The 110,934-nt window shown below is 35.8% G+C and overlaps 1 protein-coding gene across 1 annotated transcript; it reads right to left on the bottom strand.

Annotated features, from left to right (window-relative positions):
* Window positions 1–5,023: 5,023 nt before the first annotated feature.
* On the bottom strand, window positions 5,024–104,579 carry PTPRQ (protein tyrosine phosphatase receptor type Q). Its single transcript, XM_041465510.1, has 45 exons — window positions 104,526–104,579; window positions 103,951–104,062; window positions 103,035–103,261; window positions 100,768–100,837; window positions 98,536–98,735; window positions 96,882–97,131; window positions 95,607–95,735; window positions 94,718–94,864; window positions 92,886–93,065; window positions 90,323–90,496; window positions 88,538–88,690; window positions 88,246–88,425; window positions 87,307–87,414; window positions 84,599–84,880; window positions 83,667–83,849; window positions 82,881–82,982; window positions 80,531–80,651; window positions 76,688–76,848; window positions 74,955–75,100; window positions 67,947–68,112; window positions 67,178–67,468; window positions 66,663–66,938; window positions 65,732–65,883; window positions 64,451–64,592; window positions 62,587–62,856; window positions 52,618–52,950; window positions 46,222–46,343; window positions 42,527–42,713; window positions 40,034–40,278; window positions 39,352–39,418; window positions 38,615–38,773; window positions 37,191–37,413; window positions 36,679–36,752; window positions 31,170–31,269; window positions 30,243–30,371; window positions 22,717–22,743; window positions 21,976–22,057; window positions 17,554–17,644; window positions 16,087–16,163; window positions 13,564–13,698; window positions 13,322–13,447; window positions 11,002–11,150; window positions 9,062–9,197; window positions 5,705–5,828; window positions 5,024–5,417 (listed from the first exon to the last, which is right to left on the bottom strand). The coding sequence occupies exons 1-45, from the start codon at window positions 104,577–104,579 to the stop codon at window positions 5,380–5,382; spliced, it is 6,900 nt and encodes a 2,299-aa protein (XP_041321444.1). The 3' UTR covers window positions 5,024–5,379.
* Window positions 104,580–110,934: the final 6,355 nt, after the last annotated feature.

Raw genomic sequence — 110,934 nt, 5'->3', positions numbered from 1 at the left:
GTAACTGCTTTATGCTGGATTCTGAGAAAGGGGTTACCCATACAGGAATCAAATTAAAAGTGAATTAATGTTATTTCACTCCCAACTGGTGAGCACATGCAGACAGACTGAGGGGAAGAGAGGGACATACAGGTTTAATTAGTTTTATGCTTGTGCCTCCATGAGTGGAAGAAAATCTTGTCTATAAACTGTCTGTCCATGTTCTACACTTGTGGTGTCAAAGTATTTGTTTCTATATTTAGGATTACTAAAAGAATTTACTAGATGGAGTCCTTTGTTCCTCACACTAAGTTGAATCACAAAGGATGTTACCAGCTGTCATAATAGGTGTTACCTGCATTTGTGTTTTCCAAGTAAACCAGGGACATTTTATGGTAAAGCTTATTTAGGTTCATTCCTGCATGGATAGCAAGAGCTCCCTGCACTGTGCATTACTCAGGTCGTTATATTGTCCCAAATATCTCTGTGTGCTCCAGGACATACCCCCTGCTCAGCAGGCTTCATGGAATGCAACTGTGAATGGTACAGCTTTAGCTGCATATTAGGTTTCCAGTATCCAAGTATTCTTTTTATATCATACAGAACTCCATCTCCTCCAAAATATTTTGGGAACATCCTTGTAAAACTTCTCTCAGCTCTCACAGTACTGACTGTAAGGAGTACTGGAACAGTTTATTCATTATTACAGTAGATAGCTGGGTGCAGCTGTCATCCTACAAAAAGATCACCCTGGTAACACAAATCAACAAGCAGAGTAAGATGATCCAAGTATATCTGAAACCTTCTAAATGTTGTCTTTCAACTGAAACACAGACTCACAACTTCATTGCAAGCTGCCTGATGATGTGGGATCTACGAAATGTGTCATACACTCAGTGGTGAAAAGCCATTGATTTTCAGTTTTGTTCACATAGAATTTGAGAAAAGGCCTACATGGTAAGGGAGTTGTAAGAAGAAACAAAATTAGTAATTAGTTCAGCATTGTTTGGGAAAAAGTTATCGGGAAAAGAGAATCTCCATCCAAATATCAAACACTGAATCCATCCTTCTATTTTCAGCTCACACTGAACAATGACCAGTACTAAAATTTATACCAGAATTTATTTTAGCAGTAAGGGGAACTTCTGGATAGGAAATCAGCTTACCCTTACAATTGTATGCAGAGCTGATGCTGCACAGACATGCCACTGGTGACATAGCTCAGCTCTGGAACCACAGAAGTAGCTTTGCACTTGCCTGGTAATCATAGCCACGGAGAGGAAAGGGCAGAAAATGTATTGAACAGGAGTCAGAGCAAAAACATGGCTGATATTCCATGGTGTCATCTGGAAATCAACTCATGGGAAAGAGAGGGAAGGAAGGTTTGCTGTAAGACCACACCTGTAAGACCACTACCTGCAGATCTTGCCCGCAGTACTGGAATTCAAACAACCATATTACTGTTTGCAATTCCTTCTAATATAGTCATATACAGATAAGAAACACAACATTAGAAAAGAGAACATGGAGAACAATATTGGGAGGAATTGGCTTTTTTTGACACCGTAGAATGGTGACACAACAGTTAGAGAAAATGTTGAAACATCACCTTTCAGCACATTTTCTGACTCATTTCCTTAAAATCAAAACCAACTAAGACACGTTCAGCGCTATGAGTCAATGGTTTCCAGTTCCAGTCTACTGTATTTAATGCACTGCAGCAATGAATGGGCACATAACTTACTTATAAAACAACCCTGAATTCATTTTTACCATGTGTATATCCTCTAAACCAGTGGCTAATTAGATATTTGTCATATGTCTCAAAAGAAAAATTATTATGGATCTATTTTTACTGAATATTTCCATGGACAGACAATGACCTTGTGTTATGCTTAACTGAAGCCCTCTGAAACTGGTACTTCTCAATTTTTACTTTAACCTGCTGTCAAAACATTTTCAGAAAAAAATCTCCTCTGTTCACAGACTTCACAGGGCTTTGTATCCTGAATGTCAGCAAATTCATATCCATATCTTTTTGTTTTTCAATGTCTGTGTGCAACCAAGAAAGCTCCCTGCCATGCTTCCTTAGTATGAAGTATGATTGACTCATTGTTCATTGCTGCCTTTTTTTAGTAACTGCTTATGATCATACTCTATATTGCAGCAATATATAGATGGTACTACACAGATTCATTCACATTATTAATCTTTCACATAACGTTAAGAAATTAAATCCCTGAGTAACTCCATATATGCAGTAAAATTACAATTGAACTCACAATTATTTTTATCAACTCCTTTAACAGTATAAGAAGTGCTTTCAATTCAACATGAACTTAATGTTCTGCTATCTTTCTGTTACATTTGTGAACAGAACAAGTCAGTATTTTAAGGGCACTGAGAGTAGTCTCTTGTAAGGATGTCCAGCAGAACTGGCTAAAAATACATATATATATATAAATACTACTTCTTCTTTGTATGAAGATATATCAGCCTCTGGAAATTTCTCAGATAATTTAATACAGTGTGACCTAATTTCAATAATCCTGTAGAATTTCTGATTGTTTCTCCAATTTTCATTCATTCCATTTCTAATTTTGGCAGAGTACACTCTTGCTATATTAGTAGCGCCAAGAATTTGTAGAAAATTGAGTGGCGACATTAAAAATGAATGGATGGGGTGTTTTATATATATATATATACATATTCTTAAAATAGCAATTGGACAAATTCTGCTTGATTCCAGCTCTTCTGCAGTGCTGTCAGAGGCACCGCCATAGGGAAGGGTTATTTCAAAAGGGGAGGAGGGTTGGAAGACAAGAGACTATGTAGAAATTCTTCCATCATAACTGAGCTGAGGTCTGGAGGAATTTCTTGATATATGGATGCTCCTCTATCCCTGTAAAGCATTGGCAGACACACAGTAAGTTTCAAACTACTGCTGTGTTTGTACTAAAAACCAGTACTTGGAGAGAATTTCTTGGAGATACTTCTTTCCCTGACCATGTACCTTACAAGCTGTGGCCAGTTTATGCTGAATATTATCTTTTACCCCGGAGACAATACAAAATGCAAGGTGGCATTTATCAGATTGCTTATGTCAAAATGTACAGTAAAGTACTTGAATTACTTTTCATAGAGAAAAGGGAGTCCCATTTTCTGTCAGGCAGGCAGGTTCCTGAATGCAGTGTAACCCACAGTGTAACCATAGGCAGGTCCCCTAAAGGAGTGTATAGAATCTTCACCATTAAGTATTTTATAAAAGCCAGAGAACACTTAAGCACATTTAGAACTTCTGGAGTTCATCTCTAAGTTGCATAAGGCTTAGATTTTCCTCCAGATATTCCACCATTGTAGCTATAAGACTATACAAGATTATGACTCTATAATGTCAGTTTATCACAGTGCTCCCTGTACTGCTACCAAGTACAACCACAAATCATGAAAAACATCTGTAAGTCCCCATAAGCAATTTGTCAGAATACTTTAAAGTACATGTATAATAAATGAAGAACACATGTTTCATAGGAACCAAATGAAACTAGAGCTGCACCGAATGCTTTGCCAGAGACTTGAACAGCTGTGGACATCACCTCTCTCTTCCCCCTATCAAGCGTTAAAAGGCATTGTTTTCTTTTTAGCTTGACAGGTGATGTTTACAATACCGTTGATCTTCCCAAAAGACAGATTGCCAAAATATCTCTGTAGATCACTTCTACCTCCTTAAATGCTGTCTTTCGATTTTCATTTTAGATATTTGGCACTTTCTGCAAAATTAAAAAGGGTCTGCACTGTGCCATCTTTGCTAGTTTATAAAACCACCATCATTTAGTTCTGAAAAAGCACCATGTTACCTTGTGCATATCATTTTCTGTCTGGAAGCTACAGTGAAGAAATGGAAATTTTTGTTCATTGGCTATTCTGTTCAGAGTGTGTACACACAAGAACAGCCCCTCACATATATATTTCAGGGCTCTAAAGAGTTTTGTCTGACTTCCCTGAGCTTGATGCCTCAACAAGACAGCTTTGATTTCTTCTGTCTAAATACAATATAAGATGGCACTTCCAAAGTCTCTTTGCTATTATGTTTTGCATTTCATATTAAGGTCACAGCTTTATTGCTATTCAGAATAATGATACATTTTTTTACCTAAGAAAAACTTAGCAATCAACCCTTCCACCCAATAATATCAATTGAATACTGTCACTTCCATATGAAACCAGGGCACACAGTTTCATTATCTCTTTAGTCTTCCTAATCTACTAATTTTTGCCTTTCTTCTCAGATACAAGCTTCCTGCCTCTCTCATTCCTGTTTCAGATCTATTTACAATAATAACAATAATCATCATATCATCATTGTTGGGAGTGGAAGATTTTTCTTTTATTAAATCTCTAGGTATTAGCACCCATAATTTTCAGTGTCTGCAGTGATTTGCCAAATCTGAGGAAGGTGCAAAAACTCTTTACTTGACAACTGTGTTATAAAATACATTGATATTAAATTTTGAGCAACCTTTCAAAATGCTGAATAGTGTTATATTCAAGAAAGGTGAATGAATTCTAAACATTCTATTACATAAGTCAATCTAGCATTCATTATAACAGATAATAGATTTCTAGTTTTACTTTGTTTTGTCTGCTTGAAAAAGTAGCAGGAATGTAAAACACTTTTTTTTCTGCACAGAACATATGCAATCATCATTATGTATTTAAAAAAACCCAACCTGCTGATTATAAAATAGTTTAAATAGCCCCAAGTGTCCCTGAAGAGCTACTGTGTGCTGTGTAAAAGCTGAATAATCCTCCCCATGTCAGAAGGTGACTCTTCAGCTGTTCAGGATCATGAGTTGATGTACTACCTCTTGTAAAAAAAATATTCAAAACACAAGAACATACAGTTAGGTAAAGATCATTGTGATGGTCTTGGAATTAATCTACAAGAACTGACAACACTGAAGCCATCTATCAAGAATGAGTAAAGAAACCTTAGCTTTTACTTAAAACCAAAACACACAGAACACAGCAAATTCACACCAAACTGGGTTCAATGGAAATATTAATTTTTTACATCCTATTTGGCTCATTTTTCTTTTACAAAGATAGTTTGGAAAAAAGGAATGTGTTCAAATACACTTTAAATACATACTGAATGCACTATTTGTACAACACCAGAAATGCAGTCTGTGCAAAAGTACTCCAAACCATTATTGCTCAGTATTCTGAATAAAATACTTTAACTTATTTATGAAGGCACATTGATAGAAGAAAAGATGTCTCAATCATCTGTGTTTTCTTTAATCAACAAAATAGGGGAATTCACTTTGGCCCCTGTGCTTAGAAAAATATTACTTTGATTTTCAAAATCTCCTTTTCTGTAATATTTACTCCTAGTATTTACATGGTTGTTTCTTCCCATTCAAGCTCCACATCACCTGCAGAAGAAACAGATATATTAAATTAGACTGTAAACAAATAGTAACTTATGGCAGATAACTGTTCTTCACTGAATTACAAAGGTCTTGCATGGAAAAAAGTGGGGAAAGATTGAGCAATGACCATTATTGTGACAGGGAATAAAGAGCAGCAAAAGGCTAGATAATTATATTTTTAAAGCAAAAAAAAAAAGCATGTTAAAGGACTTTTTTGCTGCTTCTTAGTCTGGAAAAGTCATTGCACCTGCTCTGGAAAAATAATTTTGACACAGTCTGTATCTCCTTACCTTCCATGGCATCCAGAGAGTCCATCTTTTGCAGTGCTGAATAATTTACAAAACATAAGGGTTGACTACTTCCCTTAGTTGTCAACAGATCCAATACACATTGATGTAAAAATATATATTGTGCCTGCAAGATGTGAATTTAAAGATGCTTGATTAGAAAAAAAAAAAATCTACTTGTAATACCAAAAAAAACTTTTAACTTTTTCTATAACACCTAGAAAATCTTGAAGTAACTGCAGTTTAACGCAGCAATCTCAGTACTTCGGTGACCATATCATATATGCCTGATCTGATTTCAATTATTATTAAAAAGAATGCTTTAAATTTGCCTAAACATATAAATCTTTATGAACAGCAAGATATATGAAATTTGACTAACCATTACTGAGACTAATAGGCTAGTCTACAATTTTCTGTGAATGTTTGTTCTATGAAAAGACATTTTGCCATGAGATGCAGACTGAAGAAGCTGAACCACGTGAAAGTAATATCTAGATAAGAAATTTTTCCTATTTCTACCACAGAGAAAACCAGCAGGGTGCAGTCAAATGCAGAAGTTCAAGAAATCTAAACCTATATGTTCTAGGAGCTTGCACCAGTGCTAGGAGCGAATTAACCCAGTATTTTGAGTGATACTTCCTGAGCTGTAGCCTCATTTTTAACATATACTAACACAAAGAATGGGCAGCTAAAGGTAATTTAACACTTTCAAGGACATAAAGTCTGAAAAGAAGAAAACAAAATAAGGCAATGTAAGAATGTAAGAATGAAAACAGATAGAAATATAATAAATGGATTAAGCATATATTCACATAGGAGAAGTATTGTATATGTAGATGCAGAAAATAAGCCAGTACATTCAGATTGGAAGAGACCTCTTGAGACCACCTGGTGCAGCTACCCACTGCTCAGGCTGGGTCAGCTATTTTGCCCAGGACCTTGTCAAGATGGATTTGGAATAACTGCACCAAAATCATACTCTTACCCTTGACTTTTGCACGGGTAAAAATACTTATATAACTTTTTGGCTCAATGATTGCTATTTTCTTTCACAACAGACATCCAAGTGTCTGTTTCTTTCACAGCTTGCAATCCAAGTGTCTCAGATGTATGAGAGACATTTGCTTACATGGATAAGAGTTACTGCCACAGCTCCAGAACTGTGGGTAATTAAACCAGCTTTTCACAGGTCCTCTGAAGTGTGCAGCACCATTACACCTTTCAATATCTTTCTTGCTGAATAATAGCATGACATTACTTCAAACTAGCCTTTGTACTTGGCAAGAAGATAAACTTTGATATGTTTGCTGAACAAAGATGGATTTCTAGAATGAAAGTCTTAAATTTCAGTGGAGTTTATTTTAGATTGGTTATTCCAGTTCAGAATGCAGCCTCTGAAAGCTCTGTAATCTCTTGTACACATACAGCAACTTCTGATGATGTAACAATGAAAATCTTTCTGGGTTTGCCAGGGGAGAGTGAACCAGGCTACCTGGGCTATTTATGTCTAACTAGATATTTTCTCAGTTAGAAACAATGACAGTCTTAACTATTTTCATCTGTTGGTTACAGTAACATATCATGACTTTGTTAGCAAAAGGAATATTATTTTGAAGCTATAAACAAGCAAAATACAGGTCTGAGAGCAATCAACTTTTATTTATCTTACTCACAGTTCTTACAGACAGTTTGACTGAGGGCTTTCTATACTGAGTTCTAGGGAGGAATTGCTCCTCTCTTTTATATCTTCTGTGCTGATCACATAAAATCTGATTAATAGGCTACTCAACAGTGTTTTATAACAGAACTCTCAGAACAGCTTGACTTTTGAATCCGCCGTAAAACTTTACAAGATTGATTCCCTTTGAGCAAGTTTTGTTGCTGATCTGACTTTTGTAGTCTTGCAAATATGAGTTAGAATGACCTGGACAGAGAACAGGCTATGACAGAATTTTGCAGCTAGCATACAGATGGATACTTGATTTGTTAGGAAATCTGAACTCTGACACCATCATCTTGTATTGTATTTTGGCACCACTTTTTCTAGCCCCTGCCAAAACATCCAAATGAAGAGATACACAAAAATGATGCATATTTTAAAAACATGCAATGATATTATCAAATGTCTCACTGTTTTGAAATTTTATTTTGGGTTTGCTTCCATTAAATTGTCTTCCAGCCTTTGATTTTATTTCTAGGTGATTCTACTTTTAGCCCATAAAGTAAAACAAGAACCAAAAAGTATTCCCAGAATTCATCCTCACAAGAAAGTACTGGCAATTTTTTAGCTGCATCAAAACTTCAAAAGTGAAAATTTAGAGCACATGGTATCCAGACTGCACCTTACAAGTTATATCATGTCAGAATACCACCAGAAGGTCCCATAAAATCTTCTGAAGAAGGATTAACTGCTTTGTGTATTCTGACAAACTTTTTACATATTCTGTTGTGATACGGAATAACAGAATTTCATTCCAAATGGAGCAAGTCTCCTTATATTAAAATCAATTTAAATCCATCAGTCATGTGGAAGTGCATCCTGAAACTACTCATCCATGCTGAGAAGCTGGTAAGTCATGCTGTAGACTCAAAGACTTCAGGCTGCCCTGGGTTAGATCTGGCCAGCAGGAGACTTATGCTAGAAGCCCTATCCAAACAAAGCTGATTTCTGTTCCACTGGGCATTTAGGATCAGCTTTAAATTCTAATATTATTCCTTTATATATACTCAGAATCCCAGATACAGCAGAAGGAAGTCTTCCTCACCAGAAGGTCATCACTGACTTCTATCCATACAAAATAAACCTGCTAGAAATGTACTTTTTCTAGACCTAAAACCCACCATTGATTTTGAAAATGTTGAAATCTGTGATTAAATCCATCCATATATACTATTTTATTTGAAGTGATTGAAAAAGAATCAAGGCATCAATAATGAGTTCAAAGGTAAATGACTATTTTAAAGTTTGGTGGACTATGCCACATATTCATACACCCCAAAAATACACTAAAGTAGTAAATAAAGTCAAATTAAGTAGAGAATGAGTGAATCCATTTTTAATATAACCACTGTTCTTTACCCAAAACGAAATAAACTTTCTTAGAAACTGAGAAATTATTATTTAGGTTTAAAAATAAATAGCACTCTTTTCAGCACTTGTCAAGACTTTGCTGGCTAAGTGTACTTAGGTGGATATAGACAATATAATTCCACAATGCTTGAAATAAATAAAAGCAGGATTTGGTAGAAAATGCATTATACAGCTGATCGTTATTAGCTTTATAGTGTTGTTTTGTAGGTCATGTGAAGACATGACTAATTTTTCAATAACAGGGAAATAGAACAGATAACTCTTACCAGGTTTTGTACCATACACATCCTTTCACTTCTTAGCTCAGCTACAAGTCCATAGATATCCACAAAATCATGGTCATTTACATGTTGGGTTAAATGGTCAAGTGCAATATAAACACCTGTTCTTCCAACACCAGCACTGCAAACATGATAAACAAGATAAAATAAAGCTTTTATGTTAATGCTTTCAGCATTTTCTTAGAATATTCTGGATAAATTGTTTATTGTGAAAAGAAAAACTTTCGAAACAAAACCTAAATCTTTTTTTCAGTATTTACATCTTATGAATTTCTTTCTGAATTGGATTAAGTGAAATCTGGATTTGAGCAATTTTCTAATTTTGGTTTCACATTTTCATAATTTTTGATTTATCATTTTCATCAGATAAATGAGATATAACTCATTCATATGTTCATATGATCCAAACCTGTTTGAGTGGAAAAAAAAAGATGCTATAGCTTTTCAATGAGTTTTCTAGAGCTCATTAATTGAGAGGAAAAACCCACAAGATTTTGTGAAATCACACTGGGATTCTGTAACACTTTTAGTATTTGAGACAAAATAATATGGGATCTAGCAAAAAAATTTTAAAGAAAATACTTTTAAAAGGAGGATGAGTGTTCAAGACCTGCTGGTAGGTAGTGTTTTATTTCAAGGTCTTATAATGAATAGGATCATTTCCAAATGACTATCAGACTTCTCTGCAATTGGTGTAACAAAGGCAGGGTATATTACTGCAGATGCATAGCATAACTCTTGAGCTTGCAATATCTAGTGAGCAAAAATTAATGAATGAGTTTTCTTGATATGAGAATATACAGTAACAGTTTATAGCCATCAGGAATTTGAGCACAGGTGGAGTATCAGGAGCCTGCTGGCCCCTTTACGCATCTCCCTTCTGAAAAGGATATAGGGTTCCTTGTAGAGGGTCCCCACAGAATATGTGTCCTGAAAACATGAAGACTGTGTTGTTCTCTGCTGTCATAGTCTTTGTGGCCCTTGCAGTAGAGGCCCTTTGTTCATCAAAGACAGCAATATTAAATGAGTAAAGTACCCTTTGTGGGTGGCACCCATAGGATGCTGAGGACAAATAATAAGAACTCCCATGCGAGATAATGTGGAAAAAAATTTCTAGCATCAAAGGCATCTTTTCCTGCCTCTTATTTCCAGACTCACACCAAGTGAGAATGAGGCAAAGACTCAGTAGCAGATCTATGAGTTCAGTTCCCTTTTATGGAGCATGCCCACACATTCAGTGGGAACACTGACCTGCACAAAATGCAAGTCACACTCATTAGTTTCCTTAAGACTTAGGCCTCCCCACACATACTCTTTGAAACAGAAATTTAAGGGTATTAATGAAACCAGTGGAAACTATGACAGCTGAACACCTCTAACCACCAGACCATTTATTTAAGAGCCTAAATATAGGTTTTAACTGTTTACAGGCATCCAAGTTTGAAATCTGGCCTATGCAAACCCTTATTTCTATTTCTCATTCTCTGTAGCTTCAAATAGCTTCTTCTTTATGACATGTGTCATATACATTTTAAATATATTTTTAATACTTGCTTCTTAAGAAGTGTTCTAATTGTAATAAAAGTAACTTAAACCAATACATGTCATTTGCTGTTCCTCTTCTCATGATTGAAGAGGAAAATGGAGAAAAATCCAGCAGTACTTTATGGTAATTTTTGGAACAATTATTTCCCTGACATCTCCTCAATGGATTTCCATAAACGGCAGAACAGACACAGGCATTTTACCTTCTAGAAAGGAGTAGGAAGAACTGATAGAGAAACCTTCACTGCTGTCCATACTAGAATACTAAAACCATATCTGTGCACTCAGCCTCCATGGTTGCTCTTCTGGCAACTTCCCTGTGCATTATTGTGGACTTGAGAGTCAAAGCTACCAAACGATGATTTGGTGAATATACTCACCTGCAGTGAACCACCATCGGTGTGCTATCATGTGCTCGACTTGCACGGATGAGTTTTACAAAGTGAATAATTGGCGCAGTAGTTTCAGGGACTCCATGTTCTGGCCAAGAAGTGAAGTTACACTGCCGCACCATCATGCAGTCTCCATGCTGAAAAGTACATAATAATGCAGTTTTTACAGAAGAAATGCTACAGAAGGTTCAGTAAGGTACGTGCAATCCTCTCAGTAATTTCATGTAAAAAATAAAATTAGAATAGCATAATAATTATAAGATTACTGGCACAAAGGGATAATTTGCTGTGCACAGAACTTCTGGCAGGTTTTTTGAGGGATGGCATCAAGTCCATCTTTCAGGAAGTATTAGTGTTTTCAGTAGTGACTCTTCATTCAACTTCAGTCATTATACCTGTAACTTGTAGATTGCAGGTTGAAGTCTCTATGACTCTTTGAGAAATTTAGTCAGCTGGGATGACAAATTTGTTCAGGAAAAAGCAACTACTCTAAGAGTAATCCAGTGTGGTAAAGGCAAACACACATACACTGGGTGAACACAGACATATTTTCTTTCATGTTCTCTCAATCAGAGCAGCAGCATCAGTAACCTCAAAAAAGAGGTTATGATCTAATACCCAGATTACTTTTGAAGGACATAAAAATGAAAGAACGGGATCATGCCAAAGGCCTGTCTACACCAATATGCTCTTTCCAACAGTAGTCAAGAAAAAATGTTAGGGAACATTATAAAACATGACAACAATGTAGCTGTAGTTCCCCAGAATATCCTTTGCATTCTTAATAGTTTGTGACTTGTGAACTGCCTCAGTGAGACAGTAAATGGAAATTTAATAATACTCACCAGTATTTTCTTCTGCTAATTTATATAGATTTTTTGAATCCCTGTAAGTTTTTAGCCTTCACAATATCCTGCAGTAAGGAGTACCACAGTTCAATCAACTGTTGTGAAATGAACCAGTTTCTATTTTTTCAAATTGTTTTTGAACCAATGACTTGCTTCTTTCATATTGCAAGAAATATTGAACAACAGTGAAGAATTATGTGTAGCAACTACTTTGTAGTTGTACTATTATTTTTAAACTGATCAATATAAAAATGGAAGAGAAATACACAATGGCATTAATTTTGAGTTATTTGCTTCACATATGTTTTTTGTCTTCACTGGAAGATCATCAAACATTCACCCACTTGTGAATGGACATACAATCTTAAAACCAGCAATACAGCAAATTTAATGACATGCTTATAAAGGGCATAGCTTTTTGTGCAGGATAGTTCAGTGACAGTAAATTGATCACCCAGTCAATTCAAATGATCTTCTTTTCAGCCTCACCCTCGTTAACACACGTGACTTGGCATTTCACTGGAATTCATTTCTATTCTAAATAGTCCTTTTTCCAGTCTTGCTTCTCTATGTTCTATTTTTAGCAGAAAAAAAAGGTTTATCTTCTCTCAGTCATTTTTAAATGTTCAGTTTCTCTGCAGTATGTGCACAACATATCCCTATGGGGCGGCGGCTGCTGAGACCAGCCCCTACCTGCTGTGTGCCCTTTGTCACATGTACATGCCACAGCATGGCAATGTCTGCATTAGCACAGCCAAGTTCAGATCCTAGGATCTGGCTGCACTACTTGCAACACAAATCAATTCTGGCAGTGCCAAAGAAAGCTGATTTAATTTTGGGTCTTTATTCCCAGATTGCTTTTTGAGCCCACCTGCTCTTCCCATTTAATGCTGGGTTATAATTTTTCCAACACGTGGAAACTGTATTGTGGGTCATGACAAAGGTGAAGTTCTCTGCTGTACCCCTGTTCCTCCTTCCCAGCACAAAGAGTAGGAGTAATACTGATGGTTCTCATGCATGCTGGGTGAATCTCCTGGGGGTGGAGGACAATGGCTGGTGGTACAATGCAAAACAGCTGCACCAGAGAATCTTGCCCTTTAATCTGAGAGGGATACATTCAAAGGGATTTGTCTCATCTCAGAATGGTTAAGATTATTCCTTTCTACAACAGACAGAATTGTGTCCAAGTAGAAACTTCACTTCCCACCAGATCAGAAGTTCAGTAACCTTAATAGGCCCTTCATAGAATATTGGACAAATATCTGAGCTCTTTGTGACAAAAATCTTCAGGAAATAAAGCATCAATGAAAATAAAATGCAGGGCAACCAGGCAGTACAAAGCATATGCATGAAAAGATTAAAAGAAGAATATTGAGGGAGTAGTTGGGTGGGATGTAGCATATCTGATGTTCTTTCGGGTGTTGGATGAATTTTTCCATCAACTTCCAGTGCTGGCTTACCCTTTCAATTTTTAGGTCTCTGATGGTCCAGTCTATTTGAATATCTTCCATCAATTTAGTAATCACTATATCCCCAAACACAGTCACTGGTTTATTATCTTCTGGCCAGTACTGATGACATCTTATCTGCAGGGAGATGATCACTAATTAATTAACAATTATCATGTTATAATCTTGACAGAAACTACATACAGAATTTCTAGTTATATCAAATGCTTTTAATTGGTTCACTGGTAACTTACACGTCCTTTTTCAAAACATTGTGTGAGCATCACAAGTGTCTTAGCTCTTGTCTCCCACACCATTCTCCAGAAATCACCCACTGTTCCTGGTAAAGGTCCCTGAGTTGCAATAAACTCATTTGGACATAAATAGCCCTAAGAAAGAGAAAATGTTTAATACATAATGGTTGGCAAGGAAACAAAAGAGTTTGCATGTGACTCACAGTTGTGCCTGTATCTGCCATGCCTAAGGCTAAAACCTTGTCAGACATACTAAGCAAATTGGCATATGCCTCAATAGTCACTGCATGGCAGGTTGCTCTGGAAAACTAGGAAAGAAATGGCTATTTTTGGCAGTCCAGTTATGAACCAATACTCTACAATGGGAAGCGCCATGGTAATAGAAATGCATTTAGCACAGATATTACAGGGACATCAGGTCATCAATTCCCATTTGAAAGTATCTAAGCCTTCATATTATACTTACTGCAGATCCAGCTAGAGGCCACCAAGAACTAAATCAAGAGGTGGCCAACAAAGGAGAATCAAATAGTGCTAAGGAGCAGTGGAGCCAGGGAAACAAATAAGGAGCAGTCTGAGAGCCAGTGCAAGTAATACACACGCTAATGACCTTGCTGTTTGGTGATTGTCTGGGATGTGCTGTAACTTGGGGTTGAAGCTTATTGAAATAAATGACCTCCAATTAAATGTTTTCAAGAAACCTACTGAAGGTGTTGACTTTTATTTTAGTGTTGGCTTTTGCTCTTTGGTTAATTTATAAATCAGTGTAAAGCTTGTGAAGAAGGAAGTTTATTGAAAAAAATCTATCGATGCTCTGAGTGCATGGTTTCACATGGATCTGGGTCCTCATAGGAAAGAAGTACACCTACAGGAACTATTATGTACTACAGAAAGTCTAAAATAACTACAATAGCAATAATAACAATAAATTTGTGCTGTAGAACTAGCAGTTTATAATATCACAGTGTCCTGCTTATTGCTCAAAACAACTGACACTGTGGTTTATAGCACCACCAAAGCTTCTTGTTGGAATTATAGCCCTATAATTCACAGCTGCCTGTTACTTACTCCATCTATAATATAAAGAACAGGTGGCAGTGGGAAACTATGTTAATCCTCTTTAGTTTAAGAGTGAGGTGAGAAACTATAACTCAGGGATGCAAAGCTCACAGTTCAGTTAATGACTTTGTTTAACCAATGAAAGTAGCAGCAGAGTTCCCATTTATTAAAACTAAGTTCAAGACTTCTCTTTTCCTCTCTTTACAACAATGCATATGTATACAGGCCTAGGTAATTAGGTCTGTAAATACACATACACATTCCATGTTTACAGCTATATGCATTTATATATTTATACATCTACAAACATGGAAAGTGAGAGCGTATAAAGGGTGAAACTTTGGCCTTGAGAAACCATAACACTGGAACTGTCTATTCACTGATGAATGGCCGTCCAAAATGTATGCACACAAGCAAAATCTCAGCAAGGAACACTATAGCTGGCTTTTGCTGCAGCTTTTTGGGAGTTGCTGTTAGTGTTCCCTGCCTAAGACTTGGCCTGTCAGTGACAGGAAGGGTAAAGACCAGACCATGCTCCAAGATGCCTCTGCTTTCCTTCTCAGCCATTCTGTGTAGTCCCAGCATCAAGTGGCATGGTTCTTCCTGTCTGCTAACTCTCAGAACAAAGACATAGTTGGAATAAATACCATTTGCTCATAAGAAAGGAAGATCCTCTCAGTCTACTGCTTATTCTCTGTCATGTCTCTTATTTACCTGCAAATAACTATTTCTACTTTCCTTTGTGTCATCTGTTTTGACTACACTCTGCATGTCTTGCTACATGTTTGAAAAGTATTTAATGTAAATCAGGTCTTGACCTCATGTGAGATCACCAGCCACTGCTAGAAGAGATTAGATGCATAGCTATAATTCACACTTTGAGCTTCAACAGAACAAAAATGAGATGAAAATATAGATGCACACAATAAGAAAATGGGAAAGTCTGAGAAGAATGATGAGGATGAAAAATGTAGTATTACTTTCTTCTTCAAGAAGCCTACTTTCATTTTCCTTCATCATAACTTTCACAAAATAATAAGGAGCATACTAAAACTGTTAGCTATTTCTATGAAAGTTTTCAGTTCAATATCTTTGCACTGTCCTATTCATATACAACAACTTTAACTCCTGAATCAAGAGACCAAATAACACCTATCTAAACAATTTACCTCAGTGGGAGTTCCACTGTTGCCTTTTATGAAAATGGTATGAGAAAACTTATAAAAAGCAACTTGCTGGACACAGTTATGATTATTTTTGGAAATCATTGCTTAGCAATGAAAATGGATATATATTTTATTAACTTGCCATGTTTAGTGCCACAGAGTCACTTGAACAATGTCATGGCAACGGTGGCTGTAGTGAATGAAAGAAAAATTAGAATCTTGTTTTTGTTGCGAGTTATTTTTTTACTCTTCTACCAGAAAACAAATACAGTAAAAATGTGAGAGACTTTCTACTTACAGACACATAGCTGGCATTAATGTAGTCAGATCCAGGAATACCAGCATCAGGCATCAGCTTTACTCTGTTGTTATTATCTATCATGGAAGTAAAGTCTAGTTAACTAAAAGATTGGTTCAAAAACCATAGAACATGTGAAAAGTGTTCCTGGAGTGCTAGGAAATCAAAAATACTATTATTAGCAGTAACAATATTTGATGGAGTAGAACACTAACTACAAAGGTAATTTAACCTTTTTCCATTACTATATGGTCTTTCTTCAATGTTCTAGACATGTAGCAGATAATACTTTTTAATTTAAGTGGCTAACGAGCTGAAACCTCCAATTTGATGTATGTATGGGAGGATTCTGTACCTAAAAGGAGCCTGTGTACTTCAAACCATGCTGTCCTAGCACACACAACTTCTGTGTGAATCAGAGGGCAGGGTCAGGCAACTGATAGTTTTTTATATGTACTTGATGCCCAGGTCACTGAGAGAGATTCTGGCACTTTTCTAATTTTTTTTTTTTTTTTTTTTTTTTTTTTTTTTTTTTTACATAAAGTCATTATTAAAAAAAAAAAAGGTTAGAGTTTCTGATTAGGTCCTACAGTACGTATGCAGAAATTACAAAATCCAAGAAACATATAATGTGTGTAACACCAGAATTTTTGTGTTTGGTCTTCAACTTAGTAAATAACATTGGAATACAAAGTTTAATATTTATGAAACATATCTGTTTTTCTTATTGTCTGTCATGAAGATAAATTTTTAGTGACTGTGACTTAGAATATGTCTTGAACAAGGCAATAGATAGCAAGCACAGCTGCTCTGAAAAGTTAATAGCACAGAATGTAGCATTATTAACCGAGGAATGCTATGCACTCCATCTCACATCACAGCTAATGCCTAAAATAATAATGACATTTCTTGTCTTATTAACTGAAAAATGAAGCAGTGTTGAGTATAGAGAGACAGACTCCTGTCTCCTGTGATAATATCTAGCCTGGGCTTATAAGTTATCATACAGTCACTCTGATCTTCTGTGAAACCTTTGTAGCACATGTACACATATCCACAAGAAAGCATATCCAGACTCCTGAGGTAGCTGAATGCACAAACATGTGGATTTTATATGTTTAAAAAATTACTTCTTACTAAAGGGGGAAAAGAAACCAATAAGGAAGAATTTTAAAGAGTTTGCTACATGGCTTGAATTACAAAGCCAAGAAACTATTGAGGCTACAGTTTCTTGCACCTGCATATTAAAGCTTGTGAGAGCAAGTTGAAAGCTACTTGCAAATAAAACTGTCTTTAAAAAAACCCACAAAGTAAAGACGGATTACTTGACAGAAAATTATTTCATAACGTGGACTTGACTGTACTGCTATTTCAAAGACAGATCAAACAAAAATACACTTGCATTACAAATATCTGTTACACTATTGAAAGAGCAAAATGGAGGAGTTGGTCAGTAAACACACATACATGGCTTTATGTTTGGGAAACGATTCTTAGACCTGTTCCAAGGCAGATCAGCGTCTGTTGAAGCAAGGTCTTCAAGAAACTTGGGAAGTTCCTGCAAAGGAACAAATGTTTGTTGGAAAACTTTTCCACTTGCATTTAAAATATGACACAATCATCCAGTAAGAGGAAAAACTCTACAGTTCTGCAACAGTGCATTTCTAAGAACAGCTGGAAGCATTACAGAGCTTCCCACCTCACTGTCAACCCCAGTTAAATCAGCAATGTTAGATGCAGAACTGCAGACAATGCTGTCAGCTTGAACAATTAAGCTTACATGAACTTTCACCTTTAAAAGCCTGGATAAAGTCAGTCTATCACCTTTTTAGTTTTCTGATTTTTTTCTTGAAGTTACATGCTTGGTTACCATGCCCTACTGACTCAGTCTTGAATAATGCCTTTTTCTGACTCCTGTAGCTTGGGAGAGTTGGTGGTACAGCATGAGAACTGATGAGAATTTAATTAAGTTGAGACAATTGGCAATAAGTTATTGTTCTTGGGACTGTTTGTGAAAGGGGTGGGAAGAGCTATTTTGGGATATACTGCAGCTTCATAACTGGCCATTTGTTCTATTACTGGAGGACAGAGATGGATAAATCATTCATGGTGAGGAACTTATTTGATGAGGAAGTTTGTGTGCATAAACAGGTATAATTTACAAAGTTGATTAAAAGACTGGCGACAACTTCAGAACTTGTCAATGTAGAAAATGTGTTAAAGTGATGACCTTGTTGTTACAAGAATAGAAGACACAGAAAATCCAGAATTCTAAATACATTGTTATCTTCAATAGAATTTTGTTTTGTTAGACAAACGTTATACACAAATCTGGTTTTTATATATATCTATCTAAGATATAAATTAAGAGGTCTACTTTTTGCTTTGAAAAAGCAAAAAAAAAAAAATTTTTACAAAATTTTGCTGAAATCCCTTCAAATTTGTCTTTTAATATTAGTGGTTACTGTCTGCATGGGCTACTTCCAAAAGTTGGGCAGATAGCCTTACTATGTGGTACAATATTAATTATGCCCTTTTGCCAAGGTATTTGAGACAGTCTGTCTTTTATGAATAAAATTTAATGGGACTCTCCTGGAAAATAAATAAATAAATAAGAGAGGTAATGGAAAATGGAAAACCAGGACTGTTTTATTTCAGTCCTTTTCTTTCATTGTTAATTCAAATATTTTGTCCGCCTGGTGTGTAAAACACAGTTAAAAGTTGAGATGTTAAAATTCCTCTCATTCAGAAAGCTGAAACTCTCCCACAAAGTTTCTGTCATTGAATATTTTCATGAAGGAAGGACATACACAAAATGCCTATTTTGAATAGTGTTTTGGGCCATGGAATCCCATATAATGTGACCTTTAACTTTCCTCATTTGCCTCACTCCTGTGAGTTTTAGCTTACCAGTTACCTACTGCAGAAGTAGCACCATTATACAGCACTTTGTAGTAGAGAGGAAATAGAGAGGCAGATCTTGTTATTTTCATAATGATGCTTCAATAACTGAACAAGTGCTCAAAAACCTCATACCAATTCTCTGCATTAGTAGGGATTTCAGTCTTATCTATTATTTTCGTATTTGGGTTAAGAGTATTTGGGTTCCCAGACTCAGTAACAACTTGTCACAGAAACCTTGTTTCTTTGCAAATTCATAAAACCTTGAAATAAAGTTTGCATTTTGTTTACTGCAGTACATTTGTGACACTGGTGACTCTTTGAAGGATTTCAGTTTTTTTACTCATGAGTAGAACTTATCATAAATCAAGTATTATACAAGTATTTCTGTTGCAGTAATTAGCCTGTTACTAGAAAGGCATAAGTTCCTAAATGTATTGAGAGACACAGGAATCAGCTGGAAAGCTGGAAGTTTGAATAGCAATGAGGTGACACCCATCATCCGTTACTTTGGCTCCCTATGGTTCCTTTAAACTCATCTTTTCTGAATAGAAATGGATCCAGGTCCATTCTGAGGTCCAGATTTCCTTCTCATCACATTTACACACAGGTCCTGTTCACTGGTGAACCAAGACTGACCCCTGAAGATGTCCTGGCACTGCAGTTTGGTCAGTCAAGCAAATTAGATGGAACTGGGAACGTCCATGGATTACAAGAGTAAGTGAAATAGAAAGACCACATTTATGCTGGTAAACTCTAAACTATATTTGTTGTCCACAAACTGCCTTTTGTAAATTATTCCTGGACTACTTTACCTACCAAAGTATATCTTGGAATTGTCCAGGAAGACTGCTAGGTGAAACAGACCAAATCCAACACAGGGAATATACTAGCACGTCATTAGTGTAAATTATCATATTCTCATATTCTTTTCCCAGTAAACTTGAATTTACTCATCCAGAGACAGACTGAGAGCCCAAGCAAGCTCAGCACTATGCTTTTCATAGAACCACAGAACAATTTGAGTTGGAAGGGACATTAACATAATCTAGACCAATCCCTTGTTGCCGTGGGCAAGGATATCTTCCACTTGACCTGGTTGCTCAAAGCCCCATCCAACCTGGCTTAGGACACTTCTAGGGATAGGGCATTCACAGCTGTTATGGGAAACTTGTTCCAGTTTCACCATTTCGTTATGTGCTTCAGATGTGGGTTTACATCATGATCAAGGGTTTATATCTTGAGCTAATCTTTCCTGCACACATTGCAGGACCCTCAAGTCATTTCTGTAAAAGTAGAATAATGCATGTGGATAAAAACAATGCAGATCATGAGGTCTGCTTGTTTATTGCATGCATTACCTGTTCCTGAGCATTGTCATTCAAATGTAATTTGAAGTGCGCTGGCAATCCTATTGTTTATCTGTTAAGATGTGCTACAAATAACATAGATAAACTTGTATTGAGAGGCTGAACCTACCTTGAAATTCTGCCTGCCCTTGGACAAGTCATCTGGGAAGATATCACTACACTCTGAAACATGGCATTTGGAGGTCAGAGAATAAAAAGACTGAAAACCTAAATGACATATAAAACTATCTATTATAGATGACTATATAAATTATTTGAAGGAGACCTCAGCTTCTTGTATTTCTCTAAATTTTAAGCAGATTGCAGAGATTTTGGTTTGATACAACACTATTGTTTAAGATTTAAGACGTTACAAATCTGTAAGGCTTAGCCGATGTGGGTTGCACCTAAAGAAAGTAATACTAGAGACTTTCTAGTAATGAATGTTAATATGTGAAAGTGTTATTGATATTAAAACTTTTCATCTGTTCAGTCATGCATAATGTAACTATAATAATTTTTTGCTCAAGTGAAATAACACTTCTACTTTATTGCTCTGAGAATTTTATGGTGCTTTTTATTATTAAATCCAAACCAATTTTACCTAATGAGCATAACAAAAAAAACCTGTAGGAAATACCATTAATATTTATACACTATTGTTAGTGTTTCCTTGGAAACTGAAATAATATAATCGAGCAAAAGAAAAGCCAATTGTTAAGTCTCCATTTTTGTTAATTCAACTGGTAAATTATTAATGGTAAATTTATAAATCCAAAATAATAAAGTCACTGGACACTGACAAATTATTTTTGGGCAAACGACTGTATATGTTAAGAAAGATAATGATGATAAAGATTCTGAAATAACAAGAAGTTATTGTTGCGAAAAAAATATGATAGCCATAAAATATTACTTAATGAAAATAGTGAAAACTTTGAGATTTAAATTTGGAACTATACAGATATTATATTATCTGTAATGTATATTTTGAGAACGAGGCCCCTTTCAGAAAGACAGGCTTGCTGTGTTCATTTGCTCATGTAAGGAAATGGAGGCTATTCATATGGAAGCTTTTCTCAAGAGCATAATATGCCCTATTACTTGTAGAGGAACAAAAGCCAAAGTACCATGTACAAACCTTTGACTTTCTGCACCAAAATCTACAAAAGAGAAACATTCCTGAGTTTTATGGCAGTATGACTGGGGCCTGAAAATTTTAGAAAATGAACATTAACTCTCCTTTTGGAGTCATGACCGCTCAGGAAAACAAACATATTTATGGCAGTTAAATACACCTGTGTATATGTTAGAAAACTCTAAATAACTTGTTCTTAGGTAACCTACATATGCAACACTAGATATGTAAAAAACATAAATATGGCGGTCTTGAAATGTTTGAGACTAAAGGAGATCATCTTTGGCTGACACTAAGGTGAATAATTCTGACCAGGTTGTAGTATAGGCTGCAGAATCCAAATCAGTGTACTGTTACTTTCTAAACAATCAACCTGGTAATTGGGTATTGATTATCAAGGCCAGAGTCCTTCATGGCCTTGCCTGCTTAAAATGGACATGAAATGTGACACATGAAACGACTGAAGGTCTTGCGATGTTGTGACAACTGCTAGCAACATACCGAAAATTCTTCCTGAAACTTTAGGTTGTTGTTTGTGCAAAGCTCTTCAACATGTTGTAGAAAGGATTTCTTGCTTATTGGCCTGAAAGTAAAGACAGAAGAATTAGAAACCCATAGGGAATATCTTTGTCATTCTTGTTATGTAACTGTAGTTTATTAATAAACAATATTTTCCAGTGCAATGGAAAATTATACAGGCAGAAAATTATAAATTGCTTACAGCATGCTTATTTGATTTCTTTTCAATCACTTAAAAGAGAAGCATTTTACCCCCTTGTTTTTCTCCCCCACAATATTTTTTATGTTGCTAATGTTAACAGTGCTGTAGGGTATGATTGTTTTCATAGGTAACAGCATTTCAAGGAGAGGTTTTGACATTAAAGTAAATTTGTAAACTTATTATTGCATGCTAAGGTACATAATACTCCTTTGTCAGACAGAAAACATTTTACACATTGCAAGGTTTTAGACGCATAAAATATTGCAGTGACCTCATTCTCATAATGACATGGTTTTTAAATCCTGAGGAGTTTAAATAACCCTGTATTACTTCCCAAGCTAAAACACAGACATGCAGGCTTCACCCCAGAGAGAGAGAAAGCATTTCTCCAGTTACCATGCAATTAGTCATGCTTTTATGATTTATACGCAGCTTGGAGTCTTTTCTAACAAACACTGAGGAGGGAACCACACATTGAGACTCACCAATGAACACAACATAAAAATCTTTAGTAAACTTACTTGATGGATTTTCTATAACTAAGTAACCTGAAATAGAGATCTTTGTTAAATGTAGCAAGCTGAGAGTTAACCAATATTGTGCATTTTAATAGGTTCTAGATTAAATGCCATGTACCTAAAGATTGGTTTCCCTTATGGATTCAAATTCAGATACCTTGGGTGGTTGTCTTTATTAGTTTTTATCTCGGGTATCGGCAGATATGAATTACATACTTACAGTTTCTATCATTTTCTTTAGATCACTTTACAGTGCTCTGGGCTCATTTGGCCCTGGGAAACCCATCCTTGCTGCACACCACTAGATACACACTGACAGGCTTCATTTTGCATTCTTTACCCAATATCACTCTTCTAAGGGCCATTTCAGAGCATCAGGATAGGATCAATCTGACTGAACACAGACACCTATTTCTCAGCCACTCTAGATTTCTTTTATAACCAGTGAGGAGAAATAGGTGTAATTTCATCTCATTTGAAGCAGATATCTAAAATGAGTCACAGATGAATCATGATACTGGTGTGCCTCTACAGAAACCACAGCTGTGCCTTTAAAACCTTTCTAAAGATTTTAAAAATTAGTGTCCTGGTTTTATCTTCATTTTTCACATGTTCATGGCTGTTTCTGTATATGTCAATTTTACAGACTGTGACACATATTAAATTTTTAATTTGATTTCTTGGCAGGTTTCATGAAGATAGAACATGAGGATCTATACTCAGAGGACTTTCAGATGGCCTTGAAACTTGGTCAAAATTGCCTCTGAATGGATTTAGAAACCAAATTTTAAGCACTCAGACTCAGAAAGCTTGTTTAAAGGACCAAGTAAAAAAGTTTGTAATAATTCAGTTTTAAAGATAACCTGCTCCTTGAAAAAACTCTAACTACCCCTTTTATGTGTCTGTTCCTCCAAATATACGTTCTTACAGAAAATATTACAAAAAGTATTCTATAATACAAAGTCTACTGTATTGCTGTCATAATTTTAGTAGAAAAGGAAAAAATTGCTTTAAAAATAGTTTATTAAATGATTCTTAATTACTTAAATCTTAATTGAGGTAATAAAATTAGATTAATACAATTATTGAACAATTTATTATTAAGCATCAGCAAGTTAATTTCAAAGCTATGAAGGATGCCTTTGTGGTACACACTTTTTTAGAGCAGTTATCCTGAAACAAAGCAAACTGGCTATGAAAGCCTCACTGGATCAGTCTCACTGGAGTTAAAAGTATTCACAGAAATAAAGGTGCTTACTAAGAAGGACAACTGAAGGACAGCTTTAGAGTGAAAAAGAAGGCAATAAGATAAGAAAACATGCCACTCTATTTATTCAGAATGTTTAGACACGTAGCTTGTGCTCAGTGTACCACATAAGTTGTTTGAATTATATGGCAGATGAAACTACCTTCTAGTAATATTGGCAACATTAGAATTTCCTAACAAAAAAAAGGACTTTCAATAGCTGTACCAAAGTACTGCACACAAATAAATATTTGTCTTTGACTAGAACAGAAAGTTTCGTAGGTTTTTTTTCAGGTCAAAATTTTAAGCAGTCTTTGAAGGGAAGTTCCACTTTTTCCTTTGAATTCACCTATCTTCACCACAGAACAACAGAAACAAGTCATGTCCCAGTTGACATTCCAGTAATTTTTCAAACACTCTCCTCACATTTTTAGTGATGAGGGGCTTACTGCACATAATTTGCAGTAAGAAAATGCAGTTTGGTCATTAGGAAATAAAAATTACTTCTGTGCTGTGCATAATTGATCCAGATAGGTAATTTAGGGCTGAAGGTACATGGATCCAACAGTATAAGTTTTTTAAGAAGCAAGGGATCTAGGGTTGACACTTTAACCTATCTGTGGGAATTTAAGTGATTTTTAGAAGTACTGAACTGTCATTCTTTTGATAGTAGCAAATGCACATAGCAGTAGCTTGGCAGCTCAGAAAATAAGATTATTTACTTTAAACTGCTCATAGGAAAGTTAATGTCTAGCTTGTTTGACTGTGGCAAAGGTGTTTGCTTTGCTGTGCAAGGATCTTCAGAACGGATGAATTGTGTGTTCACACTAGACTTCCAGCAATTCTCAGTTTCAGCATCCTTAGGCTTAAAAAATAGTATTTTTTCTATGTCTCTTTACTTGAAATACATAGTAATAATCTTACAGTATTTTGTTAATAAACAAATACTCATCTATATGTAACCTTTTCCTCCACATTTCCCAGTTAAGTTTTGTATAAAACTTAAAAATATAAATATAAAAAATATAAATATCACTAGATCTTGATGAGCACAGTTCAGAATCAAGCCATGAAGTAGAAAGTTTTCCTATTTCAGATGGACCATTTCAGATTCCCACTTGCCTGACTTTGATATGAGGAAAGAAAAACATTCACTAAGATAAAGAATGCTTTATAGCTTTAAATCTGATTTTCTTTTAAAACAGTGTATTGTTTCATGTGTGGGTTTTTTTGAAGACTATCAAAAATCTGAATCCCACTCAGATTACGTATGATAGAGCTAGAAAGAAGCCATTTATTTGTGTTGGCAGTGATAACTGAAGACATATTGTCACACAGACTCAGCTTTCTCTCTGGGTCAATCATCTGAAATCCACAGGGAATTAAAACTTCGTCCAACCAGAAAACTACAGAAATTACTATGTAGGCAAAAGGCTTAACTCATAAGCACCACTGACACTTCCTAGGACCAACAGAGGAACTACTTTTTAACAAGTTAATTGAGAGCAATATTGAGTTTAACCCTTCCTACATATTAAAGGCCTAGGGAAAGAGAGCACATGGCCATTTCTTCCATTGTACCAGGACACATACATTCATAAATCTTGTTCTCCTGGAACACAAACTTCAGGAAGCCTATTTTTGATAGCTCATTACTAAAGGGAAACTCGTTGAAGAAAAAATGCAAGGCAGAAGCCATGCCTATCTCTACTCCAAGGAAGACAGGTCTGTCTACACAAAGAAAGTATCAGGCTGGTCTTTACGAAAGTGTGTGTACAAAATTGTTACCTCAGATATAGACACCCACTGAATGCATAGTGTATAGGAAAGATGAGATCAGACAATCATTTTCTATACCGTACTTTTCCATAAGGTGTTCTAATTACCTGGTACTTGCAGGGGCTACAGTGTCTGTAACGCAGAAATATTTATTCTGACCCCACTTTCTTGACAAGCTTTTATGTCTCACATAAAGTGAAACAAAAGCCTCAAAGAATCAACCACAAGGTTCAGCTTCTCAAGGAGAGATTTTAAAAAACCAGGTATTTAAACGGCTTTATCCTTGTTGTGGAAACCACTGCAAAATAGGGTGCCAGAGAAGTTGTCTCCTAGGTAAGCCCCTGGAACAGGGAAGAGTTACTTGTATCTCACCAAACCTGGTGCACACTGAAAATTTAGGGATAGAATCTGTTCACAGAAGATTAGTGTCTGCTTTGAAGAGCAACTTGGCAAACCCTGTGGGCCTGTTGTAAGTAAGGCAAGTGATGAGTGCATCCAGTGTATGTACATTCAGTGAGTTTAATGAAATAGTGTTTAGTCCAGTTTAGATTTATGGGCTTTGTATGTTTTGAACAAGGTTGTTTTTTACTGTTGTCTCACACCATCTCCACCATCATAGAATGCAATGTATGTCCCAAACATGCAAAATTAGCATTTGGGATTCATAAAGAAGATCTGATTTTCCACTGTATTCTGTAGGACTTAATTCCCTGCATGCCCTCTGAAACTACATCCAATTGATCAAATGTTTAAGAAAGACTTGCTGGGAGAAAGTGGATATGTACTAGCTAGTATTAGTCATTTTAGCCACTGAAGTTTGTCAATAATATTTTTTATTATTTTTATTATTTTAAAAGACTACTATTGATTTTCCTCTAACTTCGTGGTCAAAAAAAATGTTACCCACAAAAAAGTTTCAAAATTGTCAAAATGAAATGCTTGGCACTTTTAAATTTCTGTTTTCCTACTCAAACTGACTTTTGTAGTGCAAAATACTTCAAATATTCAAAATACTTCAAATACTAAAAATTATAAAAATATGTGAACTATAATGTTTTGATTGACCTATACTGAATATTTGCTGAGCTTCAAGCTGTTGAATTTTTGATCTAAGAATGATTAAAAGTATTTACAGTAATATTCATACAGAACAGAAATTTTTTTTTTCTAATTTATTGTTTTTCTCATGAGATACCAGCTGCAAAAATTTTCTGAGGTTATGAGCCAAGATCATAAGCTGCAATCCACCAAGTATGAGAGAATGTCTGAAGAGACAATGGATGAGAGACAGGCAAGAGGGATCTCATGGAGCAGGCTGGAGTATTTTGATTTTGTGGATCAGCTCTGTCAGCTGCAAGTGTGTGCCTTTATTGATTTATAGTAGCTGAATAATATAATGCCAGAGTAGCTACAAAAAAACCTGTTTTCCAAAATACTGCCTTCAAATTAGCACTGAATGGAATGATTATTAGGTGGAGGAAATAAATCTATATTGTTCTGTTTTCACCTAGGATTTTCACACAAACTCCCCACTGCCCTTTCAGGGTGAAGCTGAATCAGATTTCAGTTGATTTACTGCTGCCTGAAAAATACAAACATGCCAGTCTGGTAAAGGATTCTGCCCATCTCTGCCCTCCTCATACACTTGCAAGACGCCATGAACTGCAACACAGCAAGCATTGCAAACACAGCTGAGACAGCTGCCTAAATGCAACCAATGTAGATTGTGCACATTCAGTAATGGTCATTCCAAACACATGGGAAATTTCTGACGGTTAGACTGCAGTCATCAACATTAAATATTGTAATTAAACATGCTAACATGTCACTGCTTTAGCCACAAATCATGAGAATGATAGGGTCAAAAACTGGGACTGTGACTGACTTCAGCATAGCTGTTCCCCAGTGGCAACAGGTACAAAAGTTCTTTTATGGTGCAACTGTGGAAGTCTAAAAACAGGAAACAAATACATTTTAGTCATTAGGTTTTGCAGTGAGCTGCCTTGGTTCTGCTGCCATGCTTCTGCCAGCTCCCTGATATAACTCATCATTACCAGGAAGGATTAACTGTATTAAAGACAGCACTAGGGACACCTAAAACGTCCCTTCTTGCTATTGACTTTACCAGAACAGAATATTACACATAGTGGAACATTCTTAGAGGCTTAAAAAAAAAAAAAAAAAAAGAAAAAAAAAAGTCAAAATAAACTAAAGAATTATGTATGTTATCTAGGAGGGTTCCTCAGAGCACATTTTCTGTCTTCAGATGAAAAGATGTCATGAATCCTGTCCTGAGGAGCTCTCAATTAGTGCCTGCACTTCAACAGTTTGTCATAATGCTCAGCAAAGGACCTGGGCAATGAGCCTGCTGTAGCTTCAGTGCCACCATGATTTGAAAAATAATAATACAAAATTTTAGCAGCTGCATCCCGTACCTTACAATGACAGAAGTAGAAAGTCTGTTTTTGGCCATTAAAGGACAATTGGAAGGAGGAAGGAGGAAAATAGAGATGGAAGGACATGACAAATTGCAAACCAAAAAGTGAGACTGACTCATTAAAATAAGGGTGATGTAACTAAAACTGCTGAATCACCGTTCAGTAAAGGTCTTGCTGTGCATAAATCACATAATGAAGTGTATATAAGTATGAAATATTATAGTTTTCAATTACCCTTTAGAGTTTGAGACTGTAAAATTTTAAAATACACATAATTTAGACAGAAAAGTGGTAGAATGGTATCTGCAAACCAACAAAGGATTTGACTGCGTGGATATGTTGCTGAGATTGTAGGGACATAGTGTATGAAACAGCTGCAGTGTGAATAAAATGACAGTTGAGGAAAAAACGGAATTTTTCTTAAGTATATATACCTTAACATCCAAAGGAAAGAAACAGCATGTTTCTTATGTCACATTTACACTGCCTTTGTTTCAAGGACAGGTTGTTTATATCAGGGCTATATTGCCATACTGTGTTATAATTTCCATTTTAAAATGACCCTGATTTATTTGAAAATAGTTGTGGAAGTCCTATAATTCAACATTAGGGACTAACAATATGTATGATTTCATGATGAAAAATACCATTGTTTGCCATTAGAATATTTGCAAAGATTGACGCTTCATTTTGATTAGCTATATCATTCAATACAGTATGATAACACACAGGTTAGGAGAAGAGAATGGAAAACACACCATGTTGCTTCAATAATACAAAAACTTACTGGATGACAAAAATCTCCTTGCGTCTAAAGAAAAATGAAGAGTATCTGGAAGTAAAATCCATTAACACTTTAGTACATAAACAACATCAGTTCTATTCATATTCAGCTAACAATGTGGAAACAAGGTAATTTTGAAAATCCATTGAGATAATTTATCTGAAGCAGCTACTGCAGTGCATTGGCAATGGTTCTGCCTTCAGAGGATGCTTTGCACTGTTCTTAGCAGGTACTAAATTCTGCTATCTGAGCAAGTGCCCCGCACAGGACATAGCCCAGCCCTTACGTCAATGAGTTCCAGATGATTCCCAGTATGTTTTCTCATCTGTTACCAGCAGCCATTCTTGGGTGCCCTATTTTGAACAGGTTTGTACATGCAATCAACTTACTCTGTACCACACACAGACATACACAAAAGCCCCAGGTCAACAGCTACAACCTTTCATCTTCCAGCTATTCCTAGTCTGCAACAGTAGGATATTTGGCTGCTAGGGCAAGACTATTTTAGGCTTCTCATCTTTAAGGAGACTGCCTACCACAGTGTTTCATCTGTGAGACAGCAGGGAAAATACAGGCAGGTAAAGAATGTTCTCTAAATATTTCTAAGACAGTTGGATGTCACATATTATTGATAACCACCATTATATTTATTTGTTGAGTAATATCAACATTTCTGACAGTCAAAAATCAGTTCTTTTGATAAATATCTGTGACAAGATTTCTTGTCAGGTCCAAAATGTGAATTGCTGCATGCACATTAAATGAGCAGATGTTAGGATACCCAGTTTGCTGAGCTCCACAGAAACCCAGATGTTATGCCAATCCCTTTTTTAAAAAAGACAAATGCTTTCAAAATGTTAATTAAACAATGACAGATTTGTTCTTGAGCTGGTTGATTTGTTCTTGAATTAGTTCACAGGGACTTCTAGGAGTCTGGCTTTTTCAAAAGGTTGTGTAAGTTTGCAGCCTACATAAAAAAACTGGGCCATTAAAAACACTCAGAAATTCTGCATATTTAAAATATGTAGCCCTTCTTTGGCTAACACAATTAAACAGTGATTTGCACTTAGATTTTTATCTTGTTGTAAAAAGAGCTTAAGATTAAGTGATTTTCTAAAAAGTAGTGAGAACTGTCTTGAGGATGGAGGTCATTCTTTGAAAAAGGATCTCAGTGACCTGTGTAAATAAGAACAGCACAAACACTTCCAAACAAGCAAAGGTCAGAAAGGGGTCATGGCTACAGACCCTTTGGACTACTGTTTTGCCTGAGGAGTACGCTTACCGTGTAAATCTCCCATCCTTCAGCTCCAGGTCTGCCACCGTGATCAGCTGATCCAGTTTGAATTTCGTGTCAATAATTTCAGCATCTCGTGGGGAGTATGTGCCTCCCTCTTTTTGCTTTTGCCGAATTCTAAATGGAAAATAGTAGTGAAAAATACACATACAAAATATTTGAGGACACATATGTCAATGCTTTGATTTGACAGGCTGAAACTGAAAAATGGTTGCCAAGAATCCTTCCTTGGCTTTTATTGTTGTCTCCCTCATAACAGTGTAATTTAGTCAAATTTATGATGTCTAAAATTCAGAGGAAAGAATCTACATGCTGTATTCTTTTAGTTTTCCTACATAAATTCTTTGGAAAAGCCTGAATAATGCAGCTGAGTAAGAACAGAACTGATGAATGAGAAAACTAGCATCATGTGTGCAGTACACAGCCTGCTTCTTTACGTGTATATTTTGTTCACTATTTGAATTAAAACTCAATTTGTTTTCTCCATGTGAGAACTCAATGTATTTAACTGATAAATTTATTAGGAAGACAGAAAATATAATTGAGAGTATTTATTTCATACCCAGCTGTAGATAATATTAGCCATCACGATAACTACAACCAGTTGACACTTTGATCTGTCAATAGAGAAGTGGCTCTGAAAGGTTAAGAAAGGCTACCACACTGATTTACCCTCTGGAGAAGTTGTATTTTCTTCATTTATGGAGGTTACCCTCACTAGACTAAATTCTTTGTGAGTCTCTCCCTAAAGTTCTAGATTTAAAAAAAAAAAAAAAAAGTCCCAAAATAAAGCCCAACCAAAAATCAAGACATTTTGAAAATACAGATTAGTTCCACTTAGGACTATTTCAACTCTTCTTTAAACCATTTTTGAGTGTTTTTAAACCAGCTATGGCAAGGATATATAAATCTCACCTTGCAAAAGCATATACTGCAGCCACCAAAAGAACAACTGAAAGTATACATAAAGTAACAGCAAGGACAACTTCTACAGATCTTCCTGTCAGTCCTTCACCTGAAACAGAAAGTGGAAAGCTAATATATCATAGATTCTTCGGAATTTTTAAATTTCTGACAGTATGAAATTAGGGAATAATGAAAGACAGACTCTTTTAGTCACTGCCTAACTGCACCCATTTTATGCTTGTTGAAGAGCTGCTTCAGAAAGAAAAGTATAACAAAACCAGAAACACTTTATGTAAGGGTTCCTAAGCATTGCTGATGTATCCAACATGTTATTTTAATACAGCTGTATGTGCAGGTGTCACCTGGTGTTTTTCAGTTTTACCTGCTGAACAGGTTAAGGTCAGTCTGTACTGCAGTAACGTCAGTGTGAACACTGGCCTGAGTTCAGCTCCTGCATCAGTCCCCATGCAGGACTGCTCCAGCTCCTCAAGTGGAAAAGGGAGAGCACAGCTCTAAAGCAATGAGACTCAGCTGCCACTCACAAATACAAAGTAAAACACTATTTTTAGAGGTATTTAAGGGTGCTGAATGAACTGAACTAGTGATGAGATCTGAACTTTCTGGATTACTCTGCCTCACTGACCATTAAATCATGCTCCTGGTTTATGTGAGAATTGGTGATATTGTTAGGAATAACCACCAGTAGCAGGTTAAAAATAATCATAAAGGCCTCTATGATAGAAAAGTAAAGGTGTTGGTATTCTAATCAGTCCTTCCAGGTGAGAATGAAAGCTCATTCAGAAATGTTTAAATTATTTAGATTAGTAGTTTCTAGGTCTCTTTCTGAACTTCTATAATGCTAAATTTCTGGGACTCATTTAATTTCCCACCCTTCCTGTAATCCTGTACCTAAAACAAAACCCACCCTCTTTTTCTCTTAGGCAACAGTGACAATAAGAAAAGCAAGGGAATTCTACTGCTGGTATTGTTCCCTTTTGTTGACATTCACCTCCACTTGCTGGCCCACTGTAGAAAAACTTTGCTCCTGTTTAGTCTCAAAGAGAAGGAGAAAATGTTTGAGAATGAGAAATTTTTTACTGCTTCCTGCCATATGAAATGATTTCCCAGACAAGGAACCACATCTTCCCAAGGATACACTGGGAAACACCATAATCTTGGCTTTGTGATTTCTGGATTTGAGAGTATATTGCAGATAATCAGGATGGATGTACACAAGACAATGTGATTAAAATTCAAAATTGTCCTTATTTATCTGAAGAAGTCACCTTAAAACAGTGGGATGAACTTTTGTAAGAACAAGTGCATGGTTCTACATGTAGGCAGGAATAATCAGCTACAATACAGCTTAGGAAACAGTAGGCTAGGTAGAAATTTATCAGAAGAAAATGTGAGATTGTTGTAAACTGACACCAACATGAATAAGCAATATCAGGCCTGTATGAAGTGACAGACAACAGAATTCAGTATAGTTTGGAAAACACCTGAAACAATCCTTCCACCAATTAGTAAAATTAGTAAAATTTTAGAATCAACACTGGACATTAAAAGATAAGAAAAAATTTAATCTTAGGTAAAGATAATGGAATAGAAAAGCAAGTACATACAAAAATGTTTCAATGAGAAAATGAATGAAAAAGTTCCTGCCACTCACTTTTCACTGTGATAGGACAAAAGTATTAGCAATGTGAAAGAACAGAAGGATATCCAAGGGTACATCTTACGAAAGTTCTATCTATTTTGCACTGAACATTGAAGCCTATGTTAAAATGTACAATTAACATTAATCAAAAAAATGCAGATTATTAAACAAAACAGTGCTGGTAGAATGCCAACCAAGAATTTAAAAACTCCAAATTTTCTCATGCTTCTTTGCAACAGAGGACTAAACATATCTCTGTATACATGTCTGTAGAGATAATCGTGGGCATGGAAAAGGAGACAAAATAGAGACTATCATGACATATAATTCTGAAGTGGTGCACTCAATACATTATGATAAAAAATTGCAATAATAAAATCCCATAAGGTTGGTTTCTATGCAAGAGACAGTGTCAGGAAATCCCATTTTGATTATTTCCTGTTTCCTCAGCTTTATATTTAACATGGAAAAGACACACTTACTCAGCACTACAGTTGCCCCACAGTGATTTACCGAACCATCGGAGTTTACAAAAAGGTTACAAGCTGTATTACAAGTTTAGACAGTATTTATCACTGCACCTTAATTATCTCATGGAAAAATGCTGACCTTTTATTGTAGCATGGACAATAACTTTGCAATGACAGTCATAGATTGTGAAGAAGAAACTCCACCTCTCCAGGTCAAGAGGAAGGTTGTGGTACATCAGATATGATTGGGTGGGTGCGCCCTCTTAAAATGTATTCTTTACTACAATTAAAAAACATTATTGCAGCTGTATATTCCCATGACTTCTGCTTCAGTGTTCCTCCCTAACAAAATCCCTATCAGCTACAAGACCATCTGACATGTCTTACAAAACGATTTCTCAAGATTTTCCATAATTTTTTCTGCCTCAAACACACAATATTAAATTGCACTGAAAGGTTAACTTGCTGATTTACCTGATCAAAGATCTTTTATATCAGTAGATTTAGAAACCAGAGTAATGTAGGAATTTTTTAACTGTTATGAATACATCTGCCAGAATTCAAATTAATGTTTCAGCAAATAAAATGAAAGTGTAATGTTGGAAACCTACAGATTTCAGAGATTATTACCAAAGAAGCTAACTTATTTAAAATACAATTGCAATTCGAATTTCAGGCAGCGTAAATTTCTCCTGGAGAGCGGCTGACGTGATGAGTTCAGTAGAAGTAATTGGGTTGCAAAATTTATAAAAGCTGACTTTTTGGCATGCTTTCTGAGCTATGTTTCTAGAGCAAGCTGGAAGTTCCTATAACCAAACATGTTCTCTAAGGAAACTCTTGGGCAAGGTTCCTCATGCCATGTGTCTCAAGAGAGTGCTCTATATTTAGGACCATTCAACTGCACTACCTGCATCACTTGTGATATAGCAACTTGATGTTGATTTCAAAACACTTGTAAGAAAGCATGCAAAGACCTTTTGATTATCTATTTTGATAATCTATTAGCTGATTATCTAGCTTTTGACTATCTATTATCTAAGATGGAATTACTCTGAAATTTAGAAGACCAGACAAATGTATGCTGTAGTCTGGCCTTAAAAAGCAGTGTTTGATGTTAAAGTTCAGCACAGAGGCATTGAACCCATGTCTCCTCATATCTGGAGAATTTATCCCTGTTTTGGTTTTCTTCCTATTACATTTTATTCAGCATACAAACAGATCTTGCTTATTTATTGTGTACAAGGTAGAAAATGTCACAAATTTTCAGCAACAATACGTAAGGCAATGAATTACACTATCTGCCTGCCACTAAGTATTGCACATTTTTATGTTAGAAAGGACAAAATTGCTCAGAGGACTGGATACAGTTGGACTCATTTCCAGTAAATTAGTTTTCTCTGATTGGACACAGTATCTTTCCCTTACTGGGAAAAATATTTGCTTCATTTGCTTAAAACTTTTTAACTCAACTTTTATGTTGCACTTTCCAAAGCATTCTGGGCTGGATAAATAGTGCCAGATCCTTTCAGAATATTCAGGCAATGAATTAGCATTTCAGGGTCTTCTGTATCAGATCATGTAACAAATTCCTAAAATGGATTAGATGAATAAGGGAGCTCATATCACAGAAGATGAATGCCAAATGAAAAATATGTGCCCACTAAAATTCTTCTGGGTACTCATCCAGTTGTCTTGATATCCATTTTCAGAAAGTCAGGGCTAAGGCTGAGCTAAGTAAGTTTTTGACTTACAAATATATTAAAAGAACTTACAGATCTTATTGCAATCTGCTACAAGGGATGTCATTCCCAGTTTTGGGGGTATATCAACTTGGCCAAGAAGGAATTATGTTTGATTGCAGACCAAATAACTTCTGGCCTGTTTGCTAGTGACTTTAGAATCAGATGGATTCTATTAGACAATATTAATTTATTAATTCATATGGAGCTTTGCCTATATATAAAGGATGAAGGAGCTAAAGGGTCATGCCCTCAAACGACCTGCTATTAAACTCGCTGGAATATAATAATAGAATCATTTAGATTGGAGAAGACCTTTAAGATCATCAAGTCCTACTGCTAATCCAGCACTGCCAAGAGCACCACAAGTCCATAAGTGCCACACCTACGCATCTTCTAAATACCTCCAGAAATGGTGACTACCACTTTCCTGGGCAGCCTATTCAAATGCTTAACAGTATTTCAGTGAAGAAATTTTTCCTTATCTAAACCTCCCCTGTCACCACATTTCCTCTTGGCCTATTGATTGTTACCTGGGAGAAGAGACTAACACCTATCTTGCGACAACCTCCTTTCAGGTAGAGAGTGATAAGACCTCTCCTGAGCTTCCCTTTCCCCATCCTAAATGACCCAAGCTCCCTCAGCTGCTCCTCACAGGACTTGTGCTCCAGACCCTTCATCAGCTCCATTGCCTTTCCCTGAACACTCTCCAGCACCTCAATGTTTTTTGTACTGAGGAGCTCAGAACTGGACACAAGGTGTGGCCTCACCAGTGCTAAGTACAGGAGGACAATCCTTGTACCTGGTCTCGCTGGCCACACTATTCTTGATCCAGGCCAGGATGCCATTGGCTTTCTTGGCCACCTGGGCATACGCTGGCTCATGTTTGGCTGCTGTTGACCAGTATCCCCAGCTACTTTATCGCTTGGGCAGTTTCCAGCCGCTCTGTCCCCAGCCTGTAACACTGCACAGGGTGACCCAAGTGTAAGACCCAGCACTTTGCCCTGTCCAACATCACCCAGTTGGCCTTGGCCTACTGATCCAGCCTGTCCAGATCCCTCTGCAGAGCCTTCCTGCCCTCCAGCAGATCAACACACCTGCCAAACTTGGTGTTACCTGAAAGCTGACTGAGGGTGTCCTAGATCCCCTCAGCCAGATCACCAACAGGGACATTAAACAGGACTGGCCAAATACTGAGCCCTGGGGAATTCCACTAGAGACCAGCTGCCAGCTGGATGAACTCCATTTAGCCACCATTCTTTGGGCCAGGCCACCCAGCCAATTTGTCACGCATCCAGTACTTGTTCTACATCCAACACAGAAGGAAACAGCATAAACAGAACAGCTACTGGCAGTTTGCCAACCAAGATGAATGATCCTGGCAACATTTTTATTAGCATAATTGAATCTCTGCAAACAAACTTTGCCAATACTGCCTCTTCATTTAACAGTTCAGGCTGTAGAATCCCTTGACTTCCTCAAAAGGACATACAAGGCAACGGATATATTTCATCAGCCATTCTAGTTAAACTACATCCAACAAACATAGAGATTATTGGCTTCATGGAAAAGACTGTATTAAAAAGAAACATGGAATTGTGTAGACTTTAGAGATAGAGAAATACTTTAGTAAATTACAGTCTTCTTACCCAGTGTTTTGACAGGGTCAGAGTAGTCAGAATCTGTAAACTGCCCTTTAATGTTAGTTGCTCTGAACTTAAATCTGTGAAAGAAAACCAGGAAAAGTATTGAAATGAAGTTTATGTGCATTTTCTTAAATATGGTTTCACTTACAAACTAAAGGAATATATTTAAGTTTAGTATAACATAATTTTAAATCATTATTCACCTGCAAAAGTGGCATAACAGACAGCAAGAACTGTGTCAAAATCTTAAATGTATAGAAAACCCCAGTGTGAATTACTTATCTCAATTTTGGATTTATTTAATTTAAGAACTCAATAAGCATTCATTGTTTTTTCTTGAAAATTTTGTAAAAAATTGTCTCCATATCTATGCTCAGGCAAAAAATTAAAATTAGATACATATGATGATCAATTTTCCTCCTTTTCTAATTTAACCATATGTTTTGAGTGTTTGCATAAATCTGTAATGCACTTAAATCTTTCTCTTGTACAAACATGGAGACGAATGTACTCACAGGTACTGCCTTCTTGGTTTCAGTGGGCCATTACATATTTTGTCTTGACTGCCTGGTATTAGACATGTAGTATCAGCACCTATGACATATATCTCTTCTTTCCCACTCAGATCTTCTTTTCCTTCTGTGCACGGTGGGTTTGGAAAGCCTTCATTTGTAAAATATGGCCTTGGTCTGTTGAAGTAGGCATCATACCACTTGGTAACATTCCCATCATGCTGAGCTATTGTCAAGAAAAGAAATACTAGGTACAATTTACATTCTAACCAGACTGCAATTAAAGAAGTTACATAGGAAATTATTTTTTAAGAGCTTAGCATGCTATTGGTACAAGTAATACATACAAGCCTATAACTGAATCTGCACTTAAACCCAAATTTCCTAACTATCACACTATCCATGTTTTGTTAACTCAGAGTAAGCCGACTAAACCATATCTAGAAAATTTGAGGGGCAACTTCACAGAGCAGTTCTGCCTGTAGAGTATATTACTTGTGCAAGACGCTCGACTTTGAAAGTGAGCATGGCTAGCTAGCTAGCAAAGGATTATTTCATAATTAAATTACTAGATTTCCATATGTGGATAGTACCCAGCAGCTCACGAGAAAAATCTTCACAATGTTGCTTAGCATGGTATTTATTCATCTTTCAGTTCAAGAGAATCTTTAGTGCAATAGTTATGAACTAAATGTCATTAGGATTAGTGCTAAAATTCAAAATTCAGAAAAAAAGTGAGGCACTTAAGGTGCATTCATTTTATGTGCATTCTTTACTTCTATACTTTGAAACCAAGTAAAATAAAGTATTTAAATACCTGGAGCCTGTCCTTCTTAGGTAAAGTAAGCCTGACCATGAGATGTCCTATCATAAAACTCCCACTCACATTGGTAAGCAATTACTCAAAAGGTTTCACAGCACTGTTCACAGGAGTAAATGTTCATCAACCCGTACAAGGGAATAAACATTCTTACCCACAGTGTGCAGAGGGGATTTATAGAACTCTCTGCCCCCATAATGAAATGGAAATATCAACTGCACATGACTGCATTATTTTACAGGCAACACTAATAGCAACAGAGGAATAACCTTGTCAAACCTCAAAAATCTCATATGTATTTATACTCACAAATGTGAAATGTTGGGGTAGTTTTCAAGGAAACAGAAAATAAAGAACTGTAGTGATAAAATTAGGGAATGAATAATATTGGTGGCTTCAAACAGCATTGAAGACACTTCACTGGAAAGCATTCCCAGAATCCAGTACCCAACCCACAGGTATTGTGTGCCCTTAGTGCTGTTGCCACAGCAGAAGTGACTTTGTTGTCTGTCTTCTAAAATGAAATTACTGAAATCCAAGAACCAAATTAAAAAGACAAACAGCCTGAACCTGAAAGCAGCTTTCAAGGGAATTTATTAAACTCTACCTCCAGCTTCCACAACAAGGACTTGTATCTTCTTGATAGGGCCATGATCGTCACTGTAATAACATATTGGCATTCTGATTGTAATTGTTGTATCTGTGACAAGTAACGCTCCATTGGTATCATAAACTGGTGCTGGTTTCTTTTTGGGCCTTGGCGGTTCTGTTTTTAAGGAAAGATATACCACAGAGTTCTGTTTTACAATATTTTCACTGGAGGTACATTGGTCAGGCACACAGCTGAGTTATGCAAAAAAAAATCTCCAGCATATTTTCAGGGATGACTTAATGTTCTATTTACTGTCTTAAGCCTCTAAAAACTATATTCTGATAAATGCCCATGTATATAATTTTCAATTAAAAGAAAAAATAAAAAAGAGTGTTTTAATTTTTCAATTAATATAAATCAATGCCTGTTTATTTCAACAACTTTGATACTGCATACTTAGCTAATCCTATGTCATATTCTAAACTGTTTGCTGATGGTGACTAAAATATTGAACTTGGTATGATTATTTCAGTGAGTCTGCATGTGCTTCACAGTATGATTCTGATACAAATAACAAATGATCAGCAAAACTGAACACTACAATTCAAAGGAGTGAATTATACATTCCTGTTCCTACGTTATGCATCCCCTAAATAATAGCTCAAGACACACAGCTGTGTAATCACAGGTGGAACAGCAATTTCTTCAGAATTTATAGAGATTTCAGATGCAGCATACTTTATGGGACATACCTTTGATATCCATGGTTATTTTCAATTGAATTTTTGGCCCCGCACCAGCACCATTAATTGCATACACCTTAAAAAAATAAACATGTGTTTTAATGAGTACTGTAATAGCTTCATATTGGCCAATTCTGGATATATCTGTGGCAACAATAAATGCTGAAACACTCCTTCTGTCATTCACACTAGGCTAGAGCTCACTTTATATTGCTTTGAAATCCTAAGTGTGGTAACGCTTCATTGCTTATAATGTAGCTCTTAAAAAAGAAGTAAGCAAGTCCACTTAAAGAATGATCTTTCCTCCTCCCATGTCCCAGTCTCTGACTGTTAGAAAGTATTTCAAGCACATACTTCTAGCAAGCTCCCCTTGCAGAAATGGACCTTTCATGTCCAGTGAGCAATGCCAGTACTGGAATTAAGAGAGAAATTTAGTCTTGTGCTTGTGACTATGTGTCACAAATTGCCTTCCTACATGAACTGGTCATCCAGACTAGTGATGCATCCTGCTCCTACTCATTTCATCCTGTTCGATGCTCCCCTTGTTCCTGAGACTTGCCTCTCTTTGCACCCCAACATTCTTAGCATGAAAATGTCATATTCAGCCAAAGTTTCAAACTAATCTCACACTTATAGAAAATAAAAAATAAATACTTCCCCCCCCCCCCCCCCCAAATATATCAGTTCTTACGCTGACATTATAGGTATGTCCTCCTTTTAGTCCTTCTATCATGGCAGTGACTGACTGATCTTTTTTTTCAATGACACTAAGGTTGTGGATCTGGATGGCAGCAGGGTCATCTTCATTGTAAACCATAGCTTGATACACTTGAATATTTCCATTTGGTTCAGATGGTGGCACAAATGTTACTTGGAATTTTGTTACTTCATCTGGTATCTTCTGAAAAGTTATGTTGTTAGGTGGGTCTTCAGGCACTGAAATAAATATTTCAATGACCCACTTAATCAGTTTACTATTATTATTATTAGAGTAAAACCTGAAAAATTAAAATTATATTTTTTGTATATCAATATTATTTTATTGATATTTTCTGGGTTGTATTAAAAATTCTCAAATAATTATTGCATATGCAAATATTCATAAACACAACAAAAAGTCAAATATCTACTGAAATCCTTTTCTTAATGATGGCACTGAATGCTACAAACTTTTAAAATAATTATTAGATAACACTCAGTAGTCGCTACTCAGAAAACTTTTTTCTGATTATCTATTTAAAGAGACTGATAGTATCATTATACCTCAAAACACATCTGGGGTTGGCAAATCCTTGCACAAGCTGACAAGCAAGAAGCAAGAGTCAGTGAGTATTCCTTTCTGAAAACAGCGCAGTATTCCTCTGTTAAGAGCAAGCTCCCTCCAACATATAAACAAGCCACTGTGCTCCTAAGAGTCTCTGCTTATCACAACTAAATCTTTAGGAAAACTTTTCCACTAACTGATGCCCAGACACAAGCACAACGTGCGTTTTTCCTGGAGGGAGTATCTTGTCAAATGCCAATTTCAGTAGCTTATTCTTAAGACAGCAAAGGTATAAATCATTTTCCCAATGTCCCTCTCTGAAAGAAAAGGCTGTAACATTCTTTCCAGGCAGCTAAATATTTATTGCTCTACCTGAGCAGACAAGTATGTGGCGTGACCTCTAAATAGTGAAATCAAGCCACGGAAGGTAAACACATTCCCTCAGCCTAGGATTTAGATGCAGTTGTCCTGTTTCCCAGGTTTTTTTATACCAGACAACAAAAGCTTACTGAGGCTTCTCTGGAGTAAGTCTGTGTCAACTGGTTCTAACTAAGCCATATGCTAAGCTGTACAAACCACATGAAATGAGATGGAAAAAAATAAACCTTTTCCTCTCTAAAGGTACTGCACCTCCTAATGTATCACCTACTGATATAAGGAAAAGAGCTACCAGAAAAGGTACCAGAGGATGTTGTCTGTCTCAGAATAGACCCAGTACCACATGGCCACAACTTTTTCCACAGCAAAATAGCACAGAATCTTCCAGATGTAGAAATAGGTAATGAAATCCTTAGAATTTAAATTTAATTATTTAAAGCATCGGATATATCTATATATATATATACACATATATATACATATACATATCGTATCATATCAATAGGGACCTTGGATTTTCATACATCAAAGGAAAGATAAGTGATAAATAAAGTCACTTTGTAGTACATTTAAATCTGACATTAACCTGAGTACGTAACTAAAAAGTTGTTCTGCAGCAGACCCACTAGAGATAAGGTAATTTTGCTTTATACACAGGTAATAATTAGTTAGAATGAAACAGAACTTCAATGCCTCTTGAGAAAATATTTTTAGTGTTTTGCTTGTTTGTTTGTTTAAACAACAGAAAACAATTCAAAACCAGCAAGTACAGTAGACAGGGCATAACCATGATCTATGTATGTAAAGTTAGGACTAAATCTTCCCCATGTACATCTTTATATTTTTGTACTATTTTTAGTCTTCTAAGCAAATGCAAATGCTGTCTACTTTTCTTTAACATCTCATCTCTCAGTTTTATTTCTCTGACTAACTGAACAGCATCATCCACTTCTGTCACCTTAATATCTTGCTCATTTTCCAGTTTGTTTGGAATCTGTGGAACAGCTAACTCAAGCAGAGTTTCTATGGGCCTTCACTAGCAACTTCCACAGAAAATACACAGATAATGTCCTCAAGTCTGCACAGATACCATTTATAAATGGTAGGATTCACTTCACCTAATTTTTTATGTTTAAATTTTGCACCAAAACCAAGGATGTTGCATGAAGTTTTCAGTAGTCTCTTAACAGGTACCTCCACAAAGGAGTAATCCCTGCCTAAGACAGGTACCTCATATATACATGCTAATGTATAGATAGAACCTTTCTCTTCATTGGCCATAGAAGTTATCTAGTTATCTGTGTTCCACATATCCAAATTTTACATGGATCTAGGTAGGATCCCAGTGTAACTAAAGGAAAACCTTTGTATTTATAAACATCCCTTTTTTGTTGTCTGACACCTTTTTAAATATTAAAGAAAAAATATTGTGAGGACAAATCTGTATTAAAAGCCCACCTTGTGTTCAAAGTCCTTGTATTTTTCAAATTAAAGAAAAACTGTGAATTTTGGTCTGTGTAAAGTAGAAAAAAAATTACAAACCTGCTTCAAATGTGGAGACAATTACAGGGGAACTAGGCTTGCCTTCTAGGAGTGCAGCATTAACATCCCCCGTAAAGGCAATGATCACTACAGAATACCTTGTAAATGCTTTCAAATCAGAAATTTCTAACATTTTATCCTCCTCATTTGTCTTCAAAAACTGAGCTTTATAGTTGTCATTATCCACCTGTAAAAAACCAGTAAAATAAAATAAAAAAAAGTTGTTACAAGGCTTGAAACAGCAAAAGGAGGAAATTATTATTTGAATATCTTATTTGTTATTCTTTCACTTCCCTAACTGGCTATATAGAAGGGTTCACAAGGATTCTCAATTTGGAGACACTGGGCCAGGGCAGTTACAGTGACCTGAAACAGGCACCAAACATCAAAAGATCAAGATGAGCGTCTATATACCAGAAGATTGTTTGGAATAGAATTAGAAAGCTGGGCAGCAATATATAATGTTGATACAACAGCAGAAAATGAAATTCTTCTTTTAATATATTAATAGAAGCTCTTTTTTATGAGAGAGTTGGGAAGGATTAATTCTCCCAGCAGAAAACCTGGAAAGCTTTAAGGTTCGTTCTAAAAATGAGTGGACTACAGGAGACCTAGTAATGACTTTAAAATATAAAAAAGGATGTTAATAAATTGAAGATAACCACTGTTTACAGTGTTCACAAACATACAAATAAAAATTTTACTTACTCGAAAATCAACTAGAATTAAAAACTACACAATCTGCATTGATATCCGTAAAAATGTAAGTAAAAGCATGACTATTAATTTAGTTATATGATAAAATAATATATTAAGGGCTGCTGAGCAATTTTCAGCACTGGATATTATATGAAAAAGACAATGAGTAATTTTTGAGGAATACTTCAGATAAACTTGTTTCTGTGTTAGAGCAGGCTACAGGTTGAATCACATTGTGGATACCTCTCATCTTTACATCTCAAATAATCTGTAGTTCTGTAGAAAAATCTCCTGTGTTGGCCTTTATATCCAATAAATCACTTGTAATGGTATCTTCAAAAACAAGTAAAAGGAAAAAACGGGTGCTTTTCTAGTGTTTCATGAAGTATCAATTACAAAATTGTATTTATGTATATTCCCACTGCTTCAGTTAATAATGTTTTTATTATTGTTTCTTCTGTGTGTAATTTGAAAAGAGAATTAGGTAGCTGTACAGTAGTTTTCCCACTGAACAAAATCTGTATTAAATGCAGCTGATAAAACATTAGAACAGCTCAAGCATACCATTTATTTGACAGATAGACATATATCCCCACTGAGAATTAACCTGAACTAAACTCTCTGATGAATTACACAGACATTCATTTCCTGGGATGACCATCAAGAGCTGAAACATTTTCTTCTTTCTGACTATCAAGAATCTGTTCTTGATAAATATAAATATTTATACAACAGCTAAAGTACAATCACAGCACTACATCATTAAATGTATTTCTATTCTCCATGAAGTTTAATGGTTAAGTTCCATTTTCCTTACCTATTTCCAGGAACATTTTATTCAGAAGTACTTATTCAGAATTATAGTAGGACAAACTAAAACATGGCTAGGAGGAAAAATAATGGAGTATTTTTTAGCTGTTCTGATCCTTAAAGCTGCAAGGCACATCCTAGTAATTTAAGCAGAATCCTAATACATTCAGTTATGAATACTAATTATTAACTTTTAGTATATAACAGAGGAGAAACCTGAATTATTCTGTTCTATGATACTATTTTTATAAATATTTAAATATACTCAGTTGAGAATAAAAACAAGTAAAGTTATACATACTGAAAGTTTGTGTAATTTGGAGTCTTCATAAAACTTTCTCACTGGGACAATAAAATATATACTAAAAATTTCACTGAAAACGATTGGGACAGATTTACTGGTCTTTAGGAAGGAAGAGGTTTGTCTACTAAAATTCTCCAGAACTGGCACCTGTAGTGCCAGTCATTAGACAGCATCTAATTACAGGGAATCCATAAATATAAACCAGCTTATCTGAAATATGCTTTGATAAAACCCCAAAAAATTAATTTTGTAAAAACAAAACTGGTCCTCCAAACTGAAAATTTAAAACAGTTAAGTTCCTTTCAAGTGCTGGCAAGTTCACATGGAACATTCCATAGATCATCTTCCTTCAGGAGTTTTATTATAACTTATATTGATAAGGTATTTATAATATTTTTAGAGTGTAGATTGAGATGATATAATTTATAACTTTGGAATTATCAGACAGAGAGGAAATTGTTTCAGTGCAAATTGATAAAATATTAAACCCCAAAAAATTCAAGCTTTGATTACTGAATTTTTAAGTTCTATAAAAACCATGAAATGTTTTCCTGCTGATGCACTAAAATGCTGTTTAGTCAAAAATGACAGGATTTTTTTATGAGGAAGAAGTCCTCTCTAACTTCATTAGAGAGGAAATAAAACTTGCTATGTAGGTTTTAGTGACCTACCCCTTGGGCCAAGCAATCATCCCTGTAAGTCCTCCCCTCGTCATACATGCTTCATCCTGCCATTCTATTGCTGCAGTAAGGCTGCTCAGAACTGAGCAGATTTCTCTCTGCATGTTGTACAATGAACTTAGAGGAAGAGAAAATTACAGGACTGCACATTACTCTCTCTTGTAACTTTTCTGAGTAGCTTAAAAATATTTGGATTTTTTTTTTTTTTTACTGATCTCCTTAGATATTTTGGTTACAGAATTATCTCGTTATTATATTAGCAGATCTGTAATTCTTATGACTGATTCAGAAAAATTAAATATACACACACAGTCTTACTCTCTTCTCAGAAAACCTAACATTCTGTTTAAAGGCCTTAAATAGTTTGAAGTAGACTTTTTTTTCCTATTATCTAACAGAATGATTCAAAATTTTTGAAACTGTAAACAGCAACTTTTCCTAGGTAACATCTGGTAAGCTACTTCTTATTTTCACTTACAGCCCTGTCTGCATAATTCCTGGCAGAACACAGAACCTATATCCTACTTCTCATGGGCTTGAATTTAGAAAGATGCCTATCTTGCCACCAGACAGGAAATGGGGTTTATTAATGGTGGATTTAAGGAGTTTTGTAAGTGCAGTAGAGGATGAAAAGAGAAAAGCCACTAGAGTTATTCTCTTATGTCAGCTTTTTTTGGTTATAAAGATCAAGGAGAAAAAAGCGTTATTACTTTGCTACCAAAATACAGCTAATTGATGGACAGAGCACCAAGTGCAAAGAGGGAAATCTAGCTTGACTTTCAAGTTTGCCCTCTGGTGCCGTGTAACTTTGTACAAGTCATTTCCTTTTGCTAGGCTCTCCACTTTGGTTTCCAAAATCACTGTGATGAACCTTTCCTTCCTCTGAAGAAGAAAAAGCAATCATGGTTAAAAAGAGGTCCACTTCCATGAAGCTCAGCTACTGTTCTCCTCTGTACATTTATAGATACACATTTTTTCCCTCCAAGACCTCTTATTAGCCTGTTTTTTAATATGAACCAATTAATGTATCTTCCATTAATACATGAATAAATGTACAATTAATTCTTATGTGGAATTTCTGTGGAAATAGACACAATTATATGGTTTTCAACCGACTTATGTCTGTCCTGCAATTTCTATTGCTGTGGAATTGATATCCCCAACCATCTGTATAACCACTGAGTAAAACAGGGTTGCCTTACTGAGGTAACATCTATGAGGTAGCTCGTGGGTCCTGTAATGATGGCAGGTTCACTCCAGCTGACATTAATACTGTGAGGAGATGTAGCTAAAACAGTCACATTTTCTGGAGGACCATCTGGAGCTGTAGGAAAAAAATGTGTATGTGAATCATGGCCAACAAAGTGCACAAAAAATAACCCAGTATAATTTTAATGGCCTGTAGAGGTTTGAAAATACAACTTTATCACACAATTAAGATTATACACTGCTTAAATAACTAAAATTTTTCTCTTTTTTCATATATAAGTCACATAATGTGATTTAGAAATGCATCTTTCATTGTAACCACTACAATTTTTCTAGAGTATGGTCTGCCTACGTCTTCATTTTAAATTGAGATTATAGTGTTATTTAATTACAAGTTCTTTATAAGTATTTCACATGACACAAGCATAAAATACGCAAATATTTATACAAATAGTCAAGTATAATATATTTGTTTATGTCAAATGAATCATCCAAAGAACAAAAAATTGTGAAGAGACATCAAATTCTGCATGCTAGAAAAAATTTCCAGCAGTATCGGAAAGTACGAGTAGAAATAATTTTCTACATTTCCTTTCAATTTATTCTTATCATGTTGAGAAAATACAGAAAACCCAAACAAAAAACCTGGTAAGAATTGCAAGAGGGCAATAATGCTCACATTAAGAAATGAGATTTCCCTAAAATTTCCATTTGTTGAGGTGGTATGTGAATTAACCTAGTTATTTCTTATTAATGAACGAGAAATTAATGAAATCATAATAACAACTCAGCAATTCTCAACAAATGATATTATTTTTTCATAACAACCATTTAAATTTCAGGAAAATAAAATTTGGAATAGAATGAAAACAGATTTGTAGATAATCACAGAACTTGGCTTCAGGGTGCCTTGTTTTTGCATGTACTACAAAAAAAAGACAACTGCAGAAAGTATCACTGAGCAGCCTGTTAAAAAACAATATATTTGTACATATTTCCAGAACTTGACTTCATGGTGCTTTCTTTTCAATCTACCACAAAAATATCCACATCAGTGAATAGTATATTATAAAAAATTACTAAAGCAATCATACCTATGCTAATCAGAAGAGGCAGTCTCAAACAAAATTAACACATGAATATATAGTCTGCCACTATTAATCATTAGGTAAGAGGGCTAAATGAGGAAAAAAATTGGGGGGTGTACAAGGCTACTTAGCTCTTCAGGAAGAACACAGGGTAGGAAAAGGAAAAGAACATGGAAAGAAGTTTGTAACTCTTGCAGTTGTGTGTGAAAGATTAATGAGGAAAACAATAAAATTTTGCACGATGGAGGTGAAAATTTGGCACCATCATTGCAGAATAAAAGAAATATTTGGGATTAGGTAAGGTGCTAAAATGAGTTTAGGATGTTGGATACAGGAATTAGATTCCTGTGCTGGGATTAGCAGGAATATACAAGACTTTATAGGCAGGATCAAGTTCAACCATTGGATGCAGTCCCCAAAAATACTGAAGAGCATGGAACAACTGAATGAAGAGTGTAACTGAATGAACTGAGTGCACATGAGAGGAGGTAAAAGAGGAGAGTGCTCAGAAAAGGCTGCCTGTCAAGCGGGGAGCTGCAAAAGATAAAACAAAATACAAGGGCAAGCATTGTCCCTGAAAATTAGAATAAGCACAAATTTTATTTTTCAGGTAATGCGTGTCAAGCTTGTTACCAAACAGTCTTTCAGTGTAAACAATGCTTCCAGTAACTATGGCAACGATATTTACTGCAAAAGGAAATTTCTGAAAAACAGTATAAAATTATATATACATATATAGCTCCTTGGGCCTTAGTTTTCAAACCAACCAAGTTTCCAAAGACAATTTCCCATTTTTTTTTTTATAGGACAAATGGACTCTGCAGTTATGCATTAGATGGTGTGAAATAATTTTAAAGCATAATCTCATCTACAAATTATACAGTCTGTAGTTACTTATATGGTTCATTTCCATATGCAGTTTATACTTGATGTATTTGTAGTTATTTGCAAGAAAATTCTGATTGAGTATGCTATATTTAGGTTACTTGTATAAAGTACATCTAAACATTAATATGTGGCTTATTTTCATTATGCAAAGTAAAATACCAGACATTAACCAAATCATACAGAAATGTAGGAATATTTTCTAAAATTACATGTATAACCGGGGAGAAAACCAGAAAATGAAAGGTATCTGACATGTCTTATGTCTTACAAAAACATCTTTTTTAAATCTGTGTTTGATTCAGTGGATAACTGCCGCATTCTGATTTAGATTTGTTTGTGAAATGAATCTGGTCAGTATGAAGCCATGATATCACTACCCCCTTTCTCTTATAAATCACAGCAATTTACTCTGGAGAAATGACCTAGTCTTATTCTCTCATTCCCCCATAATCCAATCACTTCCTCTCATAAGCACTTTTCTCCTGGTTTTCACAATAATGCATTTTCTGTAACTAATAACCATCATTTCCTGATTATCATGCTTCTATCCTTGCACAGGAATGTGGGTCTTATGGAGGTCAGGGTCATCTTTCCCATCCATCTGTGTCCTGATGCTAAGGCAGCAGTTAAGTGTGTTAGTTTGAAGATAAGTCTGGATAGCCCATCATTTAGCATAATCTTCAAAAATAAGACTGAATACTCCAGTTTTCTAACAGAAATTCATGCTTGCCAATTTTGTTAGGATCAGCTCCTTTTTTCCCTTTCCCAGCATAAACAAAGTGTGTGCTTCAGTTATTAAATTTTTAATTATCTAGGTTATTTTTATGTAATTTTAAACAGTTCTATCTTATATTAGCCCACAATTATTTTCAAATGTTTACTTTTGAGGAAATGTAACAAACAAAGAAAAACAAGTTCTCCCAGACAAAGCTTTCCAGAAGAAAGAACACATTACAAGATGGGAAATCTCATTACTTTTCATCACACAGAAACATTTCTTTAATAGTACCAAGCAACTGGGTATCAGCAGGGATTGGGAAAGAAGGCGCTGAAAAGAGAAGCATAACCCTCTGCCCCATGCTTGTATGTCCTGGCCTTCATGGGACATTGGAACATCTGGGATTTTCCTTTGTACCTCAGTGTATCCTGGCATTAGGGGACTTGGCAGTTTACCAAAAAGCATTGCACTGTGTAACTGTATGAGATCCAAAATGAGGTCAGTGATCTCACTGTCATTCATTTTCCATCTAACACTGACCCTCCACCATTATTTTTCTCTCAGAAAACTTAAGTTCAGCCAATCTTATTCTCCTCATAAATGTAATAATGAAATTTGGGGTAAGTGTAGGTGTGAAGGAACAAAGTTTCCATAGCTATGGAAAACACTTCTTGCCCTTTCCCATACTGTGACACAGCACTGTGATCTTTTGTGCTGGTAACTACATAAATCTAAGTTACGATGGAAATATTTAATCTTGTAGAATAGATTTGGCTCTTGGGCAATCAATCAGCTAAATAATAATGGTGCCATCACACTACTTTATGAGACAGTAAGACAGTTCCTGTGAGGATAATCTGCAAGACAGAAGGCTGAATAGTTTATCTGTGTGATGTGAGAACTGGGCTGCACTAACAATCCATAATATTTTCACAGAGTAACTCTATAACCACTCTCAGTACTGAATACTGCCATTACTTTTTGTTTGAAACTTGCAAATAAGTTAGAGAATCTTGAAAATAATTCCTATAGTCTTGTATTTTTCTTCATAATGAACAACAGAAATAAACAGCTAAGATGCTCACCTTACACCCTGGATAGTCAGAATAATTAGGCTTTTCTGCTTTAGCACAGCAATCAAATCCTCAGAACTTGTAAAAAACATTTAGGAATTATATTATGTAATTTTTGCTGCTCTTGAGGTTTCTTCTCTTTATATTCTGGGAAATGAGTCTAACAGTTTTCACCTTATATGCTCCTCCTGAATATGATAATAAAAAACCTTCTGAATATAGTACTTGAATATTTTCTTTAGGCTTGATAGAAACACAAATTTCTGAGAACCCAATGAATTATGAAGAAAAAAATCCTTTAAAGGTAACTTTACCTTTGGTAGAAACAATGTCTTACAGAGGCACTTTTTGAAAATCAAGTGAAACAGTGCCTAACTTGTGCCCTCAAATGTGCAAATACAACTCCCATTGATTTTATGGGCTAAGTACTCAAGGGTATTTTACATAGCAGCTAAGCACTCTTAAGCCCTAACAGACCATGTATATTGGCTGTGTATCAGCAGGCTAATCCAGAGGATGCTTGGCCCTGTTCATGAGGGAATGGAGAGGGAGATCAACACCTGCTTTCTGCATACACTTTACAAGGCTGCCCAGAGTGCCAAATCTGCTTGGTGCATTCTGAATTTCTCTTTTCTGATATAGGCCATAGCCTTTGCAAAAGAAAGGGCAGAACTGAGAATATTTTTAACAGCAATTCTAAAAACTAAGCTTTGAAAAGCGTGAGGTACTTAGAAACCTGCCCTTGCTAAAGATCAGCCAGTGCTCATGGAGGTTCCCAACACTGCTGAAGCACAGACACTGCCAGATGTGTCATGTCACCTTCCTCTTTTTTTCCTCCTCAGCTGATTGCCATTACCCCAGGAAAAAGACCATTGCCCAGACATGACATTTGGAATAGTGCCCATGCTGCCTTATCTCCACAGCAGTGTGTTTCATAGGCAGCTTATCTCCTGATGTGTCACCAGTCTAACACAGGAAATTCAGTGCTGCCTACTTCCATCACCACAGATACAGGTCAGCAGCCCCAGACACTGGGCTGGAAGAACCGGTGGAACTTGCATACCTTCAATCCCACCCCTTGCAAACTATTTAATAGAACACACAGAGGACATACTGCTGAGAATGACACTGAATTGGTGTGGAAAGGGCTGTCGTCTATTGAGATGTTTATACTTTTAACTACCATCTTCTCAGTGGGGCTGGATAGGAAACTAGCTCTCTCTTAAACCAAATCATCACTCTCTGAAGAGGAAATAATAAAAAGCATCCTAGCTTTATGCAATTGTATGTGTTTTCATAATTTGCTTCCCCTTCCAGTTTAAATCCCTAACTTTTTTAAACTCAGCAACAATATTTTTAAGTATTTGCATACATCAGCAGCTGAGTTCTATCATTTTAATAAAAAGAAATCTCCCTAGAGCTGCTGGCTCAAGAGTTGCTCAAGTTGTGCAGAACTTCTGTTATCTATTTTCTGCTCCATCTGGGCTTGTTAGTTTTTTTTTCTTCCCCTTAATTTAAAATGTTGCACTGATTTACAGGCAGAGCTTCCCCATGAGTCACTGGACAAAGAAAGTAAGTGCACATGAGAATGACTCTGCAGCTGATTCCAGCACTTCTCAATCCAAAGGACTACTTCTGAGCTTTATAAAAAATCAGGCTGTTATGATGTTTACCATCACAGTGTCCACACATCACATGATTATAAAAACCTGAGTGGGACAAGCTAAATATCTGGACTACTGAGTAGTCCTTGGTACACAGCTCTTTAAGTACCTGGTAGCTCTATTATTGTTATTACTTTGAAAGGGGAAATGACTGAAAAAGCTGTGATTAAGTCAGGCAATCCATGGTGATTCTCAGTTGTTCTACAGAGGCCAGATCGCAGATATTCTCTATCCTAGGATGGCTGCAAACTGGTAGGGAAGGTCATATATTCCCATAAATAATTTATGTTTCATGTCCCCTTCTCTCCAATATTTTGTGCTGACTTATTTACGACAACTACCTCTTCTCTTTCTTGGAAACTTAAATCCTTAGCTGAGGCATGATTGTTCTAATATGTGTCATGGCAATCCTGTACATGTTACATGGCTACTCTGATTAGTAAACTCTGTAGGTGGATATGGTTTTGGAAAGAAATCTTAATCCCTCAGAAACTATTGCTTAAATTCCATTGCCAAAAACGCACAACAGCATTTCAGGAAATTTTTACAACTTAATGAACAGACTTCTAGCCAAAGAATTTAAAAAAATACTTTTTTCATTGGCACACCCCACAGGTGAAATTGTATTGAAAAATGGCATATCAACTCATACTAGCAAAAATTCAGGCTTACCAAGTCTACACATGTAGTACAGCTGAGGACTGAAATACTGTTGGGTAAGCAGTAAATATAAAAGAGTACACAAAATACATTGAAATATCAGTGTTGCGTATGTATACCTACCACACAATTTATATCATACATATATATATTGTAGGTCAAGAGTTGCTATAAATCGTTATTGATTTCACCAGTATTGTAGGTCTATGAAGAAATAACTTCTAACAAGAGTTCTTGTTATTTAGATGAACATCACATTGTTATAGCATTATGAGATACGGCAGACATCCTTACTTACAGCCAGGAAGGGTTTGAGTTGAAATCCAAGGTGAAGAACTGCCGTAACCAACATTCGTACTGGCAGCAACAGCAAATCTGTACCATCTGTATTTTTTCAGTCCATACACTGTGTCTTCTATCCAGTCATCCATGACATTTTCATATAAATACTGATGCATCTCATATTCAATACATTCCATAGCCTCCCAGTCACTGCAGTGAATGGATTGTAGCTGTGTAGTAATCTTGTAGTTTTGAAAGCAGCCAAGGATAGATTTTGGTGATCTCCAATGCAAGGTGACACTTGTTGATTGCACATTGGAAAAAACAATGTCCCTGGGAGCACTAGGAACTGCAGATTAAAACACTTGTAAGATACCTTAATTTGAATGAAAAGTGATTGCAACTATACGATTTTTATCCACTGTTGAAAACATATTTTAATAAGCATATCTAAAGACCAAGATTCAGCTTCATATGTTTAATAAGCAATATTTCCAATGCCATAAATCACACTGTACATATTTATGTAGCATACATTTACTATAGCTTTTGAAATAAAGAAAAATTCTTTCAGGCATGGGATGGAGGACAAGCTTTGAGAGGTGTGACATTTCTACTGCCACTTTTGGGGCTCTGTCTCAACTAATGGAGGGAATATTACACAAAGTTATTTTTTTATGCTACCCATAGCATCTTTTACTGTGGGTTCTAACTGGGGTTCTTCACCTCTCATTTAGAAATACTCATGTGTCTTCCTCTTTCTTGCTAATATATGAAATCCTCACAAAACACATCAAGGTAAATTTAGTAAGTTTCCTGTTTCACCTTCTGAATGAAAAGTATCAATACATGCAATATGTTTATCTGGCATTACAGAAGTTCTTTACAAGAACATTAAGAGAAAGAGCTGAATAAAAGATAAAAAATAAACTTCCCACAAACTTTGCTTCCATTTATTTATATGCAGGCTATATTCACATCCATGAGAAAGAAGCAGTGAATATATGTACATACATATACATGTATACACATTTACCCTGTCTATATTGAGTCAGCAGTGTACTCCCAGATTTCACAGACCAGTTGCAACATATGGTTTTGTGCTATATCACATAGTCATAGAGAAAGCTAATATTATCTCTAAGACTCTGTAAGATAATACTAATACTCTATGGCAAAAAACTGTGCAGAAAAATCAGCTCAGAAATCATTGTATGCACATAGCTTTAAAGAGTGCTTTAGAGTCTTTGGGGGAAGAGGTATCACTGGTAAAAGAAAAACACATGATACATCCTCAAACTGAAACTGAAGAAGTCCCAAGGCTTACATAAAGAGGAAAAGGATCCCAGACCAACGTTACTGGGGAAAAAAGAGAAAACACTCCTTTTCATTTTCTTTCAGCCTCATGGGAATATCTGATCTTTGCTTCTGTCTGTAACAATTTGTTTATTTAAATCATCACAATATAATAAGATAAAAATTATCCACTAAATATGATGTTTAACAGGAAATGTAAATTCTGAGTCAGACAAAGCTGTGTTGATGAAAAGGTTGAGAAATTAAAATCCCTTCAAATGATCCCAAAGCAGGTGCAGTCTGTAGGAGAGGGAGTAGGCAGAGAACCACGGGCCTTCCCCTGTTCTTCCACTGAGCTCTCATGCACAAGTATGCAATACCCCAGCATGCAACAGATCCATAGGCTCCCATCCTGCTACACACTAACCAGACACAGAGCAAGAGCAAACTATACTAAAAAAATCGTTGCTAAAGACAACTTCCACCATTATATTCCATCCTATCAAAATTAAAGTTGTTTTTCTCTGCTGCTATTAGCATGAAGATAAGTACAGAAAGTAGTAAAAAACATCAAAACATGCAGTACCATTCTTGCTTGCTCACATTTGGAGATGTAATACTTAGTTTACCCCCTTTCAAAATAATAACTGCAATATTGTCATAACAATTCTATAAACTGTATTAGCTATTAGTGTAAATTACAAGAAATGTCCTAGTTCGACTACTACTTTATGGGAAATAAAGGCAGAGAAATACTACATGGCTAGTAGAAAATACTACTACACGGTTAGTAGAAAATTATTTTTCCTCCACAAGTCTTCTACTCTGTTGTAATGTAAGCTGTTAATATCTGTTAAGATATTGCAAAAATATGACTTCTTACACACTCAAATATGATAATGATAAAATGTGGAATAGAATAGAAAACCAACTATTGGGCTATATTCCAACACAGATACTAGGATTTGCCATAAAGCAGATAGTAACTGGTTAGTTGCTGGGTGTTAGTAGGAAGGTGGAAATATATGCCTTCACTTGCTCAAATGTGCAGCTGGTTAAGCCCTGGCTGGCACAACTGCAGTCTCTGCACCTAAAACAAGGCAGGTTAAAGAGGCTGGTCACAGATATATGAAGAGCAATGCCCATGGTCTAGACATGGTGGCCTTTCCTTCTTAAGGAGAGCACCTGATTCTCTTATTTTCAACATGCATGATGACACCAAAAATAACTGAGTGTTAGCAATTTTGCAGTAAAGAAGGAAAAGACTCTTGGCGTTCACAGAACTAGAAATTATAACAGACAAAATGATGGTGGCTGTGATTTGTGGGCTCTCTGCCAGACTAACAAAATTCTAATAAATCCAGCCTCTATGAGTCTTCCTTGTATTTGGAAAAGAGACAAGCTCGCTGAAAGTAGGGGAAGACTGGAGGGTGGAGAAATGATGCTTCTCTTTCTGTCTGTCTTCCCACTGGCTGCTGAGGACACTCATACACATTGTCTTCACAAGGCTGAAGGCAACAACTGGGATTACCCCAGTAAGTAACACTACATGAAAGCCACCATTTTAAAAGATAAATTGCAGGTATCCTGATAGCAGACAATCAGACAAGCATTTCTTCTTCCACACAAACGCTTGGATAACTATTTTATGTTGTTCTTTTTCCAGTTTATGAGGACCCATATAAACAAAATCTTTTGAACCTAAAAATCAAGGGTCAGTCAGCAGAATTCACAGTAAAATTTTCTCTGTCATTCCCTAGACAGATCTTTAAAATGGAATCAGAGCCTTAAACATTAGTCAGTTTAAAATCAAGCTAATTTCATCTCCTTCCTTACATAGACAAATGAAACATAAATGTAACCGCTCATTAGAACAAATGAAAAGATGTGACCTGAAACTGGAGCAGATCAGAGGTTTAGTCCTAGGGGCACAGCGAAGAGCAGTGACACCCAGTGGCACAGTGTCTCTTGAACTTGGTGATTCTATTGAGAGACAATTTCAAGACAGCTATGCTATTGGGTTACAGATACAAAGAGGATTACAATTACTCTAGCATGGAAAATCAGATTTCCATTCCTCAAGAATGACTAAAATTCCCCCAACTTTTTCTCTCCACAGATGTTACTGATTTGAACAAACCATTCCATGCTTCCTAGAGTAATCATGCAGCTTGTCTAAATTTTCTAAACATGACTTAACTGTGATGAAGTGATCACTGTTCACACTAAAAATTATGGAAGCCAGAAACTGCATATTTTTCAATTATTATTTCAGGTTACATTGGAACTGTATAAAGACTTATTACCAATTCTTACACACTGACAATTTGATATGTGCCTAATGGGAATTGTATGATTAATCCAAATTTCCAGAAAGGTGCACTGAAAGAAAAGGCATGAAAAAAGTTGTTGTCGTGCTATTTCTGAGGACTGTGCTCTGATTAGCTAGTGGAAATTCTCATCCTAATCCCAAATTTAAATTTCCCAAGAATCATACATAGGATCCCTTAAGTCTCATCACGTATCTCACAGTCTTTCCCTATTGTATTATGTTTGTTATAATTCATCTCTGGGAGCTGGGAGTTTTTCTAAGTCTGAAACATTTGGTGCAATATACTCCACCTAATTTTCCATGTAATAGGTTCTAATTCAGCTTTTGAAAGCCAGCCGGGGAGCTGGCAGAGAGGCTATCCATGAAATGCTGGCGAATTCAATTTCTGGAATGGCAGAGGAATGAGGTATTTTCAGATTCACCTACCATTGTTCATATGATGCCTAAATTTCAATGAAAAGTAACTGAAATCAGATCCGCATGGGATTTTAAGCTCTTAAAACATATTTACATGCCTGAGCTCTCACTGAAGTGGACAGAAAGTTAAACTCCTAAGTAGAAGTTAGTTTGGCAGATCTTGGCCCTATGCTTGTCTGGCTACAATGCTAATCAGCCCTTCCAAAGCTAGTGGACTGCCCCGAGATTAGGGGTTTTTTGATAACATAAATAAAAGGAAATTCTTGGTAGAAAAAGCACTAGCACAGTGGAAAGACTCATATCAAGTTGAAATTGGCCAATAGAAGTGGTTTAAACCAACAAAAAAGACTTGGTAGGAAAAAAACCTTTTTCACAATGCAAGATAACCTAAGGGCAGCAAAGGACACACACAAATCTACTGAGAAAAGAGAGGTTACGGCTTTCTGTGGAGACTTTTGTGGAAAGCAACAACTACAGCTGCACGGGCCGTGAACAGAAGACAGTAATATGATATGGCATAGTTCCTAACAAAGTTAATAAAAAAAAGCCTGCCTACAGAACAGCTGCTTGTAGCTGGAGTTTGGATTAAAAGGACTGCGGCAGCCTAGAAGTCTGTTGGGCGGTATTAAGAGCATCAATAGGAGGAAAGTGAAGAACAAAGCAGAACCGACAGTAGTGGGCACACACCAAAAAAAATCTTCAGAAAATAGAAATAACTGAAAAGAAATATTCTGTATTGATTATCTCTATTAAATGTTGAAATCTTAGTTACACAAATGAGTTCCATGGGTTTAGCTGATAAGCCTGATCATACTAAATACTAATCGAGTATAGAATGTTAACTTCAGGAGGACTCATCATGACACAAAGTCCTGCTCAGTATGAATAAGTACATCATGAATAGGACCCAAAATATTTTGCTAATATAAAAATGTAAAAAACTGTAGACTATTTTTCCCATTACTTGGGACTGACATTATCAGACATGCTTTAAAGGTAATTGCACAGTTGAGAGCACATCTTAAAAGAGCCTCTATGGACCATGTTTCTCAGTCCTTAGTACATCAGAAAACTCAGTGTCCAACTGTGGGATCTAAGTACTGAAAAATAAAATCATGCAAATCTAGAGAGAAATTAACTTCTTTAAGCTAAAAAGAGTAGTGAAAAGCTACCTGTACTCCAGTCTTAAATGTTCAGCTTTCCATTAAACTAAAACAATCTGCTATTCAGTAAACATTTGTATTTGACCTGTAGATGCTATCCATGTCAGCTTTGTACATATATGTCACCACCATTTCTTGTATATTAATGCAGAGTTGATCTAGTCCCTACAAAAAATTCCTTTATCCTATGCTATATGAATGATCTGCTTTTATCAACCTTCTTATAAAAATCACACCAGTACAATTTCATTGGCACCATTCAAGTGCATTTTTCTAGTGAAGATTTCCCATCACAGCCATTAACTTAAATTTGGACCAAACAACTAATCATAAGCTGTAAAGAAGTCCAAATTACATAAAGAAAATTACACCTGGGGGAAAAAAAATTAGTCATCTTGTAAAGAAGTGTTTCAAAGATTCTTATTCCTAATTCACTCTATAATTTTTGGATGATTTTACTTTAATAAAATTTTGAAACTTGCAGTAGGGAAGGAACATGTGAAACACACAGCCCTTTTCTGCATACTGACAGGGCACACTGAAGCTCTGCCATTTCCAATACAGTGGGTCTTCAGCAGGCTGATTCCTCAGAATAACCAGGGCAAACCATCTGCACTGCACATCCTACTTGCAGCCCTAAGAACCACTTGAGGGCATGGGTTTAAATATTCTTCCAGTACATCACAGTCATCTGTCATTTTCTTCACTACTTAATGAGGAAAATCATGTAACTCCAGCTCAGAGCTGTCATGAACTGCCAGATCCTGAGAAAAGGATTTATGATGAAGGAAACAGTGTTTCCTTGGATGTGAAGATGGCTTTAAGCTCTTGCTATGCTTTGTGCTTCTCAAAGGTTTTGATTTAAACAAGCCCTCATTTTCCAGTGGGAACTTCCATACTGGAGATACAAATCCAGAATCTTTTGTGTGTAGAGAGTAAAGACATTTTGTGCATGTGTAACAAAAGATGATGCTAATTTGCCACCTCCACACCAAGATACTTGAAAAACTTTCCCATCACCAATTCCTTTAGGCATTACTCTTCTTTATTCACAAGGCATACTTATGTGTATAGCTACAAGTTATTAATGGCCTATAAAATGAAGCCCAGGTTAAATGAAAAAAATGCTTCTTGGGCAAATTTCTAGCCATATTTCTTCTAAATGTAAGTCATCATGAATGCATCTCTGTTTAGCAGAAAACAAATGGTAAGGACTGTCCCCAGAGTACAGTGGGGGCCTCAGCCTCTCGTTAGACTGTGTTCAGGTATAATATCAGGTATGACTAGCAGTAAGGGGGAGAAATGGGGGAATTACTCTGTGTGTCTTACTAACACAATCAATAACATTAACAATTAACATAAACAATTAACATTAACATTCTCAGAAAAAAATGGAAAGTCTATAAAGCAAAATCTAACTGAAAAAATTTAAAGCAGAAGCAGGGTTTTTTTTTTATTATTCAAGCTTTGCATACTCCTAGGTGGCTTTTTAATTGTTCTATTTTTATTGTAAACTGAATGATCGTTACACTTGTCCCAGATTTGTGAGTTAACTGAATATTCACAGCTTTAGTGTGCCTTTTGGAGAAGTTTGCTACTATTTTGTGGTTCTCTCTTGCTTCTAAAAATTCACTCAACCTTAATGAAATTTCATTTTAGTATGTGCATTATCTTGAAAACAATCCAAAGATATTATTCAGTCATAAAATCCTAATTCATTTATGCATGTGTACATATACTATATTATCTTTCATATCCCTTATAATGTATTTAATCACAAACTAATACTACCACTACAAAGCTGACAGCTTTTATAACATATTGCAGCCTGGCAGAGGTGGTTTACCATGACAATGGAGCTAGATTAGACAAAAAACACTACTAATCTCCTCATAAATTTAAGCTTCATGATTCATGTTTAATTGTACCCAGATATGAACAAATTTACCTCAAAAAAGGCAAACAATCTTGCCAAGAATTTAAAGGTCAAATGCTATGCAGTGAGACACTGAGCCAAATTTGATTTCACTTTATGTCAGAAATAAATGCATTGTCAGTGACTCAGTGCTGGCTACATATTCTGTGACTAATCTTAGACCACCATAAATAAGAAGCTGACAACAGCTATAAAACTGTTTCTATTCCCATCCATGAATCTCCAATTCCTAGTATCCAGTCACTACAAAACAATTCATGCAAACACACAGCTAAGGAAATGTCCTAATAATAACTAGTTTGTTGTAAATATGACTAAGCAACAACAAAGCAAGAAAGAGTCAGTGCAGAGGTTGCGACAAAAAGTACAAATCCTTCACTTAGGAAAACTCCCAGTGATAAGACACATAAAACAAATGTTGTTAGAAAATAAAGACTGGTTTGGGTTTTTTTTCCCTGCTAGTACAACTCCTTATGACATGGATATAAGATACTACCAGTCGCTCCCTAAAGCCCAGGCTTAATCCACAGCTTTCTCAGTCTTTTCTCAAGGACTAATTAATGTCCAATCAAAAATTTCTCAGAAATCCCAACAATTAACTTTCTCAGGTGTCAGGCTTCTTTAACACTGCTAGAAGCCTTTCCCCCATCCTCCAAGATCCAAGGAAGTATCCTGTTCTCCTCTGTTACCAGAGGGTAACATCCCTCCCATGCAGCTATCTACAAGTCTGAACTCTATCCCCAGGTTCAGTCTTGCTCTGGCTCTGAGGGTTAGGGGCTCAGCAGCCATGGTGTAAAAGAAAGCTTTGAGTGTTCTGACTGTATTTGAGAAATGTCCAGAAGTGCAGGAACACACACATCTAACATCTAGCACAGCAGCTCAGCTCACTACATTATTTCCAGCCAACGCTGTAAAATGTTGTGTAAGAGTATGCTCATGTTTAATACTTAAACAATGCCCTTGCCTTTTCAAAATTGGATTTTGAGCCCTGCTGATGAACAGAAGTTTCTGAGCAAACAAGAGAACAGATGAACCAGGCATAAGTCTTAAATTGCCAAGGTTCTGGACAGAAGGGGACCATCAGAGATCACAAACTGGCAGCATTTGTGGGGGAGCTGTTGACAAGGAAGCCAATTTAGACAGAAAATGTTCATCAGAAATGTGTATGAATGTGCCATGTCATAGTTCAAATAACAGATGTGGCCAGGCTTTAGTGGGATAGACTGTATCATGAGGAGGGGCAGTCATCAAAGTACAACCCTGGCTATTTTCACAATGTTGGCCAAAATATGCCAGCAAGGGGCTTGTCCTCATTTGGAGCTCATCCATTTGATCTGGAACCAAAGCAGCAGTAGTTCAGCACACAACACAGACGTGATCTAGATTAATTCAGACATGCACATCCACAAGTCTAATTTTAAGAAATTTGGAAATCAAAGCTCATAATGGGAGACCAAGGCTTTGTGGACAGGAGGGATCCAGTGGAGGTGTGTGCCACTCAGGAAGCTAGCAACTTCTAAGAGTAAGGGTAACTCTGATCTCCTCCAAGTTCCATGTCTGACCCAAGTCTGCATAGCCAAGCTGCTCCCCTCCATTTGTCACTCTGAACCAAAACCTTGCTCCTGACACAGAGTGTTGTGTTTATTATTTGACAGATCTGAGAAAATTCACTCTTTCAGTTGAAGTATGTATGAGTGCTGCAACTCATCTTCTAAGTTATTCAAAAACTTAGGAATAAAGTATTACAAAAGCTGTTTGGTTTCTAAGCTTCTGGGGTACAGTAGTGTTCCTCCATCCCACCCCTGTGTTTTCTAATTACCCAGCTTTTCTGAAATAGAGACCTCCTAAACTCCATGGCATAAATTGATCTTGCTTAAGAGAACACAAAAAAAAAAAAAAAAAAAAGAGCTAAATGCAATAATTTGTCCTGTAATTTAGAAGAAATGTGAAATCTTATCTGGATGTTTCTTACTTAACATAATTTTTTATTTTTATATTTAACTATCACCAAAGAAGAAAAAAATCCCAACGAAATAGTCCCAAGAGTAACAATCATCCCTGACTGGAGGACTGAAACAGTCCTTTGCTTCCTGGATTCAGGTTTGAGCTCCTCTCCACTTTCAGTTTAGAAGATAGGTACACAGCTAGTCACATAGAACTAATTCTATTTTGCAAGGAATATCATCTCCATGTTTCACGTGTCAGGTGAAAGCACTGCCAAGATTAGGTGAAGTGTGAAGTGTATGTGTGGAGAGAAAAAGGAAGACAGACTTTGGGTAACAATTTTTTGCTTCAGTCCCAGAAAACCTGTCTATGTTTTCCTTTGTATTTAGCTCACAATTTTCCTCCTTCTTTTAAAAAATCCTACCCATGAAAAGTTATGACAAAGTTTGCTTGTAGAGGCTAAATTCTCAAATTCCTGAATTCTGAACAGCTTTATTGCCATTGAATTCATATCACTGTCAGCTAGTAAAAGCAAAACAACAAAAATTTCACTCCTAAAAATTTTTTTCAGAGATACAGTCTCAAATATGCTAAATACACTAGGAACAAGGCAAATATTATACAACATAAAATAATAGGTGATCATAAATTAATAAAATAACTATTCAAACTCATGTAGAAAAAGGTGTTCTGTGTTTTTAAAAATGGCAACTTATTCTCATCACTAGGTGTGTTCTAAAATGATAGAAAGAGGAAGCCCTGTTTCTCTTCTTTCACTATTAGCAAGAAATATAAACAGAATGATTTAACTGCCTGTATTGAAACAGTTTTTCATGCCTGCTTGTTTCACAGTCATCATTTAAATTAAACAAAAAATTAACTTGAATAATTATTTACCTTTTTCTGGAAGTGTACTGGCATTGCATATCTGTTCTTCACCATCACCAGCAGATGTTGCAGCTTTTATTTTTATTTGATAAGTAACGTTGGAAAGCAGATTTCTAAAAGTATGCAGTGTATCATAAGATGAAAAATTTGTAGAATTTCCTTCAATTGCTATGATGTAATGTGTAATTATGCCATTGGCTGAAGCAGGAGGGTCCCACTGCACTAGGATAGATTGCCAACTCGTTGCGATACAACGAATGTTCTGTACAGCATCTGGCACTTAAAGGACACACAGGCACCAAAGATTAACATGCACACACAACTGAAATTGTAATCACACAGCAGTATCATTAGAGAAGCAGACCCTGTGTTCGTAGAAATGGTCAAACACTGCAGTGTCAGACAAATTAATAAAAAAACACATTGAAAGAACAAAACTTACTTTGTCCTCATTAGATGGTTCCTTTCCAACTGCTATGAATGTGACTGATGTTAGTACTTGAGATAGGAGGCCATCTTTCTGGCTTCTTCCTAGTTGTGGGCTTCAGTTTTGTTTCCCCAAAAAAACTTTTTGCTCATATTTCCCCACGTTTTTTTAAACGCAGTGTACTACAACATACACAGTATACATACTGTATATACCTACTCCATACACATAGTAACAGCATCAACAGCAGAAGTTCCTTATTTATCTGTTTTCTTATATCTGCCAACCTTATTTCTTTCAGGCACTATATTACATTTCTCTGTATAGAAGTCACTGGGCAGATTTCAGAGCTTTCATATCAATTCTTTCAATTTATTGTTTCCCCTCTATTTGCTGGTTGTAGCAAAAGAAATTTTTTTAAGTGCTCATAAAATATAATGAAGGTAGAAAATACTACAATCACTTTGAAAGGAGAGCAATTACTTATGAACAATTGGTTAGAGACATGAAGAAAGTACCAAAAATATGGAATGCCAGTGATGAGAAGAAATAACTGATGGATGACCATGGCTTTTGAGGTGGACCACCTTCAGCTGCAGGAGTCAAAAGCCAAACTCAACCAGCTCAGTGATGGTCCAGATTTCTGACAGTATTGTAACTCTTTGGTACAATAAACAGCAAAACTCTTCCCCACAAACTCTTTACCGGTTCTGGAAAGAATCTTCACTGGAAGCATGATCTTAGCAGACCTGTAGTCACCATATGGGATCTTTTTATTTTGAGGTGTGCTCCCTTTGCTAACTGTAGAGGAACCTGGGAGCCCTGTAATCCATGCTTGTTCCCTGGCACTGACAGCTCTTACAGAGCCTGGGGTTGCTCTGACCTGGCAAAGGAGATACAGTTTTGCACAACAGCCAGTTTCACAAACCCATAGGCTCTCTTTAGTGAATGTTAAGTATTTCAATTTTAGTGGTTATCTTCCTACCTAAAATAAATTCTTAAAAAAAAAAAAAGTTAAAAATTTCTATTTGTCTAATGTAACTTCCAGTTCATTTGCCAATCTTTTGTCCAGCTGCTTTTGATACTGCTAATGTTTCAGTTATTTTCATAGGGATCTGAATTTTTGCTTTGATCTGCAAAGACTGATACCTATCTAATTTTCCTTCCTTTATCTGTGTTGCTATTAAAAGATTTATAGTAGCCATGTAAGCCTCTCATTTCAGATGAGGACATTTTTAATTCTACACTTCCGAAATCAGACTTCAATCAGACTTCAAATACTCTACAACAGGAATGTGAATCGGTGCTATGCGGGCAAGAGATAATGAGATAGAGTTAGGTTATGTTTTCTTTGGAGAGAAAAGGAGGACTTTTGTTCAACCATAAAAGGAAAACAAATATATTTAAAACTCTCAGAACTGCAGCTTAGAAAAAGTCATATCTAACCTGATTCCATTGTTGTAAATTGGACAGCATTACTGAACTGATTGCCATTCCCAAGCTTGGTAAACGCAGAGACACTGATAAAATAGGGGCTGTATGGTTCTAATCCAACAATGTTTGCCTCATGGCTTGAACCTGAAATGTTCTTAAGGAAGGAAATATTATTAGTACACAATTAATCTCTAGAAACATTGTAGCATTCATCTTGAACCTAATGAAATGAACAGATTTACAGCCATAGTTTTGCCTCTTGTGCTCTGAGAAGCTTTCAGTCAAATACTGAAAACTATTTCCAGATTCACATCAACACCTCTCACCTTCTACTTCCTTGCAGATCTTTGGTGGTTTCTATGAAAACCCAAAGAATGTGCTTCCAAAGGTAGCTGGCTGCAGAATCCACTGTTCCTCTTTCACATGCACATTGCGGCCTTCAGGCATTATGGAAGAAACTGGGATGATGCCAGCACTTCCTCCCACAATGGGGAATAACAGCAGACCTCACTGCAGCATTGTCTTTTCCTGCAGCTTTTACAAGCATCTCAGATGAACAGGGCTCACTATGTAGTTGCTAAGCTCGAGATGCAATCCTGACCTCAGCTTGCTGCCTTTGCAGCTTATGGAGTATTCCTTGAGGCCACCCAAACAATCAGATTTCAGCTTTGATCAAATTTTGTATATCATAAAATTATAAGTTCATAGAATGGTTTGGGTTGCAAGAAGCCTTTAAAGACCATCCAGTTCCAACCGCCATACTGTGAGCAGGGAATCTTCCATAAGACTGGGTTACTCAGGACTCCACCCAATCTGGCCCTGAACATCTCTATGGTATCTACTTCAGTTACAATTTACTCAGTTCTTATTCAATTTTTTTAATGGAGACCTCTGAACAGTTTTTACTATTTTTTAAGAAGGAAAAATTTTTTGAATCTTGAAAGTCCATAGGTACTAAACAGTTAAACAAAGATAGCCACAAAGCAATTAACTTCTATCATTTTCTAACATCAAGCTTACACTAAAATACCAAGTAAGATTAATAAATCTCACTGTTAATGAAACATAAGAAGCTCAAAGCACATTAAAATCAAACTATTTTTCCTGTTTAATTTGAAAAATTGAATTACAGGTATGGTGGAAAGGAAAATAAACTGTCTTAGCAAATAGGAATTTATAGGTGCCTCATAATTCTAGGAGCATAGCAGACATTTAAAATATTTGCCATATCTTTTTTTTCCTAAAGCACTAAAAATACTTTAAAAGATTATACACTCTTAATTATAAACATACCCAAAAATATAGTTTTTCAGTGTTGTTTTGATAAATCTTAAAATGATATCTCATAATAACACCATTTGATTGGGGACTTGGATCCCATTTTAGCCACACAGAATCTGCAGTGTAGTTGATAATGGTCAAATTCTGGGGTGGAGCTAATGGCACTGCAAAAGAGAAATGCTATTGAGTACCAAATCACAAATACTCCAGGCAAAACAATACATGCAAGGAGAACATAGGCACTTTCGTTAACATTTGTATCTGAACTCAAGCCAACAGTACTTCATTGCTAATCCAATCTTTTTTCTTCCTCTTTGACATGAAACAAATTCCATTAATCCAGAATACATGTTTAGTCAGCAAGGATCTTCTTAGAGATCTAACCAATCTATTAATCACTTAAACATCCCTACTGTCAGAACTAAAACATTTATCAGAAGTCATATTACATATATAACTGGAATGCGACATGCTTTGCTTCCTACACCATATATGGAGCACAACTCATCATATATTTAAAAGATGTGTAATTTACCATGCAGGGGAGAGGAGCTCCATGTACAGGAGAATTGTGTGAATGTGTCAGAAATATTTCCATGTTTTATCGTTTTTCAATTATATGGGGAGATGAAGAGAAAGGTACTTGTTTCTTCAAAATCCCTGACAATTTGCAAACCATAACACATTCCAAAGGCAAAAGATATTTCTTCATGGAGTTATTTTTGTAATCCTATGCAGAATGTGACCTCCTCTTGAGCACTGTGGCAGGAGGAGGAGCACTCAGGAAATAGTTGCCTTCCAGTGCTTCCTTTGTCTGAAAGCTCCTCACTCACAGACCAATGGAAAATTAATCCTTCATATCCACAGGTCTGATGCTCAGATCTAAGATGGATGCTGCAATAGAGCTGATATTTTGAAGTTGTTTATAATTGAGTTTGCTCACCTGACTCATCTGTGTAGAACTGAAGCACAGCAGATGGACCAGGTCCTTTTATTGTTCTGGCAGCTGCATAAATGCTGTACAATGTGAATGGCAGAAGGTCTTCCAAAATGATAAAATTATTTGTGGTAGAGAATGAGTTATTCCTTTCTGGCCCAAATAGATTTAAATCATAATGTATTATAATACCATTTGGCTTAACAGGAGGGTCCCACGAAAGCATAACTGAGGTAGTTGAGAGATTTGAAAATGTTTTCATTACAGGCGCTGATTCTGGGACTATATGAAGAAATAAGAAAGGGAAAAACAAGGATAATCTCAGAAAAATGTGATTTACAATGAAAAATTCTATTTCACAGTCTTAAAATAGAAATGTGCAGTAGTTGTTTGTGTCACTGTATTACAAAAACACTTTAAGTGAAACAAGAAAAATAAACAATTTTTTTTCTTTTAGAAAGTTATTTGGGTTTTTTTTTATATACATTTCCTTAGGAATTAATAAAATATCTTAATCTTACCATCTTCATCAGTTCTTATATGAAGACTTAGAGTATGCCGTTCAGAAGCTCCTTTATCAGTGGCTGGTGTGATTTTCAGAATGTAATCAGTGTATTTCTCCAGACCATCAAAAATTATGCTTGTGTTGTAAGTAAGGAAAGATAATATCTTACTGGTTCCCAGTTGTATTAAACTTAGAGAAACATGAAAGAAGACTAAGCCATTTGGCTGGGATGGTGGAAGCCAGCTTACATTTACAGAAGATGAGGAAATGTTTTGATAGATCAGATTTTCAACAAAACCTTCTGGGACTATGAGAGATAATAAGCAAAAAATTAAATGCATGGATTACAGTTATAAAACATCCAAACCCCAACCAGAAATAACTGTTCAAAATATAATTAGTCTGAAAGTGTCAGTTGTCATATTTTTTACAACTTTTAAAAATAATTTGTGTTTCAATATCAAAAGCAAAATAGTTGAAGGCATATATGAATAATCATTTCTGTTAAATTTGTTTAGGAAAAGAGTCTTAATGAAAGCTTAAGACAATAATTTTATTGCTTGTATCCACAGAGGCTTGTGCTCTATGTTCTTAGTATTTCAAAGACACAGATCAAAATTCCTTCCTTGGAAAGATAAATATTGCAGCATTGAAAACCACATTTAATGGTCTTTATTTTACTTTGCCATCATAACAGTACATTAATTTTTAAGTTAGACAATATTTAATAAATATTTAATAAAAGCACTGATATACAATGAGCACTAAAAAAGTTATTAACTTACTATCCTGATCTGTATATACATCTATTTTTTCACTGGTTTTGTTTCCATCTCCAAATGCTGTGCTTGCAGTTAACCACAAAGTATAATGGCTGTATTTTGCCAAGTCATCCAGCACTACAAATGGAGACAAACTCACATTGCTGTCATTACCATAACTTGTGAAATTCTAAAGAGAGAAATAAAAGAAAATGTTACCACTTAAAATGTTTTTTATTCATTGATTTCTCTTTCTAGTTCCCCATTTAGCCATCATCACCACCACCAGCAGACATGATTGACCATAGCACTCAGAATACATAAACCTATGTTTTGACTCCTAATGAGTACTGATTTTTTCTGAAATACTTGATTGTATGATGTCTATTTATACTCCTTGTATAGTACTACAGAGTACATTATTGGCTTCTTCTGTTGTTTGTAATTGTTGAATGACAATTCAAGGATTAAAACTGTAATATTGCAGTGTGCTGATCCATATTTCATCAAGAAAATAACAAAAAAAAATAGCATCTGCTACTTGTTTATAGATTACATGAATCACACATGCCTTGGTTGCTCATTGTTAATCAAATCAAAAGATTTCTCTCTCTTTAATCTATTTTTATGAGAGTAGATTTTAAACTTAGAACTTCCAGTGGTGGAGATCTCACCACACCCCTTGATAAACTGTTCCTTTTGCTAGTTGTCCCTTGCAGTAACACCATGCCATTATCTCTAAGGAAATGTCTATAGTGAGTGCACCATGTTAAACTGAAGGCATCAGCAGAACTTTTTTCCTTTGTGCAGTTACTTGCTACTGAAAGGATAGCAGCAGAACCTAGTCCCACTGTCTTTTGAACTATATAAAAAAATGTCATTAATACTGTGACTACAGCAACAAGTTAGTGCTTCATATCAGCACCTGTAAGGAGGCTATTCCTGTTTAGAATCAACAGTTTTGGAAGATGAAAAGAAAAAACATAAACCATATTATTTATGTAAGTTCAGCTATACCACATTAGTTGAATCAGTCAAAGCTGAATGTGTTGAATCATCCACTGATTTACAGGAACCTGACTTAGATGATCCAACACAGTTTGGTTCATGGTTAGAAAATTATTGAGAAGATATTTAGCCCATAATCACATTCAGCTCAAGCACCGGGGAGTGGGTAGCAAGTCAAATCTTCACTGCTGATTCAAAGAGCCAGTAGCATTTCTCTACAGCAGACACATTGCCCCATTGAGCAGATGGCATGGACAGCACTTCTCAGGACCAAAGAGTTCCTAACTTTTCCACATAGCAATATTTTCAGGATGAGCTGGATTTTGCCCAACCCCCTGATGAATTCCAGCTATTTGGCCTGCCCCCTATTTTTGGTGTTAGATCAAATCCACACCCTCCACTTTAAAATGCAAGTTAGCTTTCAAGGAAATTTTTTTCTGAAAAAGAGAGGCTGTGAGAGCAAACTTACTAAAGCAAGAGAAAGGCAACAGAAATATTTGGGTATTACAATTTAGAAATACCACATATAAGCACAGGAATGCTAAAACTGCAGCTGAAAAATGGATTACATTTCTCATAAGGAATGTTCTTACTGAAGAAGTCACTGTGATATGCTTTATCACACAGTTGAATACATACTGTGCAAACTGATAGTTCAGTATGCAATCTTGATGTCTGCCACCAGTACATATGAATTTATATATCTAATGCAACACTTCACCAAATTTTTTTACTGGCAAAATATTTTTATTTTTGCAGAAAACAAGAGGTGATACTCTCATTCATTTCCCTGAGATTTTTATATCTGCATCTGAAGACCTAGTTTTGCCTGCAGTCATTAGTACTGACATAATATAAATAAGTAAACAGGTTGGCAATGAAAACTTAATTCTTTGTTTTGAATGCACAACACAAGCTCCACAAATTGTGAGTATAAATTTTTGTATCCACTCATTAACTGACAATAAGCACACTGTTAGTTTTGCTGAGTGTATTTGGTTAAGTCAACATCAGTCAAAATACAAAAAATTCCACCTTAATAATAGACTTTCTTCTAGAAGTAGTTTGGATTTCATAGTAGCTTCATACCTAACTGAAAAAGGCTGGAAAGAGCTTTGTGTTACATTTGGTAAGTTAAGACACAGGAAACAGTGGATCAGATTCTAAGGTATTTAGTTCAACTTTCTGATACGCAAGCAGGGTATGACAGAAAACATCATCTGGCCCAGAGGAAGCATTCTAATACCCTCTTGTTGTTACTATTATTATTATTGTTGTTGTTAGCAATGATTAGTAATTTATAACAACATGTAATAATCAGGTTTTTTTGAATAAGACCTTAAACAATTACCTGAGTTTTCAAGGTAAAAATGTCAAGACTACCTCATTAAGTTTTGATCCTAGATTTAATGAGAGTTTATTGGTATGAACAGCTGAAAATTCAACTCTTCATTTAAAAAGACCTTTACGATTTAGGCAGCTGTCTGACAGTTAAGGATTCAGTGAACCAACATGAATAACAGGGTTTTGGTGGGTCAACAAAGTCTATTTTAAGAGGTAGTTCCTTTACTGTGAGGAGCCCAAGGAGGGGAGATATCTCAAACTACTGATATGACAAAATATTAGAAAAAAAAAAGGAACACATAATTAAGAGAAACAGTGAGCAGGAAGAGCTGTGTGGGTACAAACTGAGAAAAGATGAAACCTGTACTAATTGTACCCTGGGGATAGAACACTTTAGGAAGTTTTACAATTAACTGTGGCTGCAGATGAAAGCAAACAGCTTAGGATCTTTGGCTACAGCTGAAGAAATTCTTCCTTCTGTCCCTTTCTTCATCCATACATGAAAGAAGTTTTGACATAGCAAAGTATCAGATTATTAAAAGCAGCTACATGTAAGCAATACACTCAAGCCATGAAAGTGTCGGCAGAAACTAGTATCTTCTTCACCTCAGGAAGTGGCAGACATTTCCAGTGGCATAAAGCTGTAATTAGCTGCATAAGGAAAACAATGATGCTCTTCTTCATTGTTAAGCTTTTACCCCTGCTCTGTTTTCTTCTTTAGGTTCATTGTATTGCATTCTTGTTTTGAGTCAGAGCATCACATGCTTGTCTCTGGAAATCAGATGAGAGTGGTGACACTGTGAGGGCTAATCTCAACCATCCTTCAAGGAGTGTAATATTCACTGTTCCAGTAAAAACCTAAGTGAACTTATTTCCTTTTTGTCTGATGTACCATTCTGACAACAGCTTTTTTAAAATTTGTAGCGTATTGTAGGAAAGTTCCCTTTTTTTCCCTACTTTGGTCATACCAGTAAGAGAAAATGTTTGATTGTTAAGTACTACAGTACATTGTTTGCATCCCTTGTCTGGATCCCAAGGGTAGACCAAGTTGAATTTCACACTGAACTGTATGCAGTCATATTCATTTTGCTTCGCTTGAGGTGGAGGTTGGATGATTTGGGGTCAGATATTCAGTTGCTAGAAGGATCATAGACTTTTTCAGTCCTTGCCCCTGGTTCCCCTGTTTGGCAGCTTTCATCTGTACTGAAATTCCTACACTGGGGAAATTTATTGAAGCATATATTTATGTTTGTAATTAGCACCTTTCCACTTTCTTGGTAATCAAAACAGAAGTATATAGAGATTTAATAACAGAGTTCATTCAAGCCAATGATATATTTCATAGATTCATATTTAGCCATGAGAATGTTACTTCCATTGAGTCTTTATTTCCTTGATAGGACTGAGAGTATGTATCTATTTCAGAGTATGAGAGTATGGGCATTATGATTGCTTCAAGAACCAGGCAAGGCATTGTGGAGCAAAACTTTCAAAGCTGCTATTGCAAACAGTGAAATCTTGAACTGTAGGAACCCAGCAGTGTCACAGAGAAGTGAGGTGAAGAAGAGGTACAGTGTCATGTCATCTGTGAAGTACTCTTTGTCAGCATACATGTCATATCTTTACTGCACTGGGACAGGGTATATACACCCAGAAGTAGCATTTTCCCTGGATCTATGACGGCAAAAAAATGAAAGATAAAGCTGACATGGAACCTAGCCTAATGCAGGTGATGGTTTATTCTAGTTGGCTACCAGCCATTCCTCCCTCTCTGACACATTTTCTTTTACAACTGTCAGCATCCCCATAGAAACAACCCACTCATCTACCCAAATCCTTAAATCTAATCTCCATCACTAAATATTTCCTTCTGTTATTCTGTTCTTGAACCTTAGGTCTGAGCATCCCAGGCCTTCTGACTTGGACAGCTGCAGTGTTATTTTTCATGTAGACCAGTAAAGCAAAGAAACTATAGATTATTTTTCGGACTGATGAGGGTACATAAATTTTCCCTTTTTGACAGAAAACTCAAATTTCTGCATCAAGTCAAGGAGTAAACTCTATATTTTATCTCAGGTCTTTTTTTTTATTTGGGCATTTTTTCCCTAAACAAAATGCTTCACTTTGCAACTACTAACTTGCTAGTTTTAACATATTAATATTCAGTGGTTTATATTGATTAGGTTTTAATATGCCTGAGTATTTTGAGAATGTGTGAGAAGTGACAAATTGAGACAACAGAATAGCACAGACATGGATAAATTCAGACAACAGAATAGTTTAGTATGACTTCTGTATCTCTTTCAGATTATGAGAGCATTGGGAGATATTAATTTGCTTGATATTCTTCAGCAAGGGTGTTTTTTCAGGCATCTAGAAGTTATGGTTTGACTTGAACCTCTGACATTATGTCCTGACAAAGAAACAGAGGAAAGACTGGTAGAGAATGGCTGCCCACAATGTGAAAATGTGAAATGTGAAAAAATCACCCACTTTTTCAATTCTCCTGTATAATTTCTCAAACTGAAAATACAGTTTGATTAAACAAAAGCAGAATGGTGATCTTGACAGAGAGTATTTCCTGGACACAAGGATTCTTTCTTTCTAAATGTGTGCAATACAAAACTTAGCAACAGACCTTGCAATTACATGGTCATACTTCTAAGTTACAGAAAGTTGTAAGCCATATGTATGTATGTATGCATACTCATGCAGCTTACAACTGTCTGTATAAATTATTTATATATATATATATATATATATATAGTCACATATCAAGATGACTTTCACACATGCATTTCTCTGTTGAAAAAGGAGTAATATAAAATATCTAACAGAAATAAATTGGCTTTTTTTCACCCGTTTGAAATCTGTCTCGCATCCACAGGAATGCCAAGGTACAGATTAGGACTGCAGTCCTAAGAGATTGTTAGTTGCCATGCTAAACAGTGAGCAGACACGATGTGAAGGACAGAAGGAGCTAAAAGGAGTAGACAAATTAAGATTTGATCATGATTCAAGAGATCAATGTTCATATCCCATGGGCAGTAAGAGACAGATGCAACAGCAGCTGAAACCTATCTTCTGAGGGCAGAGGGATGGGATAAAAATCAAAGTCAAAAGGATGAAAATGGTAGGTTCCACACACAGAGGTACAGCTACTGTCAGCACTTTTCTCCTGACAACACATAATATGCTAAAGCAGCATTAACTTCCCCTTCTGCCACCATCCTTTCCTGGCTTAACTGCACCACATGATAATAAAACTAGACCCTCACCTTGCTGGGCCAGTGCTACTGTGCTTCATCTTCCCTGTCTTCCTCCTTTATTTCCAGAATCCTGGGCACATCCTGGGGGGTTTTAGCTCTCTAGCTCAGTGTGTCAGCATCACCTTACTCATTCATCTCAACAAGAGTTGTACCTTCCTAAAGGCAGGAATAGTCCAAATCCATAGTCCTCCTCTAAAATTGCTTGAAATGTCCTTCATAGCATGGGCTAGCTCAGGTGGTGCACAGAGGCAAAGTTTGTCCAGAGATTTAAGTAAAAAGCTGTTGCTGTAGCAATGTGTGCAAACAGAGTCAACAATCTGAACTGTAGCCCTGATTTCAATCTCATCAGCACGTGAATTCATGGCACAGTCCTGCTTGCACCTGAAACTACGCAGAGCCCAACGAGTACACACTTGCACAGGAGTCAGAGAAGTGTGTACACTGAAGTATGACAGCAATTATCCACTCACAACTATTTCTAACATTTGTGAATATTTTTTCTAGTTATCCTCCAAAACGTTCATACCTCACCCTAAACATACCTTGATCATAAATTTATGCAGTCAAGGTTATTTTCCATACATAATTTTCTAAATGAATTTATATTTCTTGTTTTTCTTTCCTATGTGTAAAATTTGTGACCAAAACCTGTAAAAGAAGCTTATTTCTCTTATTATATTTCTGTACCATAAGATATTCACAGAAAGTAGAATAGATTAATAAGTCTAGTTCATAATTAAGGATGAAAGCAGCAACAGCAAAAAAACTAAATTAAAATGTATCTTCAAAATATTATTTATAAGATTTTGTCTTTTATGATTTAAATTCAGAATAACAATATCTTTGCTTCAATATACTAAACAGTAATTTCCTTTTGAGAGTAAGAAAAATATGAAAAAAATGCATTCCCTACTTTCACATTAGCTTTATATTTTCAATACTGTACAAACATATATTAAAAAGTAAAACCAGAATTAGAAATTTACTCAAATTGATAGATTAGACTAAAAGCTACACTCTTGAGGGTGTGCCTTGCATGTAGTGAGTTGTGAGCCTATCCTCTACATATGTTAAGTGTGTAGATAAATATTAGGTGCATGTGTGCATATATATATATATATATATATATATATACATACACACACACATATATATACATATATATATGTATATATACATTATTTGCATAATGGAATGTTACACAAAACTTATTGGCATTAATGCCAGTGAGATGCACAACGTAACATATATGATTACAAGGTGTGCTTCTGTCTTTGTAAGTTTAAAAACTACATCATGATGAAGGAAATATGAAAACCAATCTATTGATAACTATAAAACCGATTTAATCTTTAAGTAATTATTAGAACATTTCATTGACTTCTACAAAAGAATATAAAAATAAGCTTACCTGCATGAATATTCCTGAATTGTTTTTGAAATAAACTGAGTAGTACAGTATATTTCCATTAGGCTTTTGAGGAGGACACCAAAATAGCATTATTGATGTGGAAGAAAGGTTTCTGTATGTAACATCTTTCGGTGGATCACTTGGTGCTGGAAAAATGTTAGGTTTTAGCATACCTAAAGCTTTTATACCTCAAAGTTTTGTACACTTTAGCACCCAAGGTTCATCCACTATAGTAGATTTTACAACATCCTATGGCAAATTAATTCTATTTCTGATTATGGTATTTCTGCTTCACAAAATAATGAAATAAATCTGTATATGTAAAATGAATTTTTAAAACACTTTTTCAACCATATTTGTATTTAGCTGCATTTGTAAACAGATAAGATTTTTCTTATAGAATTCGTCCTGTACTTACTGCTTTGTGCGCACAGAAAATTAATTTGCAGACATGGAAGTTGACTGACTTGCATGTCTATACTCCAAATACAGTTAGTAGGGGAAAAAAAGGGGGATTTTTTTCACAAAACCTAAATTTAAAGCTTTTTTCTCTCTGATTATAAACAGAATTTAGGATCCCAACTTGTCTACGTAAACCAGATACTTAAACTGGGACAGTATAATAATTTATCTTTTTTCCTCTTTTCTCATCCTATTAAATGTGCAGGAAGACCTCTGTAAGCCTTCTTCCATTAGTCCCTCCTCCTGTTTATAAAGAATAGCAGCATATGGTTCTTCTCAGTAACACAGTGCTGTAGGAGAGTTAAATTCAATTCCCTGAGTCAGCTCAGGAGAATTCAAATCCATATGTCTCACCATCCAAGAAAGTGCTCTACAGAACTTGCAGTAGAGTACTGAACACTATGGGTTATGTATCTCTCTTGCTTTGTGCTGCTCTAGTTTGTGTAAAATATTAAAATATTAATTGGCGGGGGGACCCCAGGACCAGCTCATTAAAGTCTATATATATTCACTATAAAGTGAATTCATACTCCCATACCAGTTTCAATAGCAACTGTGAATATCTACAACCTGATGATGTAGAGAGGTTTTGGAGGGATGGCTCAGAAAGATGCTAATCCTGCAAGTGGTTGTGCACTGGGGAATTGTTGATATCTATGCAGAGTGATTCTGAAGTATGCCTGCATACTATCTATTTTGGAACAGATTAGAACAACATGAGTGATGGAAAACCAGAAACAAAACATAAACTGAATGACTTTCAAAGCACAGCATATCATACAATTGTATAAAAGTCACTTTCCATGTTGGAAGTATGAAAAAATTAAAATGGAATAAACAAATCAATGTACACTTACGGTGTTAATTTTCAAATTAAAAATATTTCAGACTTAAGAGGGATATTCTAAGTATTTTCTCTATCAGAAATTGTGTCACGGCTGCTTAAAGTAAGGTTCTATTAAAATATATTACAAAAATAATATTACAAAATAACAAGACTATTTCAAAGTATAGAATGAAATTATTTGGATTTTATCTGTCCTGGAGAGAAATGCTAAGTTTTTTTCTCAGTAAATTAATAGAAATACCTATCATAATTTTATAGAGCCACAGATACTTGTATACGCAGACAGAGTCACAGAGACAGGTAGCATGTCTCTCCTTTCCAAGTTAAATGTCACTTTTACTTCAGTGGCTTTATTAACTTAAATAAGGCTGACAGAATTTTAAGGCTGAATGAAAATAAAAGTTTATACTGTATATAAGCTTACCTCCTTCAGAAGTTCTGAATGTTATAGTGTCACTTTTTATGTTGCCATTTCCAAATCTTGTACTTGCTGTTACGTAAGCACTATACTCATTGTTATATTCTAGGTCTGTGAATTCCAGTGATGTTTCTGTTACATTTACACTCCTCTTTGACATTTTATTCCTAAAGAAAATGTATTTTATTAATTGTATACACACACCATTTCTCTCTATATATATAATTCCGGCATTTTTTGCGAAAATGAAAAATGCAGTATCATGTTAAATACAAGTAGTTTAGGGTTTTAAAAGAGGCTAGGATAACTTTTTCTCTTTTATGGTGAAAAGCTAACTTTTGTATCATTGCATCACAGTAGGGCTCTTCATTTTGTTTCTTAAAAAAATTAAGAAACCCCAAAACCCCAAAGAAATATGTTTGCAAATTACATCAACAAAGACAATGGTTATATGAAATGTTAAGGAGGAGTATTTCTATCTATTAACTGCTTTCAAATGGTTATGTGGTACCCTTGGGAAGGACACAGTAGGGCATAACTAAACTGTCTCCCTGGACAGGAATAGCGAAATATAAAAAGATTATAGCAGGGAGCATGCCCTACTGTGACTCTGTGAAATTGGTCAGAAGGCTGAAGTTATAAATGGAATAATAGAAGATGATATGGAACAGGAATTAGCTGGTGCTGAGTTAATTCTGGTGGAATGTAGCAGAGGATCAGAATGGAACTCCGGTCAGGTCAAAACCCGCCTAGAAAGACTGTAAGATGTAACATTAATAAAACACTGGTATTAGCATAGGTATGAAATGATTGTCAGAAAGTAAAATAAGGTACAGAAATAACTAACTTGAGTTCAAAAAAGTATTGTATCCCTGGTAAAGTTAACGCGATCTTTTAAGAAAGAAACAGGAGGAAAATAAAAACCTAACATTCCATTCCTTCAAAGATTTCTGTATGAGTAGGTGTCCTGTGTCTCTAATAGCATTTCATACGGAGATGATAATTTGATAATTAAAACCAAATATCTCCAAATTGCTCCAGAAATCACCATGAAACTCTTCACAAATGACAATTGTTCTAATACTAAAAAAAAAGAAAAAAGTGTTTCAAAATTACTAGGCTTTCATCCTTTGATAACTGAATGACTGTCCCATTAGCAAAGATCACCATCTAATATATCTAAGTAAGGTTACATTAAAAAACAACTGGAACGAGAAAATGTATGAAAATGAAAAAAAAAATCCTTCCTAACCCTCAGATTTTGAGTGGAATGTTGCTTGACATGGGAAACACTCTTGCTAACAGAGAAAGTTAACGTTTACATTTTTCCCAAACTTCTGACATTTTTAACAGTCAGTAAAATTTACAAGAGATTGCAGCTGCAGTTATCAAACTCTATACAAAGAAAGACATTTTTTCCTGGATCTTTGCCCAATGTATTCTTAGTATGGACATACGTATTTGGTTATAAGTAAGAAGAAAATCCATAGCTTAGTGTTGCAAACATTTCACTCTGAGTAACTGCATTCTTACATCTGAGTTGCCAAAAAACATTTCCACAACCAGGCATAGAAAGAAGAGCAAAAATGTGAGGTACTTCAAGGGAAGTTGATTTTCTGTTTAGAAACTACAGAGATTGCAATAAAAATAAGAAAACACTGATCAAAATGAGTGCAGCCTCCACAGACAGTGAGAAAATACCTAGCAGAAAAAGTTATACTAAGAAATTTTACTGAAGAAAAATAATATAAGGTCTTAAACCACATTTTTTTCAAAAATGTAGACAACACAAATTCTAATAAATTGCATAATTCCAGTTGACAAAGACATGTACCATATTTTCTTTAAAATCTATATCTCAAAACAGACCTAGTCAATAAGTATCTCACAAAAATTTGCAGGAAAGGATAATGCAAAAAAACAATAGCTACATACAAGTTCAGCAATTTTGTTAATTGCACCTTTAATACTCTAAAATTACATTTAAGGAGTATGAGTTTTTGGGCTCAAGGAAAGAAGAAATGGCTTTACTACCTGCTAGCACCAAAAACCACCTTGTCCTCTGACAAATTCCATGAAATATAACTGAAAACATTGCAAACATCACCCTTTCTATTCTAGTGATTGTGGATCCTTGTTCCAAATCATCTAAAGAAAGCTTACCAAATTCTCTATAAATGTTGCAAAATATTTAAGTGAAGTGAAGGAACATTTATTTAACAACTGTAGTAACCTTCTTCTTTCTGCTTAATTGAGAAGCACTGGGATTAACAGTCTCCTCCAAAATATATTGAATACCTCCCAAAATCAGCAACTATATGGCACGACAATTTGCCTTGTCAAATGTCCCCCTGCAATGCATTTGATGAAACTGTATAGACAACTCTTTTAAATACTTAAAATTACTCTCCTTCCTCCACACCCCTCGCTCCCTGCCAAGGAAGGAGTGAAGTTCTCACCCCTTGGAAGGCAAAGGGAGTTTTTCTCCAATGTCCTTGCCTTAACATGACACCTAAAGCCTCTCTAAATTTAGGTATGGCACAGTAAGGACAGAAAAGACAGAGCAAAAAGAATATGGGCAAGGCTTACAGCAAGAAGTTGTGCGGTTGCCTAATTGTAATATTTAGAAAAATTGATCATTTAAGAGTGGGGTTATTTTAAAATAATTCTGTCTAAATCTTTTCTCACAGTAACAAAAGCAGTAGGTTACAAGGGAACATTAAGGATGAAAAGTTGCGTAACCTCAAGTCTTTGAACACAGTGTGCATCAAAACCATAGCCCTTATCATACAGTAACTCTTCCCTAGCTTGAGGACAGTCATTATTTTAAAGAGCAACAGACATTCCCTGTAGAGCAGAATTAACAAGAGAAGATAAATTCAACTTTTCTGGAAAGAAGAGCTTTCCCCTCTTCACTTTATCATCATCTTAACTAGAAATTATAATTTAAAAAAAATAAATAGTAGTGACTGAGGCCAAACCCCACCCCAAAACTGTCAAACAACAATAAAAAAACGTAAGCTTAAGAGTAGTATGCCAATAACAACTGAAGATTTGGATATCTGGTTCATGTCTTATGCACTTTAGTATTTAGTATTCCTGCACCTTAGCAATGGCAATAAAATGGTAAAGCATAAGTGCAATATATTAAAAGTGATCAATAAAACCGTTTTCACTCCCAGCAGAAGTTATAGACCTTTGAAGAGATGCCAAACCGCTAGACCAAACTATGCTTTGCAAGGAATAGGACAGAAGCTGCAAGTTTTAAACTGACAAAACTCCTTTGTAAAGGTGAAAAAATATGAAAGGAGGAAAAAAAATTAAAAAAGGTCAGATAGAAAAAACTAAAACACAATAAATAAAAAGTATCTGTTAAAAATGTGTTTGCTATGAATGTAATAAATACAAAATATGAAAGTAGACATAATTGATAGCACATACGAAAACTCTGAACATGGCTCTTACACACTCTCTATTAAGGCAATATTTCTCTATTTTAAGCCTATTTCAAATCTCCTTGACAATTCAGCATAGGTTTGCACCCTGCCTTACAGCAGGCCTAATCAGAATATAATGAAAATAGGCACCATGCTCTAGTTTAAATCTGAATTCACTTACTATGCATAACCTTTGGAAAAAAAGTTGAAAATGCTTACAAAATGCTGAAATTGTTCCCCCACTTTTTGCCTAGTCTGAATTAGCATTTTAAAAAGTCCAGTATTTTAACTGCTGGATGAATATTTGTTCTCCCAAAACATGTATTCAACACATTGTGTAACAAAAACCCAACATTCCTGATAGGTTACAGATTAACATTTATCCTCAGAAATACTTCCAGAAAAATCTTACCAGACACAAACTGTGTAATAGAGGATAATTCCATTTGGCTCCAGAGGAGGTTTCCATGACAACTTCACAGTGACACCCAACAACTGTTTTACAGAGAGGGCTTGTGGAGGAGAACTTGGAGCTATAAAATGAGAGAACAGGACCCAACATCTTGTTAAACAGCTATGATCGGTGAGATACACAGCATCCTTAAATAGGCTTTGAATTATTTGTGATAGAAAGTTAACCTGGTACCACACTGGTACAGTATCCATCTGCTAATGTCAAGACACAGCTTCTTTTCCTTTTTCTGACAGATGATAAAAGAAGATTTTGCATGGTGTTGTTAGAACATCTGTTTCTGTGATTCAATGGAGAAAGTACTTCATGAGAAAACAGAGCAATGGCGAGGTCACAGTGATTCACCTACTGCCCAAGTACATTGCTGTAATTTTTTTCCCTTCTAATAAAAGCAAGAGCTTTATAGATATGAACACATGTAAAAACAGCATAATAGTTCCCCTGAGGAAAAAAAAAGGTGCTGTAAAGAATTATACAAAGTGGCAAAAGGTGGAAAAGTGGATAAGCATGGCATTGAGAGATGATAAAATTGTGGGATACTAGACAGCAGTAAAATCTATTCACTCCACCAAATAAGGACCACATTCATAGATTTAACGTGTCACAATGGCAAATGAAAAGATAGGCATTCATTGAATCCTTAAAATTAATTTTAAGACGATCCCTAGATGACCATACCCCAACTCTGCTGGGAAACATTGTAAATAAATGAAAATGTTTGAATATATTTGACTTTGTTCTAAGGTTCTTATTAATTTTTCTGAACTAATGTATGCATAAATTATACTGCTTTATTATCAGCATGTTATTGAGAAATGAATCTTTATCTGCATCTTGATTCATGGACCTATGCATCACTATGAAGTAATATTAGAATTACATTTGTTTTTCTCAAATTAAACCAAAGAGCATCATGCACTAAAAATTCAGGTCATAGCTGTAGTCATGCATGAAAATTGAAAATATGAGCATAACTATTAGCAAATCTATGAAACATTTGGTCTGAACCTTGGAACACTGCGTTCCTGTGAATACAGAACATGTGGTGTATTATAAATATTGTTGTTTTTCACTTCTTGTTCCTTTCACTATCTTGAAAGTTGGCATAAAGGTTTTATAACTCCTTATAGAAAAAAACTATTTTACATTTTTCATCAACAAAGGTTCATTGCATTCTGTATTTACTGGTGAAAAATGTTGACAGCTGTATTTTGTGCTTTACTTGTTATATTATCCTCAGTGGCTATACAATAAAAGATCTGTCATATGGTGAATGTCATCTTTTTGACATGTCTAGTTAATTATTCTGTAATTTTTATTCAGGGATTTTTTTTTTTTTTTTTTTTTTTTGCTAAAGATTAGAATCTACATTGGTCTAAATAAAAATAATCTCTACTAAAAAAATGGATTTTTCCAATCTAGCTCTTTTCAGTTTGTTTACTGATGGTGTGGCTCTTGAATTGCTTGCATCATTGCTGCTTTAGATAGGTTACCAGAGATTTCCTCCTGAAGCAAAGGAGAGGAAGAGGCACAGACTTTTCCAATATGTGTCTCACAGCACCTAAGATAAGATTTTTGCTACAAATTTTTTTTCAGGATTCCCCTGCAGAACCTCAAGAGGTGACCAATGATAACTTCACACTACAAGATTGTGTACTGAAAGTACAACTATAATTTTAAGGTTCCTCTGCTGGTTTGTGACCTACTGTAAAAATTAGCAGGGTTGCAACAACTGTGTACTACCCTCAGCCTGCACACACCCCAGCTCAATTGGAAGTCCAGTGCTACAGATGATGGACTTTGGCATTTTCATAACATTAATAATTTCATATCTATCTATGTGTACCGGCACACACATCTGTTTAGAATAATACAAGAAACTCCACAGAAATGTCCCTGGACCACCCGAACTGCCTTTTGTCATTTTCTCTTTCCCCAGCTCTCATATGACTGAAAAACCAAATACAATATTTAATTCTACCATGTCATGTATTAGATTAAAATAATACGAGTAAATTAAGATACTTCAGATTCATAAGATATTGGTAAGATCAAAAGTCCACGCACAGCAATTGCAACATTTCATACAGCTTGCACTGATAAATATATTGGTAGATAGATGGATAGATAGATAAATATGTTTGTGTGTAGATACATAGGTACAGATAGAAATGGAGAGATATAACTGCCAACAAAAGACCACAAAACTTTAAAAATCTGACATGAATTTTAAGAGTAAATTAAGAATGCAGGTAGAAAATGATGAACTGAAACTTGTGTTCCAACTTACCATCTTCATCAGTTAATATATGTAGAGGTGAACTACGAACGCCCTCCCCCATTGTGGTACTAGCAGACACTTCTACAGTATATTCTGTATATTTACTTAAATCTAAACAAACAAAAAGAATAATTCAATAAAACAACCATTCAATGGAACAAATTAATTTTTTCATGGACTGCAAGTATTTTTTAAGTGGTGAATAAGCCTATCACATTGATCTGTGTAATTGTAGATTGAAATAAGCAATGGGAAAGCATGGAATACGAAATATTTTGCAAAAGGAGCAAGGCCTTAATTTCTGTTTTATACTTCATATTCCTAGAATGCTTTGCAGTTTGTTCTTGGCTGTACTCTGAAAATGTAGCAGTGAAGGTACTGAGCTGCCAGCATTAGTTGCTGTGCCATGCCTCAGCAATAATGACAGAACTTAGGAAAAGACGAAAAGGTGAGTGGAAATAGATAATTCAGAATAATTCCGAATAAGATCAGAAATATATGCAGGTGACTTGAGGGTTTACTTTGTTACAATGATAGGTTTGCAAAGATATCCATTTAAGTTCCTTGTACTTTAAACACCTAAAATACAGTGAGATTTATGTTAGTCTCTACCATTCAATGCCATTTCACCACATTATGACAGGACAGAAGTAATTTCTCAGGACAGGGAGCAAAAAATTTTCTGTAAGGGCAAGAAGGATCGGGTCTAACCAATGAACTAATATATCTCTGTCTATTGCCCACTTCCCAAAAAAACTCACAGTTTCCATAAGTTCCAGATCATTATATACTGGCCTGTAATATGTAGTGTCAGAAGGGTAGTGTTAATAACTCTTTGCTCAGTCCCATTAGTCCTCATGAGATATATTGTGTAGGTCTGTATGATTCCATTGGGAATGGATGGTGGAAAAAATGATAATTCAATTTCCATGGATGAGATGTTCCTATAGGTTATGTTTTCTGGTGCAGAAGCGGGAACTAGAAGATAAAAATTATAGACGATTTCAGTCAGTTTCATTGATTTGGAAAGAATTCTTATAAACCAGTTTCAATGAAACACATTGTAAATATATGGATTTGTATCCTATTTTCTTTTTTTATGAAATAAATTTTAAAAGAGGCTGAATTTGAAGATCAAAAACACTTAGACACACAGTACCAACAAGGTCATTAAAAAAAATTATAGAAATCAATTCAGTTTCATTGCTGTGCTTGGCCATGGTCCCAGTGATCCAGACTCTGACTTGCATCCAGTCCCTGCCTGACAAGGCAGCCCAGCCTCAGCTTGGCTCCCCCACTGCAGGCCTGCCCCGCTGGCACTGGGCTCTGTCTGCCTTGGTTACTGTCACTGAACCTGTGAACTTTCTTTCCTGCCTTGACCTCAGACCTGCTGCATCAGCAGGAGGTGTTTGGCACTCCAGACTGGCCCTGGCTGCCACACCTTGCCTGCCTCGTGGGCTTTTCAGCAGGGTGGTGAGACAAGTCCTGGCTAGCGAGGCATCTGCTCAGCTGGCCCAGGGACCCCATGGCTCTTGGCTCTCCATCCCTTACCAAGCACCTGGCCTTGCTCTTTTGCTTTGTGTATAAAGGAGAAAAATGGGATTCAAACTCACGGCCTGCAAAGTAAGCAAATACTTGTAAAATTACTGAAACATATTTCCTGGCCATTAAAGGTTATCATAAAGCAACTTCTTGTCAAAACTTTTTATTTTTTAAAAGATACTCACCAGTTTCAGAAGTTCTGACCAGAAGAGGAAAAGATGACTGATTCCCATAGCCAAGTCTGGTGAATGCTCTTACTGAGATGTTGTAAAGAGTATATGGCTTCATTTCACTTAGTGATATACTTGTAGATGAGGCATTTTTAACAAAAAAATCATTGGAATCACTGTACAGAACTTCATAGTGAGTTATGACACCATTAGGCTGCTCAGGTGGTAACCATCTCAGATTTATTTCTGTTGCAGTTGCATTTATTAATTCTAAGTTTTGAGGTGGGGAGTCTGGTTCTGCAACACAGAAATCAGGAAAAAAACCTTTTCAAATAATTGAACACAGAACTGAGATCATAAACCTGTTGGATCCTGGTATTGAATCCTAACTGTACCAAAATAGCTGCACTCATTTTCTCATTGTCCTTCTCAAAGCCTTACCACTTTTTACCTTAGTTAATTTTGATATGTCTTTTTTCTACCCATAAAACTAGGCATCTTTTTGCTTTATGACACTTTAGCTTTTATGGAATTTCTTTTCTCATCCACTTCTAAATCTATCTGAATCTGCACTTACTAAGAAAGAAAATTCTTCTCTCTACCAGTCTCATGCAGACTGATCCTTCAAATCCTCTCATTGTCTTCCTCATATTCAGTTCTTTAAACTTGGATTTATGTTCTCTTACTGCTTTCTTTGTAAATAATCTTAGTACTTCACTCAATCAAGTATTGAACCAAGAAAGGGACTGCATGCACAGTAACTAAATTCCATTTAGAGAACCCTGTGCAAATCTTTCACACTCTGGTGTGAAGGTCATGCACAAAGCAAGTCCAGCTCCAGGGTGGGGTGTGGCTGAATCTATTGGCAATGTATGAGCTCATGTGACTCCAGTGAGCTAATAAGGCATGGAAGTGTTGAAGAGGTGAGTGGGCTGCACTTATGAATAAAATCAGCTCTGAATGTCAACTTTAATTCCTCTGAAGGCTCCACTACTTCACTCCTGAAATCATCTGTAAAATCAAGATAAAAATATACTACCTACTCAGGATCATAGGATTCAGTTCTTGTACAAACATCCATTTGCAGATATTTCAGAATTCATCATGAATTTTTTTTTTCTTTTTGCCTAAAAGGTCCCACAAATCACTTTCATTCCTGATTTCTGAGCACATGAAAGTGTTAAATGTAACAGATCACTGCTCTCTGGATGGCAAGACTACCCACATGAATATTTCCCATGTGAGGAAGCTTAATTTTTAATTTAAATGTATTTTACCATTTATCTGGCATGGTAAAATATTTAAATGCAACAGCCAAGTTTCTTCCATCCTAATGTAAGTTATCTAAGACAGTTGTAGTGAATCTTTTATTTGGAGGCATCTCTCCTTTCAAGAGTCAAACAAATTTCTAGGTTCCTAGGTTGGCTAAAATTAGGACACATGAATCTCAGCCTGAATTACTTCAGGAAAGTTAAAGAACAAGAAGTAGAAGATAAACAATTATGGACAGCTTTAAAAAAAGGAAAGACTTCTTGGTGGGTTTCTCACTAGTCTCCTCAAGCCTTGCACACCTCTTTTATGACTGAATGAACAGTTGGCTTTTGGCTCTGAACAGAGAAACTCTACAATGAAAAATTTCTTCAACACTCACACGGAAGGGATTGTAAGCTTTCAGAGAGAAAAATACTTATATAAGTAATCTTCTTGTCTTGTGATATGCCTTTCCTCTGCAAAAATACTAAAAGTATAGGAGAATATAATTTTTGAAAAGATTTGCAACTATTTTAAGTTTCACCATTTAATCTGATATTTTGTGTGGTTATTCAAATCACCTAAGCTTATAAATACCCATGATTTTTAATCCTGTAGTCTTTTTCTTTCCTTTATTGACACTCAATTATTTTTCTTGTATTGTAGTACATTTGAAAATGAGAGAGCTAAACAACAACTGGGCAATCATGCTCTGTATTACTTCAGTAAACCTGGAAATAACTGCTGAAACCAGTGAAAATACAAGCTTGATACAAACAAGAAAACACTAATATTCGTGGCTCTGCTCTGCAAATCAAATTCCCATGTTTTCTTTGCAGAAGCCAATGACAGTTCCAGCTCTTGCTCCAATGCCTTCATGGGTTGAAACTGCCTTGCAAGTAAGAAAGGAAAATTCAAAAATCTTTGTAATGTAGTGTTATACCTGACATTAAAATTATTGACCAGTCTTAAAATTAATAAAACCTATGCAAAACCAACTGCTTATTATATTCAGCATTAAAAAATCTTCACTTTATCAGCATCTTTGCCTACAAATAGAAATATGGCTTCTGAATTGTTGGAATGTCCATATGCTTCAAAACTAACCTAATTTACACATGATAAAAAAAGAAAAAGAAGATAAAATGGAGTCATAAAGATTATTACTTAGATGATTGCTAGGAACATATTGTTTTGAGAGAGGGAGCCTCAGCTCTGCAGCTTTCCTTCCATTTGTCTATCACATTTGAAATTAGTTGATTGCAGGTCATGCCGCAGCTTTCATTATTATTTTTTTAGCACTTACCTAAAAATGGTCTGAATAAAATCAGTGACTGATAGAAGCCTAATAATTTCAACATTGGTTTTATCTATACACTTTGTTACCCCTTTTTTGTATGTGCTAGTCTCCTTTTTGAACAAACACAAACTTCAGTACAGAAAATAAATCATCATTGCAAACAACATATTACCGTCCTCAGGGGTGCGCACAAACACATCGTTCTCTTCAGACAAGGCACTTTCTCCAACTGCGGTAGAGGCTGTGACTCTCATTTTATAATTTGTGTACTTTTTTAAACCTGAAAAGATTAATTTAAAAAATCTTGACTCTTAACTTTGCAAACAAGACTGTTGACTTCTTTTGTCATAGCTACTTATAAAACTATAGTACAGGATGCTGTTCTGAGAGTTCTTTATACACCCTAAAAGAATATGTACAATACCATCTATTTGGTGACAGTCAAACAGGCATGCAGTTAAATCAGCAGATTTTGAGGTAAGTCGGCCAGCTACAACTTTGTAAATATCTTAAACAATTTGTCAAGGATGTCAAAGGATGCATATATGAACATCCAAATATGGGGGTTTAGTCAGTATGCATTATTCTGATTAGCATCAATGATTAAATGGAACTCCATTAAGAATATGTTTGCTTCAATTACTATAAAAATTGCCACCTTAAAATAAGAAAATTTTTATTAATGTTTTTTAAAAATTCTATTAATTTTTTTTTCACAGAAAAATACTGTGAAAAAATTCAAATCTGAAAAAGACTTGACAATTTAGCAATCTTTTCCAATGAGAAAAAAGGAAACTGAGGCAAATATTCCAAGGAGAAATCCATTTCACACATTCCTGCTTGTACCATTTCTAAAATTACTGTTTATCTTAACTAGCCCTCTTCTCTCATCTCACATACCCTACATATTCCTTCACAGTAGACAAGTCTGAGTAGTGTCCCAACCTTGTTTTTACATGCAGTTTTTTTTGTGGGTGTGTGGGGACATGGGTGAATGTGTGAGATTTGGTCCATATATATTTCAAATGACTACATTATATAAAATTGGAAAAAAATAAGTTGGCAAAATGTACTTGCAAGTATATTTTTTTTTACTCAAATGACACTGTACCTGTCAAAAGTAAGCTGTTGTTTGAAGTTGTTTCATGAAATGCTCTTTTTGTATCCAGTTCCATTGCATAAAGAGTATAATGAATGATTTTCCCATTGGGATTTGCTGGAGGATCCCAATACAGCAAGACAGAGGAGGAGCTAATATTCTTGTAAAATATATTTTGTACTGAGCTTGGGACTTAAACAAAATCACAAAAACATACAGTAAGTAAATAAATTAGTAAAAAAATTCAAACATTCAGTGAAATAAGTCACGTATGTCAACAATGGTAATACCAGTTACAATTTACCTTGTTCACTTGTCCTGACTGTAAGAACTGACGGTGGTCCTTCTCCAACAGCAGTGAAAGCAGACACACTAATTGTGTAATCTGTGAAAGGTGTGAGGCCCTCTATAACATATGACACTTCTTCAGCCAAAATGTCGATGTTATATTGATTATCTATGAGTAAATAGAGAGAAATAGATGCTTACTCATAAAATAATTTTCTTTCTTATGCATTCTAAACTCACTTTGGCATGGCAATCTGGAACTATTTAATTCCAGAAGAATTAATTTACATGTCAATTAAAAAGAAAAAGAAAAAAGTCTGCATTCAACCTCTTAACTCCCTAAAGAAGAGTCCCTTTTCATGTGTACAATAGATAGATTGGCCTAGGCAAAAGAATGAAGGAGCAACGAGTAGAATTGTGAGGTTTTGTGAGTACTTTTGTATAAGGTCTAGTCTCTCCAGTGATTTCAGAACAACGGCTCCTAGGCTGATGGAGGTTTTGAGGGGTTTTAAATATTTTTAATCAAGAAAGACAAATTCTATCTTCCTTGCCCTCCCAATGGTGCTAGAACAATACTTGGAAAGGCTGCCTTCACACTGGTATTTTTACCAGAAGAGTTCTGGTCAGTAGAATGATGAAGCCATGCATGCCCGCAAAGAGAGTTTAGTGCACTTAAAATAAAGTTCAAAGTCAGCTACAATCCAACTGTGTTAGCCAAAACCATCTGCTGTAAAACAGTCACTATGCCAGTGCAACATGAAAAGGTGTGGGCACTTCACATACCTGAATATCAGGCTCAGAATTCAGTGAGAAGGGTGTTAAAATGAAGGCATTGAAAAATCATCAGACCTGGTTGAAAATGTGGCTGTCTACAGCTTTAACTACTATAATAACTCCTATAAAACAATACCAGGATAGTAGATCACAACAGACACTGGCTGAAATATATTTGCAGCAGCACAGACATCTTTTTGCAACTCAATACCTCAAACTGAATGAGGCCATAAAAAGATTTACATTTAAAATGCTGTACATTTCCTGTGTATAACAAAGAAGATTCTTCAGGATTAACATAGCACAGAAAATATCCACTGTCATTTAAAATAAAGGACTAAAATCTGGTTTTAGATACTGGTGCATGTAGATGAATTCAGTGACTTAATTAAATCATTTTTTAAAAAAACAAAACCTGTATTTTCTACACACTGTTCAAAATGCTGTAAAAATTTTGAGTGATATTTGAAATCCCTGCCTGTCAGCTGAGGGCTGCTTAATGATTTGTAAATATCCATACTTGGTAAAGAAACAGTGGTCCATTGATAATACAGAACAAGTGTACTCACTAATGACATCACCATGTCATGGGGTCATCTCCACCTGTTTGTAACCCATACAGCAAAGTTGTAACTTTTTGACCTATTTACCTTCACTGACATTTGAAAACCTATTAGTCAAAAGGCTTAGAAAAATCAAGGTCTCTGAAGGGCTTGGAGATATGTTAATCCCTGACAATCACACCTGCTTTGGCAACTGTAATAACTGATTGTCTATGCAGCTTGGCTGATGGCTTTCGGGTGCTCCTTTCACTAGGAAGAAGGTCAGCTGGGTGACAAGGGGTTGGTTCCTGCCTGTGTGGCATTCCCATTTGCTTCAGAAGCTTATTTGGTAGTAAAAAAATCTGACTCCAGCAAATGACCCATTTATAATTTGCTTGAACCATGTGCTAAAGATCATATCTGGACAGTGATGGGGGTCCTTCAAAACAAAGAAGCATGTAGAAAAATACCCTAAAATATCTTACCCAAAGCAGAATGAAGTCCTGTAGCTCCATTTATATCAGGCAAATTATCACCAGATACACTTGTAAATATTACTGGGGAAGCTGTCTGAATGCTGGAAAACATTTCAGCTGAACCTTCATATAAATCATTGTCTGTTTCCATTGAATTCCAAGGGGGAGAAGAAGGTTTGATATTTTCATTTATTGCATATCGTTCCAAAGAATCAAGCAAATACTATAAAATAGAAATGTAAAAAGAAATCATAAACCTAGTCATCACTAAATTATATAATTGCATTTGTATATAATATAGAAATGATTCTCATATGTTTGTGCATGCATATAGATACTATAAAAATGTTTGCATACAAACATTATTGATCATTAGAATAATTTTTAAATAATTAAAAATGTTCCTCTGCCTGTAGCCTACAACATTTTATTCTGGTTATTGTGTTATCAACCACCAATTTTTTTTCTGAAAAATTTTCTTAAAATACATATTTTATATTAATGTGGCAATTTTAAAGTAAGGCCTTTAATTTTACAGCTATATCTTTGGAGCTATATTGAATAGAGGCACATGTGAATTTTGGAGATTTTATTTGTACTAACTATAACCTGAAAGAAGGCAGTAGGCATTGAAAACACGAGGATTTCAGATGGCTCTTCCAGTCCCACAAGAAAAGGATTAGCAGGCTGACTAGATCTCTGAGAGGGAATAAGAGGAGAGGGAGAAAACTAGAAGCTGATGAGATAAAGAAGAAAGAAAAGTAAGGGTGTATCTATGTGAAAAGGGAGAGTGTAGGGGCCGTAAAGTGATACAGGGGCCCGTAGGACAGAAGATGCAAAGAAAAAATGTTGGAAAGGAATGGCAGCAGATATAAGTGGAGCAAGAACAACAAAGAGAGGAGAAACAAAAGCAGAAAAGAGAGAGAGGTGAGAGCATAGGTACAAAATTGTGTGCTAGTACCAGATCTTCATGCCCCTTCAAAATCTGGGACCAAATCCAGGACTCGAGTATCTCTGAATTGTTCTGCTGTCATCTGGAACACTCCCCACTCACACATATGGCCCACCTCATTGCCAGAAAGACATGTTTTTGCAGTGATGTAACTAATACACATTAGTCCTTTCCCTATGGACTCTGGGCAGAGAAAGGGCAAAGCCACTTTTTTACTCCTTTAATGCGAGGTACATTAGCCACAGGCACAGACAGAGCATCAATCTCACCTAAGTACCAAGAGGTAAAAACTCTGTATGATTTATGTTCACCAGCCTTTTCTAGCAAAATAGTAGGCCACATGGAAATACTTTTTGCTTGTGAGGATTTTCCACATATAAGATAACAGCTTTTTATTGCTACTGGTTTTTGAGTACCATTAGCACAGTGGGTCTGCCAGTTCAAGCTCTATAGCTGCTCTAAGCTATGGCCAATGTGGTTCTAGATAAAGCAAGGTTGATTATGATTTGCTTTGGTTTTTAATTAGAAAATTACATTCAATAAATTATAATAAAGCAGCAATGATACTACACTAAGAACTCAAAAATTAGGAAATTCCATCACCAAAACATTTCTGTGGAGACTACTTTAATTTTTTGTGTCTGGACTATGATACAATCTTTAATTACAGAGTTATATACTTCCTTTTCCATGGATGCCTGCCTGGTTTAATGAATGGATCCTTATCCTAATTTTTTCCCCCTTGCTCCTTATTTAACATTTGACTCCAGGGCTCTATTTAATGTATATCATTCAACTTGAAAGCGAACTCCTTCCTTGAGCCCTACATCAAAAACTTAGATTCCAATTCAGATCCAGTGAAAGACATCACTGTCTGAAAAAAATAAGGAATTATGCAGACTTTGGACACCTGTTTCAAAATTCAGCCCAAAAAGCCCTACCCAGAAAGAATTCAATCCTGAGCTGAATGTTTGCCAGTGGTCTACAGTTCTGTGTTGCATACTGAGAACTGCTCTAAGCACGTAAAGCACATCAGCACCCAAAATCCAGAAGCTTGACTGATTGACAGCATAAGTCCCCTCAGAGATATGATCCCATAGATGTGCACAGATATCCTTAGTATGCAACCACAGCATGGAACTAAGCATGTAGCATCACACACGTGAAGTTAAGGACACAAAAGGAGGCAGAAAGTCTAAGCCTGTCTGCCTTGCTAGTAAAACACTTAGAGCCTTTGGACACTTCTGTTGAATTCACAGGGTTCTTACCCACATCTTCTAGAGGTTTGACTGAGTGGCTGTGTATCAATCTAGGCACCCAATTCTTTACTCTTAACAGTCTGGCCACCCTTTGCTGCAAAGAACTCAAGGACTGTGGGCTGTGGCTTCCTGCCTTCAGCAGCTGGATCATTTTACCAGAATGATTTAATTTTTCATGTTGTGGAAACAGCATTATTGGGATCTTTTTGAAAGCCAGTCAGAGAAAGAGAGTGGACTGGAGGAAGATGGCTTTTTAAAAAATTGACAACTTATCTGTGGGAGCTAGTTCATTCTATGAATGTCAGATCAGGCAGAGAGCAAACTTAATCTGACATAAAATCTATATTTAAAAAAAGGGAAAAGAATACCTTATTTTTATCTCCAAGAATAGTGTTTTCCAGAGTGACGAGTGTTTCCTGCACGTGTACTTTAACTCTGTACTGGGTAATGATTCCATTTGGTTGTTGTGGCTTCCTCCAAGTAATTTTTATATATGTGGCTTCCACTTCTGCTAGTTGTAAATCTGATACAGCACCTGGGACTGAATATTTAAGAAGAAATTTGAGTTTATTAAACACTTGTGATTATTACAAGGTTTTTCAGAACTGTATACAAAGTACAGTAGACAATCCAATTTCACATCCTTATCTTTTGAGTTGATCCTATGCAGGGTAGAGACTTGCTTCACTTGTTTTCTTAGCAAACAAGTTACAATTCTAAAAATATGCACACTTTTTTAACACATAAGACATGTATGAATATGGTCAGAAACTAAGATGATGTAAACCAGGATTGCTCTACTGAGGCCTACTTGATTGGAATCAAGCAGATCTTTGCTATTTTCCTATATGGACTTCTAAGCATACTTGAAAATAAAAGGTTAGCTCTAATTATCTTGTTAATTTCCCTTTTACAAAAGGTTTTTATAATTTTATATATATTATATATATTATATGTGTATATCCTAATAGACATATATAATAGATAGAAATTATATAATTTATATAATTTCTTCATTAAACTTTCAGTCTTAATTATATTGAAATTTCCATAGGACCACCACAGGTAAAATGCATTCTATTCACTAGAATGATATTCAGATTTGATACAAAAAGAATTTTTTTTCCTAACACACTTCAATAAAAGACGATTTTGAAATTACTTGTATAAGGAGGATTTTTAGATTTGGCATTAAAATAAGACACTCTCTGTTATGCTAGAAGTACCCCAAACCTACTGAAATTCCCTTTGGCTTCTCTCAGTGCCTTTCAACACAAGATCAGCACCTATACTCAGGTAGGTCATCTCTGGAAATTGAGAGCTGCCAAAAGCAGCTCATTCAGGAAAGAATACAATAAATAAATAAGGATAGGTTTTTCTCCCAGTGTTACTCCTTGACAACAAACATCGCCAGCAATCCCTGAGGCAGAGATTTTCTAAATTTGTTTTGTGCAGCATAAATGTCAGACAGAAATTGAATCCGCCTTGAATCTGCCTCTCTATTACACACCAAATCTCGATTTTTCCTCCTTGCATCCTCAAATGCTGACCAAGAATCTCGCACAATCTCACATACACGTGAGATAAAGCTGCCTTTCCATGCAGCCACGGGCTCTGACCTGGTGAGCTGACTTTTGGGAGCACAGCTCCACGGAGCCGAGGGCTGAGAGGCGGGAGCAGCCGCTCGGCCGCACTGGACGAGCCCTGCGCGCGGGGCCTGCCGCGCTGCTGAGGCGGCTCCCCACACACGGGCCTTGCGTTTGGTGAGGAGGGCTCAAAGGAGAGGGGCTTCCTAAGGAACGAGGGGGCTGAACGAGCCGCCAGCGGGACTGCACTTTCTTTTCCTCTTGCTGCCACCTAACGGGGCACAGGGGGCCCTGCAACTTAATTACTGTACCTGAAATTAACTACTTTTGTTAGAAAGACACTGCATTTGTTTCACAATCTCTGAAGGCCTTTGATAGCGGATAAAAGTACTGACAGAGTATGAACTTGAAAAAAAAAAAAGAAAGAAATTACATAATAATATTCAACTGATTTCTTTTCTTTGGTTTTTTGTAATCTTTTTTCCCTCTCTTGCGGTGCTCTTATATCCATTCTCTCCTTCGCAAAGTACCTTAAAGGCTCTGAAGGGAAAACTGAAACCCTTTATCTCGTTCAATTCATTTGTTTCGCCTCTCTGTGCTTACTTACCATCTGCAGGAGTGAAAACTGTGAGGTTGCTCTTTGGTCCCACGCCGGCGCTTGTCTCAGCACTGACGTACACGTCGTATGCTGTAAACGGCACAAGGTTACTGAACGCAAACTTAAGGTCTCTTGTACTGTTATCCAGAACGTGACCTGGAATTAAAAACAGATTTTAGGTCTAAAAGAGAAACACTCCATGGCTACTTTCTAGTATGATGAACAAATGAAAGGACAAATTTGTTTGGAGAGAAGCTGAGAATCAACTTCAGTGGAATAATGCTGAACATATAGGGAATAAAACAACAAAATAACCAACCAACCAAACCAACCAAACAAGCCCCTTCAAAGAGATAACATTTTTAAGAGCAAGAGATTTTTAAAAATGTGTCTTACTTTTCCTGTGTGGCTCCATAAAAACATTAGAATACAGCTTATGTCTTACTTAACTGCAGGCAGTTCTATAATTTCTGTATCTATATATGTCTGAGCTCAAAAAATGGCAAAAACATCAAAACAGACTTAAAGAGTCAATTGCATACTGCATGAGAATGAAAATTCTCCAGAAATCTTTAATAGAAAGAGAAAAAACTAAAGATTTAGATATACAAGCACAGCAATTCAGCTGTGCTTAACCTATCAGATCCTGAAAGACTGAGAGGAGTTTATTTTCTCCATTCCTAGGAATATCTAATGCGAATTTAACTTTATACTTTTCCTTGTGGTGCACTGGCTTTTTCCTTAAAATTAATCTACAAACCATTAAAACATATATTAGTAAAAAGGGATCTATAACACTGCTTTTGACTATCCATTTTTAATTGGCAGGCCCAGGAGAACGTGTGAGGAAATAATCACAAATAATTCAAAAGAAATGGTAGCATCAACTCTGACATACCAGATGGTCCATACAGCTCAACTCTGTAACTGAATTTCCCTGTTATTATGGTTGGTGGGTCCCACATTACTGAGAAAGACTTTGCTGTAATGTTGCTCTTGGCAAAATTCTGTGGTGGGTCTTCTGGAACTTAAACAATATTGGAAAAAGTCTTTGAACATAAAATACTTTATATTAGGATGTCCAAGAACCCCATAACAGACAATTCATTTTAAACATAAACATGAAATATTCTGAAGAGAAGCCATAAAAGCATATCATTAAAATTACTTGATTTATGCTTTAATATAATTCTCAGGAAAGATATCAAGAGTGTTGACAGTATGCAAATAATCTCTAAGAGACAAAGGTGAAAAATAAACTAGAAATTAACCCTGAAATCATTAGAAGAGAAACTGACCAAAATTTCATTACCTCTAGACAGAGCAGCAAACTAAGGCTGTTGAAATTCTATCAAAGCTATTCAACTTAACATTTCTAGGAGGGAATTAAATTTATTTTTATCTGAACAGTGCTATCTATTTTGTATGTATGAAAGGGAACCAACATCAAACCACGTCAAGCAAAAGAATGATGTACTTGATGTACTAGCAAAGAGAAAGCCAGAATAACATTCCTCTGGAATGCCTTTTTTGTATAGCTCTACTAACAGTGTTCCCACTGCCTAAGCCATTATAAAGGTGCTGCTCATGGACCATTGCTTCCAATTCCAGCTTCTCAGTGCATTGCAAGTAATCAAAAATCAGCTTCATCTGGTGCTTAAAGATTTCTTCAGTACTGAGAAACTTTCTGCAATAGGTGCACATTGGCAACATAAGTACAGCAGTTTTCTTCATTATTGCTTATTTCTCCACAAAGGCAAAGAAGCTTGAAGTGCATTTCTATGTATGCAAAACACATACTTTTACAATATTATGCCTGACCCTTCATGACCTTTCATCTTTATTTTCAATTCTTCTACCATTATTCTATTATTTGCAGTTCATAAATTGTCAATTTTTTGTAAAATTTGATCTGTCCTGAACATAATTTTGGTATCTTTGACTCCTAACAAGTGAACTCTCACTCACTGTACATTATTAGACATATAAATATATATGCATTTTCAATTGATTCCATCAGGTAAAATTAACTAATCATGAAAATACAAAATCATGATAAAGACAGATTAGGACAGAAGTATTTTGCAGCAGAAAATCAAACCTATATTTTGAAGTTTTTCACATAAATCTGAGAACTTTATTGCCATTTTAAAGCCGTATGTAGTTAACACACCTGATTCTGGTGTCCGGACAATTGCACTGTCAATGTAGCCTGCTTCAGTGGTGACGGCAGAGACTTCAAAAAGATAGGTGGTGTATGGCCTGAGGTTAGTTACAACAAAGCTGATGGGTTCACTCCAAACAGAGCTCATCTGACTCGCTGCCTCTGTACTTGGTGTCACTGTAGTCCCTGAAAGACTTGTGGATTTCCCAAAAGTAGTTGAAGGAGTGGTAGTACTCCACAAAAAAGATTCACTCTTATCCTAGAAGTAAAAATAAGAAATATAATAAGGTGCATCTATAACCAATAATTGTAAATAAATGCAGATAAAAAAGGCTGACCATCTTTGAAAAAATGACCCTAAACTGGTTCTCCTTTTTGTACTTCAGTTTCCAAATTTAGGCAGGCTGTGCTAGTGCACCCTGTTAGTCACAGTGTTATAATTTCCTGCCTTATTCAAGAAGATCTCAAATCTGACTGAACAGAAGCATCTCTCTAGGATTCATTTAATTATTCCTAGTTTTAATTTTCAGCGTTCAGTCTGTCTCTTGAAAAAACATTCCCTAGCGAGGTCCTTTTGCATCACATATAGGTTGTATGTGTGTATGTGCATACACATGGATAATGTAAATATATCAACACATCATGGATAAAACCAGACAGGAGTTTCTTAATCCATTGTGTCAGGAGAAAACCCAAAAAATTGCTAGGCATTGTGGTGCCCAATGCCTATGGTTCAGCAGGTGGCAGCCTGCCTTCTCAGTGCTGAATTAAACCAGCCTGGTGTCAGGAACCTTTGCAATGCTTAAGATGATCTTTCAAGTCAAAACTGAAACCAAATTTATTATAATTTGTGTCATTTAAAACTGCACTTTTCATTAAAACTCTAAGTGTGAGAAATCAGGAAAAAGAAATGGTCAAAGGAAAAAAAGTTTGGTTACCTGACATTTTGACATTTCAGTAATTGCAAAATTGTGGCCAAAGTAAGAAGGAAAAAGAAAAAAAAATTAGAAGAGAGAATTTTCTTAAAGAAATTCCAAAAGGATACTATGGTTACAGGTGTGAATTCAACAATAACAACAATTCAGACTGCAACCATATTTTTGAAAATCACTCTGCTAATCATGTTCAGTTTTTATTTTTATATGAGAAGTATTTAAAAAATATTGAAATGTGCTACACAGAATAAAACATACTTCTAAAATAAAAAAAATCATACTGTATCAGAGTATATCAAAAATACCATACTATATAGAAAATAAGCTATTAACAATACTAGATGTCTTCATGACTAAAAAAATCCATGTAAGTTCTTGGTTTTTTTTCTAATTGAATAGTGTGTAAAATAAAAAGTTAAAAAATTGAAAGCTGAAAACCCAGAAATTTTCTATTTCATCATTTTCTGTTAAAAGGATGCCAAACTTAACCTTTCATAACATTTTTACTTTGATTAAACTGAACTTTTCAATCAAAAGAATTCCATTCAAACTACTTTGAACAGAAAGGTTTTTCTTCATCCGTTTTATCCTGTCTTGGGACTGAGTCTGTAAGGTTTTGGAATCTTTCTGAAAAGCAAACCTCCACATTTTTATGTCTCAAATTCTAAATGTAAAACTATATTCTGGGGTTGAGTCTATTTCTAATTTAAAACGTTTATAGCACTTACATTACATTCTGGTAACCTCCCAGACAGAAGGTCCTCTACTTTAACCAAGACATCTTTCACTACAATTCCACTTCTTGCATGTTTCACACTAATCTTGAAACTAGTTATCTTTCCATTTGGTTGCCGAGGGAGAAACCAGATCAGATTTACAGCTGAAGAATTTAAGGCTTCAACTGTGAGATTCACTACTTTACCTGGAGCTTGAAAACAAAACAGAAGCAGTGAGATAAACTTTTCTTCTCAGCACTGAAAAACAGCAAATTCTTCTTTTTTTTTTTAATGCCATTTCTAGTTTCCAAATTCTGAAGCAAACACATAAAAAACATTCACAAACACATGTAATGTAGCTGATATACAACCAGCTATTTTTCAATCTGGTTTAAGTGAGAAATATAATTATTTCAATCTCATAATATATGTAGTAATTGATTTGGTCAACTTAGAAATATTCTTCTTAGAAGAAAGTAATCTACTGTTCCAGAAGTAGAAGAAATTTGTCCTTTTTCTTTTTTTTTTTTTTTTTCTGGTTAAGAGCATTTGATAACACTGTGGTTTTTTTCATTTTACCTGTGTCATCTTTTCTGCTGCACATAGCTTTAAGTAACTCAATTAAATTGCAATATTCACTATTACTGCATAAATGCTGCTCTTTGTATCCATGACAGTTTCTGTGGCCTTTTGTCAGAGCATCAGTATTTATCACAGCACAAAGGACTGAGATGCAGCATTGAAATCAGATTTTACATGCTATTTTGCATGCTGAACTCTCCTGGGAACTAAAGCCCTGTGGCCCTGTCTTAGTGCTGCCTACACGTGGCAGAGTCAGCAGCAGGTTCTGCAATAGCTGTCTTAGTACTAAGGAGAAAAGGCTTTTCACACTCTTTTTTAAAAAAAGACATTCCACAATTACAGACCTTCCACAGGTGAATTGAGAGAGCTCCTCCAAGCCTCATATTTAGTGCTTTCAGTCCTGCTAAATCTCTCCCACATCTTTCACCTCTTTTCCCCTCCTCCCAAAATACAACCTTTATATTTAAATAATTTTATCTTCTGGCTAACTTTCTCACTTTAAATTTCCCATCTTTATGCTGATTAAGATGTTTGGCTTTCCTTAGCCATCAAAGCAAGAATTAGAACAAAAAACCAGTTGAGAATGAAAAAGTATAAGTGTTATACCAATGACACATAACTCACCTATAATTTGAAGAAACCTTCCAATTACATTTATAGTAAGGCATTTTAGGTTTAATAAAAATTTAGACAGAAGTATTTCCAAAGTAAAAAGTTTATGTTTTCATATGGGGAAATGCCAGTGCTGTCCTCTGTCAAACATGAGCAAATAATAAAACTCACAGAAATAAGGTATTTTACCAGCAATAATGCACAAATAGTGAAGAATAATGATCTCACATAGATCCATGTGACAAGTTTACTACTCCCTATATTGGGTTCATAAGTAATCGCATTATTTGTTCAGAGTGATGATTTCTGGCATTAATTATGATATCTCACTCTGCAGTCTGCCAGAAAGAGAAAGAAGCCTAAACACAGATGGGCAGTCACTGCCTTGGCAGCACAAGCTGTGTATTCCATTGAGACTGGCTCACAAGGGCACTGGTGTGAGCTCGTCAGCCAAGGCACAACTGCTCCTGGAGCAGTGAGAGCAAGAGCGAGATCGCAAACACTAAATTAGTAAAAATTGTGCAAACTCTGGCTATGTGTTTTAATCTTCAAACCACCAAATCAAATTTTCATTTCAGATTTTTTTTACCTTCAGAATCAATGAATAAAAATTTAATAAAACTCATTCTGTGCTGAATTTCTTAGAACCTGTCACTAAACACATACAGATTGACTTAGCAGACAATGGCAGAGATGATCCCACAACAAAGTCTGTCTCCTAGAACTGTTGCAGGAAACAGCAGATGGATCCCTTGATAGGTAGTTCTGCTCTCCTATGACCTTGCTTTCTGGAAGCTGCCTACCTAGAAACTGGCATAAGAAAACTCCAAGAAAAACAGACCTTGTGTACAACACCCCTATGGGCACCCCCTAAATGCCATTGTTAGCAAATAGAACAAAATAAACCTTTGTCACTGAGTGACAGAATAAGAATGAGGTTTTTGTTCTAAATGCATTGGAATTTGTTCAAGTATGAAATTCATCATGGAGATTTATTTGAACAAATTAGATCAAATTTAATCAAATAATTAACAGCTTTATTAAATTTACCACTTTCTGCAGTCTGGAAAAGGAAAGGATCACTAAACACTCCAATACCAGCACTGTTCTCAGCAGCAACCTACAGGAAAAAAAAAGAAAGGATCCACATTAGAAAGTCTACAGTTTATACAGTTTCAGGGAATATGAAAATCCTAAGGATACATAGAGATACAGCTTTTAAACTATAAATATACAGATGAATGTGCCCTTTACAGTTCTGTTGTATAATTTATACTCAATGTTTAAATGCAAAAGAATAAAAGGGCAAAAGCATAAGAAATTGAGAAAACCACATGTGAGTATCCACACATGAAAAACAAAAGTATGTAACAGCATAAGAAATTGAGAAAACCACATGTGAGTATCCACACATGAAAAGAGGATCCCTATTTTATGCAAAAATCAACAGCAAGAATAACATCAGTAACACTCATTTTTCTTACCACAATACACTTAAACCAGATTCTGCGTTCCTATTTTACTTACTATAACTTAAAACAGTAAAAAGGAGAATAAGCTGTCTCTTATTTCTCTGCCTCATGTAGGCTGGCAAGAGCAGGTCAACCTTCCTCAAAGCAGAACCCCAAGGAAAGCATGTCTTTTTGCAGAAAGGCAATAGATCAAGGAGAGTGTAGATGCACTTTATGATGGAAATGCTTCAGTGCTCACAATCATGGACGTGTCTTCCCACAGAAGAGCAATATATTGAAACTTTGGTAAAACTTATGGAGATGAACAAAACAACAATGTCATTTGCTCTGCAATACAGGGTTTGGTGACAATTCAACTCAGTGATGAGCCATGGCATCCAGTACTTACAAAGAAAGAGGAAGGAAATCTAACTTATTTTTTGAAAATAATTAAAAACAGCAACAAAAGGTAAACATGAGTAAAATCCCAGCAGTGATGGCGAGATGTGTGGGAAAGAAGAAGCAAAGTGAAAAGCTCTCCAGCAGGGTTATAGCTGACAATGTAAGGCCATAAGGTTGTGGACCTGGGTTTTAGGGAGCTGACAGTGCAGACTGTGGGGAAAGCAGGATGAGAAGGGGTAGGTGTGCAAAAACTGAGTGTGGATCACTGTAGAAATGGCAGACAGCAAACAGGGGGTAGCAAAGGGCAAAAGAAAACAGAAGGCCTCAGGCCAGAAAAGGAAACTTGTTTTAATCACTTCTTGGCACTAAACAGTGCACTTTTCAAACACTGTAAAGATTAAACAACAGGACAAAGCTACAACAGACTAACACAGTGAAGGAATACAAGGCAGCATCAAAGACTTAATCTAGGAGGACAAGAAGAACCTGTGTCACTGGCTATCTCCTTCTTAAGCCACACAAACACATGCACACCCAACTCATGACTACAGCCAACCCTACCCATTTATTGTCATTTAGGGACAATGACTTGAAACATCCTTAGGCATTGATAAACTCTACGGTTATGTTGCAATAGCTGAGGAAATTGACTGGAGATCTTCAGGGGGTTGAAAGTCTGACAGTATTTAAATTACATCATATAAATCTTAAGCTATGTCCTCACCTAAACATTGTTTTTATTACCTCATCTCAAGGTTGTAGAAAGAGGTCAGAAACAAAACTAGTATTAAGACAGACACAGAAACTCCTACCTCATATGTGCCCCTTCAATGCAACAGAATGGAATGAAGCAAATCAACACATAGTTTCATCTAATTCTTGGTATTGAAAAGAGGAACCTCTACAAGGCTCTTATGAAAGAGTAAAGCAGGCAAAGAATTGCTTGGCAAATACTGCCAAGATAGTAGCAGTTAATTTCTGAAGTAATCTATTGTTGAAGAGTTCAGAGATGGATCAGGAGTGACTAATCTCAGTGCAAACAAGTTTTATATATGGAAGGCATGCTTTTTTGGATCTGGCTGAGATGATTTAATAATCTACATGTAATATGCAAAGCACACCAGTAATTTGAAAAATTAAATCTCAATGAAGATAAAGGATTTAGATGTTTCAAAAAATTCTACTCTTTGCTTTTTATGTTTATCACATAATGCCATATGTTAATTCGAATATCAGTAGAAGAAGGTACATCTCAGTGCAAGTTTGACTGAGACATTTTTAAGCAGATTTTAAAACCACTACTCAAATAAACTCAACTAAACAAATATCTGGCTAATGTATTTTGTTATATGGCAACAGTAAATAACATGGTCCTTCAGAAAACTCTACAGGAATCTACTATAAACTCACAATTTGCAATAAATCAGAATTCAAAATACTAAGAGGTGTTTGTAAAGCTTTTACCATAATTTCATAAGTTGTTCCAGGGTTAAGACTGGTGAGAAGAACTTCCAAACTGTCTGGCTTTGTTGTGACCTGTGTATAAGCTGTTTGCATCCACGGGCAGACTTCTTTATATTTAACAACATAGGATAGAATTCTCCCATTTGGATAGAGTGGTGTGTTCCATGAAAGCAGAATCCCAGCAGAACCCACTCTTTCACCTGCAAGGAACACAGGAGGCCCAGGATCTAAAAAAAAATATTTCAAAAAATTATATATATGCACACACACGCATATATATACACGCACAAGCACAGACCCGTGTAAACCAATTTTTAATTAAGATTCATGAGAGTGGGACATATGCATAGATTCTACAGAGAAATTAAATCATCTGCCAGCATAACCTCATAAAATTACTGAAAAGTGATGCACTTCTGAACAAAAATCTTTTTTTCTTGCTAGAGTCCTGTTAGAAATTATTAGGTTAATTTTGGAACACCAGAAACATTCTTCTGTAAGAATGTAAAAAATGTATTGGTCAAGAACTTTGTTTAAAAATAGAGTTTAATGCCAATTTGACATCCGACATATTCTAGCACTCCATTAAAGTGTACTCTCTTAAAAAGCACATCTACTTTGGCTACATTTTGTTGGAAATAGATCTGAACATTTCTTTATGTACCACTATAGGTATAAATCAGAGTCTGAATATTATTACATGACACAATAGCAAATTTTTCAAAAGCTTGTAAATTCTTAAGCTCTCGTAAAACACTTCTGATTCAGTGTATTTTTAAATAGTAAAAGAAAATGAAAAATTTTAAAGACCATTCAAAACTGATATAATTTCTTGGACATTACTGTGCACATAATAAACATAAGAAAGCATAGTTGAAAAAAATGAACAAAATTTCATCAGTCATTTTTAACTCACTTGTCACATTTGTTGTCACAGTTCTACTTGCAGGTGAACTATAGACTGAAGAAGAAACGGAAGAAACTGTAACATTGTATGTTGTTCCAGGAATAGTATTGGAAAAATCAGCCTGAAATAGGACATTATCTAATTTAAGCCTTTTATAAAGAATCACAAAAATGAACCCCTCTCCCCTCAAAAAAAAAACCCAAAACAAACAAACAGAAAATACCCCTACAAAACAAAGCACAAAAAAACCACAGACAATTTTGAGCAATTCATAACTAAAAATAGTTTTCTGCTTCTGTTAGCTATAGTATTTTGCTGTCAACTACCCTTCATAAGGTGTGTGCAACATTCAATATTGAAGAATAAAAAATTAACTATTAATTTTATCCCAGTCTCCTATCAATGTACCTATAGAAGTTTTTCTGTATTATCATTATCAACGTAAATGTGAAGCATTATAAAACTCCTTTTTGAAAGAATGAACAACAAGGCAACCTGAAAACCAAGTTTTTGACCCTTAAATAACCCGTCCTTTTCAGTTAAAATAATTATTAACTTTTTTAGCAAGAAATTATATAAAATACCTGTGTCTTTGCAGTTCCAATGAAAAACAAAAGCAAGACATCCAGAACAACCATTATTTCTGTTAATATTATATGTTCCAGACAGCAGAATCAAAAAGTGCTCCTATATCTTTTTGATGGCTTAGCAGTGAAATGTTGCCTGCATTAATGATTTAAGCACAGATCTTCCTGGCAAGTACACAATTAATGAGTCTGTACTACTCAATAGCTCTGCCCTTCTCTTGTTAAACTATTCATGAATCCTTGGATGACGGTCTGCGTCCTTCCAGTAGACTTTAAAAAAACAGTAATTTCACTACCTGTTGTTAAGTAGCAAACTGTGGGTGCTGAAAATTGCTTCCATCCCACCAATTTTTCATTAATACTTTCACATTCATATATGCATTAAACAGCTAAGGAGGAAAGCTTGAATTGCTCATCAGCACAGCGCTTAAGGAAAAGACAGCCCTGCAAGTCCTGTAATAAAAGCACTTACTTGATACTCCCTAACTCCAAGATCTAGGATAACAACAGAAGCATGGTCAGGAACAAGAGCCACATGAAATCTGTCTACAAGTCCATACGGTAGTCTCCAATACAGTGAAAAATAATATGATGAAACATTGAAGAATTTAAGACCTTCTGGCTTTGCAGGTTCTGAAAGAGAATTGTGGAATAAAAGACATTCACTTAAATAACTCCATTTAAAATATATTAGTAGTTACAACTGAATAGAAAAGCATCCAAGAGTTTACTTGCTATACAAAGGATTAGTCTGGATATGGCAGCATGTGATGCACAGTTGCTACACTACCTCTGGGATTTGGTTGATGGCCTCCCAACTGTGCTGGGGTGCCCGTTCACAGAGAGCAAGCTCAAGTGCCTCTGCACAGTGCTCACTTAACAACAAAATCTCTGCACAGTCCTGGGGTTTCTGCTGTCCTCAGCCTTAAAGTTAGCACTACTGCTGACATAACTACTGCTACAGTTGAAATTCAAGATATAGCTAGTGTTTGTCCTGCTGCTTGCCACAGGGTTGGTAACTTTTATACATTTCACGTATTTTAAATCCCAGTAATTCCATGAACTCTAGTCAGTTAAGATCCCAAAATCTGGGTAGTCTACTCCTTTATTAGAGTCAAATATCCACCTGCTCATGTCACAACATCCCATTTTCTTCCGCTTTTAAATGCAACTTTAAATTAGTGTATTTAAATTTAGGATATTATTCACTCTAGGCCTAATAATGAATAATGAATCAAAAATTAAGATTTTAAATCTTTCAGGAGGTCACTATAATGTTATCTACATATAAGACTGTATAATTTGTTCACCTCGACAATCTCTGGCCATGTTAATCTCTTTTCTTTCTTCTTTGGTATTCACATACAACTATCAGCTTTCCCCATGCTCATCTCTCAGAGCAAGCCCAGTCGATGATGCTCTTTGCCTCATTTCAGATTCACCCTTGCACTCAGTCCTCTGTCTGCCTTTCTGACACGGTTCTTCTGAACTCAGACTAAATCTTCTGGTAGTTTATACATAAGTATCATACTGTGCAGTCTGAGTAATATATGGCTTCAACTCTGAAAGATTTCCATTCCTTTCTTATTTGCTGTAAATCTGCTAAGATTCTGTATCTTTGATGAGCCCTTTACACAGACTATGCAAAGTTGCATAATTGTTTGAAACAGGTAACTCCAGTTCTGCCATCAAATAATCTGAAATATTAATATATCCAAATACTAACTTTAGATTTTACATTCCATCTGTATTTGTCTTATATGTATGTGTTTTTTTGACTCATAGTTTTATTGTAACACTAACAGAACAAAAAAATATTAATAATATGTGTGGAGTTGTGCAAGTTTAACTGAGGGCATAGGTTCTTTCTTTCAGTATACTCTAATAAGCTTTGAGTCTTACTGCTCTTATCAGTCCTATTATTTGCATGGATCTCAACTTCCATTAAAGCTGGATTTTATGGTTATAGAGGTCCTTGTGTACAGACCCACAATAAATTTCTGAGTGTAGTTTACAATCTAAAGCCTTAATTCTACAAACATTTCTAAACCTGTTAAACTTCACTCACTGAAAGAAAAAAACCTATTGATATAATTGTAAGGTAAAATTCAGCTTGTCTGTATCTCTTTGCAGAAAAAGATCTGAAATACTAAAAATGGTAAAAAAAAAATGCAGCACAGCTAAAGACATTTTGTTTCTGACAGGTATCACTATGTGCAGGTCGAAAAGGGTATGAGTAATATACATAGTAAGTAATGCCCACAACAACAGCAAATTATTGCACCTAAGATCTCTTGAAATTTCGAGTGAGATGCACACTGATAAACATGCACTGGTAGGGACAGCTACCATTCACTGGCAGAGGAAGCAGGAAACCATACAGACCTGTTACAAATTCAAGGAAAGCAGAAACTCCTTCAATATTTCCTTTTAGTCTTTTCAGTGTGAAATTGTAAATGCTCCCAGCCATCAGGTCAGTAACACTGAAGTCAGTCACTGTTCCTGGAATTCTGAACTTTTTTATGAAGGTGTTGTTGGATAAAGATGCTTTATAAGAAGTGAAGTTAGTCTTGGTTGGATTCCACATTACAGTTGCAGAGGAAGTATCTACCATTTTTAATATCAGACCACATATCCCAGCAGGTCCTATGGTAAAAATTATTGAGATTAATAAAGAAAAGATTATTCCTTAGTACATAAAACATCAGAAAATAACAGCTTTTAAAAATAAATGATTTTTACCTAAATGAATGTTTTGAGACTGCAAAATGTCATGAAATATGTATAAAAATTTAGAACTCTTTGTATGGATATACAGAAAACAGTGCCACTATGTTGCACAGGGTAAATAAAACCTGGGCTTGTACATCCTGTGTGCATTATGAAATTTATGGAAGAAAAATTTCAATTTATTAGGTCTTCTCTGAGAATAGTAATATTGCTCACTGGCACAACAGGATGAGAATGGAACTCTTTGTAAGCAAAAGTAGAGATTTTGTTCACTCTAAAGTTTTCTAATACATTATATGCCACATACACATAATTAGTTTATCTTGCTTGAAGCTTTATGAAAAATTCTAATTAACATATGCCTATTACTCAGCATGAAAAAAACCTAAAGGTTTACCATTAAAATTATACTTTCTATAATCTAGGCATACTCAGGACACATCCACAATTCTCTTGGCAATATTTGCCTGAGGAACAAACGCATCTTCAGGAACATGATAATGAACATTCTGCTGCACATTTCATTCACAATAATCTGCAGAACTTGTTCTGGTTTTTTGTCAGAGGTTCACTTATCTTTGAATAACTAAGTGCAGAACTTCCTTGACTATTGACTGAGTTAAGGAGTTATAGTCCAAACAAGCCACAGAATATCCATCAAAGAAGAGAGGAGGTCTGTGACACGCATGTTTATAAACCTGGGAGCTGATTAATTTTCTGATTACAACTAGCTGCTCTTTATCTGCTTTGGCAGTCCAGAATTCAACATAAATCTTCTTCTTTAAATTTTTGCTACAAATTAATTTACCACTTTTTTATGTTCTGTCACTGGAGCATTGGAAAATACATGTTTGCTCAGAGACAGAAAATGAGCACAAGATACTGGTTTCTGGACCTTGTTAAGCTCTCTGACGCACAATTCCTCTTACTATCTTAAACATTCTGTGTCCTTGCACAGGAGCAATACTGCAATCTGAGACCATGGGCTTGCTAGAACTTAGGAGATACAGAAACCATTGTAAACAAAATGCAAGGTAATTATGAAAGTATAGGAAGATCTATTCTGGCAAAATCTTACTTTGTTAGAGCTGGAAGCTTTTTTCAAAGAGCTCTTCTCAGCCATGCCTCACCCTCAATCCAGCGAGTTATGTACTAGGCTCCTATTTAAACAACTATCACAAGAAGAAGCACAACTTTCCTCTCAAAGTTGAAGTTTCATTTTGAGGTCAGTGATCTTTTTGAGTTACTTACAAGCAATGATTTAAATGTCTCTGAACATTTACTAGTTTTCAAAATGACAATCTATAAGGTATTTCCTTACTTGTGATGACTTTTTTTTCCACAGCCACAGAGGAATCCAGGCCTTTAACTGTCCTTAACTGAAAAATGTATTCTGTCCCAGGGGTCAGATTTTTCACTACAGCTCTGCTGTCATAAATAGTCCTGGTGAGCAGCTTTTCATTATTCATCAGACAATATGAAAGCTATCAAAGCAGAAGAATTCTTTAAATTAGACTATTTAAGTTCATAAAAGTAATGATCAGAGATTGCAACTACCTGTTAGTATAAATACACTTGGAATATTTTCTACATTTTAAATACAAAAATAACTTTATATTGTGTTTCATGAGTGTGGAACTCCAGCATTTCTTGATAACCCAGTAGTGAAAGCAATGACTGTAAAAGTAGACGGAGGAAGCAAAGTGAAGTTGAGGCTTACAGGTTTTTGCTCTTGGAGGAAGGACAATAAAGTGTACTCTGACTGTTCAGTCACACAGCTCTAGTGATTAACTGTACAATTAAGTAACTCTGTACCTTTCTGGCAAAAAAACTCAAAACAAAACAAAAAAACCCCACAGCAAAACAAAAGAAAAAAATCCCAAACAACACCCAAAACCATTAAACCAAAAAACACACCCATGCACTGTTAAGAGCTGAGATTCTGAAAAGACTCTCAAGGGATCAGTCACTTGACTCTGTTCACTGCTATACGTTGAAAATTCATCTGTTAAGAGCCACTGCAGAGAATAAAAAGGTTGGAGATAACAAGACATTGAAATCTGGGGACTTAACTCCTAGAGGCCAGGCTTAACTCCTAGATTCCTTCTGATCTTCCAGACAATTCTAAGGTAACAAAAAATCCTGCACCTGTTCTTTCTGTGGACATAGAAGAGTGTTCCTGCAGACTGGCTCCTAGCGCTCTCTGCACTAGCGAGAGACACAATGCAGACTGTGCCTGCCCTGCAGAGGAGGGCACTGGACAAGCATCTCCAACAAACACCACACATTTCTCAGGCATTGCCCTTAATACTGAGACCAAGTAGGGCTGCAGCTGCCTGCATAGTGAGTCCTGTCCTGCCACTAGTTATTTTCTCCAGCAGAAAGAGGATGTTGTACACATGTCAGTGACCTGAAAGCACTGGGGTTAGCTGCTATTCATCTGGGGAGGAATGATCCATTTCCCCTCTGTCTACTTTACCAGTACAGTACCTGTTTATACAAACAAAATTTTGGAAACTGTCCTCACCTTATTAGAATTACAGCAATGCAAGATGCTAGAAGCAAAGCTATAGATTAAAGATTTACATCTAGTATAAAGAAGTTAGGAAAGTACCTTTTGTGCACTCTTCACTTTACAAACTACAATATATTGCATAGAAAGTTGGTGAGCAGGGATGATTAATTTTAAATGATTAGTAAAGCGATCCCTTTTATGCAGGTACACCTTACTAAGCAACCAGTCTACGAAAGCCTTTCTCATTAAAGATTTAAAGATAAGCTCATTTATACAGACAAAGCACTGTCTAATGTGGCTGCTTGCTCTGTGAGATGCTGAACAATAACACCGTGGCATAAAGATCAATATTACAGATGACAATTATTTTCCACAGAGTGGCAAAAATAGCATTATCACATTCAGAAGTGTATCTGAACTGGCTCAAAACATGACAAGATAATTTAATTTAATTTTAAAATTCATAAATATGCTCCAGGCTGCACCAGCAAATAGTGTGAGAGGTTAACTGGCTGCTCTTATCCATTGAGATCAATGCAGCTTTACACTAATGAAGAGAGAAGAAATGTCAAGGAACTATCCTAAGGATACTCAGATATCAGTATTAGGTAAGGATATAATTGAAGTCATGGAGAGCAGAAGGAAAAGAACTGGGCACTGAAATATTGGTGTAAAAACCATGTAGATCATTAAAACACTCATGGTAGTGCTGTGTACCAAAGAATATCCCATTCAAGTAAGTTGACTGTGAAAGATTATACCTAGAAATCCATATTGATTCAAGTGACGTGTTAAAGCAGCAATATACTAAGTTTTGTTGACCACATGTCAATACGGTGGCTACAAACTGCTAAGGGTAATACAAGACAGACTGCAAAAGCCAGGTTACAAAAGAGAGACTGGCTGCATGTCATAGTAAAACATGATCCATGCTATTTAGATGCTATTGTGGTTCATTTATTACATAAAACTGAAATAAGGAATGATGAGAAATTGAAAAAATTGAAGTTTATAAAATCATGAAAGGTATGGTGAACAGGGAAGTACTAATTTTTTTAAACAGGGCATAACAAAACTGTGAAGTATAAATAGCAAAAAAAAAAAAAAAATCAGGAATAGTCTCTGTTTTTCTTTATGAGTATCCAATTTCACTCAGGAAAT

Source organism: Pyrgilauda ruficollis, unplaced genomic scaffold (genome assembly GCF_017590135.1).
Source record: "Pyrgilauda ruficollis isolate IOZ18807 unplaced genomic scaffold, ASM1759013v1 scaffold19, whole genome shotgun sequence".
NCBI classification, from domain to species: Eukaryota; Metazoa; Chordata; class Aves; order Passeriformes; family Passeridae; genus Pyrgilauda; species Pyrgilauda ruficollis.
This window is presented reverse-complemented; position numbering and strand designations above follow the sequence as displayed.

Bases quoted from the DNA above. Each gene is read 5' to 3' on its own strand.
- PTPRQ (XM_041465510.1), bottom strand. From the start codon at position 104,579: ATGGTTGTTCTGGATGTCTTGCTTTTGTTTTTCATTGGAACTGCAAAG. The intron at 97,132-98,535 runs GTAAGTGCTATA...TTTTACTTCTAG, and splicing joins GGAGGTTACCAGAATGTAAT to GATAAGAGTGAATCTTTTTT. The intron at 22,058-22,716 runs GTAAGTTTACTA...CTTTACTTTCAG, and splicing joins AGTTATAGAAAATCCATCAA to GCCAATAAGCAAGAAATCCT.